At 38.3% G+C, this 140,811-nt stretch overlaps 3 protein-coding genes across 7 annotated transcripts; all 3 read left to right on the top strand.

Annotated features, from left to right (window-relative positions):
* The first annotated feature begins 6,706 nt into the window (after positions 1 to 6,706).
* Positions 6,707 to 24,734, top strand: laptm4a (lysosomal protein transmembrane 4 alpha). Its single transcript, XM_052025353.1, has 7 exons — positions 6,707 to 6,879; positions 9,372 to 9,492; positions 11,591 to 11,667; positions 11,773 to 11,895; positions 12,877 to 12,972; positions 14,264 to 14,362; positions 23,935 to 24,734. The coding sequence occupies exons 1-7, from the start codon at positions 6,781 to 6,783 to the stop codon at positions 24,007 to 24,009; spliced, it is 690 nt and encodes a 229-aa protein (XP_051881313.1). The 5' UTR covers positions 6,707 to 6,780; the 3' UTR covers positions 24,010 to 24,734.
* Positions 24,735 to 35,257: 10,523 nt separating this feature from the next.
* Positions 35,258 to 68,599, top strand: LOC127575489 (matrilin-3-like). The gene is made up of 10 exons (XM_052025424.1): positions 35,258 to 35,423; positions 44,263 to 44,832; positions 46,419 to 46,541; positions 47,262 to 47,384; positions 49,069 to 49,191; positions 58,768 to 58,890; positions 62,827 to 62,949; positions 64,403 to 64,525; positions 66,617 to 66,739; positions 68,451 to 68,599. The coding sequence occupies exons 1-10, from the start codon at positions 35,258 to 35,260 to the stop codon at positions 68,597 to 68,599; spliced, it is 1,746 nt and encodes a 581-aa protein (XP_051881384.1).
* Positions 68,600 to 79,351: 10,752 nt separating this feature from the next.
* On the top strand, positions 79,352 to 140,001 carry wdr35 (WD repeat domain 35). Of its 5 annotated transcripts, none has more exons than XM_052024998.1 (28): positions 79,352 to 79,587; positions 80,876 to 80,993; positions 81,608 to 81,679; positions 85,987 to 86,079; positions 87,654 to 87,782; positions 88,981 to 89,114; positions 89,534 to 89,699; positions 91,467 to 91,612; positions 93,508 to 93,633; positions 96,006 to 96,191; positions 97,727 to 97,759; positions 97,933 to 97,993; positions 106,207 to 106,351; positions 107,486 to 107,555; positions 109,473 to 109,526; positions 111,757 to 111,866; positions 112,564 to 112,774; positions 117,638 to 117,718; positions 124,245 to 124,381; positions 126,360 to 126,563; positions 126,991 to 127,137; positions 127,758 to 127,890; positions 130,074 to 130,184; positions 132,381 to 132,545; positions 134,223 to 134,363; positions 134,582 to 134,738; positions 138,858 to 139,098; positions 139,628 to 139,991. In XM_052024998.1, the coding sequence occupies exons 1-28, from the start codon at positions 79,564 to 79,566 to the stop codon at positions 139,776 to 139,778; spliced, it is 3,546 nt and encodes a 1,181-aa protein (XP_051880958.1). In that variant the 5' UTR covers positions 79,352 to 79,563; the 3' UTR covers positions 139,779 to 139,991. The 5 variants fall into 5 exon arrangements, with proteins under 5 accessions (XP_051880958.1, XP_051880957.1, XP_051880960.1 ...); XM_052024997.1 differs by having other exon boundaries at positions 139,625 to 139,991; XM_052025000.1 differs by lacking the exon at positions 97,727 to 97,759 and having other exon boundaries at positions 139,628 to 140,001.
* The last annotated feature ends 810 nt before the right edge of the window (positions 140,002 to 140,811 follow it).

The raw sequence follows: 140,811 nt of genomic DNA, 5'->3' as shown, positions 1-140,811 counted from the left end.
GTCTATAGACGTTGAACTTTTCTGTAGCACATGCCACACAATAACAAGGGTTTCAACATAACACATGCCTTTCTTGCATCAGATACTTAGAAAGGCTTAAGCAAATGTATCATACACTAAATGCCTTACGATCTTAAATGTTTATGAGTGACTTGTCTTGGAGGTTGTTGGTAAATCAATTCTTTTTCTTTCATATAGATATCTTTCCAAGATGAGGTAGCACTGCCAAAGAGCAACATAGTGACAGATAAATTGCAGCACATTGTGTAATGGCCCCAAGACCCATCTTGAACCTTGTATCAGCACATATGCTCATACAAGAAGAGTATAGGTAGTGATCTGAGGTACAAATACAGAGTGATTTGCTATTACCAATAGGGAGAAGTAGTGAAGGAATGAGACAAGGAAAAAGAAAGACTATAGCAAGCTTTGAATCTCCCACAATGTGTAATTGCATAAGCAACAGGTTTTTAATCATGTTAAGTCTTGGGAAGGAAAATCTGTTTGCTAAATCCTTTGATTCAGTCAAAAGCAGCCTGTTGTAGTTGTCTGAAAGTGTAAAGCTCTGATATCATTGAAGTCCAACTGTGAGGGCCTTACAAAAGTGCACCAAAGCATGAAAGAATAATGAGAATAATTTTCCCTCAGGTCTGTTAAACACTGCCTGTAAAATTCAAGTCAGAATTATAGCTAAATTATCTAAAGAATTCCTTATTACAGTTAAAGTTATCCTATTGTGATTGCAACACATTGAAAAAAAGAATGATATGCTGTATAAGAATACCATTAGTAAATCTTTGTTGTAAAACAGAATATGTTCAACACACTATGATTAATGTCTTAGGAGGTATTTTTATTTGCTGCAAATTTGCCCCCCAAACTTCCTGCTAGGTCTGAGGTCTTGATCTTTAAACATTCTTTTCCTTAGTCAGCCAATGGCTGCGCTGGTGCACTGAAGACAATAAATAATTTCATCATCAATGTGTACCCTTGTTGGGAAATGGATCCTGAGACAGAGGAATTGGTCCAACATCTCTTCATGAACCTTTATTTTCAGGTGTGATTTAGAAAATGAACAGGTTGGCAGAGGTCCTTTGTTTTGTGACCTGTTTCCTTTTCAAAGGAGTTGTTTCAGACTGAACATACAATTATTGTTTCACTGATGACCTGTGAACAAGGGATTTCACACTATTTTCAGAATTTAATATCCTTGCCAATCTTGTCAAGAGCAACAACTGCAATTCTGCAGCTTCAGCAGTTGTGATGTGACTTATTCCTCAGCCTGGTCATGTTGTATTCAATACTGGGACAAGAACCCTTCCTGTTCATATGTTTTAGACAGTGTCCCTGATGCTTGTCTGGGTGTGATTAGTCATCCATTGTTCTCAAAGAAAGCGAGCTGTACAGTGAATTGTATTGGCTGCTCATGTTGTTGTTCTGAGAAAGACAACAAAACATTTGGAGTTCCTAAATAAAAAAAATTAGTCCGTATCATAATTTCAAAAAGAATTTTTTTACATGACCTTGCTGCCTTATTCACTGGTGACTGTGAACGGTGAGGATGATGCAAGTTGTTATGTAAGATTTGAAGTAACAATGTTGTAATAAAACTAAAATAGATACAGTTTGAAAGTCCAGTCATAAGACAGGTTTTCTCTATTTTATGTACATGTATGTTTAACGTAAAGGTTAGTGAGCTGGAAGTTTAATTTTTTCATGGACAAAGTAGCTGCTGGATTGAATCCTGTCTTCGTCATAAACTTTCCCTCCATCACAGCAGCTTTGTGGCTGTAGTGTGTACCACCTACATGTATGGCACTATCTTACAGGGGCTTTGTCAGAAGGACCTTTCAAACTTGTGACCTTTACCACCTTGTAAAAGGACAGATGCTGCATGGGTATAGCACCATCGTGCCACACACCACCAAGGTCCTGCAACTATACTGTGGAAGGCAGCTCCTGTTAGCAGTGCAGCATAAACACCACTGAAAGTTTCTACCTGAAGTTCTATTTAGGAGGGCTGCAAATTCATAACCATTTTAATGTAAGTGTTCAGAAAGAACTCATTAGAGACTGCAGAAGCTGGAATCTAGCAACAAACAAAATGCTGAGAGAACTCAGCAGGTGAGGCAGCATCTGTGGAAGGACTGTCCATTTCCCTCCACAGATGCTGCCCGTTACGCTGCGTTCCTCCAGCATCTTGTTTGTTGTTTAGAAAGAACTGTCTGGATCCACAAACAGATAGGGTCCTCAGTGGTCTAAGGAATGCTTATGAGAATACATTCTAAGTCAGGATCCACTTTTACTATGTACCTTCCACAATAATTCAATTAAATGATAAACAAATATTTATTCAGTATGCTTGTTGCAGGCAAGGACAATATTTAATTGTAAGGTGGGTTTAGAGTAATAAATCCCTCTTCATGGGTCATCTCTGCCAGTGCTTGATAAAAATTTCCGGTGTATTCTTTGAAGTTGCAGTCAATTTTAAGGGCCAGCATGAATTTCTAAGCAACAGGGATAAAAGGAACTGTAGCAACATGATCACTTTAAGTCTAGTTTCTGGCTTGTGTCCCTAGTCCTCTCTTTCCCATGCACTTTCCTCATATTGAGGGTTCCACGGCCACCCCCTGACCCCTCACCATGATCTTTGCACCAACTTCAGGTATGTATGAGTGCAGAGTCATTATGCTCAGCACAGCAAGCCAATAAGATTCTTCAGATCCTTCTTGGGCTGTATTGTAGGGCTCCACCAGATTTATAAAAGCTCTGCAGGAAATGAGGATGTCTGGTCAGATCTCTGGCACATCTTACAGTAAAATATCTTTCATTGACTCCTTCTGTTAGCAGAAACCTAATTACTATCATCAGTCCCTGAAATAGGCTTCATAATCAAGCAACCTCTGGGAAATGTCTGAGAAATTGCGAACTAAACCTTGGCTTGACAAAAGCATTGTGTTAGTATCCTAGTTATCAGGCATTATTTTGCTGGACTTCATCAGACTGTATTTTCCAATGAAAAATCAGGGAGTTTTTTAAACTCATCATGCTTGTCAATCCTTTTGACACCAACTTGTACGGGAGTTTTCAAAGCCTTAAAAATCTGACAATGATTTGAGAAGCAAATATCAACATGTAACAATAATGTACATTCATGCTATAAAAGTGTGGGCAGTGCGGTGAGATGGCAGGTAGTGCTGTTGCCTCACCGCTCAGTGATCCAGGTTCGAGCCAGACATCCAGTACTGTCAGTGTGGAGTTTGCAAGTTCTCCCTAACACCACATGGGTCTTCCCTGGATGCTGCTGTTTCCTCTCACATCCCAAAGACAAGTTGGTTGGTAGGTTAATTGGCTAGTGTAAATTGCTCTTAGTGTGGCTGAATGGTAGAATTGGGGTGGAGTTTATGGACACGTGAGAGAGAATGCATTGTAGTGGAATGGAACTGATGAGATTGCTGTGAGAGCCAGCACAGGCTCAATGGACCAAATGGCCTCCATAAGAAAATGTAATATGATGGAAAAAGATTCAAAAGTTTGACCAATTTTCGAACTGAAATCTGCAAAAGTCATTTCTATTGCTTCATTATTAATATAACACAAGATATAGGATCCTAGCATCTCGGACATATTGTGATTGGAACTGTGGCCGGATTGTAAATAATATGAGTTGATTACTCTTCTGATTGCATTACTCTTTGGCATTTCCTCAGGGCCCAGAATGGCAGACTTCCATTCTGGTTGTGGGCGTTCTGTTGTGGCCCATATGGGAACCACAGTCCCTTCTGCAGATGGGGCAGGAGCTGTCTGACAGTGGGTGGGAAGTTTGTGAGGTAGGGCACTCTGTCCCATCTCTCATCCCTGCCCGAACCCCATTCTCTCTCAGGTGCTCCTGCTTCACAGCAGCCGTTAAGGCATGTTACAAGCTGCCCTAAATGTTGGTACCTCAGGCTCAAATAAGTTTTGCCTTCACTCATTAGTGTCTGGTCTCTGATTGGGGAATGGTTGGCATTGAGAATCTGGGCAGCACATCAATGTGGTTCTCTGAAAGATCAATCCCATAAGATTGATAGGCATATATTTAAGAGTCCCCTGTACATTCCTTTTAGCTGTTGTGGAGCAAGAGGGTCACTCACACATGTCCATTCTTGGGTCAAATGAAGAAGTACTTTATTAGAATTGGCAGAGAAACGAGAAGATCCATTTATTTCAAGGGCCTGATCCACACACCCTCTCTTTGATTGTGTAAAACGTAGCAATTTTATACACAATCATAGATAATATACAGCATTTTCACCAATGTCCAGATGTTCAGATCACTTTTTGATTAGCCCAAGATGAGAAGGTGAGGGATCAGTGGCTTTTGACTTCGCCTTCCCTGCATGATCTTCACACGTTATACAGATCCCTGCCTCTGATTGGGGTTTGTTGGTCTTAGGCCTAATGTATCCATTTGTTCAATTGAGGCCTTGGTTATCATGGTGAAAAATACTAGGAGTAAGCATATTATCTCCAATATCCACACTTCTCCAAAGACCAGTGCCTCTTATCTTTGTTACTATATATTTTGTCCCTGTGCTCCAGGTCAAGTCCTTGCCCTAATTCAGGAATTTGGTTACCACGGCAACAACATTGGGGCTACTCGGAAGTTCTCACCACTTCCTCTCGACATGTTACCTGGATACTATAGTTTCCCATGAAGACACATTATCCGAATGAACTACTTGTTTCTGACCTTCTTAAGTTAAACAATGTCTGACCTATTTGATGGGGCAAATATCTTTGTCCTATATCATGCTTGTCCTATATGTGCAAATTAACCCTACAGAATATGTGTGACCACTAATAGTGAAGCCCCTATTAGTTTATGCAACTAGATCGTTCTCACTGAAGGATTCATTAAAAGGCTTACGAATACTGTAGCCCTCCAAAGTAAAGCATCGGCAAATTACTTAATGAAGTGTCTGAATTATTCTTCAAAGGCTGCCTGACGTAACGTGGAAGGATCTTAAATAATGAAATTTATCCAGAGAAATAATGGTTTGTGAACAATATTAGCACTTTTTTATTTCAACTTTTATTTATTTCAGTATGACATTGGTCATGAAGTCAATATAAATACAGGAAGTCTCCAGTTATGACAGAGTTCCTTTCCTCAGAACTGTTCGTAAGTCAGAAAGGAACAGAGGCAGCTATGACGGAATAGCAAACAGGTGCGGAAAGAGCAGCTGCCAGCTGGCTTCACTGACTGAGTGAGCAAGCAAATCTGCTCCGTGCTCCCAGCTCTGCTTGGCTCAACCCAGCCCCCGATTGTTGCAGCTGGAGTGGGGAGGGAAGGCACGTGGAAATGCCCAGCAGAAGATGCCTGCAGCCTCGCAGTAGCGAGTAAATCCATTCCCATCGATCCTGCCGGTCTACCAAATGTCCACAAGTTGGGTAAATGTCCACAAGTTGGGTGTCTGTAACCCAGGCAGGACCTGTAATAAGCAGATAATTTAAAAATAACTAGCATTAAAAAATGGTGAGGAAGTTCAAGACTGTATTTCAGCAATGGTAGGAAGGAAATCCTTCTGTTCAAGGCATAATGTGAACTTTTAAGAGGTTTCAGTTGTAACAAAGTATCTAATGGAGAATTTCGTAGCTGTCCCACCCAAGTGAACGGGACATCTCTAAGTAACGATACCGAACTGTTTGGGATTTGTTCTGCCAAACAAATTGTTAAGTTTATTAAATTTCATTTCTCAGCACTGTAAACATGAACATATGTGAACATATGAACTCAAAAACAATTGGGTAGAGTACCATGAATAAGTATGCCCATAATTAGGAATTTCCCCATCTATCACTCCTCACTTGGCTCCACCTATCACCTGCTAGCTCTTGCTCAATCCCTTCTCCTCACCTTTTTATACTGGCTGTCTACCCCCCCCCCCCCCCAACCCCGTCTTTCAGTCCAGGTGAAGGGACTCGACCCCAAACGTCAGCTGTCCATTTCCCTTCATAGATGCTGCCTGACCCACCGAGTTCCTCCAGCGTTTTGTGTGTTGGTTCAAGATTCCAGTATCTACAGTCCCTTGTGTCTCCACGGGTAATTAAATTTTGTTTTTAAACAAACAAAACTTTCAAGAAATAAAGAGAAAATAGTTATCAACATTCAGCAGGTCGGGCAGTATCTTTAGGGAGAGAAACAAGAGTTAAATGTTTCAGGTTGGAGACACGAGAGATGCTGGAACCTGGAGCAACACACACACACACAAAACGCCGGAGGAACTCAGCAGGTCAGGCAGCATCTAAGGAGGGAAATGGACAGCCGAAGGGTCTCGACCCAAACAAGTCGACTGTTTCCCTCCCTGGATGCTGCCCGACCTGCTGAGTTCCTCCAGCATTTTGTGTGTGCTGTTTCAGGTAGGAGACCCTTTGTCAGAACTGAAGAAACAAAGGGGGGGGGGGGAAACAGATAGTTTAAAGGGAATATTTCCAAACAGCATCACTTATCTTTGTGCTAATTTCCACCTGCGCAACATTAAACCCCAACACATTTTGCAACTCCAGCCTCCACCCCACCTCAGTGACGAAAGTGTGACGGGATGAAAATGATTGTGTGTTGCGTCATTAGGCATGCCCCGCCTCCACTGTCATCCTATTGGCCGGATCGTGCGGGTGGCCTTCGTCGCGCTTGGATTGGAGGAGGCGGGCTGGCAATTGGGTGACGTGTATCTGCCCGGGGTCAAGCGGCAGAGACGGTGGGCGGCAGACGGCGGAGTGAGGCGAGCCGACGTAGGGATGACTCTGAAATCGGCTGGCGGTCGCTTCTACAGCACCCGTTGCTGCGTCTTCTGCCATGTTCGCACCGGGACCATCGTCCTCGGGACTTGGTACATGGTGAGTGCGCTGGCGAGGGGGCGGGAAAGAGGCGGCCGGGCGAGCAAACGGCCGACTCGGATCCGGCTCTCGGATCAAGTCCACGGCCGGACCACTGATCAAGTAGGCGGGGCGGCGGCTCCGGCTCCGGCTCCGGCACCTCGGCCTGCGCCCGTTGGAGGTGGACTCGGTGACCAGGTTGAAGGGTAAAAATAAGCGTCACGGTCTTTGGGCGAAGGAATGAAGTGGGGGCAGAAGCAGGATCATCTATATTTCCTCAGTGGCCGTTCCTCCCGTTCTTCCTTACTGTCTCGTCTCTCATCTCTTCTTGGGAGTGGCTAGGGTTTTGTTCCCAGTCTCTCGGCCATCCCTTTTGGGAGATGGCTTCAAAAGTCCGTCGTTTTGCTGTGTACGTGCTTTCAGTTTCTTTCCCTTTCAGGGGGAATGGTTTGGGTATCCCCACGTCTGGGTGAATCAGAATCTGACACTGCTTAGAATCTGTACCTCTCTGAGTATGTCTTAAGACTTTTCCTATCTTCTCCCAGGAGTTGGACCTTTCCCTTGTCTTGAGTCAAGGCCTCTGACTCGATGTTCCTGTTCTATTATGATAAAATTGTGCCTAATTGTGAATTTGGGTAGTCATACGTTCTTGTAATTAAATTTGGAAAAGCCTGGAATTGGCTCTCTTCTGCTTCTGCATTCTTTGTAATGAATTGATGTACCTGAATTCATTTTTTATTTAAACCCAGCTAAAAGTCCTCAGTAAGGAGACCTTCCCATTATGTTTTAAAGAGAGATTCATATCCTGTCTGCATCTTGTTTTTTGTGCCCAGCAGAAATCTGGTGCTTGTTGTTGTGCAAAGAGCAGAGGCAGTCATTTGGTCCTTATTCCTTCTCTGTCATTCAGTAAAATAATGGCTAATTTCTTACCTCAGTGCACTTTCCTGACCTAATCCCATATCCTTTCATTCCAAGAATGCTGGAAAAAAATCCATGTTATGAATATACTTGGAAAATGAGTTTCCACAACTTGCCTTGAGAAAAGAATTTGAAAGATTCACCAATGCTGTGAATGAAGAAATTTATTATTTGTTTTGAGATCGTGACCCCTGATTCTGGACACTCCATCCAAGAGAAATATCAGCTCCACATCTGTCGGGTTCTTAAGAATTTTGTACTTTTCAATCTGATTACTTCATTCTTCTAAAATCGAGAGATTTATAGGCCCAGTCTGCTTAAACTTTTTGTCTATGACAAATATGCCGTTCCATGAATCAGCTTCGTGAAAATTGGCTGCACTCTCTATATCTTGAGCAATCCTTCCTTCATTAGGGAGACCAGACCTGTACACAGCATTCCAGAATTAATTTCACTGGGCATCTCTATAATTGAAGCAAGACATTGCTACTCGTGTTCTCAAATTCCCTTGCAATAAAGACCAATATATTGTTTACCTTAATTGCTTGCTGAGCCAGCATTCAGGCACTGACATATTTTCAACATATTTTGTTTTGCTTTCTTTGATAATGTTTTGAAGTAACAAAAAAATCTATCTTTTGGATATTGAAGGTGTAATACTATAAACCTCTCAATTAACATTTAAATCTCCATTCTGTTCTTATTCTGACAGTAGCACTTGGTTGCCATGGGAAAAGTAATTTCATCTTGCTTTGGTAGGCTGCACTGGCATCAAATAATTTTCCTCTGAACATCATGCCATCCATATTTGGCTATCAGTGTACTGCCTGTCATGTAGGTGGCTATAGATTTGTATCTCAAGCTGGAACTTTATACATTTCATACTAATGCCCTTGGAGAAATTGTCCTAACTTTAAGAACAAAGACTAGATCCACTAAGAGCATTTAAAATGTAAACAATGTATGGAATAAGTATACTGCTCTCAAAAAGAAAGCAGTTAATGAATTGGATATTTGGGGAACCAGATGTGAGGTTTTTATTTACATGTGAATTTAAGCATCAGTAGTTTTTCTGATATTCCTCATGCTATAAAATGTGCATATTCTGTTCCATATCAAGATCTAGGTATCTTTGGAAGCTTGTTCCTTGCAATACGTGAATATTTTTGAATTGATTTGCAAAAGCAGATGTCATTTCACTGTAGTTTTATGGTCTTGGCATTTAAATTTACAATGCAAAGTAATGCCATTTATGTGGGAATTTTGCCAAGGGTAACCACTAATTTATAATAAGCTCCTCCTTGTATTACATTGCCGCTTTGCAGAATCATTTAAGGATGAGATTAAATGCTCACTGCCTTGATGAGGGTTGTATATTTTCCACCCCTTTATGCAAAGTTTTCTGATAGCCTTCATCTTGTTGAAATTGAGACTTCTGTACTTAAATTTAGTTGCTCCATACATTGCTCTTTATGCTGCTGTCTAAATATTACATGAATTAGCTTTATTGATAAATTTTTACTTTTAATGGATACTTGTAAACCAAATATTTTCGGAATCTATTTTTGCACTGCTGTATTTACATTTTTGAATAGGTGGTGAATTTGCTGATGGGCATTTTGTTGACTGTGGCAGTAACTCACCCTGAAACTGTGCCCCCACTGGATATACAGTATGAAGTTATCGGAAACTACTATTCCTCAGATAGAGTAACAGGTATGAAAAATATTAACTATGTTGTTATCTTCCTTTTTATCCATACAAGATGATTAAAAAAATTATGTACATTGCCAAAATCCAATGTATTTTCCTTTTGCTAAACAGTATTGATGGTGATCCTTTCCAGCATTACCAAAGCAATTCTTGTTCTGGGAACTTGTTCTTATCATAGGTAGATATTGCTTTGACATAGAGACAAAACCAAAAGCAAAATATTTATTAACCTGTAGCAGAAGAAAATGTTGATTTTTTGCACCAGGGAAGCTAGTTTCTCTAATTTTTTTAAACACCAATTAAGTTGCTTATCAACTATCAGAATTTAGTTCTTTTGGTGCCAATATCATGTTTGTAAGTGTGTTATAGTCGTATCACCTTCAACCTACATTGGTCTGTTCTGAACCCAATAGTCCAGATCAAATCTGAAGCTTCTGCACAAGGGATGTGTAACTTCCTCTTTTATTGTTGTAACCCTCTTGAGATAAACTGTTTTGACGAGTAAGAACTATTGCAATTTAGAGAACATGATGAGCAGTTTATGTACAGCAAAGTTCTGCAAACAATATAATGATGGTGAGGTATCTGCCTTTATTGTGTGATTGTTTGCATAAGGATGAATACTGGCTTCCCTATGAGGATAGGACCAGACTTCAGTTTAGCATCTCATTTGAATTATGGCACCTCCAACAATGCTTTATCTCTGATACCTGTTAGTGGCTTTCTTTGTGTTCTCATCCCTGAGGTAAAATTTCGGCTCTTGACCATAAGATACATAACAACAGCATAAGTGATTGTGTCCTAAAATTTCAAGAGTTCACACCAGCTCTTTATTTTGCCTCTTTGTCAGACCTCAAGATAAAATAGTTTTCAATATTTTTTGCTATCAATAGCTGTATATACTCCAGACAAAGGATCATGCAGTTACTATCGTAAAGTAAACAGATTCAAGCAGTGATGTGGAATGGTAGAGACACCATGACCTTGATTATGTCAAAGCCACTATTTAGAAAGCCTAATTACTCTGGTGCAATAGAAATGTTTTTCAGCTGGGTAAGTCACCCAGCTAGTATACAATACAATCCCAATGCCATTGATTCTAGTCTGAAACTGATATCTTGCCATTTAAATGTAACTCCCTGGCAAAATTCCTGTGTTGTTTGTATATGCCATATATACACAATAGCAATGGAATCAGTGTATCTATAATGCACACTTCAAAATGTTTCAAAGGCAACATTTATAAAACACAACTGAATTCTTCTGGAGAAGAAAGTGTTAATATTTATTCCTGAAACTCATTATTGATATGCTGCAGGTATTGAGGGTAAACAATTTTGACCAACTATTTTGAGCATTCATTTAATTATTTCAACCAGCTAGATGGATAACTTTGGGGCCAAATCCATTTGGGAAAATACATATTTCTATTGTCTGCACAAACTATTCATTTTGGAAGTTATGCATAGATGTGGAAATATTCAAGTGAATGGATTTCAAGATTTGTGGGGATAGTCACTATTGGTAGATCTTTGAAGTAATTGAGGAGTTACCCCAGGAAAGGGTAGATTTTAAAGTTGGTACTGCTGTTTATACTTGGGATTCTTCTCAGCTTATTCATTTTCCTTTTGAATGAATAACTTTTTAAAACAAAGGAAGGTACAAATCATTACCATAGTCACTCTCAATTAATTTGCTCCCAAATATAGGAAATTAATTACAAGCCTTTCCCAAGATGGTTTTATTGAATATTGCAGTCAGAGCTTAAGAGAATTGTGCAGTAAAAGTCTTTGAGGAGAAATTCTGTTAGTTACTCCATCTGACTTGTTTTTTTTTGTTTCCATAGCTTGCAGCCTTGCTTGAATTTTTTTTGTTGAAATTATCATAACAGTCCTGTTTGAATATTGATATTCCCTTCGATTTGAAATTTTGTTATAGCAATTGAATAATATTTCCATCATGCACGTACAATGCTTAAATTGCAAATCTGGCAGCTTTTCAAATTATTTCCTGCAGACCAGATGTGTTTAATATTTTAAATAAATTCTCTTGTATCATTTCATGAATTTGTTTCATTACACTTAATTTTCTTTTTGTTTAGAAAATGCTTGTGTTGGGTTTACCATCTCTCTTTTGATGTTTACTATCAGTGCCATGTTGGTGTATGGTGCTGTCACTGTAAGTATTCTCATGCTGAGCTTTTTGTCGAAGTAAAAACACTTTATCATTGTGTCTTAATTGCCAATTCTTCTGACTTTCTCTTTACTTTTTCTCTTAATCTAGCATCGTGGAGGATGGCTGATTCCATTCTTCTGTTACTTGTTGTTCAATTTTGCTCTTTCTTGCCTTGTTGCCATCAGTTCTCTCACCTATGTGCCCAGGATCAAGGACTATCTTGACCAGTTGGTAAGCTTGGGAATCTAGTTAAATGTGCATTATTGTTACAATTTACAGCTATTAAGGCAACACCAATACTGGTATTGTCAACTGTATCTATGTTTTAAGTAGTTCTGTCTTACCATGTTTTTTAATGTTGTTTATTATGATTACCAAGCCAAGCAGCCCATATTTAAAGTACAAATTTACTTTTGCTTTGGGAAAATAACATTGTTTTGCTCTAATTAAAATGGGAGATAATGTTAAGTTGTTAGCTTACTTCATAGACTATAAATTGGCCAAAAGCCAGCTTTCACTGCATTACTTGTGTTGTAGACCATTGCCTTCTAAAATGACTTCCTGTTCTATAGATTAATTTTTGCCTGCTTTTTCTTAGTTGATTCAGTGATTTGCGTTATTCTTGTGAATGTTAATGTGGATAGGTTATTTTTAACTATCAAACCCTCCCCCGACCCAAAAAATATTAGTTGTCTAAAAATGAACTGAATCTTATTAACTACAGTTTGCCATCATTGATTTTTGTTTTTGAATTCACACATTCCTCTGACATCATGATACATGCCAGAATAGAAGAGTAGAATCTAAATGTGTACACAGGATATGGTACTCTTCTTCTAGAAAGAGGAATTTTTTATTCCCATCATATTGTATATGCCAACCCCTTCTAAAATTAATTTTTAATTGCATTTGAATGATAGTTTGCATCCCCCTTCGGGGTGTCCCAAAGCACTTCACAGCTAGTAAAGTACTTTTAAAATGTTGTTATAATGAAAGGTGTTTAATTTGACTGCAGGAATATTGTATAAACATAAATTTTGTCCCATCACTGGAAAAAAAAATTTTCATATTGCTCTAGTACGGCTGGGATTGTTTTCTTTGACTGATACACTGTTTTTAATCCACAGTAGCAGTTACAGCTCTAAGTAGAAGTGCCAAAAATGTAAGCTGGTATTTAACCTGCACAGCATCTAATTTTATTATCTTTTACAGCCTGATTTTCCTTACAAGGATGACCTCCTTGCTTTAGACTCGAGTTGTCTTCTGCTGATGGTTCTGCTTTCCTTTACCATTATCATAACTATTAAGGTAAGGCAGTAGAAGCAGAGCCATAGTAAAGAGTTATGTATGTCATATTTCATTAAACATGAATTCAAAACAATTTTCATAATTGATGGAGAACAGATCAAGTTTTAAACAAAGACATTAAATAGCTGCAGCAAAAGAGCTATTAAATACATGCTTTGGAAAAAGATTGTTAGCCTACACTGTTTCACTATTAGTCATTTTATAGATTGGTCTGCCATAATCACAATACATGATCTCGCTCTATAAATGCAGTACTTTATAATATACAATGAAGAAATTTACACAGTTTAACTTGTCACAAAATCTTGTTAAATTAAGAGTGGCATTGTATGCTTTTCAAAATATTTCTTTCATATTTTATGGCCCATCAAATCAATGCCAACTCAGAACATTCATATCAGTCCGGTTTTTCCCCACTTACTCTTCCTTCCCGTGCCCTTTAACACCCACCTCCCTTCCCTGATTCTCTTGCCACCCACCAACACTAGGGATAATTTGCAGTAGCCATTTAACCTAACTGTAACGTCCCTGAAAAGTGGGAGTAAACCAGCGTACCCAGGAGAAGCTCTTGTAGTCATGAGGAGAAGATGTAAATTCCACATACAGCAGTGGTGTTTGGGAATGAACCTGGACCACTGGAGCCATGCAGGAGCATTGCTAACAGCTGTGCCACTGCAGCCTTGTGGACCTGTTTTTTGATGCACTTCGTCAGCTTTGTGTCTACCTGGTGACCTGTCTTCAATCCATTTTCTTCCTTATTACTCCAAAAAAAATAAAATGACTGAAGGAACTGGAAATCTGAAAATAAAAATGCAAAATGTTAGAAATACACTGAAAGGTCATGGAGTGAAATATTAATTCTGTTCCTCTCTCCACAGAAGCTATCTGACTTGCTGAGTATTTCCAGTATTTTCTGTTTTTATTACTACCTCACCATTTCCTTATTACACTGCATTCTCTGGCCATGAGCCATTCCTAGTGCCTGTGTATAGAAAAACATGACTAGTTTTGACATTCATCTACTCCACTGCCTTCAGCGGCTCCAGTATGTGAAAGTCCATTTGACTTCTATCTAAATGGCTTTGAGTTGCATATTTAAAGTTGTATTAATCATTCTCTGCTTATCTGATTTTTTTTTTTGATTTTGAGAAAATTGTATTTAGCTACATCACCTTATTTAGACTTTGGTTCATTATTGATCTGGAAATCTTTGTAAATCTACCTAGATTTAGCTCCATTAAACAGAATGGCTCATGGGCAAACTGCATACATTGACTGTTATGTCTTACAGGCTTACTTCATAAACTGTGTTTGGAACTGCTACAAGTACATCAACAATAGGAACACACCTGAGATAGCTGTGTATCCAGCTTTTGAAACACCTATTCAGGTATGCAAAAACACAGTAACATTGAAGAATGGGAAAAGGTATTAGAGTAGAGCAATTTAATGTTCTTTTCACTTGTGAACTGGCTTTTTGCTAATGATAATGCTTAATTCAGAGGCCAAGAAAGAAGATCATCTTGGTTGTCATGCATGTGGTAGTTATTTTAGAAACCTTAAATGTTGATAGTTTGTGAAATATACTGGAGCTTGTTGCTCTCGTGCTGAGAAAATTTTAAAAAAGTGATTCGATATCTCAGCTGAGATACAGTGCCTCTGAGATGATTTTGTCTTGGTATCTAGACTGTAGGCTAGGAAAGAAGGTCATCAGAATTTCCACTTGGCACATTTTGGGTACATCTGAAATTGTATGTCTCAATTCTAAATTGTGTTCATTGGTTGTTTGAAGCTTGGTTTTGAAAAGGCAGTGATTGTAATTTGTTGGGCTTTTCAAAAATTAGCTTTAAAGCAATGTGGGAGTAAAGGATAGTTATTCACAAGAGTTGGGGTGTTGTTTCACAACTATTGCTACTGTTCATAATTTACATTCATGATTTAGACTTTGGAATCAAGAAAACAATTTCTGAATTTTGCAAATGGTATCAAATTGTGTGTGGATAGTTGGTACTGCAGTAAGTTAGATGTATGTTGATAAATGTAACGAGTAAATAATAGTCAACATTTTTACGATTCCGTGCTCTGATTCAAATTTCAGTCTGTCCTATCTTCTCTACAGAACTTTTTTTGTTGGGTGCATTGCATCCTTCTGGCAAAAATTTTGAAAGTTCAAATCTCTCAAGCTTTCAATCATATTTGCATCTTTTTGAGCTTAAAGTCCTGATTGACTGGATACCAGTGCACTTCAGTTTTTAATCCTTCTTTCCCACCACACCTCAGCTCCAACCTTATCATTGAGTTTGTGTTCATTTGGGCACATCTGATAACAAGTCTTCCTGCCTAGATTGTTTTTATCGGCCACTATTATATCTTGTGAGACAGATGCTGGAATCCGGAGCAGAAACCAAACTGCTAGGAGAATTCGGGTCAGGCAGTATCTGTAGAGGGAAATGGGTAGTCAACATGTGAATTGTTATTTAAAAATACAGTAGCAATTTTGTGTATTACCTATTTAAAATTTAATATACTCAGTAAATGCAGTTTAATTATGAAGTATAGCACACGCTATACTTCATAAAAGTATCATTAAAGCTCAGAAGCGAAGGTTTTGCTGATATTACCTGCATATTATTTGGGATCTTGAATATAATTCCTAATTGCAGCACTTCCTTAAAGCAGGATATGTTCTGGTTTAGAACCAGTCAAGTTTGCTAATCTAGATACGTTTAGGCTTTAGGAACAGTTTTTTTTTCCTTGTCTCCTTGCAAGAACTTTGGATGGCTGTAGATTGCTTATTCTGAAGCCTTCCTCTTTTCTGCTTGTTGGCTTCATTTATTTAACCCAACACCAATTAAATGTGATTGTGAATCCAAGGCATAACATTTTAACTTGGTTAGCTGTTTATACTTGCAGCAGTTTTTGTTGGCCAAATGGAGTGTAATCTGATCAATCATGAAGACTTTTCAATTGTAGAAAAACAACTAGTCAAGTGACATGTTGATCTGAGAATGAAGTTTGTCAATGTTATTTCACAGGAGCATGCTTTTTGGTCCATGATTGTCTTAGGCCTAAATATTGAAAATATAACTAAATAATAGTCTTGATACAATGTAGAAGGAGCTTGCTTTTTAAAAATGGCATTAATATTTTTGTAACTCTTTTCCCTTTGGTCATTAGGTGGCTTTTAAATTAATTTAATTCTGAATAGTTTTGACCATTGTGGGTATGCCAGGTCAATACAATATAGTATGACTTTAATCTGTTGTATGTCATGCATTGAAATATTCACTGTAGCATGTTCAGGATTCTTAAAAAATTAACCTAAGTAATTACTTTACACACCAAATGTTTTTAAAACAAAGTATCAGTGTCAGTATTCTGTTCTAGCATGTTCTGGAGTTGATTTGTAATATTGTTGCTCTTCATCTATATACAGTAGTTCCATCAATGGTTTACTACAGTCTGACTAGGAGTTAGATCATATTTAAGATTGTAGTAATGGCATTGTCTCAAGCAACTATCCTGTTGAGTATTATGCCTTTTGCAATGCCAGATATTCTCCATAACTGTTCATCTGTAGAAGACTGTGGTTCCCTCATTTGCTACTTTGAAATCCAGAAAAAGAGTGGAAGGTGATCATTCTTGATACTGAAAAATAGACTGCCTAAGAAGTTCATTAGCATGGATCTGTGTGACTAGACATGAAGTAAATCCCTCAAGACTCAACTCCTCATTGAATCTTTTCCGATAAATCAATATCTCATAGAATCACAGAGCAATACAGCATGGATACAGGCCCTTCGGCCCAATGAGTCCATGCTGACCACAGTGCCCACCCGGCTAGCCCCAATTTCCTGTGTTCGGCCCATATCCCTCAAGCCCCACTCCTCCATGTACCTATCCAAGTGCTACTTTAATGATACTATTGTACCTGCCTCAAACACTTCCTCTGGCAGCTCGTTCCATATATTTACCACCCTCTGCGTGGGGAAAAAGTTGCCCCTCGGGTCCCTTTTAAATCTTTCCCTTCGCTCTAAATCTATACCCCCTAGCTATGGACTCCTCTAGTCTGGGGAAAAGACTGTTACAGTCCGCCTTGTTTCTGCCTCTCATTTTTATAAGGTCGCCCCTCAATCTCATATGTTCCAAGGAATAATGACTTAGCCTGGCCAACCTCTCCCTACAACTCAGGCCCTCTAGTCCTGGCAACTTCCTCATAAATCTTTTCTGCACTTTTTCCATATCTTTCCTATAACAGCGTGACCAAAACTGTACACAGTACTCCAAGTGTGGCCTCACTAACATCTTGTACAACTGCAACATACTGTTCTAACCCCTATACTCAGTGTCCTGACTGATGAAGGCCAGTGTGCGAAACACCTTTTTCATCACCCTGTCTACCTGTGACACTGCTTTCAACGAACTATGCACTTGTACTCCTAGGTTCCTCTGTTCCATTGCACTCCCTTGTGCCCTACCGTTCATAGTACAAGTCCTACACTGGTTTGACTTTCCAAAATGCATCACCTCACACTTAACTGTATTGAAATCCATTTGCCACTTCTTAGCCCACTTCCCTAACTGATCAAGATCCCCCTGTAATCTACGATAACCTTCACTATCAACAATACCTCCTAATTTTATGTCATCTGCAAACTTACTGATCAAGGCTTGTGCACTCGCATCCAAGTCATCTGCACAAATAACAAGGGTACCAACACCGACCCTTAATGGCACACCAGTAATCACCAGCCTCCATTCCAAGAAACAACCTTCAACCACCCTCTGCTTCCTACCTCTGAACCAATTTTGAATCTACCTAACTAGCTCTCCCAGGATTCAATGGGACCTAACCTTCCAGACCAGCCTACCATGCTGCACCTTGTCGAAGGCCTTGCTAAAGTCCAAATAGACAACATCCACTACCCTACCCTCATCTACCTTTTTGGTTACCTCTTCAAAAAAAATTCTAAAAGATTTGTTAAACACAACTTTCCATACACAAGGCCATGCTGACTCTGAATCAGATTGTTGGTAGATACCAAATGTTGGTAGATCCTGTCCCTCAGAATTCCCTCCAGTAACTTTCCCCACTACTGATGTCAGGCTGACTGGCCTGTAGTTCTCTGGCTTGTCCTTGCTACCCTTCTTAAATAACAGAACAATATTAGCTACCTTCCATTAGCTATTTCATCAGTGGTTAAAGATGAAGCAGATATCTCTACAAGGGCCTCTGCAGTTTCATCTCTAGCCTCACTCAGTCTGAGGATGCACTCAGTCAGGCCCTGGCGATTTATCCACCTAATGCGCTGTAAAGCTGCAAGTACCTCCTCCCTGATAATGTGAATTTCCTCCAAAACGTCTCCACTAGTTTCCCTTTATCTTTTGGGCAACCATGATTTTCTCCTCAGTAAACACAGGAGAAATATTTATTTAAAAAATCCCACCCATCTCCTGTGGCCTGAGACATAGGCAGCCCTGCTGATCTCCAAGGGGACCTACTCTCTCCCTAGCCACCCTTTTACTCTTTATATAGGTATAGAACCTCTTGGAATTTTCCTTAACCTTACCTGCCATATCCATTTCATACCCTCTTTGCCCTTCTGATTTCCCTCTAAGAATATTCTTAATCTTTTTATAGTCATCAAGGGATTCATTTGTCCCTGACCTCCTAAACCCAATGTATGCTTCCTTTTATTTATTAACCAGAGCTTCAATATCCCTCATTAGCCAAGGTTCCCTAAATTTACCAATGATCACCCTAACAGGAAAATGCTGCTCCTGGACTCTTGATATCACACTCTTAAATATCTCCCACTTGCTATTCGTTTTTCTTCAAACAGGCTAGCCCAATCAACCTCTGCTAGATCCTACCAAATTCCCCCAAAATTATCCCTGCTCCAGTTTAGTACCATAACTTGTGGACTAGTCCTATCCTTTTCCATCACTATCTTAAAACTAATAGTGATACTAATGGTATCTTTTGAAAACATGATGATGGTTTGTCTAGTGGTAAAAATCTGAAATTGAAAATAGAAAATCTGGAAATATTTAGGTTGGGTAACATCTGTGGGGGGAAGAAATTAAGGTCAAGGACCTGACAGAACTAATGTTTGACATTAACAAGTTTTAGTTTATAGAGAAAAAGGTAATGAATAAAAGGGTACTTTTACGATGTGATGGAAAGCAAGATAGCAAATGGAGTATAATGTGGGAAAATAATGAATTCTACACTTTGGCAGGAAAAAATTAAAATGAATAGCATCTTGTCCAGATCATTGGAGATATCAGAGCTCTGGGATGCAAGCCCTGGTGCATGATTTGCAGAGGGCTTGTCTGAAGGTACAGCTAAGAAAGCTACATAATGTTTTGTTCATTGCAAGGGAAACTGAATACAAAAATTTGCCCATCTACCCTAATCCCATCTATCTGCATTAGGTCCTTTTTATCCTTTTATTCAAGTGCCTGTTTAAATGCTGCTTAAAGGTAGTGATTATACCTAATTATACCTCTGCCTCTGGCAGTGAATTTCAGACATCAATTACTCTGCTTAAAAATAAATAAAACTTCTCAAATCTTTTAGTTTTAAGATTCCTTTCTCTTTTTCTCATTTTTGATACCACCTCCATGGGGAAAAAAAAATTGATTTTATCTCCTGTCTATACCTTTTATTTCATATACCTCCTATCAGGTTTCCCTTGGGCTCCTTCGCTCCAGAGAAAACAAACCCAGCCTATTCAGTCTTTCTCCATAACTAAAGTCCTCCAATCCAGGCGGCAAAATGGTGCATCTGCTCTGCATCCACTCCAGCCCACAACCACTTCTTCCTAATGGTGCAGCGTCCAGAACTGCACACACTCTAAGTGTGGTCTTACTAGTGTTATATAAAGTTGCAATATAACATTCCAACTTTTTTTATATCCTATACCCTGACCTATGAAGGCAAGCATGCCATATGCCACCTTCCACCACCATCTTCTGCCTCCAATCACCAAGCCAATTTTGGACTCTAAGCCAGCTTGTCTTGGATTCTATGTGTCTTAATCTTCTGAGACCTTGTTGAATGCCTTCCTAAAGTCCACATGGACAACATCTACCTTGTTGCCTTCATCAATCATCTTAGTTGCCTCCTCAAAAATAAAATCTGACTAGTACAACAGGATTTCCCTTGCACTAAGCTATGCTGACTCTCTCTGATCAGCCCCTGCCTTTCCAAATGTACGTAAGTTAGCCCTTGGGATATTCCCCAGTAATTCCTCTCCCACTGATGTGAGGTTTACCAGCCTGTAGTTTCCTGGCTACCCTTTAACAAAAAGTGGTAGCTGTCCTCCAACCTTCCAGTACTTTGCCTATGGCTTACAAAAATGCAAAATAAATTCCATCAGGGCCCCAGTTATTTCCTCTCTTGCTTCCCATAGCATCCTGGGATAGATTTTCCCCATTCCTGGCGATTTATCCTTGTGCATTCCATGACATCTAACACTTCTCTCCTTAATACTGAGGTGCTCCAGACTATCAATGTACTCCTCCCTGAATCCACTATCTTCCACATCCTTCTCCTTGGTGAATACAGATAATTATCTTTTCCACATCCCCTAGTTCCACACACAGATTACCCCTTTCTTCCCTGGCTCCTGATATAGAATGTCTTGAGACCTGATTATATTTGTATGTCCATGCCATCTCAAAACAGCTATGCAACTTCTTCTTACTTTCCAACTCTTGGTCTAGACATGTAAGTCAGATTTTGCCTATTTTTAAATGTGATTAGGATTTCAGCCTCTCCCATGCTATCGGGTGGAGTTCTACATGTATGCCATTCTCTGGGTGAAAAGAATTTGCATGCCCCACCACTCCAGTCTTCCCTCCAATTACTATGCCTTTTTGCTTATGGCCCCCTCCAAGGAATATGCATCCTCCTTACCATATTTTCCTTTTTTTTGCATCATTTGTGCCTTCCCTGTATTTGGAAGAAAACAAACATAACTCTTCCACAAAACTGAAATTCTCCAGTTCTGAGAATGCACTTGTAATATTTTTCTGTACATTCTTTAATGAGGGAAAATGGTTTATGCTGTGTTGGCTAATTCTTTTTATATATCTATATAGATGTCCAAGTTCCCCTGTATGTTTCAGCTTACTCTTCTTTCTTTTTCAATCTTTTTATTAGTTTTCAAATTAATACAGATTAATACATGTAATACAAAGAGATCAGAAGAACAATCATGACATGGATAATCATAAAGAACAATAAAGTATATAAAAAAAACTGTAGATCCAATGATCTGTTAGTGAATGAATATAATATAAAAGAAAGATTTATTATAAAATATAAAAAGAAAAAATCCCCAAAACAATAAGAAAAATTATAAACAATATATCAAACCAAACTAAGCTAAAGAAGAAAAAAATTCCAAAAAAGAAAGCTGGACTATAATTCCTCAATAGAAACAGAGCAATATTATGTCGTCAACTCTGTTCCTCTAAATTGAAAGGTTATTATAAGGGGATCTATATCGTGTGAAAATATTGAATAAATGGACTCCAAACTTACTCAAATTTAAGCAAAGGATCGACAGTACCACTCCTTGTTTTTTTCCCAAGTTTAAACATGATACAGTTTGAGAGAACCATTGAAAAGTAGTAGGGGGTATTGGATCCTTTCATTTAAGCAAAATGGATCATTTGGCCATTAATGTAACACAGGCAATCATACGGTTAGCGGAGGCAGATAGATGGCCAGATTCTATCCTTGGTAAACCAAAAATTGCAGTGATAGGATGAGGTTGTAAATCAATCTTCAATACATTTGAAATAATGTTGAAAATATCCTTCCAATATTTTTCCAAAAGAGGGCAGGACCAAAACATGTCAAAGAAGCCACATTCGATTTACATCTGTCACATATAGGATTTGTATGTTGATAAAAACGAGCTAGCTTATCTTTTGACATATGGGTCCTGTGAACTACCTTAAACTGTATCAAAGAATGTCTGGCACAAGTTGAAGATGTATTAACTAAATGAAGAATTTTCTTCCAAGTGTCTGTAGGTATAGACGTCTGGAGTTCACTTTCCCATTCATTCTTAATTTTGTCCAGTGGTTCTAAACGAATTTTCATAATTAAATCATAAATTATTGCTACCAAGCCCTTCTGATGAGGTTTAAAACCAAAAATTTTTTCCGTAATTTCAGTTTTGTAAGGTGTGGGGAAAAGAGGGTATAGTAGCTTTTTAAGAATTAAAAAAAATTCTAATTTGCAAATATCGAAAAAAGTGTGATCAAGGCAAATTGTATTTGTTAGACAATTGTTCAAAAGATGAAAAACAGTTATCAATGAGTAAATCACGAAAACATACTATTCCCTTCCTTATGGAAAAAGCTGAGTCAACTCTGGATGGATGAAAGAAAAAAATTAGATTGAATGGGACTTGATAGATTAAATTTATTCAATCCAAAAAATTTACGAAATTCAAACCATATTCATATTGTATGTTTAACAATTGGGTTAATCATATGTTTACTTTATTTGGTAAGTGCAAAAGGGAGTGGAGCTCCTAAAATAGAAACTAATGAAAATTCAAGTACTGATTGGGACTCAAGGTGTACCCATTTGGGGTATTGAATTACATCTGAATCTTGTATCAAAAAAATTAAATATCTGATATTAATTGCGCAACAATATAATCTAAAGTTAGGCAAGGCCATACCTTCATCCTTTTTTAGTTTTTATAAATATTTCTTACTCAGCCTTGGGTTTTTATTCTGCCAAATATATGAAAGAATTTTAGAGTCAATAGTGTCAAAAAACGATTTCGGAACAAAAGTTGGAATCGCTTGAAATAAATATAAAAATTCTGGTAAAATAGTCATCTTAACCGCATTAATTCGGCCTACCAATGATAGAGACAGTGGGGACCATTTAGTAAGTAATTGTTTAACATGGTTAGTTAAAGGCAGTAGATTAGCTTTAAATAAGTCCTTGTGTCTCTCAGTAATTTTAACACCTAAATACATAAAATAGTCAGTTACCAATCTAAAAGGTAATTGGCTATAAATTGGGATTTGCATATTTAATGGAAAAAGATCACTTTTATTAAAATTTAATCTACAGCCAGAAAAAACACTAAACTGACCTAAAATAGTGATAGTACTGCGGGGATAGATTCCTCCGGATTAGAAATATAAAGTGACAGGTCATCTGCGTAAAGAGAGATCTTCTGTTCACGAGTAATACCACATATATTTGAAGAATCCTGAAGTGCAATAGCCAAAGGTTCTAAAGCAATATCAAATAATAAAGGGCTTAACGGGCAGCCTTGTCTAGTACCTCAAAAGCCTAAACAAAGGAGATCTTTGATTATTAGTAAGTATTGAAGCCATGGGTGCATAATAAATCATTTTAATCGCAGATATAAATTTAGGACTAAAATTGAATTTTTGAAGTGTACTGAATAGATATTCCCATTCGACTCTGTCAAACACCTTTTCAGCATCTAGTGAAACAACACATTCTGGAATTTGAGATGAAGGGGTATATATAATATTCATTAATCTCCTAATGTTAATATTGTAGATAATGAGCTTATTCTTTATTCCTCATTTATTCTCCCCAAATGTACCACCTTACACTTGTTTAATTTCATTTTCATCCACCTAATTAAAAAATGTATTAAGTTTCCCTGGATTGTTCAATGCTGTGGCTTCTTGGGCAAAGACATGACACTGGTAGTATCATTGATTTTCAGATATTAGAGGCTCTGTTACAGTACCTTTTTACTTGTGTCTAAGAGGGTGAAGTGTCTTCTCGATGAACCATAGCTTGATGTGTTTGAAATCCCTTCTTAACTAAGATTCAGTACTCTTTGCTGTGGTGCAATTACTAAATTAAATGTACTTTTAGATTTTTTTTGTTGAAATGGTACAGCTGATATTTGTTTTGACAATGGTCTGTCTTTTCAGTATGTGCTGCCAACCTATGAAATGGCTGTGAAGATGCCAGAGAAGGAACCTCCACCTCCATACATGCCTGCTTGAACACAATGTAAATCAAAAGCAAAATGAGCATTTTTCTTAAATTTGAACCTGATAATCTTGCATTTAAGCTTTGAAACTTTGTAAGAGCAATACTGTTTTGAGTAAGCCCTTGAGTATCTAGGAGAATATATTTTGTATGTAAACATGATTAAAACTAAACCTTGAATATTGAAATTTTTTAAACTATTTCATAATTAGTTGTGTTTTTTTTGATCCTTCTACTTCAGGCCAAGATTTTCATTTGAATTACCCTTCATTAAAAATTACCTGGGAACAATTTTAGATTTACCTTGTAACATTGAGTGGCAAGTTGATTGCTTTAAGGAATGTTGAGGACCAAGCTTGTCATCAATTTGAAACTTAACCATTTGAACTGGATGCACAAAGTTTTTTTGCTGGGAGATGGTGCAGAGCTTTAAATTACAATACTTGGTTTCTACCACTAGAGGTTCTAAGTGATCCATTATTGATGCAACCTCCAGAGACAGAAATCATGTACTGCACAGAATATTTCCACTGATCCATCCAAGTTTCTGTGGGCTATAGGTTTCAACAGTTGGTGAATTGTCTATTTGCAGTATGGAAATGTACTGTTGAATATATGGATCAAATGTACTCATGCACTTGTCTGTGCTTTTCTCAATTTGTTTTAAGATTCCTTTCGGTATAATTTGGATCCTTTTTAAGTGTGAGAAAATAAAGACATTGCTGTTTTCTGCATTGTATACCTGAAAGTCTAAGCAGTTTCATTTCAATGGTTGAATGGCTTTGTTTTTTGATTTACGACAATAATGTTTCAATTTATGATGTAATTACGTTTCACTTTAAACTGACGAGTTGATTTATGGAACTGATTATATTTCAATGTACCCAATGAACAGGTTGATTATGGAATAAAACTTAATTTGATATGCATGGGCCCTTTCTTGACCCAACCTGGTAGAAAGTATTTGGGTCGGGAAGAAGGTACTCCCAAACAGATTATGAAAGTGATAAACCAATTCTGATTTATTAGTTGCATTACATTTTACCATGTATTCTAGTTGAACCTCTTCATTTTGATCTACAAGAACTTTCATTATCTTATGCCTTCAACCTCACAGTACAAATCTGAACCTGTGTTTGGGTTAAAACAAAATGATACTCAGTGCCATCACAACTTAACATTTGATCAGAGGTTTTAAAGGAGAATAATAGAAGCAAAGAAGGTTGGGAAGGATGTTCCAGACTTGGGGCCTAGTGGTGAAATAAAGGAAACTTGGGAAATGCATAAGAGGAAGGTGTATTGGGAAGCAAAGCTCTCCTGGGGCACAGAAGTAGGGAGGAGTAAGCCCATGGAGGGATTTGAACACCAAGGATATTTATTTTTAGTGTGGAGCAGTGGTGTCTGAGGAGCCAGTATACCTCAATGAACAAAAGTGATTCGATGAATGGGGCTTGGATTGTATTGTTAAGGCAGCAGTTTGTGGAGGATGGGGGATAGTTACTGTATCTGATCACATTTTTAGTTCATTCTCTTGCTATTTCAAAATCTCAGCTCTAGTAAATGTTCTTTGCAACCATTGACATATCTCATTATCATTAAAGTTCTGTTTTCCACCTTAGGGCTGTCACTTCTGCGGATCTGCTTCATGACATAAATATTTCTGTGGGCTCTGAGAATGTTACAGTAAACTTTTCCATGGAGTTGTACAGCATGCAAACAGGCCATTTGGCTCTCAGTCTGCAGCATCCATTTGCACCAATCCAAGACTAATCCTGTTTTATTCATCCTACATTCCCACTAATACAAGGTTCTACCACTTGCCTGCACACCAGCAGAAGTTTACAGTGGGCAATTAACCAACCAATTAACATGTCTTTTGAGATGTGGAGGTAACTGAAGCACTTGGGAGAATCCCACGTGGTCACAGGAGAATCTGCAGACTCCACACAAACAGTACTGGTGGTCAGGAATTAACCTGGATCGCTGGAGGTGTCAGCCGGGAGCTCTGCTAGTTAGGTATAATCTCTCTGTTGCTCCCTAATTGTCTATTGTGTTTTATGAGTGATGAGGTGGAAAATTCCAACCCAATACAGTTTCCAAAAGCTGCACTAAGGCCATAAGGACAGCTAGTGTGGAATCTAGAAAGTTAAACTCTGTTGCTGATGAAGGTCTGTAGGCAGGTGGTACTTAGGTCAGCATACTACTGAATCATAAAAGGACATCAGGGATGACCTTGTATATTTATATTCCAGAGGAAAACATAACTCTAGTTTAAAAGCAAAATACTGCAGAAGTTCAGAATCTGAAATATAAACAGGTGCTGGAAATATTCAGGAGGTGGTGCAATAATTCATAGTGGGAAAACTAACACTTTGAGTAATAACTTTCCATAAAAATTTTTAAAAGGAGTTGAGTAAGTACAGAAAAATGGAGTTGTGATGTTGGAAGAAAAGAGTGATAGTTTTGAAATGAAAAGGCAATGCTAACGGGGCAAGAAAAGAGGCAAAATGTAAGTCCAGTGGAGCTGTAAATGAAGGCAACAACAATCATAATATGTCAAGCTACTTTTTCAAGCTTGTTGGTTGAGGTAAAAGTATCTAATTATAAAATGTTTAAAATACTGGAAGAACAGCAACTCCACATTGAATGCAATACTAAATTTCTAGTATAAAAGAAAAGATGCAGATAATTTCACTTGCATTGCAAGTTCTAAATTTAAAACACAAAATACTTGAAATTACAGGTGACCGCTGCGTTACGGAAGTTCAGCTAACAGAAATTTGCCTTACGGAATTCACAAATCACTACCAAAAAAATGTGAGATACAGGATAAAAATTAGCTCTTAAGGAATTGATGCAAATAAAATGAACACCTATACTTGTAATGTCCCAGTAATAATCAAACTGATCCCATTGTCTGTAAATATTGCAGGCTGCCAGTTCACAGCAGGTAGCCACTTAAGAGATTTGTTTTGGAAACAGACAAGGCAATCTCTTCTATTTAATTAAAAGAACAACCCTTTTTCTTGTATGTTCAATTTGGATTCCCTGTGAATTGTTTAAATTGGAATTGTTCAAGACTCTTTAGTAAACTGCTGAAATAAGCATATGTTTGTAAGTGAAAATGTGAACTCCACTTGAATCCCATAGGAATTCGTCTGCACTTGTGACATGAGATTCAATGGGAAATGGGGGTTCGCATTACTGAAAATCATGATGTGGGCAGTTTTCTAGGAATGCAACCCGCACCTGCACCCCCACCCCATAACAAGGGCTGCCTGTATTGGACTGATTGTGTCCTCAAATGAAAAGTTCTAATTTTCCTAAGAAACCCTGTATCCTAAGAATATTTTTGAATTGTTGCTGATCTTGTCTGATATGGATGATGCTGTATACCATAGGTCAGAGATATATGAAAGACTGAAATTGTGAGACTCAATGGTTTTGAGTTGATTGGCACATGCTAAGCTAAGGGGGTGTCTCGATGGCTTTCATATTTGATCTCTGTAACTTTAGTAGAAGAACCATGGAACCCTAATACCCAGTTGACTCAGCTATGATGACCTTCAATCTATGTAGATTTCTGTTGCCTTCACTAATTAATGATCAGGAACAGGAACCCTGGGCTAATTTCCACTCTATCTCAAGGCACAAAATCCATTGCAGTATCCCAACTTCCAACTGTCTGAAAGAACCCAAAGTTGAACATACTGGAAGTTAAACCTGGAAACTTTTAAATCTATGGCTGAGCCACATACTACTGTGCAAGCAAGGCCAATAGAATATGTGAAATAATGCAATTTTCCTCTTGGAAGATTCAAGTAGGTGAGCTGACACCTATGATAAAGTTATTTCTTTGTAGCATTGGAGGGAACAAGCTTGGCATTATGTATTTTAAGAGTTTTTGGAAGTTATGGGGTAAAACAATGTACATTTGCTGTCATTTGATAGCCTTAATTTGGATATTTTTCCCTGTGGAATGTCGTTATTGCTTTATAGTTCAAACCTTGCATTTTTTTTAATAATTCTTTTCATTTCACAGGAAGACAAAGCCTATTCATCTTCCCAGTGTGCCCATATGTGGTGGAACCTCCTGAGCAGTTTGTATACTTTCACTGGACGTTGAATTGGTCATGGATTTAGATCTTCAGTCCTTTTTTGATGAAATATTTGTTTCAGGTGATTGAAGAGGAAGAATACATTAAAAGCTGACAGAATTCCTCACTTGATTTGTCAGTTCTAATCTCTGAAATCATTTCACTCCACAAATGTTTGAGGAAGGAACATTCCTCAAAGGAAGAGTACTTAAATACTGTGAGAACTGATTGGAGTGACTTCTGATTTTTTTCCCCTTGTGTTCTTATAAAGGAGTGGCTCTTCCATGCTGATCCACAATCCCTGGTATCAAGAATCACATTATGAAGGATCTAGGCTAAAAAAGCAACTTGTTCATGTTCAAATACAAAATAGCCCTTTATTTCATCTTTAAAATATAATGGTCCAGTGTGCACGTGTGTTTTCAGCAACATCTCAGAGAGCAACACCATTACATTATAGGGGCTCATTTCTCTGGAAAAGGAGTCAAGATGTGACATAACAGAGGTCTCTAAATTCATCAAGAGGATTGATAAGTGTATTTTGGGAGAGGGCAAGAAATGGTAATAAATAAGGTCACTAATTATCCAGCAAGAAATTCATCAGGAACTGCTTTACCCAGAGAGGGGTTGGCAATGATACTGCTGCCATTAGTGGTTGAGATGATTTGGCTACATCTAAAGGAGAGCTAAAGAGATAATGAGTGAGAAAAAAGGGATATACAGAAGAAAGGATACTTGTGCAAAGTATTTGGGGCCAAATAGCCTGTTTCTATTTTAAGTAATATATGAATCTGTTTATGCCACTATCTTACACTGTAGCTTTGCAACTGCTACCCTAAACCACATTCAAACATGAAGTTCATTAATCTATCCCAAAACTTGGGGAGTAGATTTTGGGGAACGGGGGCAATGTGTGGATTCACAAATCACAGAGCTACATGTTGCACATGATTTACTGCGAAGGAATTTAGGATTTCTTAAAAGCAGAAGCATGATTTATGTAGTAAGATTACCCTGCTCAGATATGGGTTAAAATACCAATCTGGGTCTTTTATTCATATTGATTGTTAAGCACATCACTGTCTAAAGAGGTATAATCAGTTTCAAATAAAGGAATATTTTATTTTAACTCCTGCCATTCATTGATCCTTGGATGGAGCACTGCATATTTTCCATTAATTCTCCTGTCAGAAGGGGAAGGCACCCAGGAAGTAAAAGAATTTAAAAGATTGAATCCTCTGAACCTCACGATAATTTATAAAGGGAATACTGATAGAAGTGACAAGGCTGTATGTACCCAAATTATCATGATGAAGACTACTGATAATGATATCTGGATTGATCAGGTGTAATATTGTATTAAAGTGATACCATGTTTTCAATTGTCGGATGCATGTTATGCACTGTAACTGTCTAAAGGTGCATGATTGTAGATGAGCTATGGGGAAAACGTAATCTGAAGTTAATGAAAGTTAAAATTGAAATATTGCATTATCATTGGTTGTTTAAATATCATTGGATTTACACCATGACCCCAAGTTAAACTTCACTTACATCATTCCTGCTTCCCTGAACCCCCTCACAAATGTACAGCAGTTTCAATGACTGTTTTCCAACCTGCCCCAGGATTTGCAACTAACTCCATCCAGGATGTCAATCGGAAGTAGTTAAGTTTCTTGCATAAGCTCAGTGGGTAAATGAAAGTGGGACGAATCATTATATGATGTGTGTATGTTAAATATAAGGCACAGGTGAGTTTTGATACATTGAATTTTTTTTTGGACATGAAGAGACTGAGACTTTGATACAAGTGTTTGTTGGTTGTGCAAACTGAATTGAGGGGTTTCTGTCACCATCTGTCAAGGAGTGTTGGCCACTCTCTGTATTAGTGGTGCAGGAATCATTTCTCCCATCAACTTTCTAATCCTGTATGCAAATATCTGGGGGCTCTGGCTCTGAAGTGTTCAACTCAGTCTACAAATTTTCAGCCAATGACTTGCCTGAAGAATTAAATTTGCCTTTTAAAGGGATATTGCACCCTTTTTAATGAATATTTTGTCTCATCATGTTGGTGATTGTTTAAAATATATAACTGGACTCAACACAGGAGTTAGAGAGGAAAATTGATCACACGTATTTATGAATTTCAGCCTAGTTGTTGCATTTTGGAGTGTCCCTTGTTTCTCAAATTAAGCTGCTCTTATTTTTATACTGACCCATTTGGTGAAAGTTAATTTCCTAATCTCTAGAGAATATCTTCACTCACAGGCTTCAAGCAAATTTCAGATACCATACTTCAGACAGTTAAAAAGCAATCTTTTCATTCACTGCTTCAGTTTCTGGACCTGCCTTGAGGAATTGCTGCTGCATTTGCAAAGTCAAACACCATCAGGATATCATATTTAATTATAGTCTTTAATCCCGCAATGGAATGGAAGTATACTAAACAATTCTAAACAAGAAAAAAATCTTTGCAATATGTATATTAAGCTCTTTTGCACAGATATGGATATTCTATTCTGGTCTGTTCCAGCTGGTTTTATGCATCTTTCTTAACAATTATAAACTCATTCAATGATTCTATACACCTTGCATCTGGTCAGCTTGTTGAATGATGTTATCTCTGACATAGCCCTGGCTATTGTACATTGTCACTCTTTATAAGGCCTAGAATCCCATGTGTGATGTTAACCCGACCTGTCACTTTCAAAAATGTGTTCACCAACAACCTTGTCTCTCTGACTTTGTATTCCCTGGAAGATTGTATCATTTGGCATGTCTCTCGTCATGCTTTGTACCACTCTTTCAGCAATGAATTTCATCTGTTAAGTGCCCAATCCATTGGCATGCCTATGTCTTCTTGAAGTTTTTTTTTTACCATTTTTCTCACTATTTACAAACCTTCAGGTTTTGTGACATTTGCATATCTCAAAATGGTGCCCTGTACCCTCTTCCCCCAACCCCCCCAAGAGTATGTCATTAATAGATATCAGAAACAAAGGGGTCCTAGATGTGGGTTCATCATTGTATATATCAGATGAAAAATCAACAGTTATTACAGCCCTTTGGGGTTTGGTACATTGTCTAAGCAGAAATATCAATATCTTCACTTAGATAGTGAGTGCCTGCAGGTTATGCAATCATGCCATAAGCATAGTTCTGTTACTTAAATGTTGCCTGTGGGTAAGTATATGCTTAGACAATACCGTAATTAATGTCTTTTAACTTTAGTTAATTTAGAAACTGCATCTAGTGCACACAACATATTCTAAGCATTTTTACATATTACACTTGACTTCATTAGTGTCCAAAAAGCAAAAAGAAAGTTCTCAATCTACCCCATTTTTTCCACTTTCTCAGGATCAAACTTTGCTAGTTGGATAGACTAATGTTCAGGTTTGTACTGATTTTGAAAAGTCTTCCCAGTCATAGAGCTTATTGACAGTCAAAGGAATTTCATGACTTTCTGATATGTGCAGCAGATAGGCAACCCCCTACAAACAATACATCTATGGAGAACACATTTAGGTTATAAGTTATAACCTAATTATAAGTTCAATGCATGTTCCCAAACTGTATTTATATTTCACAGCTACATTCTGATTATCCATTTTCCATTATTCTGATTATCCATTCTCTAAATCTTTTTTTCCCTTTCAGGTTTTATTCCTAACCATGCTTTCTGCTACTCCCCCATTCCTCTCTGTACTTCTCATACCGTCCTGCACAGTGCTCTGGTCTAGGGTGTTGACAGTCTGGTGACAATATCTCTGCATTGCTGGGAGCATTCTGTTCCCCGGCAAACAATGTCCCAGCCAAGGTTCCAAGTTCATGAAACAGTTGGACAGATCTGATGGCAAGCAGCAATGTTGAGGAAGACTACCAGCTTGAAAAGTATAATTCCTTTTGCCCATATGCATGTGTTTGAGAAGTTAAAGTTATCCTCTTCCCCACCAAGACACCCTTTGCTCCCTCCATTACCCCCACCCTCCCCCAAAACTAGGAGTCTGCACCTCATGTGATGCCTACTCTTCCTGTGAGCTGGAACCTGTGGCCTGCAACCTCTTTCTGAATAGAGGGAGGTTTTGCTATATTAAAGCTGTGTTATAAATCGACAGATGGATGTTGTGACTTTTCCCAGCAGTTTACTTAAAGATCAGTGTAGGGGAGGATAGGAATGTGGTGAGGGTGTGGCAGTAGGCAAAAGAGTGGAGTGTGGGGAAGGAGGAAGAGAACGGGGGCATGGAGTAAATGAGAGAGGACTGGAGTACAAAGGAAGAAGTGATGCCAGCAAATGGTAGGGCAAGAGAAGGACGGGATTGGAGTGGAGAAACTAGATCATTATAGGAGGATGAAAGGGCAGCAGATAACACAACTAACATATATCCAGAATCCTAATCTATGCACCTAGCATTCACCTTGCACACACACTCATCAGTGGATAGCAGTGCTCATAAGTCTAAACAGAATATAGAGTCACACAGCATGGAAACAGGCCGTTTGGCCCACAATGTCCATGACAACCAGTGGGCACCCATCTGTATTAATACCATCTCCCCGGGCTTCAATGCCAAGGCAATTCAAGTGCTCCTCCAGACAACTCTTAAACACTGTCAGCGACTCTGCTTCCACCAGTCTCTCCAGCAGTGTACTCCAGGTGCTCACCACTCTCTGGGTGAAAAAGGTCCCCCTCAAGTCCCCTCTAAATCTCTTACCCCTTTCCTAAATCTACCTCCTCTAGTTTTATTCACCTCTGATAATGGGGAAAGAGCCCCCCCCCCCCGGCTACCCTATCTATATCCTTCATAATTGTATAATTTCAGACCTAGATTCAGCCAGTCTCTCCTCATAACTAAAACACTCCGTCCCAGGGAACATCCTGGTGAATCTCCACTGCACCCTCTCCAGTACTAACACGTCTTTCCTACGGTACGGTGACCAGAATTGCATGTAGAACTCCAGCTATGGTCTGAACTTGGAACATAGCCTCCCTGCTCTTGTATTCAGTGCCCTGACTAACTTCTTTAACTTGTATAGGCTCACAGGTCTGTCATTACCAGGTTTTTCCCTCCCTGCCTCCCTTCTTGCAAAGGGGGACCACATTTGCCATCCTCCAGTCACCTGGTACCTCACTTGCGGTCAGTGAAGATTTAAAACTCTCAGTCAGAACCCCAGCAATATCTCCCTTTGCCTCCCATTACAGCTTGGAATAAATCTTATTCAGTTATGGGGATTTATCCACCTTTAAAGCAGTTAGGACATCGATGACCTCCCTTTTATTCATGGAGACTTGCATTAGAATTTCACCTTCCCCCTCACTAAGTTCTCCAACTGCAAAGTCCGTTTCCCTTGTTAATTAGCGATGAAAAGTAGTCATTTACGACCTCAACTATACCTTCTCACTCCAGACACAGTTTGCCCCATTGTCCCTAGGATATTGGCCCCGTTCTGGTTTAGGTGCAACCTATTCCTCTTGTATAGTCCCATCTTCCCTTGAAACTGATCCTAGAACCTGAAGCCCATCCCCTTGCACCATCTCTTCAGCCATGCATTCATCTGACCTATCTGTCTATTCCTGTAAATATAAACTGTATCCAAATGCATTCAACATTGTGACGTACATTGTACATCTATTAGCTTTTTCGTTTATTTGGCAACTAACTTTTTTTTACCTGAAACACAGTACGTTTCTGTGCTGGCTTAGATATTCCACCCTGTACTCTCTAGATTGCTCTGTTATGCATGATAAAGTGGCAGAGTTTCATACACGAAAAGAGTATACGTTACAGACTTGCATCATGGACATGTTTCCTACTGGTTGGAAGTGAGGAGGAGCAAAAGTGTAGCAGTATTTTATACTTTCCGTTTTGATAATCTATCTGCCCATTGCAGTAAAATAGCAGTTTCAGATAGTAACTTCAAAAAGACTCGAAGTTTGTAAAACGGAAATGCGATCGTCATATCTGTAGAAATGCTTCATTGCGCGTTATCATCAGGCCGTTTCTTTCTGTGAAGGTTCAGTCATTTTACAGTCGTTTTTAAAGCAACTATTCTTCCAGACTCCACGTGCATTTTCTTCGGGAATGTGTTGCTTAAACAAGAAACGTTGACACAGGAATCCAGATTTTAATTTTAATCTTAAAACAAACGATGTATGAAAATGCCAATTGACGTCAGAATTTTTACATTTAACTGGCACTTAATTATCACACTGCTGCAATGAACCTTAAAGGTACTGTTATTAGTTTGTTTTATTGCAGTTTCATATAAAAGCGAGCCGAGATCAGTAAAATAAACACACCGTTCACAAAAAGCAGCCCATGGACTAAAAACTGGGCGTGGAAGACCTTGCTAGGAAGAATAGAGCAGTTTCACATCAGCATAAAGAACTCGATCGTTTCTGTGTTCCTAAGCGCTAAGTATGAATGTTTACGGTTTATACATATGCAAAATCACAAAAAGTATACACACCACACAGCCGAACACACCCACAGTCATTCACAAGCAGATTTTCACACGAACAACCAGACACACCGTTCACATCTCACACACACTACATAGACATAGGCACAAAGTTCTATTCAGGAGAAGGCGTCCCTCAGAAATGTGACAGGAGCCCGCTTCGTTCTCTGATCTAACTGGCAATTAGGGAGCAGCACAGAGATACGTCTAACTTTAAATGTGCAGACACAGTAAGATTGTTCCCCACCCACTCCGTCAATGACCCTCAGGAAGACCCCCACCCAATTCTCCTTCTTCCTCACTGACATATAGCAAGAAGCGCAATGCCCACCCATTCCCTCGCCGACATTCAGCGAGACCTCTGCCCGCCTTCTCCATCACTGACACATAGGAAGACCACCGCGCCCTTTCCCGCCTTCAGTGACCTGCACTGAAAATCCCTGAAGTTCAGACAGGGTGTCTGCCAATGTTTCGAGGGATGGGACTACTCTGCCCAGTTTCATGAGTCATAAACTAGACCGTGCTCCGAATTCTTACCTCTCGCCTTCGAAAGATTTATTGGTGATTGGTTCAATATTTCACACGTGGTCCAGACTGCCAGCTTTAAGTTCACACAGACCGGCTGCAGTTTGTATGTGAAGTGCAAAACTCTCGCATACTCGAGAGAAAGAGAAGGACGACGAGAAAAAGAAGCGCGCACGCCATGAAGCTGTTGTGGAGCGGTGTCCTCTGCTGTGCGCTGGTGATCATCGTCCAGGTTCGTGGACGTAATTACCGATATTACAGGGCTCCGACCCGGAGGATTGGGATCTCACCGACGCTCAGATTCACCAAACCAGCTCTAGCACAGCACGCTAACATCGGACAAGGTACCTAGGAAAGCTTCCCTCTTTCACCTGTGCAGTAGAAATAGTAGTGAAATTCTCCCCGACGTTCTCTCGATTGTAATAAATAAGTCGGTTAAGCTTCTGTACAGATGGTGCTTGATTCAATTATTTTCATCTGGACACGATTATTTGAAACCATTTTTTACATAACTATTTAAGGATGATGACTCTTGTAAAATGTCTTGGAGCTTTATTAGAAAAGAGTTGCGTGTCCTACTTGACGAGTAGATCCCCATGAAAACAGAATTATAACGTAAGAAATACACCAGTAGAAAATAACTTTATGTTTAAGTCTACCAAATAGATCTAAATAGCACATATATCCAAATTTTGCCATATCAATACTCGTTTATCAATACTCAAAATATCTTGTGTGAAATAACTATTTAGGTTCTTTGCTCAAATTTTTACATGTGAATCTCACTATTATTTCTACCTGTAGTTCTGACTGGAAAATGTTATAGGAGTGCTGACAGCTTCCATTGCATACTTCTACAAATTTATCTTCAATCAATTGTACAGCTCTTCTCGTGTCAGGACAAATAACATGTATTAGATTTATTTAAAATGCATAATATTTTTACTTTAACCAGTGTCCAATGAAATGTCAGAACACAGCAGTATGCAAAGAATCGGAGGGTAGAGTGACTGCAATAACTTTGGTGGGAATTTCATTTATAGTCTGTAGACAAACAAGATCAACATCTTTCAAACCCGTCCAGGTTCAACTTTATGTTTCACATCGTTGTGGAAATCATCGCTTCTTGTCACTTCTTGTTCATCTTCATTTCCAGCTGAGAAGGGCGAATCTCTAAGAGTGAATGTTGCTTCCTGTAATCGTTGCCTTTAATCAGAACGGTCCTTCCGTGCCTAAATTCGATTAATATGACCTAAAAACAAAATCGCAGGGCCTCTTCTGGGTATTTTAATACCGTTTTCTTAATCCAACAGGTTCTTTCTTAACAGCTAAACGTAAAGTATTCTGATCAGATTGATTAAAACAGAGCCCACATTTTTGAAGATTTAAGGTAAAGCAAGTGCTATCCATACCAAATTATTTTTAAAACTGCTTGATAATGTGATCGGGATCAGAAGGTAATCCGAGCAACTTTCTTGGGAAGTTGCCCCGTATAATGATCAATTTTTGGAACGCGGTTGAAATTTGTTTCTGGTATCGATCAGGAATAAATTAGAGCAGAAGTTTTAATGCTCAGGAACGCCATCCGTACCATTCGTCTCAAAGCTGATGGAAGAAGCTTTGTCAACAATACATGCGTTAAACTGTACCTTAAAAACCGTAAAACTTTCTGTCAAGTACTTTTTTATAGATCATGAAAATACTCTTAAATGAAATTTTAGTCTGTAAAACTGAATGTGAGCTGTGAGGAGGATGCAAAGATGCCCTGGTGTGATTTAGACAAGTTGGGTGAGTGAGCAAATGCAAGGTAGATATACTTTAGTGGATAAATGTGAGTCATCCACTTTCATTCTATCTGAATGGTGATAGAATGCGAAAAGGGAAGATGCAAGGAGACCTTGATGACCTTTGTAGATCAGTCTCTGAAAGCAAGTGTTCAGGTGCAGCAAGCACTTAGGAAGTCAGAGCACTCATTGAAGAGGTTTTGTGTACAGGAACAAGTCTTGCTGCATCTGTATGGGGCCCTAGTGAGACCCCATCTGGAGTTTTGTGTGCACCTTTAGTCTCCTTACCTGAGAATGAATGTTCTTGCCATGAGAAGAGAGCAATAATGATTTACAAGACTGATTCCAGGATGGCAGGACTGGCTAGCCATGTCCACTGAAACATAGAAGAGTGACAGAGAGTCTAACCGGACTAGACAAACTAGATAGAGAGAGGATGTTTCCCATGGTCATTCAGGATGAAAGGTATGCCTTTTAAAGTGGAGATCAGGAGAAATCTCTCCACCCAGAGGGTGGTGAACCTGTAAAATTCTCTCCCACACAAGGCAATGGAGGCCAAGTCTGAGGACTCTTATCCATTTTGCTTTTCCTATATACTGTAAGTATATTTATCTCTATTGTCTTTATCATAATAAATGTGGAGTTTATTTTAAGTAAAGCATATTCTGGCATTAAAACTGACTGTGAACGACAGAAAGCCAAAAGTCAATCTTCATTAGCAAATCATAGTGGCTTGAAAAAATGCTAGACCAATACTACATTCTTTCCAGAATGTCTTTTTTTTCCCTGTATTTCCTTAGTGATTCCTTTGTTCAGTCTGTCTCTGTCTCTCTAAAACACGAAGGATAGAAACAATTTGGCTACTGATAATTTTTGATCCATGTTCGAAATGCCAATTGAAACATAGGAAAAGTTTCAGTACATTGTGAAAATTGGTGTGTTTTTTTTTGCATAACCTTCATTTTTGATTTCTTCCATTTCTTTTTTAAGTTCAACTTGCATCACTTTTTCTTTCATTTGCTATCTCTCCTCTATCAGATATTTCTTTGCATTCTGAGTTAATTGACTCTCCCCTTACTCTCTGATTGCCTTTTACTTTTCCATTTCTATTTCTCCCTGCTATCACTTCATATCCGCACTTTCACCCCATCCATTTCTACACCTTATCCCCTCCTGATTCAGGCTAGGATGCTGTCAGATGAAACTACTTGGTTATTCTGCCACACTAAGGCACAAGGAAACAAATTGAGAAATATATATTTTTAAAATTTTCTTGCAATATTTTTAAAGGAAGAGGCAAAAAAAGTGATTCATTTGCAAGGTAGGGATAAAAGAATTATACATATGTCAGTAAAATAAATCTGTGTAACTATTTGAAACATACAATTATGTAGTACCTTGTACAACTTCTCAGTCACCACAGTGTTTTATAGCTGAAATACCTTTTTCAAGTGTAGTTACCATTGTAATATGGGAAAATACCAGCCAATGTATGCACAGTACAATCTCAGAGGTAGCAATGTGATAATAAGCATCATTTGTTATAACTGTTGACTGAAGCATGCATTGCCCATGATGCTGGGGTAAAGTCTCTGCTCTTCGAAATAGTGCCACAGGATCTTTTGTGTCCACCTGAGCGTTTAGATAGTTTAATGTCTTGTCAGAAAGATGGACTCACAACATTTTATCACTACATTGCTTAGAAATATCCAAAATAAATATTGATAAAGGAAGACAGATGAATTTTCTCACGTTAGTGGAAGAAGCTGTCACCAGTAATGGAATTCATCCAGGAGAATTTATTTATGGCTAACAAAAAAAAAAGCACAAGTGTCTGCTGTCTTTTGGCACCAACTCTTGTCTCTGTCTGATATAAGCAAAATCTTCCCATTGAGAATTTTTGCAAAGTTTCCCCGGTTTGCACACTGCATTTTTGGCAGAAGAGATGTGGGAACCTAGTGAAATGATATAAACAATTTTGTGAATCCTCCACCAAAGTTATTGCAGACAAGTCTCCAAACACCCACAGAAATTCATCCTCACAGCCTCAAGGAGCCTCAGAAATATATTTCTTTACCTGGCCAGATTTTCATGTTAATAGTGAAGGAACAGCACTCACCATTCTTCTTGCTGGCAGGTGCCAACACAGCTTTGTTGAACTATAGAGTGGAAACTACTTGCTGTCTGGTACCTATTTCAGCCCAGTGACATCACCAGGAGATCTGTGGGATCTGAGGGCAGGCAAAAATGCGGCAGGTCTCTTCAATCAATCAGACTGAAAAATCCAAACAAGGAACCTAAAATAAGGTACATCTGCCCAGGATTTTACTTTCAGTAGCAAAGGAGTGGTACTCATCATTCTCCATGCTGACAGCCACCCACTGAATGTTTATGGTCCAACAAGCAGAGTTTTCCCCTAATCTGGTGTTTGTTTCAGTTTGGTGTCCAATTGTGGTGTATGTGAACCAACCAAAAAACATTGAGGCTCTTCAATAAATCAGACATTAAAATCCTCAGTAAGCCATACAGTCTAAACTGGAAGAATAAATTAGATTCAAATCATGTGCAGGAAATAAAATAGTAATTGGGATAGATCAGATCGGAAGGAGAGATATAAATAAGAAAGACAAAAAAAATCATTAGGTATATTTTTAATTTTCAAAATTAATTTTTATTAGAAGAAATGAGCCTCCAAACTTGTTTACTGTCAAAGTAACCCCATGTGTATCTACTGGATTTCCACATTTAGTTTTGCAAGCTAGAAATTGCTATCAGATTTAGTGGTAATAATGGACACTGATAACTTTATTGTCATTATTAATGGAATAACCTCAGGCCAATGTTGCTTTATCTGCCCTTTTTTATCTTTTGATGTAAATTGACATGGGACTGTGGTATGTCTTCATATTTTAAAAATTCAACAAACTACATGAATAGCTTCTGAGAAGGAAGGTGAAGATCTATGTCTTTTCCTCTCTCATATAAACCACCGGATATGTCATCACTTATATGTCATCACCTTAGAATTTGGTGGTCACTGTACAGAGGTGAGCATTGTTTTACTGTTCTTTCAAAGCCAACTTCCTAACTGCCCTGCAACAAATCCACAACATTCACCCTGTTCTCACCAATCTTCTTCAAATCCCACTGAACTTCAAAATCCACACCTAAATTTACAAATATCTCCGGGCCTTTACTACATTTTGTTCTTTTTTTTAAAAAAAGATTCTCCTACAGAAAGGAATTGCATTTTTTCAAGCTTAGTTACAAAGTGGATGTTGATGTATCCATGGAGCAAATTACTTCTGCTGTTTCCACAATAAGGAATTTGTTATCCAAGTTCAAACCACAGATATGAGTCACCCAAGCTGGAGTGAGGAAAAGAGTTAACATTTCAGGTCAATGGTCATGCATCAGCCTGAAACATTAATTCTGTTTCTGTCTACACAGTTCCTACCTGACCTGCTGAGTACCTCCAGCATTTTCTCTTTTTATTTCAGATTTTTAGCATCTGCAGTATTTTGCATTTGGACATACAATGGAATCTTAGGCTTGTCAGCCAATGAGGATTGTCTCCTAAAAGTATTCTCTTAAGAAAAAGGTAGTCAGTTTGGCAAGTCTATCAGGATAGGAGAAAAAGATAATGATTCATTTAGGTTTTGGATGAGAGCCAGACTTGGTGGGTCATCTTAAAATCAGAATTCCAGACATGGAATTAGTCTGCTGGTAATTGTATAGTATCATTGTATTGTATAGTATATTTTCTTTTTCTTTATCTATACAGGAGGGTTTTAAGTTAAGAGTAATGTGAGTATTTTGACTGTAATTTTTTGTATTGTACTTTTATATGGCATTTTGTTAAAAATCATCTTACCAACTTGTATCTAGCTTTGCTTCACTATATGGCTTTCAATCTGCCTAGCGAGAGAGTGGAGAAATGGATGTGAGTACACATGTTAAAGGCCCAATTACCAATTTTATTATAAGTGGTGTACTTACCCACACATTGTTATTATTATTGATATACTCTACCCCTATATACTTAGTTATGCAATCATATGACTAAATATTGAGCATTATAGGTAACTCTTTAATATAAGTTAATGGGAACACTTATGGGCTGGTCATCATTGCTGAATTGGAGAAAATATCAAAGGCAGAATTGAAATTTGTAATAGCGCCTGCCCTCCCAACCGTTATAACTTATGTTAGCTGTCCATACCAACCTATACATTCAGCCATCATAAGATGGTTACTGCTTGATTTCCAATCTTTCTTGGTTTGACTTCTGACTCTGGTCTTCTAAGTATTCCAATAACTCTTTCCAAACCAATGCTGGTAGCTTCTTAGCCACTTGTGTCCTGCTCTCTGAAATTCCCTCATGAACCTTTAGGCTTTTCAAAAGTTTACTTGCTTATCTATGTTTTAATCTACCTTTTAAATCTTATTAGTTTTCACTAACCATTTCTTCCTTGATGTGTGTGGCTTCTTTAAATATGAATGTCACTGTATAAATGAAACTCACTGTTGTGATGTCCCTCTACCACAATGTCATTTATCACCCAAAGATAGTCAGGCTGAATACCAATGGTTGTAAAATTAAACTGATGGCCTGGAATTTCACTTGATTACTTTGAAGTTTTGGTATTCATATTGTAGAACTTTCTCTCAAATGCATTTAATTACATTAAATTAAACAAATGTGATAGATTTAAATACTTTTGCTTGACTCATGACAAGATGATTTGGTCTGTCAGTAGTATGTCTTTGAAAATCTGATTGACTTTAACGTTTTTGTGTTTACATTAGTGACCTCCAGACCACTCATGTTAATGAGAAGCTGGTCAGCATTCATGAAAAGAACTAACAAAAATGTTGAATTCCATATCTGCATGTTTTATGACTCACCCAGGGCATGCTTTGAACATCTTACGGCATCAGTTAAAAAATGCTCACTGTAATTGTACAATTAGAGTGCTCTTCCATAAATGAGAAGAAAAAATTCACTTAATACTTTCTTGTGACCTTAAGCCATTATAAATATCCCAGCAGCAAAACTAAAATTACATAAACAGACCTATCCAGCCTTTCAGGTTTGTATCAGCTCTGGCCAGTCCTAATGAAAGATCATCAACTTGTAATGTTCATTCTGTTTTCTCCTTTCACTGAAGCTGTCTGATCTGCTGAATATCTCTAGCACTTTCTTTTACTTCAGATTTCCTGAAGCTGCGGTGCTTTGTATCTCACAGCTCTGGCATTGCTATTTCTCTCTCTTCCCTGTTCTCAATTATGTCCTTCCACTTACATCTGCTTTGGATGGATTGACTGCAGCTAATAAGCTTTCATCACCATCTCTCAGCCAGCACCAGCAACATTTGTGTCATTCACTCTCTCTTGGTCTCCTCCCTTGGTCCTCTCCACCCCTCTGAAATTTAAAACATGTTTGTTTTATTACTTTTCCTGATCTGAAGCAATAACTATGCTTCTCTCTCCACAGATTCTGCCTAAAGAATACCCACTGTTTTCAATTTTTAATTTCAGCTTTCCAGTATTTGCAGTTATTTTGCTTTTCAATTGCACAAACAGGCCATTGAGCCCAACCAATCAAAGGTGGTTTATGCTCCCCTTTAGTCATTTTCCTTTTTCCTATTTCTAATTCTAACAGCATCACCCTCTATTTCCTTCTCTCTCCTCTGCTCATCCAACTTCCTCTTAAATACATCCATACCATTTACTTCAGTGACTCCCTGTGGTTGCAAATTCCACATTCTGTAGGTAAATATGATTCTTTTGAATATTTCTATCTGATTTCTTGGCAATTTTCTTACACAGCTGAGATCAAGTTTTGCTCTTCTCCATGAATAGAAACATTTTCTCTCTCTCTGTTTATTGTCAGCACATGTTTTTCATAGAATCATGGAAAGTCTCAGCACAGAAACAGGCCACTTGTTCTGTGTAGGTTTTCTTCCCCCACATGTGATGTCTTTTCTAATCCTGCTCCAATGTTTGCTTCCTGTACCTTTAATAATCCTTTTTAAACAAATTTTGTGGACTTCGCTTCAGCAAAGGTTTTGGGCAGGTAAGTTACACTTTATGTGCACTTGACACAGAGCAATATGATAAAAAATATTGAAGCATTTAAAACTGCCTTATTACCTCCCTTCTTTCCAAGTCACTCCTGAAACATTGTACTATATGGGAAGAATAATATTATTAATGACGAGTTAGAATTACTTTGTGGATTTGAATTTTTTTATTATTGTTGTAAGAAACCATGGAACACAGGAATACCATGGCTAACAACTGACAAGTTGAAATTCATCAGAACTATTTTCAGTTCTGGTCTTGTCACCAAGGTATTGGAAGGATGTGATTAGCACTGGAGAGGGTGCAGAGTTGATTCATCAGGATGTTGCCTGGGTTGGAGCAGTTCGGTTATGAGGAGAGACTGAAGAAGCTAGGTCTGTTCTCCCTGGAGCAAAGGAGGTTAAGGGAGGACATGACTGAGGTATATAAAATGATGAGGGGTATAGGTACGATAGACTGCAGCAAGCCTTTTTCCCTTATCAGAGGTAGATAAAACTGGAGGATTTAAGTTTAAGGTGAGGGGGAAGAGATTTATGGGAAATATAGAGGGGAACCTTCTTCACCTAGAGGGTGGTAAGTACCTGGAATGCATTGCCTGAGAGAATGGTTGAAAGTGGGTCACTGACAGCATTAAAGGAGTGTCCAGAACAGAACTCGAATTGCTTAGCCATAGAAGGCTATTGACCGAATGCTGAGCAAATGGAATAATATGAAAGGGTGCCCACTGGTCATCATGTATGAGTTGGGCTGAATGGCCTATTTCCCTGCTGTATAACACTATGATTCTAAGAAGTAACCATTTTGTGATAGCAGGTTAGATTTTTAAAGCCAGTAGGTTGTAGGAGGAAATGTAGAATGAAAGTAGGAAGCAATCCACAATTTTAAGGTCCTGGAAAAGAGAGACTGCAATCAGTTATAATTTCAACACCAAATGCATCATAGAAGATAACAAAAAGAGGGAACATATCTTAATGTGTTTTAATAAAAGGCATTAAGCATGCATTTTCTATCTACAAATCTCACCTCCTGTTGTTATCATTTTACAAATTACTTTTTTAAATTTGACTTTGCTAACACAGTGTTTGCAGTGGTTGACTTTGACCAGTAGGTAGCTTGTGGTGTGAAGTTCTGACATTGTCTCTCCCAATTCAGCTGCCATCTTGTTGCTAAAGCCTCATCAGCACACAATATCACATGCTTTTTATATTGTTTTTATATGAAATATGTAAGTATGTTTTGAAGAATGTATGAAAACTACATTTTAAGTGGTTCTTTTCATTGTATTTTAGAAGTTTTATTTTTGTTTTCACAGAATCGCAATGTAAAAGTCAACCGCATGATTTGGTTTTTATCATCGATAGCTCTCGCAGTGTCCGACCTCAGGAGTTTGAGAAAGTGAGGGTCTTCCTAACCCACATGGTTGACACGTTGGATGTCGGACCTGATAAAACCAGAGTCGCCGTTATCAACTATGCAAGCACTGTGAAGATTGAATTCATGCTCAATACTTACACTAACAAAAGAGACATGAAGCGCGCAATCTCTCAAATTGAACCACTTTCAACTGGCACTATGACAGGTTTGGCAATTGAGGGTGCCATGGACAAGGCTTTTGTAGATATTGCAGGAGCAAGACCTAAGGACCTTGGCATCTCCAGGGTAGCCATCATTGTGACAGATGGACGGCCCCAGGATCAGGTGTCAGAAATAGCCGCAAGGGCCCGGGCAGCTGGCATTGAGATCTATGCCGTTGGTGTGGACAGGGCTGATATGCAGTCTCTCAGACTAATGGCCAGTGAACCACTGGACGATCATGTCTTCTATGTGGAGACATATGGTGTGATCGAGAAGCTGACTTCCAGGTTCAAGGAGACACTTTGTGGTAAGCTGTTACTGGAGTCACTTGAATGTGGGGATGCAAATTAAATGAAATAATTATGCTCAATGCATTTTTAGAGGATCCTTTGTTGTCTGTGGTACTTTGAAAGTAGGGGCAGTAAAGTGGTGCAGCAGTTAATGCTGCTGCCTCACAGCTCCAGTGACCCAGGTTCAATCCTGCCCTTATGTGCTGCCTGTGTGGAGTTTGCACATTCCTTCTGTGATCAGTTTCCTTAAGCTGCTTCTCTGTCCTAGAGAAGAGTTGATAGGTTAATTGGCTATTACAAATTGCCCCCAGTGATGATAATAGTAACAGTAATTGATCAGTAGCTGCTGCTTTGGCTCACTTCGGGACATTCTACCACAGTCGATTGTCTGATCGGAAAGTCTACGGGACTGGAGGGTGGGAAGAAAGAAAGTAGGAACAATTGAGAAAAGAGGTAGGACGATGGCATTGGCATGAGATTGACAATCAGTCTTAAGGCAGTACTTCACCCATGTAAAACATCAGACAGCTTTGCTTCACTAAGCCTGTCACTGGGCTTTGCCACCTCCCGCAGCCACGACTGGTCTCGATCTAGAACATCGACAACCAACCACTTTGTCCTTCAGCTCCTGCCACACCACTCCCTGGAGAGAGAACCATTGCAAGTACAATCTCATACAGACTTAAAGCAACATGCAGTGGAAAGTAACCTGAAACTGTGGATGTTCCCTTCAAGTGGTCTTGTGTGGGGCTCTTTCAGCTGCTGAACCAGTGTCTAGCTATGTAAGCTGCAGTGCTGATGTCAAATTAGCTTTGCATGCTGATTACAAATCTTATTTCTCCACTCTGCATATTTCTGATAGGTATTAGCTGCCTGCTTGTGAATGCCCTCTGTGTGGTGACGTGCCACAGGTATGCACACACGATTTGGTTGCTATTATTGCAGGCAGATCAACACCAATGGTACTCCAAATAAAAGTTACAGGTGCTGAATCTATTTATGTAAAACACAAAGGCCTTTTGCTTAAAATTTGTAGAATGGATGACCCCAAATAAGCAAAATCTGCTAAGAACATTTACAGCTTATTTGTCAACTGTTTATTTGTATTTATCAAATAATAGTGCTTATGGGTACCAAATAATGAGTAATAATTCATAACTTTGTTTTAAACAGCCAGTGTCAAATTACTTATTGCAAAAGGTTAAGGCTCACCAGCACCAGTGCTTAACACTGAGTTCAAGGGCAAGAACCAAACTGCTGGAGGAACGCAGCACGTCAGGCAGGATCAATGGAGGCAAAGGGACAGTCAGCGTTTCGGGTTGAGACCCTGCCACAGCACATTGAGTCCCGATGCTTGGTTTTGACGCAAAACCGTGACCATCCCTTTCCCTCCACAGGTGCTGCTTGACCCATTGGCTTCCTCAAGCAGTTTGATTTTTGCTCCAGGTCGCAGCATCTGCAGTCTCTTTTATCTCCAGTGATTTCATCGGGTTCTTTTATTGTTGATCTACAAGCAAGAAACTGAAAAGTACCACTTGTGTTCTTAGTACTTGTATTTCCACCCAATGTTATTGTTTCTTTAAATACTTTATACTTCTTTCAGGTGTTGATATGTGTGCTATTGGAAACCACGATTGTGAACAAATATGTGTGAGCACTACAACAGCCTTTTACTGCAGGTGCCGTCCAGGTTTTATATTGAATGAAGACCGGAAGACGTGTTCAAGTGAGTTACTTATTGCTGTTGGATTTACCATGTAATAATGCCACAGATTCTTCTGGAGCTAATTGATTGCAGGTGTCATTAATAATTTGTTATCTCGGCTTTTAATCATTATCTTTTGCTGTCCTAACATTGTTAATTTTGAAAAACGACTAAATTAGTCCAGAAAAATGTTAATAAATCATAGATAGGATGTACTATTTCAATAGAGCATCTCAATGAAACTAAATTTCCTCTACACACTGAAGGAAATAATGAAATTATAATTGAAAATAAACATCAAATTAGGTTAGGGTGTTCCCGTATGTTGTATGATATTAATATACAGTGTCAAAAACAATTTACATTGATATGAGACTTTGCAAGATGGTTAAAGCAGTTTTATCATCTAACCGCATATAGAAATACTAGGAGTTGTGATCTAAAACTTGGCCAATGAGATCAATTTAAGAAATATTTTGAAATTGGAGAAGTAGAGGGTCACATTGAGCTTTCCTCACATACAATACAGTTGATTCTTAATGTCCTCTGACGTAGCCTAGCATTTATACAAATAATTTCAGGACACTAATTGCTTCTTTGCTCAATTAATGACATTAATATCGATGCATCATATGCAATATAATAAGATTTGTTTTGTCACCAATAAGCAACAAATGAAGCTTTTTATTAATCAACTATTTTAACGAATAAAATGTATTCAATTCAATGAAATCGTTTCAGGAGTGGATAATTGTGCTGCTGGAAACCATGAGTGCGAGCAAATCTGTGTGAACACAACAACGGGTCATTATTGCAAATGCCGTTCGGGTTTTACATTGAATGAAGACCAGAAAACCTGCTCAAGTAAGTAATTTATCACTATATCATGAAGGAGGTGGGTGTTCTGTAACATAATATTACTTGTCTTTATGATATGAGAATTAATCACCATACATTCTTTCCTTCTTATATGGCTTTTGGCAAGGTTGACTACTTTTTCTTCTTATACTGTGAGTTCATATATTGAAAGTTGCCCCATTTGTTGAAGGTTATAAGCTAAACAGATGTTGAATGGATTGTCCTGAGAAGGAATATGTTTTTTGATACTTTCTGTATTTGATATGTTATTTGTTCCAACATATGGAAAAATCAAGAAGTATAAAGTATTAAATTTTCTTTCACACGAATATAAAAAGTGCAGCAAATCCCATTCTTCTATTCATGCCTTAAGAATGACTTCTTTGGTTTTATGGATCTTTCATTCCGCACACATTTAAAGTCCAAGATGTGCCTTGGAACAGCTAGCTGTCAGTCAGCACAATTTGGGCTAATGTGAAGCTTGCCTCTCAATGTAACATCCATTCTTAATTTGACAATAATTTGCATGTATATAATATATTTATTTTTAACATGCTAATATGACCCTGAGTGCCCACCAGTCATGTTACCCAACAAACTTTGTTAAGTGTCATGCAGTCATGATTAAAGATCTCTTGGATTTTGCACCTCTGCAAGGAATTACTGCACTCAGCAGTTCTACTCAATACCACATATTACCCACTGTCTAGTGTCCCAGCCCCCTCCCCCCACCAATCCATTGTTCTGCAATCCCCATTGACCCCAAATCACTGGGGTCTCAGAATCTATGCAGGATGACATGGTATAAGATCCCAGAGGTGATTTTTTTTCCTCCAGAGTAAATAGTGGGCAATCTCAGGAAGACTGGGCTCCACCACCATAATCCATGTGCAGTCCAGTGGTAAACTGAAAGATTTGGAGCATTGAATCTGTCAGAGGGCCCAAGACTGCTGCATTTGACACATCATTCATGGACTGACAGCTGCTTAAATGGTTAAATGCCAATGGTTCAATTCAGAATAAGCAGTATTAGCCAGCAGGATCCAGGCCAGCACAATAGAAGACTAAAATTATGGCCAAAAAGTAGGTTTTAAGGAATGTCTTGAGTGGGGAGGTAGAGAGTTACTTTAACTTTTAGGTACATACTACATAGTTGATCTTTCATGGTCTCTAAAGAGGGTTATGAGGTAAACTTAGTCATGTAAATAAAAACAGAAAATGCTGGAAACACTCGGCAGGCGAGGCAGCATTTGAGGAAAGAGAAATATTTAATGTTTCAGGTCCAGGATTCTTCATCACAGCTGTAACTGTTTCTCTTTCTATGGATGCTGCCTGACCTGCTGCATGTTTCCAGCATTTTCTGATCTTGTTTCAGATTTCCAGCATCTGCAGTTTGTTCGTTTTTCATCAATTCTGTAAGTAATTTGTAAGACAACCCGCCACCACCACCTGGAGACAGAACCATAGAACCATACAGCACAAAACAGGCCCCCTTCGGCCCACCATGCAGTAACTGGATTTTTCCTCAAATTACCCACATATCATATTTTATTAAAAATATCCTATAGACTGTTTATTACTACATTTGATTATGAATATTGCCACTATCAAAATACAACAGTACATTTTGTTTATTTTTATTCATCAATTTCCATTGAAAAGGTGCATTCAATTTATTTCATTGTTTTAGGAGTGAATCACTGTGCCACTGGAAATCATGACTGTGAGCAAATCTGTGTGAACACTACAACAGGTTATTACTGTAGCTGCCACCCAGGTTTTATACTGAATGAGGATCAGAAAACCTGCTCAAGTAAGTCAATTATAATTAGGAGTTTGTCATGCCATGCTGCCTTCAAGGCCATACAGACTGTGTTACAACCATTCCAGTTACGGGAATTCGCCCTTACAGAATTCGCAAATCATGAACCAAAAATATGTGATAAAGATAAAATTCACTCTCACGGAATTTATGTGGGAAGATAAGTAAATAAATCAATACAACATTTATTTTTTTCAACTCGCATCTTTTGACGCATAGAACAATTTTTTGATATGGACCATTTTCTAGGAATGCAACCCCTCCTCCCTTAACAAGGAAGGTGCCTGCAGTTTGTTGCAGATGGTATTTGCATGAATATTGGCTTAACCCTTATGAAAATTAGTCATCATGCATCCCCTCTTTATAGCTTCTGGCAAGATTTTACCTGTCGTGCATTCTTGTGCTGTGCAAATTACTCCAGTTGTTGATAGGTTACCAACTATACGGATGCTGAATGGATTGCTAAAGAAAGAAATTTCATTCGATGTTTTCTATTGATTGTCTGATTTTTCCAGTAAGGGGAAACATCATGAAGTAGGAAGTTTGTTTTCACACAAAGTTTGTTTTCACACAAATACAGAAAATACAACAGATTATCTACAACCATTTTCTAAGGATCAGGAGTCAATAAGAAAGATAAAAATTGTTAAATTGTATCTTTCATTTGACCATAAAAAAGAGTGAGATTGGTTTGATCACTTTTCATTTGTGTCTTCTTGTTAATAATGCATGAAGTTACAGAAACATCAGCAACAGAAGTGTAACCGTAAGTTAAGACAGTGTTGGATCTGGAGGTGATGTCGTCCAGAAAGTTCTTCGGAAGTCAAGAACGAGGCACAAATCTTGTGGTTATAGCCATTTTATTAGATGTTCATAACAAAGAAGTGACAGTAAAGAACAGCCAGCAAGTAATGCAGCAGCAAGTAACCAGGAGTAATTAACAAAGAACCTGTCTCGCAGTCTTTCTTTATACTGAAAACTGTTTCAAGCTGGAGAGATGAGGGAGTCTTTCTCTGATAAGAACAGTCTGTAAAACAACAAGGACAGTCTTGATTTACATTGCCATGACATCTCAGGCTTACAGACAAAGAAACTACAGAAGTACGGACTCAACTATATTACAAATTACTAAACATCTACTGAACATTCACAAACAGGTGATTATACAAACATATAAGCAAGCATAGAGAAAGTTAAACTACAAGAAAAATAACAATTTGGACCCTAATCCAACAATCCCCCCTTGATTCTGAATACAACATTTTGAATCATGACATCTGAAAATTCAGAGGTAGAAAAGCTTGTGGTACCAGTGGCGAGTATAAGACTTAATCATGTCCAGTGGTTGGTGACCTCACTTGATTTCTTCTGGCTGGTTACTGATTTAATCACTATAGCCCAGTGGTGTAGGCACTGAGTCAGAGGTTACTAGCACATTAACCTCAGTGCTTGCTGTCTCCGTCTACACCTCCCAGTACCACCTTAGCTCGCTTGCAGTGGCAAGCGTGTATCCACTTACTTTTTCCTTCGACCTTTTACTGCTGAATTAGTAACCAACAGCAGCTGATAGGGTCCTTCCCACGGGGCGCCCAATGGCTCTTTATGTGGTTTCTTGATCAGGACCCACTCACCAGGAATCAAGATGTGTCCTCCTTCTGCTGGATCGCTGCAGATGGCAGAAACCTGTTGAGAAGCAGACTGAGCAGCTTCGGTAAGTTTCACACAATAGTCAACTAGGCTGTCTGTCATGATGTGTATATCAGACTCCCTGAGATCAGTAGTTCCGGGTAGTGATATGGGTCATCCTGTCACCACCTCAAATGGGCTTAATCTAGTCTTTTTGTTTGGGGTTGCTCTGACGCTGCATAAGACCAAGGGGAGGGCCGTAGGCCATGGTACACCCTCCTCATGATACTTAGTCTTTGTTTGATGGTCCCATTCATTTGTTCCACCTATCCTGATGACTCTGGATGATGTGGACAGTGGAAGGATCATTCAGTGTTCATCAGTTGGCATAACTCCTGACATAAACTTCCAGTGAAGTGTGTCCCTTGGTCAGAGTCAATGTGACACAGCAATCCCCATCAAGGGATGTAGTCGTTGATCAGAGTTTTTGCTGTATGTGTGGAAGTAGCTTTCCTTGCTGGAATAGCCTCCACCCACCTTGAGAACTTGTCCACTATTACCAGTATGTCTGAGTATCCTTGGCACTTTGGTAATGTAACGTAATCCACTTGTAGGTGCAAAAATGGTCCAGGTGGGGCCAGGGCACTTAATTGTGGTAACTTTTCCTCTGCTCCAGGATTCGCTTTCTGGCATGTCATGCATCTTTCCAATGTTTGTCAGGCTTGTGACGTGAACTTTGAATTCCACCACCATTGGGAGAATCTGCTGGTCATCTTTTCCACTCCAATATGTCCTAGGGAGTGTATCTGCTGCGCCAAATAAGGAAGCAACGTGGTTGGGGCTACCAGTCTGTGACAAGTGCCATACCTCCGTGCTCCGTTGTTGTTCAACTTCCCACCATTCTCCATCCAGGACCGCTTCTCTTTGTTAGGACATTGAGCTTGCATTTCCTGAATATCCTGTATGTTCGTGTGTGATGGAGAGCTCAAGTTTGTTCTCACAACTTTAGTTGTCAGGTTCACTCTATTTATTTCTTTTAATTCTTTTATTCCTTCCTGCGCTGCCCTTTTTTCCACCCCATCCAACAGTGTATTTCTGCGACTTTCGACTGTGTCCATTTTGGAATGGCCTTTACATTTCAATGCAGCCACTTCTGACAGCAATTGTATAACATCCATTCTTATACCAGCTGGCCATTCTTGACTGGGGTTCCTACAGCTACAGCCGTAAGAAATCCCCTTTGCCCCCATAAATTTCTGAAATTATGAACAACACCAAAAGTATATTGGGAGTCTATGTAGATGTTAGGTGACTTTCCTTCTGCCATCTTACAGGCCTCAGTCATGACTTTAGGTTCCGCCTGTTGCGCAGAGGTACCAGGAGCCATACTTCCTGATGCCAGCATTTCAGTTTCAGAAGCAATAGCCCATGCAGCCATTCTAACTCCTCCTTCAACCATCGAGGAGCCATCTGTGAACAGAATTAGATCCGGATTCGGTAGGGGTGTTTCTTTGTGGTGGCTTGCATCTTCATGGCATATTATTATCTTTGCACAGTCATGGTTATCATAGTCCTCCATGTCCAATAGCAACAGTGTAGCTGGGTTCACTGGACTCACTCGCTAGATGACGATGTTAGGTGGCTCAAGAACAGTGGACCATTTGGACCACCGAGCAGCCGTTACTTGAGAGGCCTATTCATTGTCAGTAACATGTGTATACAGTGAGGATATTGGACATTCAAAACTTGATCAAGCACAATGCTGGAAACAGCCATGACTGCCAGATAGGTTGCTTGCACTGCTCGCAAACATGAGCCCCATCCTGATGCTACATTATCTAATTTGGCAGAATAATAGCCAACAGGACGCTGTTGGTCTCCATGTTCTTGAGTCAAAAGACTGCCATTATATATCCGTGTTTCTCATCGACATGTAGAGTAAACAGTTTACCCGTGTCAGGGATTCCTAATGCAGGTGCTGTGCATAACGTTGCCTTTAAAGTTTGAATTGTTCTTCAATGAGAGTCACAGGGTCATCTGAGCACCTGCTGCCCTTCAACAGATTGTTGAGTGGTTGTGCGATTTCAGTATATGAATCGACCCATGCTCTGTTGCAGTTACACAAACCCAGAAGTGAGCAGAGCTGCTGGACTATTGCAGGTGGCTTAGCTGATTTGATAGCTTTCATATGATTCTCAGTGATTTCCTGTTTACCTTGGGAAATTCTTTGTCTCAAGTAAATTACTTCCTCTTGTTGCAATTGTGCCTTGCCCAAACTTGTTTTGTGACCCTTGGAGGATAAATGATCGAGTGAGGAGAGTACATCGCATTCACGCTGGTCTGTGGTGTCTGATGCAATCAGGGCATCATCCATATATTGTATGATGGCCGAGTCAATGATTGGTAAGTCCCTCAGAAGTTGTCTTAGAGCCCTGTGGTAGACAGTTGGGCTGTTGACGAACCCCTGTGGCAGCCTCATCCACTGTTATTGTTGTCCATTGACTGTGAAAACCAACCACGGTTGACATTCAGGTGCCAGGGTACAGACCAGAGCCCATTGGCCATGTCAATAACTGTAAACCACTTGTGTGACAGTTTCAGTGCATTGAAAATGGTTGATAGGTTGGCCACTAGAGGGATTAACTTGTCAATACAGTGATTGGCAACCTTGCAATCCATTGTCAGTCTCCAGGTGCCATTTACTTTTTTAACAGCCAAACTGGACTGTTTGATGGACTGGGAGTTTTGACAAGAATCCCTGCTTCCTCCAGTTGGTTGACAATGGGTAAAATACCTTCGATAGATGTTCTGCCAATAAGATACTGCTTAGTACATGGGGGCACCTTTCTAGTAAACTTGACAGGGCCCATTTCCAGCAGGCCACAGTTATTTTTGTCTTTCGACCATATTAGGTGATTTGTTAGTTCAGATTTGACCAGCCGCATGAGATTCCAGATGACCTTATCCTTCACGAACTCAACGGCGGAGTTTAGAGTCAACAAGCTATCCATTCCGAGGAGAGGTTGCGAGATGTCTCCCACCAGAATTAAATTTTTCATAGATGAGGACCAAGCTGCACTTCAACTGGCCTGGTTTTGGTTAGAGTAACTCTGTCCTCCTGCACCATATGCACATCTGCGAATATTGGTCAGTGGTATTTTGCATTTTTGGGCAATAGCTTTGTTTATACACGTTAGATCAGCTCTGGTATCCAGTAAGAATACAGCACATTCGTTTCCAATCAGTAGTGTAACATATGGACTGTCTGTTTTTGCTCTATCAGGGCGAGCAAGGGCTGCAGGGAAGGAGTTAGTTGTCTTTTAACTTTGAGACTGCGTTGATTGTGTCCAAAAGCTGCCTTTGTTGTTCAGCAATCATTTGTTGAACCCCTGCCACTAGGTCAGAGCCCTCCGACATTGGTGGAGTGGATGGTTGAGGTTGTGGTTGAGCCTGTCTCTGTCGATCACCTTGTTTTCTGGCCCAACAACTCCTAGCTCGATGACCCATTTTACCACAGTAGTGACATGCTTCTTTAGGGACTTGGTCTTGCTTCTGTTGTTGGTCAACAGGTAGTCCCACCTGGAATGCTCTTACTCAAACTTCCATTTCTCATTCCACTTTAGTAATGGCTTCCACTAACTGTCGGTATGAGGTGCCAGTTTCATTCCAATTTGACTTTGTTAACCTGAACATTCTGGCAACACCTGGCTTCAGGCCATCCGTAAAGGTTGACTTCAGTGGACCATAGTCCGATCCCTCTATGTTATCTTCATTTAACTTTCGCACTCCTGAGTCATTCAACCACACTGTTCTGAAGCGTTCCTCATATTCAGGGACGCCCTCGGAATTCCTTTGCTTGCAATCGGCTACCTTTCCCCAGTCTGTTAGTGTTGGGATCTGTTCATTCAACCACATCTTATTGGCACTCCAACCACCTAGTCGATTTTGCTTATCATCTCCCATGTGAGTACCAATGCTATGCATCGACTGTTTGACTTGTTGAGGAAATAACATAGTAGTCAGAATTTGGATGCCATCATATGGGTGCAGGTAGTATATATTCTTAATATGCAGAAGTTTAGGACTTTGAACCTCCTTTTTTAGGATGTGGGACCTCTTTGGACCATCTATCAATTTTCTCAGGTTCAGCAGGTTTGTGAGAAAACACTTGTCATCTTCCATAGGATCCGTCATCACTCCTGTGCAGCTTCCCAGATTTGGTCTTTAAGGAGGCTGCCAGTCCTATTTTCTCATCATCGCCTGAATCACTAGAGGTTGCTGTTGTATAAGTGTCATGTTCGTTCTGCAGTTCCTCTAAATTTGGATAGAGGCGCTGCTTTGGATTATTGTCTAATGTAGGGGGTGTATCCCAAGGGTGAGGACCGGTGACAGGACTGCTCCTCTGAGCACACTGTCTGAGTTTGTCTCTGAGCTTTATATACTTCATTTTGACTCTGTCACATTTATCCTACTGTTTTCTCACTTGTTCACTTAACCCACAGATGTGCTCTTTATCACGCTGACCTTCTAATTTGTCACAATTCTCCTTTTCCTTTTTCATTTTTTCAGTTAACACACATACATGTGCTTTAAATTTTTTGCAGTCTTTGTCATACTGACCTTGCAACTGAACAGGTTCTTTCTTTCTTAGTTGTGATAAGACTGCTAGCGTCCATCCAGTTTTCTCCTTTCCCACAGGAATTCTCTAGATCTTACCCCATGCCCTTTCAATATCATCTAGCAGCCAAATTCCATTAGCATTGATGATATATTTCGTCCTGATTTCTTCACTGATCTTATCCAGTTGGAATACTTTATTTGGATAAGAACTTAAATCCTCGGTCATCTGCTCACGAATGACAACTAGAGGTTCATTTCCCCCTTTTTCTGTAGTAGGTTTCTTCTCTAATTTGGCCATGGCGTTAAATCTCCTCCTACCTCACACGGAGCAATTAATTGCCCGCTTACTGGAGCTCCCTTAGCCCGTATCACTTGACTGCGCAACCGAAATTCAAATGGACAGTGCACAGCCGACTAGTACGATTTAACTTCACTTAAAGTATAGAATAGAATAGAATCAAATAGAGTATTCCTGGGTTTTAACTTCACTCTTAGACTTTCATTAAATAGTGTATTGAAGTAAGAACTAGGTGCTACTCTGACAATTAGGAAAGTAAGGAGAAAGGTCTTACCTCCTGTTAAATGTGCACACCGAGACTTTCCCTTTCGTCTGGGATTCTCCCATGTCCGTAATCTTCTCGACTATGCTGCTTACTACACCAGATTGTTGAATCTGAAGATGATGTTGTCCAGAAAGTTCTTCGGAAGTCAAGAATGAGGCACAAATCTTGTGGTTACAGCCATTTTATTAGATGTTCAAAACAAAGAAGTGACAGTAAAGAACAGTGAGCAAGTAACACAGCAGCAAGTAACAAGGATTAACTAACAAAGAACCTGTCTTGTGGTCTTTCTTTATACTGAAAGCTGGTTCAAGCTGGATAAATAAGGGAGTCTTTCTCTGATAAGAACAGTCTGTAAAACAACAAGGACAGTCTTGATTTGAGCTACCATAACATCTCAGGCTTACAGACAAAGAAACTGCAGGAGTACAGAACCAGCTATACTACAAATTACTGAACATTTACAGACAAACAGGTGATTATACAAACATATAAGCAAGCATAAAGAAAGTTAAACTACAAGAAAAATAACAATTTAGATCTTAATCCAACAACAGGCAATCAAAATATTGGTCAGAGAGAGAGAGAGTAATGAAAGAACAGAGAAGTAGAGAGCCCAATAAAGTTCACATTTTACAATGATGTTTGATACTTAATGCAGCCAGTCAATGATAGTGAGCAATTTGTTAGAAGGCCCATTCTCTGAGCACTAACTGCAGGCTGGCTCTTGATATTATCCTTATAAAATATTTTTAATGAAATCTGATTGCCAATGTTAATATTTTGTTTGTGGATATTGCTTCTATTAAAATGGAACAAGGCTTTATGGGTTAATTTTTGTCAACACTATTATGAATAAAATGCAATCAATTAAATGTAAAATTTCAGGAGTGGATAAGTGCACCACTGGAAACCAGGACTGTGTGACCGCTGGAACAGACTATTACTGCAATTGCTATCCAGGTTATGTGCTAAACGAGGACCAGAAAACGTGCTCAAATAAGACAGTCATCACTAAGTGTGTTTAGTATTTCATGATGGACATGAGTTGCTCTACATTGATATGCATGATAGTTATAATAAACCTTTACCTCTTCGACAGCCCTTGACAAGAATTATATTCACACACTGAGTGTGCATACTGATAATTGTTCGAATTGCCATTTAAGGAAAATCCTATCTGTCATTTATGGAAGCTACACTTGGAGTAACATGTGAAAGTTTGCAACACTGGTTCACTGGATTAAGTTCTATGAATGAGACGCTTGTGTATGAGGGCAATTAGAGTAGAATAGCCCTATAAACTCTGGGATATAAGAAAAATATAAAGGGTTGTTGCTGAGTTAGTATTTCTCATGGTTGAAGGGTCTAGACCTGAATCATTGTCTTATCATTAGTGCCTCTACTTCCTCAGGAGACTAAAGCAATATGGCATGTCCCCTTTGACCCTCACCAATTTTTATCAATGCACCATAGACAGCATCCTATCCGGATGCATCACGGCTTGGTATCGCAACTGCTCTAACCATGACCGCAAGAAACTGGAGAGAGTTGTTGACACAGTTCAGCACATCACAGGAACCAGCCTCCATGGACTCTGTCTACACTTCTCGCTGCCTCGGTAAAGCAGCCAGCATAATCAAAGACCCCAACCACCCCAATCATTCTCTCTTCTCCCCTCTCCCATTGGGCAGAAGTTACAAAAGCCTGGAAGCATGTACCACCAGGCTCAAGGACAGCTTCTATCATGCTGTTATAAGACTATTGAATGGTCCCCTAGTAGGATAAGATGGACTCATGACTTCACCATCTACCTCATTATGGCGGTGCACCTTATTATCCACCTGCACTGCACTTTCTCTATAAGTGTAATGCTTTATTCTAGATTCTGTTATTGTTTTACCTTGTACTACCCAATGCACTGTATGCAAGACAAGTTTTTCACTGTACCTCAGTACATGTGACAATAATAAACAATTTACCAATTTATGAGAGGTGATGTGCCTTTCAGACAGAGATGAGGAGAGTATTCTTCACTAAGTGTTGTGAAACTTGATTCCTCTTAACTGATAAACCGTTTATCTTTGGTTGATGATCATGACTGAGACCTACTGATGGATTTTATGTTGCAAGAAAATCAAGTGTTATGAAAGGGAAGTAGAATTTCTGTACAACAAGAATACTTCTACTGAATGGCAGAGCAGCCATATGTCCAAGCCATGCTATAGTTTCCTATGGGCTTATCTCAGTCTTCCAGTCAAGTTTTTAGACATGGAATTTTTGGTGTTTTTTGGACCTAGGGATAATAGGGAAGACCAAATGGTATGAACATGAGTATACATGGACCAAATGCAATGGGTGGTGAAGTGGCTGTGGAGATTCACTTGTTGATTTGATGTTATGTAACCTTTAATTTGCTGATGTTTTCTCTAAAACAAAAAAATCCCTAAGACTCTCTCTTCCTGTTTTCAGTCCTGACGTTGATATCTACAGGTTCTGGGAATGGAACTATCTATAAGATTCTTAGTGGCCTCTGTCATGGCCTAGTAAACAATTTCTAATGAATGTGTGATCTCTAAGGACCATTACTGTCTTATTATGGGAACTAATTGGAGAGTTTCTCACATTGTCCACATAAAATATTTTCAATCTAACCTGTTAACTGTATGCAAACGTTGCTTCCTTAAAAATAAGTCAGTGATTTTTAGGTTGTTTTTCTTCAAGGTTTATGGTTATGTTACATTTAATAAATTTGTTTCAGGAGAGGATGTGTGTGTCTCTGGAAACCATGACTGTGAGCAAGTCTGTGTGACAACTGCGACAGGCTATGACTGCAAATGTCGTCCAGGTTTTGTATTAAATGAGGACCAAAAAACCTGCTCAAGTAAGTCATTTATCTCTGAAATTGATTGTCTTGTCATTATGGACATGGGGTGTTCTATATGTTCACATCTTGTAGAAGGTTGTAGGAACCTGAAAACTGTCCTTGCCTTCAAAATAATCTAATGATTCTTGACGTCTTCTCCAGCCCATGATAAAATTTATATGCTCATTCAGTGAGTGTGTATACTGATCATTGTTCATGTAACTTGATCATACTAAAGTTCTTCACTAAACATAAGTTGATTGAATTGCCCAAGCAATGGAAATCCTATAATAAATAAAAACAGGAATTGCTGGAAAGAGTCAGGAAGTCAGGTAGCTGCCGTGGAGAGGGAAACAGAGTTAATGTTTTAGGTGTGTGACCCCTCATCAGAACTGGAAAAGTAAGATATAAGTGTGTTAAAAATTGCAGATAGAAGGGTAGAGGGAACAAAATGAAGATCTGTGATAGGGTTGAGGCCAGTGTTGTGCAGGTAACACACGCTTTCAAAGTTGCCTACTTAATTGATTTAAGAGAGAGAACAAAGACCAGAAAGATATTTTGGAACTCAGCAGTTTGGGAAATCTGAAATAAAAGAGAATGCTAGAAATACCCAACAGATCTGGCAGCATCTATAAAAAGAGGAAAATTGAGTTATATCACAGGTAGTAATTTTGCATCAAATTTTGCCAGTTCTGACACAAACAGTGAAGGCTGGTTATCTGAAATTGTCTGAGTTCCAAGGGCTGCAGTGTGTCTCAATGGAAGATGAGTTACTGTTCCTCGAACTTACGTCAGGCTTCATTGGAACAGTGTAGGGGGCCATAGCTGAGCGGTCAGAGTAGGAGTGGGATGGAGAATTAAAATGACAGGCAAAGGAAAGCTCAGGGTCACCCTTGTTGATTTGGTTTCTCTAGTGCAGTGGAGAACACATTGTGAGCACCAAATGCAGTACACTGGTGAGAAAGAAATGCATGTGAATTGCTGCTTCAGCTGGAAGGACTGCTGGGTCCCTCGATGGCAGGATGAATTAAAAGGGCAGGAGCTGCATCTCCTGCAGTTACTGGGAAAGTGCCATGAGAAGGGGAGTGGTTGGTTGATGTGGAAGAATGAATCAGGGAGAAGCAAAGGCAATGGTCTCTCCAGACCACCGAAAGGGGAAGGATGAAGAAGATGTGTCTGGTGATGAAATCTTGCTGAAGGTGTAAAAATTAAAGAGGGTGCTTTGTTGAATATGAAAGCTCCAGTGTGGAAGGTGAGGAGAAGGGGAACACTCTACTTATTCTGGTTGAGGGAGGAGGGGTTGAGAGCAGAAGGGCAGGAAACAGATAAGATATGTTTGGGAGCTCTGACAACTATTGTAGAGGGGAAACCATGGTTAAAGGATAAGGAAGACATCACAAAGGCACTGGTGTGGAAAGTCCTGTCGTCAGAACCAATACAACAGAGGCATATAAATTGGGACAATGGGGTGGAGTCCTTACAGGATGAATGAAGGAAGTCCAAGTAACTGTGAGAATCAGGTGGATGTAATGAATATTGGTTGTCAGCCTATCTTGTTAAATGGAGATGAAGAAGTCAAAGAAGAGAAGATTATGAGATGGACCATGTGAAAATGAGAGCAAAGTGGTAAGTTGCAGCAAAGACAATAACATTTTTGAGTTCTGTATGAGTGCAGGAAGCAGCACCACCACAGTCATCAATGTACCAGCAAAAGAGTTGAAGGAAGGGACCTAAACAGGATGGAAATATGGATTGTTCCAGATATCCCACAAAGAGACAGGCAAACTTTGGGTCCATATTAGTTCCCATTGCAATGCCTTTGACTTAGAGAAAGTGTGGAGTTCTTTCTTTCTTTCTTTTTCAATCTTTTTATTAGTTTTCAAATTAATACTGATTAATATATCAATGTTTATACATGTAATACAAAGAGATCAGGAGAACAATCATGACATGGATAATCATAAAGAACAATAGAGTATAAAAAAAATCTGTAGATCCAATGATCTGTTAGTGAATGAATATAATATAAAAGAAAAAGATTTATTATAAAATATAAAAAAAAGAAAAAAAGACCCAAAACAATAAGAAAAATTATAAACAATATATCAAACCAAACTAAGCTAAAGAAAAAAAAATTTTTAAAAAACCAAAAAAAATGGACTAAAATTTCTCAATAGAAACAGAACAATATTATGTCATCAACTCCGTTCCTCTAAATTGAAAGGTTATTATAAGGTGATCTATATCATGTGAAAATATTGAATAAATGGACCCCAACTTCCTCAAATTTAAGCGAAGGATCAACAGTACCACTCCTAATTTTTTCCGAGTTTAAACATGATATAGTTTGAGAGAACCATTGAAAAGTAGTAGGGGGTATTGGATCCTTCCATTTAAGCAAAATGGATCATTTGGCCATTAATGTAACAAAGGCAATCATACGGTTAGCGGAGGCAGATAGATGGCCAGATTCTATCCTTGGTAAATGAAAGTGAGGAGTTGAAGGAGAAGTCATTCAAGGCAAGGATGAATTCAGCCAAGTGACTAAGTGTGGTGGGGAAAGGGAACTGACTTGGTTCCATCTTGTTATGGAAGTGTAGAGGCATTGGATATCCATGCTGAAGATGAAATAAAAACAAAAAAACCTGGAAACATTCTGCTGCTCTTTGTTCTGAAATATTGACTCATTTTCTCTTTCCATAGATGCTGCCTGATCTACCAAGTGTTTCCAATATTTTCTGGTTTTATTTCAGATGTCCTGCATCTGTATCTTTTGATTTTCATGAGCAGGTTGGGACCAGGAAGCTAGGAACTGTCAAAGTGGTGGAGGGCATCAGAGGTATCACAGATTTACATGGGAAGGCACTGGAAAAGGGGATAAAGAATTGAGTTGGTAGGAAAAAGAGCATGTTGAATTGATGTGTCAACCCAGAGGGCCTTATTAATGGATAAAAGTCCCATGTTAATTATTGAGGTAATTGCACACTTGAAGTGACATATGTAATTGTAGTTACTTTACCTAAGGAATTACCTTACTTCACCTTAAAGAATTTGAACAGGGGTTCACTGTTTTGGGTTCTGCAGGGAGAGGCTAGTCCTATGAAGACATTTGATTAGAATTTGTCTAAATTCTCTATAGTTTTGAAGAATGAAATGTGGCCTCATTGCTGAGAATAACATCATGAAGGGGCTTGAGCAAGGTTGCTGATAGTTTCCTATGGCTGATAATTCTAGACTTATCAGCCATAGTCATATGATAGGTGATGTGTCATTGAGTCTGAAATGAAAATTCTCGTCTTCACTAAGAGAACTGTGAATCTTCATTCCTCTACCAATCGGTTAATGATATTTGGGTTGCAAAAAAATCAAGTGTTGTGGAGGCAAAATGGAGTTTCTAGAACAACCACACCTTTATTGAATGTCAGAGGAGATTTGAGGGGCAGCATGTTTTAGCTCTGCTACAGTTTCCTGTGGGCTTCCATTCACGTCATTAGAGAAGGACATCTTTGGTGACTTTTGGATTTTTTTTTGCACAGACTATAGATTAATTTGTTTGTTTATTTTATCAATTTTAAATTTGCTAAGGTCTTCTCTATCTAAGTTTCCTCAGGCCTCACTACTTAGGAATTAAGTCAGATTTATGTTTTCTGTCTTGTGCATCAGTCCAGAAATCAATATCTACTCATTCAGGGAATGGAACTACATACAGCATTGTTAGTAGCCCTAGTGTACAGTCAATTGTCCGAATGACCTCTAAGAAGGAGCATTACTATTTTCTTGTGAGGACTAATTAAAGGGTTTCTCACATTATCCACGTAAAATATTTTCCATATAACATGTTAATGTGGGTAAAATTAACTGTAGATAAATATTGTCTCCCTTAAAATGTGGCAATGGTTTATAGATTGTTTTTCTTCAACAGTTTTATGGTTATGTTCCACTCAATTGTTTCAGGAGGAGATATGTGTGCCCCTGGAAACCATGACTGTGAGCAAATCTGTGTGACAACCGCGACAGGCTATGACTGCAAATGTCGTCCAGGTTTTGTATTAAATGAAGACCAAAAAACCTGCTCAAGTAAGTCATTTTTCACTGGAGCTGATTGCCCTGTCACGATGGACTTGGGTTGTTCCATAAGATCTTTGCTGAAAGTTTAGGAGCCTGAAAACTATCTTTGCTCTTGTGATGCACAAAATAAATTAATTACTCTAGGTCTCTTCAACAGCTCTTGACAAGATTTTTGTTTTCACATTGTAAGTGTACATACTCATAATTGTTTGAATATCCCCTTGGTCTGGCACCATATGTAAGTTGACTGATTTACCCAAACAAGAAAAATACTATGTTATTTATTGAGACCACACTTGGAGTAACGTGTGCAGTTTTAGTTATCTTACCAAAGGAAGGGATATACTTACTTTAGAAAGATGGCAAGAAGTGTTACTGAATGGAGCCCTGTGGTGGGAAGTTGGTCCCATGAAAGCAGTTTGAGTAGAACGGGCTGAAATCCTCTGGAGTTTGGAAGAATGAAATGGAATCTCAATGATAAGGGGTTGGGGGGAGGATTGAGGATGGTTAATAAGAGGTTGTCCTTAATGGCTCAAGGGTCTAGAATTATGGATCTTGGTCACATGATAGGTGAAGTCCCATTTAGGTCTGAAATGAAAAGATTCTTCTTCATAAAGAGGATTGTGAATCGTGATTCCTCCTCACTGGAAGACTGGTAATGCTCAGTTGTCACTCATGATTTAGGCCCATGGACAGATTTCGAGTACAAGAAAATAAAGGGTCATGGAGATGGGAAGGGAAAGTGGAATTTCTGTAGAACAACCACGTTCTTATTTAGTGGCAGAGGAGACTTAAGGCACTGCATGTCCTGTCCCTCCTACAATTTCCTATGATTTTATCTTAGTCTTTCATTAAGTAATTGAAAATGGCATCCTCAGAACCAAAAAACAACAAAGATACTAATATAAATTTGAGCTTACGTTGGATGAAAAGAAATGGGTGAATGAGGTGGATTGAATCAATTTCCCTTCATTTCTACCTTATTACAATATAGTTATTTGAGGTTTCAGAACATAATGTACATTTATTCTGTTGACTTTATTTTCTGTATTTTTTAATATGCTAATGTTTTCTTTATCATAATTTCTTCCGACTTCTCTACTTAGGGACTGCACCAAATACAACAGTCATCAAATTCATGTCTTCTATCTTAGTGCACCAGTTCTGAAATCGATATCCACTGGTTCAGGGAATGGAACTATGTACAGGATTCTTACTGGTGTCTGACATAGCCCTGTAATCATTGTATTGTATGTGTGACCTCTAAGAGGGATCATTATAAACCTCTTGTGGGACTAATTGAAGAGTTCCTCATATTATTCACATAAAATATTTTCAATATAACAGTTGATGTGGGTAAAATTAACTGTAGATAAATAATGCCTCCATTGAACTGTAGCAATGGTTATTAGGTTGTTTTTCTTCAACAGTTTTATGGTTATGTTCCACTCACTTGTTTCAGGGGGAGATATGTGTGCCGCTGGAAACCATGACTGTGAACAAATCTGTGTGACAACTGCAACAGGCTATGACTGTAAATGTCTTCCAGGTTTTACATTAAATGAGGACCAAAAAACCTGCTCAAGTAAGTCATTTATCACTGGGACTGACTGCTCTGTCACGATGGACTTGGGTTGTTCCATATGATCTTTGTAGAAAGTTTAGGAGCCTGAAAATTATCTTTGCTCTTGTGACACACAAAATAAATTAATTGGTCTAGGTTTCTTCTACAGCTCTTGACAAGATTTTTGTTTTCACATTGTGAGTGTACATACTCATAATTGTTTGAATATACCCTTGGTCTGGCACCATATGTAAGTTGACTGAATTACCCAAACAAGAAAAATACTATGTTATTTATTGAGACCACACTTGGAGAAATGTGCGCAGCTTTAGTTATCTTACCAAAGGAAGGGATATACTTACTTTAGAAAGATGACAAGAAGTGTTACTGAATGGAGCCCTGTGGTGGGAAGTTGGTCCCATGAAAGCAGTTTGAGTAGAACGGGCTGAAATCCTCCAGAGTTTGGAAGAATGAGATGGCATCTCAATGATAAGGGGTTGGGGGGAGGATTGAGGATGGTTAATAAGAGGTTGTCCTCAATGGCTCAAGGGTCTAGAATTATGGATCTTGGTCACATGATAGGTGAAGTCCCATTTAGGTCTGAAAATGAAAAGAGTCTTCTTCATAAAGGGGATTGTGAATCTTGATTCCTCCTCACTGGAAGACTGGTAATGCTCAGTTGTCACTCATGATTTAGACCCATAGGCTATTTATCTGCTTCCACTTACCATATGATTGCCTTTGTTACATTAACGGCCATACAATTCATTTTGTTTAAATGGAAGGATCCAATACCCCCTACTACTTTTTAATGGTTCTCTCAAACTATGTCATGTTTAAACTTGGAAAAAATTAGGAATGGTACTGTCGATCCTTCGCTTAAATTTGAAGATATTTGGAGTCCATTTATTCAATATTTTCACATGATATAGATCCCTTTTCAATAACTTTCCAATTTAGAGGAACAGAGTTGATGACATATTGCTCTGTTTCTATTGAGAAATTTCAGTCCAGTCTTTTTTTTTCTTTTTTTAATTTTTTTTCAGTTTGGTTTGATATATTGGTAATAATTTTTCTTACTGATTTGGGGATTTTTTTTCCTTTCTTTTATATACACAATAAATCTTTTTCTTTCCTTTCTTTTATATTATATTCATTTACTAAGAGATCGTGGGATCTACAGATTTTTAAAATATATTTCACTATTCTTTATGATTATCTATGCCATGTTTGTTCTACTGATCTCTTTGTATTACATGTACAAACATCAATGTTATATAGTAATCTGTATTAATTTGGAAACTTATAAAAAGATTGAAAAAGACTTAGGCCCATGGACAGATTTTGAGTACAAGAAAATAAAGGGTCATGGAGATGGGAAGGGAAAGTAGGATTTCTGTAGAACAACCATGTTCTTATTTAGTGGCAGAGGAGACTTAAGGCACTGTATGTCCTGTCCCTCCTACAATTTCCTATCAGTTTATCTTAGTCTTTCATCAAGTAATTGAAAATGGCATTTTTGTTCATTTTTGGTTCTGAGGATACTGATATAAATGTGAGCTTATGTTGGACGAATAGAAACGGGTGAATGAGGTGGATTGAATCAATTTCCCTTCATTTCTACCTTATTACAATAAAATAGTTATTTGAGGTTCCAGAACTGAATGTAAATTTATTCTGTTGACTTTATTTTCTGAATTTTTTAATATGCTAATGTTTTCTTTAGCCAAATTTCTTCTGACTTCTCTACTTAGGGACTGCACCAAATACAACAGTCATCAAATTCATGTCTTCTATCTTAGTGCATCAGTTCTGAAATCGATATCCACAGGTTCAGGGAATGGAACTATGTACAGGATTCTTATTGGTGTCTGACATAGCCCTGTGATCATTGTATTGCATGTGTGACCTCTAAGAGGGACCATGATAAACCTCGTATTAGGACTAATTGAAGAGTTCCTCATATTATTCACGTAAAATATTTTCAATATAACAGTTAATGTGGGTAAAATTAACTGTAGATAAATAATGCCTCCATTGAACTGTAGCAATGGTTTTCAGGTTCTTTTTTCTTCAACAGTTTTATGGTTATGTTCCACTCACTTATTTCAGGTGGAGATATGTGTGCCACTGGAAACCATGACTGTGAACAAATCTGTGTGACAACTGCAACAGGCTATGACTGTAAATGTCTTCCAGGTTTTACATTAAATGAGGACCAAAAAACCTGCTCAAGTAAGTCATTTATCACTGGGGCTGACTGCTCTGTCACGATGGACTTGGGTTGTTCCATATGATCTTTGCAGAAAGTTTAGGAGCCTGAAAACTATCTTCTCTCTTGTGACACACAAAATAAATTAATTGGTCTAGGTTTCTTCTACAGCTCTTGACAAGATTTTTGTTTTCACATTGTGAGTGTACATACTCATAATTGTTTGAATATCCCATTGGTCTGGCACCATATGTAAGTTGATTGAATTACCAAAACAAGAAAAATACTATGTTATTTATTGAGACCACACTTGGAGTAATGTGTGCAGTTTTAGTCACCTTACCAAAGGAAGGGACATACTTACTTTAGAAAGATGACAAGAAGTGTTACTGAATCGAGCCCTGTGATGGGAAGTTGGTCCCATGAAAGCAGTTTGAGTAGAATGGGCTGAAATCCACTGGAGTTTGGAAGAATGGGATGGCATCTCAATGATAAAGGGTGCGGGGAGGATTGAGGATAGTTAATAACAGGTTGCCATCAGCGGCTCAAGAGTCTAGAATTATGGATCTTGGTCACATGATAGGTGAAGTCCCATTTAAGTCTGAAAATGAAAAGAGTCTTTTTCATAAAGAGGATTGTGAATCTTGATTCCTCCTCACTGGAAGACTGGTAATGCTCAGTTGTCACTCATGATTTAGGCCCATAGGCCATTTATTTGCTTCCACTTACCATATGATTGCCTTTGTTACCTTAATGGCCAAACAATCCATTTTGTTTAAGTGGAAGGATCCAATACCCCCTACTACTTTTCAATGGTTCTCTCAAACTATATCATGTTTAAACTTGGAAAAAGTTAGGAGTGGTACTGTCGATCCTTTGCTTAAATTTGAAGATATTTGGAATCCATTTATTCAATATTTTCACATGATATAGATCCCTTTTCAATAACTTTCCAATTTAGAGGAACAGAGTTGATGACATATTGCTCTGTTTCTATTGAGAAATTTCAGTCCAGTCTTTTTTTTCTTTTTTTTTTCTTTTTTTAAAAATTTTTTTCAGTTTGGTTTGATATATTGTTTATAACTTTTCTTATTGATTTGGGGATTTTTTTCCCTTTCTTTTATATACACAATAAATCTTTTTCTTTCTTTTATGTTATATTCATTTACTAAGGGATCATGGGATCTACAGATTTTTTAAAATATATTTTATTATTCTTTATGATTATCTATGCCATGTTTGATCTACTGATCTCTTTGTATTACATGTACAAACATTGATGTTATATATTAATCTGTATTAATTTGGAAACTAATAAAAAGATTGAAAAAGATTTAGGCCCATGGACAGATTTTGAGTACAAGAAAATAAAGGGTCATGGAGATGGGAAGGGAAAGTGGAATTTCTGTAGAACAACCACGTTCTTATTTAGTGGCAGAGGAGACTTAAGGCACTGCATGTCCTGTCCCTCCTACAATTTCCTATGAGTTTATCTTAGTCTTTCATCAAGTAATTGAAAATGGCATCTTTGTTGATTTTTGGTTCTGAGGATACTAATATAAATGTGAGCTTATGTTGGACGAAAAGAAACCGGTGAATGAGGTAGATTGAATCTATTTCCCTTCATTTCTATCTTTTACAATAAAATAGTTATTTGAGGTTCCAGAACTAAATGCACATTTATTCTGTTGACTTTATTTTCTGAATTTTTTAATATGCTAATATTTTCTTTAGCCAAATTTCTTCTGACTTCTCTACTTAGGGACTGTACCAAATACAACAGTCATCAAATTCATGTCTTCTATCTTAGTGCATCAGTTCTGAAATCGATATCCTCTGGTTCAGGGAATGGAACTATGTACAGGATTCTTATTGGTGTCTGACATAGCCCTGTAATCATTGCATTGCATGTGTGACCTCTAAGAGGGACCATTACAAACCTCTTATGAGGACTAATTGAAGAGTTCCTCATATTATTCACGTAAAATGTTTTCAATATAACAGTTAATGTGGGTAAAATTAACTGTAGATAAATAATGCCTCCATTGAACTGTAGCAATGGTTTTTAGGTTGTTTTTCTTCAATAGTTTTATGGTTACGTTCTACTCACTTGTTTCAGGGGGAGATATGTGTGCCGCTGGAAACCATGACTGTGAGCAAATCTGTGTGACAACTGCGACAGGCTATGACTGCAAATGTCTTCCAGGTTTTACATTAAATGAGGACCAAAAAACCTGCTCAAGTAAGTCATTTATCACCGGGGCTGACTGCTCTGTCACAATGGACTTGGTTTATTCCATAATATCATTGTTTGTCAAAACTTTAGGAACCTGAAATCTGTCTTTTCTCTCAAGGTATGCAAAGTAAACTAATTTTTCTATGCTTCTTCTATGGCTCTTAGCAAAATTTCTACTTTCACACTATTGTTTAACTGTCTATTGCGTCTTGTGCTAAAAATAGGTTGACTGAATTACCCAAACAGAAAAAAATTCCTATGTTATTTATTGAGACCACACATTTGCAATTTTAGTTACCTTCTCGAAGGAAAGGTTGTATTCATCTTATATTGATGGAATGTGTTCACTGGATTAAGATCTGCAGAGAGAGGCTAGTCCTGAAGAGGCAGTTTGAAAACAATGGCTGAAGTTCTCTGGAATCTGGAAAATTAAGAGATAATGTCACTGATAAGTGGAGGGGGCTTGAGGGTGGTAGCTCAGAGGTTTTTTCCTTTGGCTCAAATTGATAATAATGGCTCAGAGTCACATGGTAAGTGGTATCCCATTTAGGTCTGAAATTGGGAGAGTCTTCTCCACTAAAAGGGTTGTGAATCTTGATTCCTTCTCAGTGGAAGACTATTAATGCTTATTTGTTATTTGTGACTGAGACTGACCGATAGATTTTGTGTATAAGAAAAATCAAGTGTTATGAAAGGAAAATGAAGTTTTGTAGTACAACCAATATTGAATGGCATAGGAAACTTGAGGGGCCTTATGTTCTAACCTTTATACTGTTTTCCTGTGGTCTTTTCTCAGCCTTCCATTCAGGCCATTAGTAATGACAATTTTGATGGGTTTTGGATCTGGGGAAAATAGGGAAGGTCAAAATGAATTTTGATTTGAGCTTTAAAAAGAGGGTAAATAAGGTGGATAAAATGCTATTTCTCATTTCTATCTTGTTATGTTGATGGAATTACGTGAGGTTCTGGTGTTGAATTTAGATGAACATTGCTGATATTATTTTGTGCAACTTTTATTTTCCTAATGTTTTCTCAAGTTCAAAATTCATTTTGATGTTCCTTATTATCCCCAGATTCAAACCCCACCAAAAATGTCATTTATAATGGCCTAAATGGAAGACTGAGATGTCCATAAGAAACTATAGCAGGGGTAGAACATAGGGTCCCTCAAGTCTCTTCTGCCAGTCAATAGGAGTATGGTTGCTGGCAGAAATCTACAAATCTCTAAACTTGGATGTCTCCGTCAGAGTCACCCAGGGAAGCTGGATGGGTAAACTTGGAACGGATGTCATTACCATTCCAAAAGGTCTCAATGGCACTGTTACTATCAATATTGCCACTATCCTTCAATCGGAGGACTACTTCTTGCCTGGAATTAAATGGCAAGGGATTCTGGGTCTGGCCTACAGGCTTCTCTGTTTGGGAACTAAACCAAATACTAACACAGTCATCAAATTCATGTTTTCTATCTTGGTATATCAGTCCTGAAATTGATAGCTACAGGTTCTTAGTGGCCTCTGACATGGTCTAGTAAACAATTCTATTGTACATGTGATCACTAAGAAGGACTATTACATCCTCTTAAGGGGACTATTTGAAGATTTTCACACACTATTCCACATAAATGGTGTTTAACATGATCTCTTATATGGAGGATGTTAACCATATGCAAATATTCCCTCCATTGTAATGCAACAATGATTTTAGGTCACTTCAACAATTTTATGGTTATGTTACACTCAATGAGTTGTTTCAGGTGAGGATATGTGTGCCACTGGAAACCACAACTGTGAGCAAATCTGTGTGACAACTATGACAGGCTTTTACTGCAAATGTCGTCCAGGTTTTATATTAAATGAGGACCAAAAGACCTGTTCAAGTAAGTAATTTATCACCAGGGCTGAATGCCCTGTCATGATGGATTTGGTTGTTCTATGAAGTCACAGTTAGTTTACAATGGTTAAGCTTGAAATTAACTTTGTCCTCATGATGTACAAAATCATCAACATTTATCCATTCTCTTGTCTGCAGCCTTTAGCAAGATTATATTTACTTTTTTGTATGTACTGCATGTGGGAATAGTGATATTGACTTGCTGTTAGATTTTACACTAAACAAAATTGAACACATTATGCAGACAAATGTACTTTTAGCTGTCTCCTGTATATTGCCATTTTAACATTAAAGAATGAAGAAATGTAAAGCTTCATTTCACACAAACACAGAAAATACATCGGATGCAACAGCACATTTTATGGTTGACCTTCTGAAGCAAATCCACTTCAAAATCTCTCAAACCCATTATCGGAAATTTTACCCACATTACAAACATAAATTATTTTTAATACATTTTATATGGGGGATGTTAACATATTTGCAACTGTCCTCACTGCTGACCTGAGCGAAAAGTATGAAGTCACCTTGTGCGGTTCCTCCCAACCCTCAGTAACTAGACCCCACACAACAATAAGGCTTTCCATTATGTAAACAGCAACTTGGAAGTAGTGATGGGAGGTGGAGCAGGGGTAGAGGGAAGGGAGTTTTGGTAGTCAGAACAACCTCTTTCCTAAAATATCTGTTTAAAAAAAACCTTTTGACAGGTGACTAAGCTACATTCCTATGCTTAGCTGGTTGACAGAAAAGTGGAATGTTTCTGAATGCTTTCGATAAACAAAAGCTATTAAAACTGTTCAAATGATTAACAGATTTGAAATAACAACTCATTCCCCCCCACCACCCCCAGAAAATTTTAAAACCTTGAACTCAATTTAACTATTGAAAATGATCTAAATATACCAGTACTTACTTCAGTCCCTGGAATCTAAAATCTGGAGTCCAAAGTTGCAGCACAGTTGTGAATAATTCTTCAAACAACTGACACCAACTTGGAATTTCCATGTTCACACATAAATCTTAAAGTTGTTGTCATCTATGCTGGTAAACATTGATAACTATGGCAGATGACTGTTGACTTTTCCCCATAAAATCTAGGCCTTTGTGATTATTGTCTCCATTAAAATATTGCAATTCTTTTAGAAATTTTTAAGAATAAGATCAATTCCAATGAATTCAATTAAATGTTACAGGGGCAGACATGTGTGCCATTGGAAACCATGACTGTGAGCAGATATGTGTCAGCACTGCCACAGACTATTACTGCAAGTGCCATTCTGGTTTTATGCTAAATGAGGATCAGAAAACCTGTGCAAGTAAGTCATTTACCACTTGCAGCATTTGATACTGACTATTTTGTTTTAATCAGGAATAGAAATGTATAAATGTGGAAAACTCTCAGTTTTACTGAAAGGATAGCTTCTTATCAGATGAGAATCAGATATTTTACATTCATCTTTTTAATAATCAAAATATTGGCAGATAAATTTAAATTTATAATTCACTTTAGTGCAGGTGGATGACAGTAGTTTATTTGTACCACATTTATTGGTTTTTCAGATTAGTGATCAAAGAGTGAGTTGTAAAAATGATGTCTTCTCGATCAATGTCATTAATTACCCATTTCTCTATTTAATGCATGAAGTGAAAGCTTTTGTAACATTGTATGGTATTTGAAACACAGTTTTTGTTGATCATTTTTTCCTATAACTTTTCCACTCATGCTGCTATTTAATGTGAGTAAACTACTTCCATAGACACAACTTATTCTGTTATTAATCTTTCTTTTGAAAGCACTGAAACATTTGCAATTGCATTTTACAGAAGCAACTAAATTATTAGTCATTGCAAGTTGGAATCTTAATTATGCCTATATTCACAAGTTAGAACTTTCCTTTGCAGAAGAAGCTCAGAGAAAAATCACTATTAAAGATCCATGCCAGTGTGAAGCTCTTCTTGATTTCCAAAGGAATGTCCAATCTACTTTTCAAACACTGTCGAGCAAACATATCCTTTTACTGCTTTGTTTCTTATCTCCATTTGGATCATTCATTATTGAATGTTTAGTAGATTAGCTTGCTTTAGTCTTGTAAATTATCAGATGAAGAAAACAGTTTTTCAGGTAATAGAACAAAATAACATTTGATCAGCCTGAAAAATGTAACAACACTGGATGCTCAGAAAGAAGCAATTCCTAAAACTCAGTAGCCCTCAATGGATGAGGTCAGCTGGTACTCATTTACATGGAGTGTTTCTTGGTAGTGAAATAACTCACAATTGATTCAGATCTTTCTGTAGAATTGCATTCCTCTAAGGGATGAAGCTAAAAATTACAGATGGATCACATCTTATATTGTCCCATTTTGATATTTGTAGGCAAGGTATAAAGAGATAGTTAAAATTGGAAGACATTGAAAAATAGAAATTGTGCCATCTTCTTAGTATTTTATGTACATCCAATGAAAGATTTGGTTAAATAGTATATCTTACATAACAATTGAAGTCATTTTCAGTCCAATGTAATTATCCTTAACTATTTTACACTAGATCAAGTAACAAAAAAGATGCAAACATTTGAATATGAGCTGGGTCGATACTGAACATTGACTGTGCACTCTGTTTAAAGAGTGTATGTTATCTTCTCACAGCTGTTCAGCTAATTCATTCAAAACTTTTTATTGTATTCATAATCATCTTAGATATCTGTACTTCCAAGCTATAACTAAGTTTTAAGAGTTGTAATAAGGCATAGAAAATTAACATACTCCAAGAAGTAAATAGAAGCTAGTGTATTACCCATATCTTTCTAACTGGTGTTACTAGACACTGCATTGACTCAGCTGATGAAGGTACTGACTTTACTACTGTGATACATTACTTAAGTGCTATATATTAGTATTAGTCCTGACTGTATACAGTTAACAAATAACTAAGTTGCTAGTTAATGAAATGATTTATGAGTAAACAAATGCTAATATGTTACATACAAAAATTACTACTATCTGTTTGGTTTACCATAAACATGGTGTTCTGGTTAACAGTATTTTTGATCACTGATATAAAGTGATGCTATTGAAAAGAATATGCATAATGTATATTGGAATGAAATTGTAATATCTATTTTCAAGATCAATTACATATATTTGACAGTAAAGGAGATAAACAAATTGTGTGCTGTGTTTTATTCTCTAATGATGTAAATTAAAGTAAAACTATTAATTTGTAGTTCCTACAAGAAACTTGTCAAGATTCTGAATCATCAAGTCCATACATCAAAAATTTCTCCAAACATCCATAAAACAACTTGTTTTCATTGTTATTATACCTTGTCATTATCCAATCATTTGGGGATATTTTGTACATACATTTTATTTCCCTCAACTTATCCTTGTCTTGATCAAATAGGATCTGAACCTGATATTTACCTGCTAGTATTCAACAAAGTATTTTGTTGCCACAAATTTTGCAGTTGTATATCATCAGGAAACTAACAGAAACTTTGGGGTTTCTATGTACCTGCAGTTTAGCAAAGGTATCCTGAAGTTACTGCCAGTGATTCAGTGCTCCTACACAGGCTGCACTGTCTTATAGCTTAATCTACCGCAATCAAGTGGTCAACAAATAGATGAAAATGTCAAATATTCACAAACTAGACCTGTTGTAAAATGCCATGAGCAAATTATGTTTTGTTCATAAAGTATAAGTGAGTTTGGAATGGCATGGGCATCGCTGAGCACTCCCTCACAGCATCCCTACATTTCATGCCTCAGCGTAAGATGCTACAATGGCAGTTGTGCTAATAAGCTGGTATCTTGCAGTAGCTTGGGGCCACATGCCACAGTAGTTGATCGGGTCAGTTCATCTCATGGAAGGTGTTTCAATTGTACTAGAGTACAGTGTCTCCCCGTCTCCCCTCCAAGAGTCTTTCACATCCACCACCCACCCCCCCATCTCCTCAGGTTTCCCCTTCCTTCATGGCATCTTCTCTTCCACTGTAATGGGGCTGTGATGGAAAGAGTTTGTTTCTTTGCAGTCAGTGCAGTCAGTGCAGCAATGATGCAACACATATGAGCTCAGAATAGAAGTTCTGATGGGAAACACAGATTTCCCAATTCAGCAATAAATTAGCTCAACTTTTCTCATTTTTCCCCCCAATGTCATGACTTTTGTTCAGGATGTCAGAGTGGATGTTATTGCTTTTGGCAGAAAATATGTAGCAACACAAATAAAAGAGTGAACTCCAATTTCTAGACAATTTAGTATTCCTCAAGACATACTTTCCCACTTTTCTTTGCCTCATTGGCAAACTTGGACAGATTGAATGTGGTCCTCTTATATATGAAATTTTATATAGCTGAGGTCCCAGCACTGACCCCTGAAGCATCCTATTTGCCTTAAAATGATCCATTTATCCCTAACATATGCTTTCTGTCTGCTAACTCAATATCTATGCTAATATATTACCCACACCCATGACCACTTGTCATTTGCAGTAATCTTTCATGTGATATCCAATACTTGCTGGACATCCAAATACAATATATTGGCTCCCATTTATCTATCCTGCTTGTCACATCCTCAAAAAACACTCAATAAATTTGTTACAAATCATTTTCTTAGCTTAGTGACAGTCCCTGATTTTGTTATCATTTTCTCAGTGCTCTGTTTTCACCTTTTAATAACAAATTTCAGTAATTTTCAGATAAATATTGTTAGACTAACTAGCCCGTAGTTCCCTGTTTTTCTCACTTTTCTGGAATAGTTCTATTTTCTATTTTCCGATTTCCTGGGACTTTGTCAGAATTAAGTGAAGATTGGAAGATCACATCCAATTCATCCATTATCTCTGCAGCCAGCTCTTTTGGAACCCCAGCATTCAGGTAATCAGCCTTAATCCCATTGGTTATTCTATCTTCCAAATCTTATTCTGTTCTTCTATGATTCTCAAAATCAGTGCATGTCAAATATTTCTCACAATGAAAATTCATTAAGCAAAATTTATACAGATATTATGACAGTTAATTGGAATTGGTTTATTATTGTCACTTGTACCGAGGTACAGTGAAAAACTTGATTTGCATACTGTTCATACAGATCATTCATTACACAGTGCATTGAGGTAGTACAAGGTAAAATAATACAGAATAAAATGTCACAGAAAGTGCAGTGCAGGTAGATAAGGTGCAAGGTCATAACGAGGTAGATTGTAAGGTCAAGAGTGCATCTTATCATACGAAGGAACCGTTCAATAGTCTTATAACAGCGGTATAGAAGCTGTCCTTGAGCCTGGTGGTATGTGCTTTCAGGCTTTTGCATCTCCTGCCAGACGGGAGAGGAGAGAAGAGAGAGTGTGCTGGGTAGGTGAGGTCTTTAATTATGCTGGTTGCTTTACTGAGACAGCGAGAAGTTTAGACAGAGTACATGGAGGACAGGCTGGTTTCCGTGATGTGCTGAGCTGTGTCCACAACTCTCTGTGGTTTCTTGCGGTCCTGGGCAGTGCAGTTGCCATACCAAGCAGTGATGCATCCAGAAAGGATGCTTTCTATGGTGCATTGATAAAAGTTGGTGAGTGTCAAGGGGGACATGCCAAATTTCTTCAGCCTCCTGAGGAAGTAGAGGTGCTGGTGAGCTTTCTTGGCCGTGGCGTCTATGTTGTTGGACCAGGACAGGTTATTGGTGATTTTCACTCCCAGGAACTTGAAGCTCTCAACCCTCTCGACCTCAGCACCGTTGATGTAGATGGGTGCATGTACACTGCCCCCCTTCCTGAAGTCAATGACCAGCTCTTTTGTTTTGCTGACATTGAGGGAAAGGTTGTTGTCAAGACACCATTCCACTAAGCACTCTATCTCCTTCCTGTACCCCATCTCATCATTATTTGAGATACAGCCTACTACGGTGGTATCATCTGCAAACTTGTCGATGGCATTAGAGCAGAATCTGGCCATGCAGTTATGAGTGCATAGGGAGTAGAGTAGGGGGCTGAGGACACAGCCTTGTGGGGCACCAGTGTTGAGAATAATCGTGCTGGAGATGTTGCCACCTATCCTCACTGATTGCAGTCTGTTGGTCAGAAAGTCAAGCATCCAGTTGAAGAGGGAGGTGTTGAGTCCCAGGTCTCAGAGTTTGGTGATGAGTTTGCTTTGAATTATAGTATTGAAGGTGAAAATGTAGTCAATCTTTACTGTCTAGACACTCCAGAGATGAGTGTAGGGCCAGGGACATGGCATCTGCCATAGAACTGCTTTGACGGTAGGTGAATTGCAGTGGGTCGAGGTTTTTTGGGAGGCTGGAGTTAACACGTATCATGACCAGCCTCTCAAAGCACTTCATGATGGTGGATGTCAGAGCCACCAGTCGGTAGTCATTAAGGCACAATACCTTGTTTTTCTTAGGTACCGGGATGATGGTGATCTTTTTAAAACAGGTGGGAACCTCAGATCGAAGCAGGGAGAGGTGAAAAATGTCTGCAAATACCCCCGCCAGCTGATCTGCACAGGATCTGAGGACACGGCCAGGGACACCATCTGGGTCAGGTGTTTTCTATGGGTTCACTCTCTGGAAGACTGATCTTACATCCTCAACAGTGACCATGGGTTCAGGTTCATTGGAGGCTGTCGGGGTGGGTGGTGACGTGCCAATCCCCTTCTGTTCAAAACATGCATAGAATGTGTTAAGCTCATCGGGAAGGGATGCACTGTTGTCGACAACATTATGACCATTGATAAGTCATCTCACTTATTTCTGATGCAAAAAAGAGGCTAACAATGGGGACGCCACCAATGTTATGGTGGAAACCATCAGTAGTATTCCTGAGAACTATTAATGGGACAGGATTTCAAGAAAATACTTACGAGCAATTAAACTTTCATTTTTAAAGAATGGATTACTTGGAATTTTCCTTGGTGGCCTTTCCTGAACTAGTGATGAACACTGGAAACTCTCCACCTTGTATTTGTTCAAAGTCATTTGAGAAACAAATAATCGTTTCCAGTAGGACTGTGCAAAGACCCAATTCATCCATTTCACACTTTAAGAAGAGAAATGAAGACAAAAATCAAAATTAAAAAGAATCAAAACTTTAATCAATGAATTGGAGCGAAGATACTTAATAAAATGAATAAAAATAATACATGAAATAGTAAAATAATGCAAATATGCTGACATCAGAATGGAAGCTATATAACATTTTTTTGTCTGAATGGATTTTTAAAATTATTCAGACCAAAGATGTTAAGTAGCTTCGAAAAAACTTTCCAGGTGATGCAACAACTTACTTCTTTCAATTTAGTAGAGTGCATTCGGTGCTCACAATGTGGTCTTCCTTACTTTGGGGAAACAACACAAGGATTTGGTGACACCTCGATCCACTAGAGTGACCTCAAATTTCCAAGTTGCTTGTCCTTTAATTCTTCAACTAACTTCCAATTTGATCTCTGTGTCTTTGACCTTCTACATGTTTCAAATGAAACTCAACACAAACCTGAGGTACAGCAGCTCATCTTCCAATCTGCTACATTACAGCTTGCAGAACACAACAAGGATTTCAATTTCAGATAATTAGCTATTTCAGCCATGTATCCCATGCTTACAGCATTCAGTACTTTTTTTTCTCTCCTGGCATTCCACCCCTGCTATTAACACCTTCTCTAGACAGACATTTACCATCTTACTTCAGCAAGCATGGCTGTTTGTTTGTCATTCAGTTTTTTCTGGTTGCCACTCTATTACAGATCTTTGCTTTGTTCCATTAATCTCCACCTTTCTCTGTGACATGAAAGTCATAGAGTCTTAGGGTGGCACAGTGGCTCAACAAGGAGAGCTCCTGTTTCACAGTTCAGATGATCCTGACCTTTGGTCATGTTTATGTGGAGTTTGCATGTTCTCTGTGTGGGTTTCCCCCATGTATTCCAGTTTCCTCTCACATCCCAAAGATATTTGGGTTGGTAGATTAATTGGTGACAGTAAATTGTCATTATTGTGAAGTTGAACGATAGATTCTGGGGAAGTTGATGGGAATGTGGGAAGGATAAAATGGGATTAGTGTAAGTGGGTGTTTGATGGTTGGCGTGGATTTGGTGGGTGAAAGGGCCAATTTCCATGCTGTATGAATCTATGATAAAAGTTGTTTCATTTCACACTTTTCCCAGTTATGATGAAATATTAAGGTTTTTTTTCTCTCCACAGCTGCTGTTTTACCTGCTAATCTTTTTTCTGTTTCTGCTTCAGGTGTCCAGTATCTGCAAAATTTTGCTTTTGGATTGCTATATACTTCAGTGCAGCAACATCATATATTCCTTAACTTGAGTCATATTTTTTGTAGCAAATTTCTTGTCGTGATGTCCATTGCGAGTGGAAAGACACGGACTGGTTGAGGCCAATGGCATATTTCCGTGCATTGGTCTCAATGCAACGGTTTGCAAGGTGCACAGGGTTTCCAACATCCCAAACAAATCCCATCATTGTCAGACTGAGAGCAACACCGCTGGCCGGTGATTGGCTAAAAGCTTCCTTCCTCCTCACGCTTTGATTGGCTGGGCATTGGCACGCCGCTGGGTGACTGAGGCGGCAGTGATTGGCTGAGGGCGCTGGCTGGCCGTGGTTACCAGGAGACGCGGTTCGATCGCCTGCCGCTGACTCTGAGTGGAGCAGCGAGAGCGGGGATTAAAGTGCCGAAAATACGCCCGCTTCTTGACCAGCTGATCGACGACTGGTGCCATGTTTATCTACCTGAGCAAGAAGGTGAGGTTGTCGGCGTTCGGGGGTTCCTTGGCTGACTAGGCCGCGGGAGCTCGGCGAAGTTTGGACGCCAATGGCTGGAGCTCGGGGGGGCGAACGGCTGCAGGGAGCGTCGCGCATGCGCACTGTGGTCATGATCTTGCGTGTTGAAGCTTGTTACTTTGAGTCTTCAGGGGGTGGGGTTGTTTACGTTTGCTCTCGGTTGCTTTGAAATGCAATTTATGAAATAGCCATGGTCGTAGTTTGTTTATGGATATTGTTTCAAGTCCTAACTATTGTTCTGCTTTGAGAAATTTTGATTTATTTTACTTGCCTAGAACTGTTTGCTTTGCTGAACGGGGACCATTCATATCATTCCATTCTCTCTCATTCACCAAATCCTTCGACATGTCAATAGTTCACCTTTTCAAGCAGCTGCAAAATTCACCGATATAAGACATCATGATTGCACTTCTTCAACTGTAGGAGAATTTCTCCTACCTCCCTCTACTCATGCACCCCACTTCGTTTAAATGTACAGGGGCTTACTGGATTGGGTGGATGATTTACTATGTATGGCCAACAAATGAAACTGTCAGCTATTGTAGAAAGAAGGGAGCACGGTTTGAAAAGATGAACAGTGCATTGATGATTTGTTGTGGATGTGATTTGGGAGATACGTTGACTCTTTGTTCATTGTAATTTTTATTTGCAAATGGAAAGTGTAGTTAGGACTTGAAATAAGTGCCAAACTCTTTCCATTTGGCTAGATGTACTGTTTTTGTCAGTGCCAATGAGAATCACAGTATTATAAATTTATATGCTGGATCTCAGCCAAAGGAAACTAATGCTAAACTATGGCGACAGATGTAACAGAAATGACTGCAAACTTGGGAAAAGAATTTCTAAGAAGGCCTTTAAGGGCAAAGAAAAACAAGCAGAAGAGTTTGAGGGGAGAAATTCAAGACCATGTGAACTCATTTATCTGAAATGTCAGCTACTGATGGTGGTGTGAGTTGGAGTATCAAAGATTGCAGGAATGGGCAAAAGGCTGGACGATGTCGTGGAAGTTGATGTGAAGTGGACACCAGCATCAGGTTTAAACATCAGATTTAGGGGAACAAAGAACCAACATAAGACAGCAAATCTAAAGGTGCTGAGTGAGTGGGACATGATTCTGAACAGAATATGAATGTGTTTAGGCAAGATAAAGATTGCAGCACCTGCAGTAATATGATTGCTTAATTTTTAATCTGTGTTGAAATTTTGTTTTATATATATAATGTTCCATTTTCTTTTGCTTTTTATTCAGATTGCCATCCCAAATAACATTCAATTGAGATGTGTTTCGTGGAATAAAGACCAAGGATTTATTGCTTGTGGTGGGGAAGATGGTCTTTTAAAGGTGCTAAAGCTTGAAACACAGACAGGTAGAAAATTCTAAAGCTAAGTAGCATTCAACAACATTTTTAAATAAATTGTGGTCTGAAATAAATATAGAAAATGCTGGAAATGCACTGCAATTTGTGGAAGGAGAAGGAAACTTTCAGCTCAGTGACCTTTCATTTGAACTCAATCATTTGAGTTCTCGATAGAGTTCTGATGAAAGATCATTAGGCTGAAATGGTAGCATTGTTTCCTCACAGCAGCTGCCTGACTTGCTGAGTATTTCTGGTATTTTCTGTTTATCTTAGGCTTCCAGAATCTCCAGATTTTGCTTCTGGAGAAACTGGGACTATTTAGTATACTTTTGGGTGCAGGAAACATCTACTGGATGTTTCCATGACATCTAATAGACCTGGGATCGAAGTCATCTTTGAATCTCAGTTCCAGTCTGCCTTCACAGAGGAAATCACAGACAATTGTGTATAGGAGAGAAAAGATGGGATGGAGAATGCGCTTGGCACTTTTGATCCTTTTGTACTGCCTGCTAAGTTTTGGCATTCTTGTAGTCTATTCTTGTTTTTCCATTTTGTATCCATATTTAAAGCCATAAGAAATATTAATATTTAGTTTCTAATCTGGTCATTGTTGGTTTCTGTAGATGATACGAGATTAAAAGGATTGGCAGCACCTAGCAACCTTTCTATGAATCAGACATTAGAAGGACACAGTGGTAAGTTTTCTTCTTATATATATGTGGTGAAAAATGAATGTCTACTGTAGAATCTATAGTTCTCAGCTGTTATATAAAATAACACTTTTAGTTCTGCTAAACTGTTTACGAAGCAATTAGAATGTAAAATCCAAGTGTATTGATTTGCTTGAACTGAAGCAATTTTAACTTGTTCTTTACAATACTCTTAATACTGGTGCATGACCACACATTATCATAGTGTAGCTGTTGCAGCAGGTCATAATGGCTGGCTACAGTAAGTACTACAATAAGTGCTGGCACAAAAAACTCATTGGTATCCTTTTAAAATATTTGGCATATCGTGGATAATTTAGTTCCAGCTCAAAATTGTATCTTAATGGTCACGATACTTGCTAATTGGAATGAAAAATATATGCTAAAAATTTGACAAGTACGATCAATTGGGGTGAGGTGAAATTTGGTGGTATTAGGCAGGAACTTGCAAAGGTTCATTGGAAGAGGCTGTCTGGCAAATAGGGTAGGGGGAGTTCAGGATGAGCATGAGCATGTTCCTGTTAGAATGAAGAGCAAGGCTGGCAGGATTAGGGAACCCTGGTTGACAAGGGATATTGAAGCTCTGGTCAGGAAAAAGGCGGCGGCACGTGACTGGTATAGGGAGTTGAGATCAAGTGAATTCCTTGAATATAAGGGATGTAGGGGTAAATGGGGAGGGCAAAAAAAGACATGAGATAGCTTTGGCAGAAAAGGTAAAGGAGAATCCGAAGAGATGCTATATTAAGAACAAAAGGGTAACTAGGGAGAGAATAAGGCCCATTAAGGACCAATGTAGTCATCTATGTGTGGAGCCACAGGAGATGGGTGAGGTCTTAAAGCAAATACTTCTTGTCTATATTTACTGTAGAGAAGGTCATGGAAACTAGGGAATTCAGGGAAGAGAACAGTGATGTCTTGAAACACATCCACATTACAAAAGTGGAGGTTCTGGTGGTCTGCAAATGCATAAAGGTGAATAACTCTCTGGGACTTGACCAAGTGTATCCTAGGACATTGTGGGAAGGTGGGGAAGAAATTGCTGAGGCACTGGGAGAGATTTGTGTATCTTCCTTAGCCACGGATAAGGTACCAGAAGGATGAAGGGTGGCTAATATTGTGCCTTTATTTAAGAAGGGCTGCATGGACAAGCCAGGGGACTACAGGCTGGTAAGGAAAGTTACTGGAGGGATTCTGAGAGACAGGATCTATTTGCATTTGGAAAGGCAAGGACTGATTAGGGATAGCCAGCATGGCTTTGTGCATGGGAAATCGTGTCTCATGAGTTTTTTTGAAGAGGTGATCAAGAGGATTGCTGAAGGCCGGGCAGTAGGTGTTGTCGACATGGACTTTTGACAGGTCTTGCATGATAGGCTGGTCTGGAAGATTAGATTCCATGGGATCTTGGGTGACCCAGCCAATTGGATACAAAATTGGCTTGGTGGTAGGAGACAGAGAGCGGTAATGGAGCTTTTTTTTTCAGATTGGAGGCCTGTGACCAGCGGGGGAGGGGGGGGGGCCCACAGGGGTCACTGCTGGGTCCATTGTTATTTATCATCTATATTAACAATTTGGATGAGAATGTAAATTGGTGATATATTGGACAGTGAAGAAGGTTATCTAAGGTTACAACAGAATCTAGATCAACTGGGAAAATGAACCAAGGAATGGCAGATGGAATTTAACTCGGACAAATGCGAAGTGTTACATTTTGGAAAATTAAACTAGAACAGGACGTACAGGAAATGGCAGGGCCCTGGAGGATGTTGTAAGACAGAGAGGGGCACAAGTACATAGTTCCCTGAAAGGGGCAACACAAGTAGATGGGACGGTGAATAAGCCATATGGAACGCTTGCCTTCATTGGTCAATGCACTGAGTACAAGAGTTGGGATGTCATGTTACAAGATGTCGGTGAGACAGCATTTAGAGTATTGTATACAGTTCTGGTCACCATGTTATTAGGAAGGATGTTGTTAAGCTGGAAAGGATGCAGAAAAGATTCACAAGGCTGTTACTGGAACTGGAGGCCTTCCATAAGGAGAGGGTGGATAGGCTGGGACTTTTTTCTCTGGAGTGGAGTAGGAGGCTGAGGGGTGACCTTAGAAATATATTAAATCATGAGGGGCATAGACAAAGTCAATGGTCTCAGTCTTTTTCCCAGGGAAGGGGAGTATAAAACAAGAGAGCATAGTTTAAGGTGAGAGGGGAAAGATTTAAAGGGGACCTAAGGGGCAAGTTATCAGCACAGTGGGTGGTGGGTATGTGGAACGAGCTGCTGGAGGAAGTGGTAGAGATGGGTACAATTAGGATGTTTAAAAGACATTTGGACAGTTACATGGATAGGAATGGTTTAGAGGGATATTTGCCAAATGCAGGCAATTGGGACTATCTCAGTTAGGAACTTGGTCGGTATGGATGAGTTGGGCCGAAGGCCTGTTTCTGTACCATGTATCGATGATAACCTGCTTGTGGCATTGACTCTTTCTATGGTGGCTTTGTTGACTGAATTATTAAATATGCCCTTCGGTGAGAGATTTGTTTCATAATCTCTTTATCCATCCTCTGCATTTTCAGAAAATAATTGGTTTTTGCAGAGCAGAACTTAGTATTTAAACTTGTTTTTCAAAAAAGGAATATTTTCTTCTCTCTTGTGTGGGTCAGTTACTGTCAAGAGAGTGAATGATATTCTCTTATTTCTGGCAGGCACTAATAAATTGTCTGCAAACAAGTATAAAGATGGACAGATTTTTCTTTTTTTTTCCACTGACTGTTTAATTCTCTTGATCCATAGCAAGGAAGTGGCTCTCACCAGTTGCCTTAATCAATAAATTTGGTTGTTATGGATGTATTTTAAATTTCTCTTTTATTGGAATATGTAAAGTTGGCTTCATTGCAACAATGGTCAGTAAAATACTTTTTTTCTCTAACTTGTTAACCTGATTCCCTGAGTGGTTCATCATTAAAGATGACTCAACATAATGATTTTTCCTTTCGTGAATAACTTGTTTCTCACAAAGTGGAGATGCACGCTCTGAAATTGTAAAATGGCTGTGTGTTTAAAGTGGCTCTGCAAAAGTGGGCTCATCCCAATTTTATGTGAGCCCATTGACAATGATATTCTATTGTGCACAAGGCACAATGTGTTGTGTTTGAAAAGGAGGGTTGAGAAGGTCAGTGTTGTGGGGAATTGATTGGGAAGATTATGGGTGAGTGGTTGGGAAAGGATCATTAGAGCTTGCAGAAGATATTGGCAGGTGGGGTGGGAGAGAGCAAAGTAAAAAAAAACACACCAACAGAGTAACCTATCTGGAGTATGAACATTTCAGACTTTGTAGCGGTGAAGCAGATAACATCAGGCTCCCTTTAATTACTCTAAAGGTAGCCTCAGCTCTTCAATAGAGGCCTCTTTCAGAGTGCAAGGACCCTGCCGTTGCATGCATGGGACAGTTTTGCACACGTAGTGTTTAACAAGGTGTTACAGCAAGAACCTTGCACAAAGGCTTTTCAGCAAGGAGCTTTCACCATTTTAGAGGGTAGAAATCACAGAAAATATCAGTTAGGCTCTAGATTAGGAATGAGAGAATTGTGTGGTGAGTCATGATATTGGGGAAGATGCTATGTAGGAACAGGGGCATGCTGTGGGGGTTGGGGGGGGCGGTCAAGGGACAGTCAGGGTAGTGGCAGGCATTACCAGCTTAACAAATGTATATGTGACAACAGGACAGGTTCACATTTTTATTCCAGCATTTATGTGTGCATGATGCACAGAGGAGCTAGAGGAAAAAATTTGTGAAGGTGTGCTGTCGCCACACAAAGTGCTTAGTTGTGTTTAGATGTTCTAGTCCACACTCGAGAAAATGGGGGTGGGAAATGTGTTCTGCTTTTATCTCTTTAAAAATGGGTACAAAATTCCAAATCAAATGGTGTATGTACAGTTTTTCATTTTATCTTCACACTTTCAAATACCAGTAAACAATCAAAGTAGAGGAAGACGTGGGCTACTCCCTCCCCAGCAGGGCTACTCCCTCCCCAGCACGGCTACTCCCTCCCCAGCACAGCTACTCGATCTCTACTTGGCATACATTAACTATTTTATCCATTACATTTTTTTAAAATTTAAAGTCCCTTTATCTCTTTTATTTCTCTTCATTGTCACAACCATTTTATTTAGTAATTAGATATAAAGTTTAATTCAATATAAATTATCAATTATATTTCGTCCTAAGTAATGAAGATTCTGATTGAAAATGATACTCATTTGGACTGTTGTATTAATTAAACTGTGTCTATTAGGTGCTGTACAGGTGGTGACTTGGAATGAGCATTACCAGAAATTGACAACAAGTGACCAGAATGGTCTCATTATTGTGTGGATGTTGTATAAAGGTCAGTTAGCTCTTCTTGTATGCAAGATTGAGTTTGATGTAAAGAAAATAGTTATTGATGTGTATTGAAGTTTTCTAAATTGATTTTCATAGATACTGATATAGTTAAGTATGGTGTTGGATAAACTTAAGAATTGAATAGTCAATTCAGTAGTCAAAATGAAATGATTTATTGGGAGCTTGTATTTGTTGCATATTGTTAGATACAAGATTAAGCTAAAAATTACTGTTACCAAATTGATTTATACAGCCCATGTGGAAATCATGGACATTTCACAGTTATAACTTGCATGTACTCCATTAAATCCTTGGAGTATGTTCCATACCCTTTTATTCTTTGCAAATGAAAGTTAAAATCTTAGGGAGAAATATAAAAAAAACACTCAAGGTATTAAGTTGAACATCAGGGGAAAAAAAGGAAAGTTAGAATAAATGATAAATTATGGACATTTATTTTGGTTTGAGAAAATTTAAAAAAAATACAAAATTGAAAGTGAAAATGTGATCATGAGTAAAATTTTAATTAGAACTAATTACCACTTGACGTCCTCTCTCAGTGAATGAATCAATACCTGGAAAAAAACATCGTAAATGGTAGGGGTACAGAATGTACTCTAGGTAGGGGATTTCAATGTCCACCACCATGAATGGCTTGATAACACCACTTTTGGTAGAGCTGGCTAAAACCTGTAGGACATAGTTGCCAGACTTGGGTCTGCAATAGGTAGTAAATGAACTAACACAATGGATAAAGGTACTTGACCCAGCTAGTCAACCTGTGGCAGATGCATCTGTCCACAAGAGCATTGGTAGAGGACTGTCTCCATCGTGTGTGGCACTATAATCATACAATGTGGGATAGACTTGGAGTTGATCTGGCTGCTTAAAACTAGGCATCTGTGAGGTGTTGTGCATTGACATCATTACCAGAAGTATATACTATTGTAATCTGAAACCATGTGGCCTAGCATATCCATCAGTCTACTGCTATAACCAAATCAGAGGTCATCCTTGGTTCAATGAGAAGTGCAGAAGGGCTTGTCAGGAGCAATAGCAGGAATACCTATGTTTCAAAAAAAAACTGAGGTGCCAAACTAGTGGCTACATATGTGACATGTAATAGACAAGTCTAAGTAATCCCACATCAATGACTTGGGTCAGGTCTGCATTTCTGCAACATGCAGCCATGAATCAAGGTGGAAAATTAAACAGTTAATATGGAAAGGAGACACTAAGCTTATCAGGTAATGGCAGGGCTGAGGATGCGCATGGTGAAAAGGAGGCTTGAACACTTTCAGTCGCATTCAGTCAGAAATGCTGAGTGGTTGATCCATTTTGACTATCTTCTGATTCCACCCCAATGACACCTGTATCCTGACAAATGAATAATTAAAAATACTCTGTATTTGTGACATAATCGTATCATATTTAAGCATTAGAAAATAGTGTTTAACAAATAGCAATATTATATGATTGATGTTATATAATTGATGGTGCCCATTGCAAGAGTTTCCCAGTTTTTCTGTAAGATCATTGAAATTTTTTTTAAAAGCAGACCTTGTGAATTGTTTTCAGGTTCTTGGTATGAGGAAATGATCAACAATAGGAATAAATCTGTCGTTCGTGGTATGAGTTGGAACGCTGATGGACTGAAAATTTGCATTGTGTACGAAGATGGTGCTGTCATTGTGGGTTCAGTGGATGGTAATGTATTTCATACTAAGAAAATGTAATCGTGAAAAAGCTTGTATTCATTTATCTGCAATGACATCTCATGGGTAATGTATTTTCATTTAAATCTTGCTTTAGAATAAAGGCACAATAAATCAGTGTCACAAAATCAGCAACAAAAGAAACACACTGAGCATGATTCAGTGTTAAAAACTATTTTATTAATCACTACTTATGATAATACGTAAAATAAAAGTAAAAAATGTTAGTATGTTAGAATTCAAAAATGTTAAACCTCGAACGTTAACCCCAAAACTAAACTCGTCGTGTGTGTGTGTGACAAAGTCCAAAACTCCCAGTTCCGGAATGGTTCTTAAAGTTCAGTTCCGCAAGCCATAAGGTGAAACATGAGCAAGGGGTTCTTCAACAACCACCGTTGTCTGAAGATAAGATGTAGATGTAGAAAAACATAGAGAGAGTACATACGAAATCCAAATGTTCCATGATGGAACCCAAACGACACTTCAGTGTTTACTCGGTAGTGACTTCCTCACCCCGAAAAGCATCCGAACCGTGGTCGTCCACACACAAATACCTGTTTCCTTCTACAGGTCAGCAACAAAGTGAACTCCACCGGATTACTTCCAACTTCCATACATGGATTTCAGTGGCAAACACAGTTATTGTTTCTCATCCATCGATAGAGAAAACAAGCAGGCTGGTGTCTCTCTCCCTTCTCTCTCTCTCTCTCTCTCCTTCTTCTTCTTCCTTCTTCAACAACGTCATTACGTCCTTTATCTTCTATTGACGTAAGCACGCCCCACACACACACACACACACACTCTATCTTAAAGGGACTTTCACTGAGTCCGTAACATCAGTTAATTAATTTTTCAGTTAATGCATATTAATTCATATAGAATAAACCAATATTAAATAAATACAAAACTATTCTGAAACTTCCTTTGATGTATTATAAATGTTAGAATGTATTATAAATGTTAGCTACTTGGCAAGAAATTTGACTTTGGTCACTAGCACTGTACATGTGAAAGAATATCAACTATCAACTTTATTGGATCCAAAGGTTTAGCCAATAATAATACACATATTGAGCACTAACTGGAAAGATGATTTTTTTTTCTACTGGTTTGTTTGTAACTGCTTCAAGAGTATCTTTTTAATTAACTTTTTTAATGATGGATTCAAATTTTCTGTATTATTTTCTCAGGTAACCGAATCTGGGGTAAGGAATTGAAGGGTCTACAGCTGAGTCAAGTTGCCTGGTCACCAGACAGCAAGGTTCTTATATTTGGCATGGCCAATGGAGAAATACATATATATGACAGTCAAGGAAATTTTATTGTACGTTTACTGCTTTTTATGATTTCTCTCAAGTTATTAAATGCTGTTGTCATTGTTATAGACCTACTTGATCTACTTAGATCTTCACAGATTGAATTCTAAATATCCTACATATATTTTAAATTATTTGTGCTGATTTGGGACCATTTCAAGTTGGCAGAAGGTACCATAAAGGAGGGTTAATATTCTTCTGTGTGTGTGGGTGAAATAAAAGATTTCTGTTACGGCCTATTAGGGAGCATACATTTTTAAAATTTCTATTTCGGGTATTGCATACATTTTATATTTTTATTAAGGTAAGTAATTGCAAAATATGCCACTGCAGTAACAGTTTGAGCACATTTTGATGTTGTAATTTTGAATACATGCATGTCTGTAATTTGATTCCAATGCATTCAGTATATCTTTAAACCTTTTAGATGAAGCTTGTGCTCCAGTGCCTTATTAATGTGACTGGTGCAGTCAGCATTGTTGGTATCCATTGGTATTCTGGAACCGAAGGCTATGTCGAACCAGACTGTCCCTGCTTGGCAATCTGTTTAGACAATGGTCGTTGTCAGATAATGCGTCATGAGCATGATGAGAGTAAGTACAATCACTGCATAAACGTGGGATTGATTCAAGGCAATTTACATTTTGAAAATGTGGATGTAACTAAATTAGGAGAGAACATTTTTCTAGCAGTTGGAAGGGAGAAGGGGATGTAGGTAGGGAGCAAGGTTCAAGTTTCCTTAGTGTTTTCCATTGGGAATGTGTGCGTATGCAGCTTGTAATCTATTTACGAGTATTAGATGTGCATATAGTGTCTAATAATAAAGGGCATTACACAGTTCTAATTGTCTTCAGATTGTTAACTTTTCTAATAATCATCTGCACCTTATGCCCCTATTTCTCTCCCCCCCTCCCCCACTCCAGTGTTGAGTGCAGGAGAACATTTAGGCATTCAAGTGATGGGTGATAAAGGAATGTAGGTTTGATAATCTTAGGTCCTGTGACTCTGACTTTTATGGAATCTGCTTTTGGAGTAGGTTTTCTGCTGCTGCAATCCAACTTGAGATTTTCAGTTTAGCATTGGCTTTCCATGTGGAACTGCCAATATGTGTAGTGCTACATGGCTGAAGTCCAGGGTGGTACTACAGTCACTAATAGAAATGGAAGCAACAGCCGTGCTCCTGGGATTGAGCCACTGCTTGTATAATACTGTTGTAGATCTGCATGCCAGATTTGTAGATGTCCCTGCTACAGTTTTCCAAGTTGAGCCCTGGGCACTGAGATCGTTTGTATGTTTCATCATCTGCTACCTCTTCTGTAGAAATTTCAGGCTGTGTTGGTGTAGCACTCTCTCACTACCTACTGGACAGTGAAGTGAGTTCATCCCATGTCTCATGTTTCCCATTGCCACAATATTTTTGGAGTCAGAGAGCTATTGTGGCCTTAAGTACTCTCAGAATATAAATTGCCCATGCCAGTGTCAGGCCGAACAGCATCATTTTTGCCTCTGTTTCTTTATTTGTGTAGCCTGGGAGTTGAGTCCCAGTAGGAAGCACTGGTGAAGAGTCATTCACCACTCTTGGAGCACACACTGCTACTGAAAGCAGAACCCCCTCCATTTCCCGTTAGGGCTGATATAACTTCCTTTCCCTACACACTTGCTACCGTCGAATCTCCCCACTGCCACCACAGGGCTGCTACATCTTCCTTTCCTTACACACTGCACCACCACAACATCTTCTGAATCATTCCCCTTTTACTTTCCCAGCACAACCATCTTTGATCATCATGTTACAGGGGGGTGGGTGGCAGTGGTGTAGTGAAAATTAAAACTTGTATATTTTCAGTGTTAAGTGTGAATGGTACTGAAGTGTTGAATAACCAAAAGACAGATATTTCTTAGTTATTGGAGTCGCACAGAAATAGTTCAATTCCTGCAACAGCCCCAGGCATTCAGGAACAAACAGTACATATTAATAATTTCAAAGTTACAAGACACCAACTTGTGTATATCTATAAATGACTAAATGGTTTGGTACAGTTTTCCTACAGGTCAGTTTTAATGATTTCTTGTGAAAGCTGGAAAACTAAGCACTTACTGAGAATCCTTATTTTGCTTATTAAAATCTTTTTTAATAAATGAGTGAAAACATTGTTAAAGTAAAGCAAAATAAAATTGCATAGCAGGGTGTAACTGTCTTGTTTCGGGGTTAGATTTTACATTTGGTGCATCACAATGGAAAGTTGAACTGTACCCCAACGATTGAAATTTTGCTTGTAATTTCTTGATTGCAGCCTATGTGAAATCTTTACCCTGTATATAGAATAAATAATATAACCTTCAGGATTTCTACTTGATAGATCCTGTCCTGCTTGATACTGGTATAAATGTGGTTGGCATTCAGTGGAACTATTGTGGGAGTGTGTTGGCAGTGGCTGGTTCCCAGATGTCACCTGGTCAAGACAAGCAGATCAATGTTGTGCAGTTCTATACTCCTTTTGGTGAGGTGAGAGTTTTTTCTCTTTATCATTATTTTTATGAGTGGAACTTACAGCCAGCTATTTAATGACATAAAGAACTTGGTATTCAGAGAAAGGTTACGTCTATTCAGAACTACCGTAAAATTCCTCAAATCTGGTATCCATTTGTTCAGAAAGCCCAATGGGTCGGCACTTGGTTCACTCCTTATTCCAGAGTGCACGTTGGGATCTGGAGTGAAGCAGGGTGTATGGTCTGAACTAGTCTGAAAGAGTCCAGAGTTTGGGCTGGCTGTGAGGCCACGGAACATAGAAGGTCAGAAACAGGTCGAAACTCACCAGGTTCCATTTCTTGTTCCTTTTATACTCGCCGGGCTCAGTTTGCCACTCGTTTTAAATTCACTGGGTTCACTGGAAAATGTATTATACTGTTGTGCACCATTACACATGTTGCTTTCAATTTTTGTTTATTAATAGGTATTAACTGGAGTAACATTCAGTAGTCCAGAAATTCAGATAGTCTGGTACCACCAAAGTCCTGCTGGTGCTGAATTATTGGAGTTTTACTGTAAATGGTTGAACTAAGTAAATAAATAACTTGGTGAAAGATGACTAAAGTATTGCTACAAAAGTTCTCTTCCATATTTGTTTAAAAAGACTATACATCAAAATTAGGTGTGAAATACCTTAGCGTGGGGGCAGTCACACTATGGTCAAATTTGATCTGTTGGAATTCTTGGGGTGGCTTGCTGAAGGGATATTCTATCTTGCATAACAACCATGGGGCATGTGCTTGGCTAAGTAGCCCCTTCCTCTGTGATCAAGTCCCAGTGAAAATGAAGACTATATGGGAGGGATGGGTTGTTTGAAAAGGGGATCACTGGAGGGGGAGGAGATGGCTAAGGTGGATTTCAGAGAAGGTTGGGTTTTGTTGGATGGTTCAGAGAGGGGTTCCAGTAAATAATGAGGATGTGGGAATGGGTCAGGTGATGCTGGAGGTGTGGAGAAGGAGGGATGTAATGGATACTGTATGAGATCAGATGGATAATGGAGTGGGATAGTGTATGCTGTAAATCAGTAACATTGGGAATTTAAAGAGGACTGTGAGCTGGAAGGAGATGGAATCCTTGGACAGTCTAACATTGCTTCAGGTTGGCTTCATTCCTTTGGTTAAGACCTGCTTTGGTGTTGAAAGCCTGCACCACCTGTGGACCTAGATTGTTTCATATCACTGTATCTGCTCAGTGGCCTCTGTGCACTATCATGACATGCATATTGAAGTACTGGCAGAAATTTCAAATAATACTATTGCCCCAACCTGAAAGTGGCTGTGCACAAAAGGTGTGGGTACCCCTACTTTAGGATGTGTTAAGGAAATGAATCGTAGACCAAGGTTTTTAATGAGGCTGTTTAAGTAGGAAGGATTAATTGTGTGGTGGAACTTCAGATAAGAAACACAGAACATGGAACAGTACAGCACAGGAACAGGACCTTCGGTACAAAAAGTGACCCACTTGGAGTTTTCTCTCCTGAAACGTGCTTTTTACCTGGAAATAGTCCCATCTGAAAGTCAGCCTGGTTGACAGGCTTGGCTCATGGTTGGGTGTAGAGATTCCAGAGGAGGCAGCAGAATCATCATGTAGATTTGTTCCATAGTCCCAGAGCAGGGGGAGTCCCATGTATACTCCTATATGAAACATTTCCTTGGGCTCTCTAACTCAGAGTCTTTCATTAATTCATTTCTAATGATGTTCCGGACTATTCTGATGATTTTCTTTAAAGCTTCTCAGGTAGATGTGCTATACGTGGAATAATTAGGATCAAAATCAATTTCAGAAGGAAAATGCCTCCCCTAAATTTGAGGAATGTTATAATATTATGTTACCTTCTTAATATATTTTCCTCTCTTTCCCATTTCTTCAAGCATTTGCGTACATTAAAAGTCCCTGGCAAGCAAATGTATGCAGCTTCGTGGGAAGGAGGAGGGTTGAGAATTGCCCTTGCTGTGGATTCTTTTATATATTTTGCCAACATTAGACCGGATTACAAGGTAAAACCTCCCAACACTCAAACTTTTAAGTGTATTGTGAGGTTGGTGACCTGTTTATTAATTTTTCAAAAAATTTGCTTATACAGTACTTAATGTAGTTAAGAATTGAAAAGAAAACGGCTTCTTTACTGAGAATTCTCAGTAAAGAGATGGAGGATCTAATGTAATTGTGCAAATTTCCCAAAATAAAATACCAGGTTGCTTATTTTCAATGAAAATAGTTCCTAAAATTTGAGAGATGGAGGAATGTCAATTGTCAAGTAACAACCAGTCCCTCAGTGAAATGATTAAATGAAGAATTCTCATCTGTATTAAACTAAATAAAATAATGAGGAAGTGACTTTATGGCAGTTATAAAACAAAAAAACACTTTACTATTTCAAGTAACTTGGCATTCAATCATGTGTCTTTGGAAATACAAGGCAAAATAGTGATGTTGAAATTGTTGATAATTATACTGTTGACATTTTGGAAACATGGTTGTAGAGTTGAGGGTCCTTTGAGTCAAATCAAATTGTATTGGGCATGCTAACTGCAGTCTCTTCCTGCCTGTGTATGATAATCAGGTGGGTGATTGATATCTGGGAGTTGAAAGATCAATGTCTGGGAGTCAGTTTGGGAGATTTGGGCCTAGAGGTTGTGGTGGAAGGGGACATTTGGGAGAAGGTTGTAAGGTGGAGGAAGGAAGAGATGGGGCTGGTTGCTATCTGTGATGTGGTAGAGGTCAGCACTGTATTGATGATAGCGAGGGGTGGTGGAAGGGCTCCAAATGAAACCAATTAAACAAAATAAAGAGCAGAAATGAGAGTTGGCTTTCTAGTACTGGGTAGCACTGACTCCAGGAGGACTCATTTAAATTGCATCACAGCAGGATTAACAACTTTATTAAAAACTGTTTGAACTGAGATGACCCAACAATAGGTCCACCTCAGAATCGTGCAGACTAATTTCTCCTGGGAATATTCTTTAAAAGCATTCCATAGGGAACAACATCATTATATTACACTGAGACACAATCACTGATCCATGGAAGTGTGAATTGCATTCTGAAGTGCCCAGCTGCATTTCTGGGTGGGTGAATTCAACCTAACAACTGTGTTCTACCTTAGGAAAACAATTTTTGTACGTTTAGTTTTGGGGAAAAAAATGACGCTGTGGGATGAAGTTTTTAGGCCAAAATGTTAATAAGATAAGAAATTTTTAAAAATGCACAGAAGATCGATGAGGTTAATAATTCTCAGAAGGTCCTTTGAATAACTGATTGCTCAAACATATTCCTTATAAGACAGACCAAAACAAAACTATTTAGTGGGCTTTCTTCCTGCCCTGTTCAATTCAAATGAATGGTTCCATTTGAGGCGGGCTTTTTAGACTTCCCTATTTCATTTCAGATGCATTTAGTTCACACACAGCTTCTTTTAAATTTAGTTTTAAAATGTTATGTCATTGTCAAAATTTACTATATGAAAGGAGAGACAAGATTCACTAATACATAAAACATCATTGAGACTATTTTGAGTTGCAGAAAGAAACCAGATCTGAAGTAAAGGAGAATATTATAGTTTAAGTAGGAAAGTTAAAATTAGTACATGAAAATTATTTGGTTGATATTTGTTTAGTTTTTCATAAGGTATTTGATAAAATTTCATTGGGAGTTTTTTTATAAGAATGTTTAAACTTATGATGGATCCAAGTACTTTGTTAATTTAAGCTTAGTTCTCCTATGTTGGTCGTAAAACTTCAGTAATCTCTGCACAATAACACAAATCTTGACCTCTGAGTATTCCATCTGAATGATACATAGTAATGCATGGACCCATTCCTTTAACAAAGTCCATTTGGATTTTATTGCCTTTCTCTGAGCTCTTAACTATTTTTTGTGGTGTTTGCACATTTTCATACTAAATCCAACTAAAGGCTGTAAACAGTTTTTTATTAAAAGACTTGCATTAATGTATGGTCTTTCAGGACATCTCAAATTGATTTACATCCAGATAAGTAGTTTTCCACTATGGTTACCATTGCAGTGTGAGAAATGGGGCAATTAATCTGTCCATAGTTAACACCCACAAATGGCAGAGCTGTAGTGATTATCTAATGTTTTCAGGTGTTGGTTGAGAAATATTCGAGTTTTTTGGCAATCAGTTGAAGCACAATATTGTAAATTTGGAAATGCAGTCAATGCAAAATAAAGGCTGAGTATTAAAATATTTAACGACTGAAGAGATGAAAAGTTGATTAACAGACTTTCATATGCAAACTTTTGGTATGCTATTTTAATAATACATGGAAGTTAATTTTTATTTAAATTTTATTAAATAAATAACTTTGTTTTCAGTAATTATATTCATCCATTTTGTCTTTTTTTGCAGTGGGGTTATTGTTCCAACACAGTAGTATATGCATATACCAGACCAGATCGCTTGGAATACTGTGTAGTCTTTTGGGACACCAAGAACAATGAAAAGTATATAAAGTATGTAAAGAGTCTGATTTCAATAACCACATGTGGCGACTTCTGTATTTTAGCAACTAAGGCTGATGAGACTTCTCTTCAGGTAAGAAATTTATTTTGAGTACTATTTTTGCATTTGACATAAATTTAATACGCCTCAAAAGGACTTTAATACTGTAACAGAAGTACTTAATCAACTGTTTAGATGGCATTAATGTGAAAAGTAGCACTAACCAAGTATGTTCAAGATGTGGATTGGTAAATCTTTGTATTACAATAGCAAATTAAATCGAGGTTCAGAAAATAATTGAAAGGATGATACAGGCTTGAGGGGTTAGGTGGAGTACTCCTGCAGCAAACGTATGTCCTCGTGAATACAGCTGAGAATGGCAAGATAAAAGAAAATGGAGGAATGTTAATCCTCTAAACAGAGGGGAAAATAGCTCCAAATGCTTCAAAACATAGGATAAACTCAGATATTAAAACCTTTCCTTGGTACTCCCACGGAAGTTCCACACTGCAATGATCCAAGGCGAAATTAGCATCACTTTATCTGATTGGAATATGCTGTTTTTATTTCTGCTTTTGATCTGTGCATTCGCTCTTATCCAATCTATCATTGCTTTTTCCTGTCAATTCTTATTCACACAGGTGCAACTTCTTTTAGTCAAAACATTACAAGATGGCAGAAATTATCCACAATGGAAAGCTATTCCAGAATACTTTTTGAGGTGGTCCACTTATGTAATATACTGCTTAGTCCTATTTGGTTGCTACTTCAAACACTTATTGTTGGTACTGGAAAATTATGGAAGTTTGTGTTGTAGGATGGCAAAAATGCTATGCTCTGTGGCATTGAAATAATAATGGAAAGATTAAAATAAGAATAATTATTTTTTTTAATAACAGAGGTCCAAAACTACTGAAATAGAATATGATAGGAAGTGTTGGGACCAAAGCCAAAAAATAGGGATGAGCTGTTTGATCAGTTTTTTTATAGTTTTATTCTGTCACAATAAGGGTCAACAGTGGAACATGTCCTCTGGCAGTGATATTGGTAAAATTTTGACAGGTCCAATCACTATATAACACTGTTATGAATTAAATAGTTTATACAGATGCTCCTGATTTACAAACACAACTTGAGGACAAGACTAATATCTACTTTTTATAAGCTATTTACAGTAAAACCCTTATAATCTGGCACTCATGACTTTGGTAGTGGTGGATTGGTAAATTTCCTGGACCATGTATATTACTCCTATCAATACCTCAATATGTTTTTGATTCACTGTTTTCAGATGGTACATAATAGTTTAATGAGTTTTCCAGTGAATCTGGTAGGTTTAAAGGGAACATGGGAAATGGTGCTCCAGTGAATTTAAAGGGAACTGGGGCACCATTATAGGGCAGCTGTTGAGCTTAGATGCTAAATCATCAGTATTTTCGAGCAATTGGATAGTGAATTATCAGAGGTACTCAGGAGCACATCCATTATTTCATTCTTCTCTTAATACTTGGTTATGTTTTACTTTTCAACAGCAACCATATATATACTGTCACCTTTATTCTTTTCCATCATTTATCACTTGTCACTGGTTAACATGATTTCTTCTGTTTCTGTGCTGCTCTTGGAAGGATGAGACTGAGATGGACCCTGTTGCTGCTATGGTAACCATTTGTAAAATTGAATATGAATGTTACTGTAATATTAATACGTATGTGTTTATTCTAATTTTCACAGCCTGTAAATATATGGGCAACTGCTTTTAATTAACTTTCCAATGACATATTTTGATTATTTGGAAGTATTTATTATATAATCTTTTATTCCCCTGTTTTAGTATGTTCTTGTGCTTTGTAATTCCATTGGAACTCCCTTGGATTCAAAATATATTGATATTGGTGAGTGTAAAAATTGTGTCTGTTTATGAAATACATTGATTCCATTGTGCTTGTTTGATCTTATTTTCTTTGTTTATGATCTACTTTGATTTGGTTCTAATGTAAAACTCCAATAAAACTCCAAAATCTGATTGTTCAGAAATCCTAATAGTCTGGCTCACTCATTTGGTCTGGAATATAAGCAAGAACTCCAGTTTGTAAGTGAGGCATGCAGCTACAGCCAGGTGTTCAGAGTGTGGGCCAAGTATGCAGCTGGAGCCAGGGGTGGGGTTCAGAACACCAGGGGTCAGGAACCTAGATAGATTTGTAGCTGGAGCCGGGGTCTGGAATGCTTATGATTGATATCTTGGTTACGTATGAGTGCTTATGAGTGCTCTTTTTAAACTTACTGTGTTCACTGGAAAATTTATTATAGTCATTACGTGTAACACATAAATAGAGTGAAATAAAAGTATGGTTCGGTACTAATAGAAGTAACATCTAATAGTATGGAAAATTTGCTGGTCTGACACTATACCAAAGTCCCAAGTCTGCCAGGTTATTGGAGTTTTACTGTATTTGGACTAAATGGTCATTATGATAAAATGTTCTTGTATGTTGAATTTAAACAAAGCATTTTTGCCAGAAGCAGGACACTTGTTAATTGTGGTTTTCAATGAGCATTGTGGTGTTTTCTAGAGCAAAAAAAGATCGGACCAAATTGCACTGATTTTGTGTTTGGTGGTTCCATAGGAAACTAATGGAGTTCTGTTGCTCTCCTGCAAGTAAGTCCTGGACCCATGCAGTCCAGCTGTAAGTCTGGGATGTGCTGAGTGACAGGTGCCAGTGGTTTTGTCACTGGATGTGATATGAGATTGCTGCAAGTCTACCTCTCCTCCACTAGCATCTTGGTTGAGTAGTGGACAAGAAACCCGAAACCTGCAAGTTCGGGTCTCAACATAATCAAATAATGAGTACAATTAAATTCATTCTGCAGCATAACCAACAACTGAGCATGTAAGCATGTGGATTGTTATAAAACTCATCTGGTTCACAAATGGAACCTTCAGGAAAGGGAACTCGCTCCTTCTTGCTTTTCCAGGCCTGTTCTTTGATTGACTTGATACTGTCAAAGTAAATCACTTTGTAGCCTTGGAAATCTGTGCAGCAAACAAGGCTACAGTAGGGAGCTAATAAGGTGTTCCATAATGCTGCTATAAGGGAAAAGTCTGTTTTTTCACTGGAACTGTGAAAACAACTCTGGTTACCAATGATCAGTGGAAGAACAAATCTAATGGATTTAATGCAATATACTGGGATAAGTAAAACAAAGGTTCCTAGTCTTGGGTTTGCCAACATTCTGGGGGAATGTCAAACAGCTCTGGGAAATAAGCATAAGAAATTTATGAGATAGGATGTTTGATTTGGGATGATGATCAGGGAAAATGGGGATAGGGCAGAAGTTTGAGTAGAATGGGGAAGGGTCATGCTTGGGTAGAGGATGAAGGTAGATGGGGGTTGTACGGAGAATCAACAGGAATGGGGTGTCGCTTGAGGATTGAGGACACAGAGAATCAGACATGGTCAAGAAGGAAGGAAAGTTGATTAGAGGCAGAGATGCGGGATAGGGATACAATTAGGGAGAGGTGGAAGTATCTTAAATCCATGTAAAGAATAACCAGCTACCATTGAGTTCCTTTATGATGCTGCCTTGTACACTTTGAAATCAGGCAGTTCTTTCAGTGCTGTCATGTAGAGTTGATTGACATGTTTAATCCCAAGGAGTTGTCATTTAAAAGGTTTCATATCTTCCCCTTACTGCTACTATCTTCAGCCTGCTCTGTGTTGGTAAGAAGTGGGACATTAAACTCCACTGTCCAGCATTAGTTATGAGTGCTATTAACCATGGTGTGTTTTGAACAGCATTCAGCTCTCTTGATCTCTTGTAAAGAGGGTGGCATAAAAAACCATCACTTGAAAGGTAGAATGTGTCTGTGCAAATACTGTTCTCTTTGTTCTGAATATTCTGCAGTACAGAGGAGTATTATTTTCCAAATTGCTCTAATGAAATCAATTTGAGTTTTTACATTTTCAATATCAGTAGGACAAAAATCAGGTTGATTTTTTTTTATATAGCTTTATATATTGATTAAAATAATTCAGCTAGATTGGAAGCAAATCATCCTCAATCTTAAGAGACTACCTGAGATGAAGATGATGATTCTTCAGAAGGTCAGAGGCCAAGGGATCCAGTGAGGCATGGCCGTGTAGATTCAGAATTGGCTTGCCTGTAGAAAGCAGAGGGTTGTGGTGGAGGGAGTGCGTTCAGATTGGAGGGCTGTGACTAGCGGTGTCCCACAAAGATCTGGTCTGGGACCTCTACTTCTCGTGATTTTTATTAATGACTTGGATGAGGGGGTAGAAGGGTGGGTTAGCAAGTTTGCAGATGACACAAAGGTCGGTGGTGTTGTGGAAAGTGTGGAGGACTGTCGAAGATTGCAGAGGGATATTGATAGGATGAAGAGCTGGACTGAGAAGTGGCAGATGGAGTTCAATCTGGAGAAGTGTGAGGTGTGTCACGTACCAGCAACAAAAGAAACACACTGAGTCATGTGTAAGTGTTTAAACACTATTAATAACTACTTACGATAATAAGAAAAATAAAAGTAAAAATGTTAGAAGTAAAAATGTTAGATCTTAAAGATTAACCCCAAAAGCTAAACTCGAAGTGTGTGTGGCAAATTCCCAAACTCAGAGTCCAGGAATAGTTCTCAAAGTTCAGTTCAGCAAGCCGTAAGGTGAAACATGAGCAAAGGCTTCTGCGAAACCACCGTTGACTGAAGAGGAAATGTAGGGAGAAAATAGAGAGTAATTACGAAATCCAAATCTTCCACTTTGGAACTCATACGACACCTCAATCACTGATCTCCATTCCTTTGTTCCGAAGTATCTGCCACCCCGAAAGGCATCCGAGACATGGCCGTCCACACAAATACCTGTTTCCTTCTACAGGTTAATGACAAAGTGGACTCCACTGAATTATTCCAAAAATCCATGCATGGATTGTAGTGACAGACACAGTTATTGTTTTTCATCCATCAATACGGAGACCAGCAGGCTGGTGTATCTCTCTCACGCTCACTCTCTGCTCCAAAAACGTCATTATGTCCTTACCTCCTGTTGTTGTAACCAGGCCTACACATACACACATACACCTGTGCTATGTCTTAAAGGGACATTCACCAACATTAACCTAATCCGTAACAGGCGGTGCACTTTGGAAGGACAAACTCCAAGGTGGAGTACAAGATTAATGACAGGATTCTGGGTAGTGTGGAGGAGCAGAGGGATCTGGGGGTTCATATCCACAGATCACTGAAAGTTGCCTCACAGGTGGATAGGGTAGTTAAGAAAGCTTATGGGATGTTAGCTCTCATAAGTCGTGGGATCGAGTTTAAGAGCCGCAAGGTAATGATGCAGCTCTACAAAACTCTGGTTAGACCACACTTGGAGTACTGTGTCCAGTTCTGGTCGCCTCATTATAGGAAGGATGTGGAAGTGTTGGAAAGGGTGCAGAGGAGATTTACCAGGATGCTGCCTGGTTTGGAGAGTATGGATTATGAGGAGAGACTAAGGGAGCTAGGGCTTTACTCATTGGAGAGGAGGATGATGAGGGGAGACATGATAGAGGTATACAAAATATTAAGAGGAATAGATAGAGTGGACAGCCAGTGCCTCTTTCCCAGGGCACCAATCCTCAATACAATACATGGCTTTAAAGTAATTGGTGGGAAGTTCAAGGGAGATATCAGAGGGACGCTTTTTACCCAGAGAGTGGTTGGTGCATGGAATGTGCTGCCTGGGGTGGTGGTGGAGGCAGGTACATTGGTTGAGTTCAAGATATTGTTAGATAAGCATATAGAGGAATTTAAAATAGGGGGATATGTGGGAGGAAGGGGCTAGATAGTCTTAGGCGTGGTTTAAAGGTCGGCACAACATGGTGGGCCAAAGGGCCTGTATTGTGCTGTGTTTTTCTATGGTTCTATGGATTCTGTACAGTTATGCATGTTTGAGAAATTAAATGTCAAAGCACTGGTAAATTGTTTGATTCAACCAAGAGAAACCAGCCTTATAGTATGATATTTATGTATTCCTGTGGATTCATTTCCAGTCAGCTAATTTCTTCTGCCTTGAAAGACAACTGAGTCTTTGGTGATGCAAATCATTATTAGAGAACTTTTTAACTGCAGACATTTTATTACCAGATGCTTTTAGCTTGGTTGAAGGTAAATATGGTAGATTGAGTCTGCATTTAGTCTTGAGCAATGAATGACTTCTGTTGTTTCACTGGCCTATGTTTCAACAGTGAGACCTTTCAGGAGTATGTTTTGGATGCAGCCAAGTATTCTTCTCTTTTTCTGTCTCAGTGACATCCTGCAAAATTCTTTTTCAATGTGGTAATCCATCCGTACACAAGAGTTCTCGGATGTTGAGAAAAATTGATGTGTTTAGCTGTCATAATGCTGGAGTTCTCAGCCACAGTATTTTGAAGCCTGGCCAGCTTCTCCAGTTAGACATACTTAGTGTCCAGCATCTAATGATACTTTTTTGAAACTTTGCTGGCATTTTGTAATAATTGATGACATGTTTTAAAAAAAATCAAATTTCAGCAGCCAAACTTAATATACAGTCACAGTTTTAAAAAATATTAGTAAATTAGTCTATTTATTTTTTCACTATAGTGAAAGATTCATTTAAAAATGGTTACTTGTACTAAAAGTATTTCTCTTCTGTAGTTAATTGCTTTTATGTACACTTATTATTCTGACGAGTACAAACGATACAAAATTTTTAAAAATGTATGCCCTATAGCTATATAGTAAAATAATTTGAAGCATTCCATAACAGTATTAAAGTTGTAAAGAAGCAAAGAAAAATAGATAAAGGCAACAAAAATGCCACAATATTTTAGAATATTTTCCAAAATTTGCAAGCATTATATTTTCCTACCCCTGATTTTTCCTAAAGAACATTTATAAAATAGATTAAATCCAGGGGCATTTGAGTGGCAGTATTTCCTTATAATCTTATCTTGCCACCTAAGTGTTTTACTGTTTTTAACACATTGTATCACCAATTTCTGATGATCATTTATTTGTTGGAGTAATTTTAACTTCTTAGCAGTCTTCCTATATTGGTATTCAACAGTCTGACTTTTGAAGTCTGGCTATAAAAGTAAAATACCAGGGTGAATTGGATATTTAGTAAATAATATTTTTACAGTATTGTAGCCATGGAAATGGGTAACTAAATATTGTTTTCATAATGTATTAACTCTAAAAACAAATTTGTAATAGTTTTACATTAAATTTTTGATCACTGTTACGCTATTGTGATTAGACTATAGATTAATTGAAAATAATACATGTAATTTTTGTATTAAAGCTTTCAGATCTGGCATAATAAAATTTGAATTGTATAAATTTCTTTTTAACTTGATTGTTGTGAAGTTTTGATAAATATCTGGTGTTACGTCCTGCAAAGGTAATGTATATACTCCAGCTGAAATGCATAGTGTCCATGTAAAAGCTGGCCCTTAAATGAATATTTTTGATTATAGATAATAGCTAAACTGTATCATTATCAAAAATGCTGGGTTTAGATTTTGAAAAGATGTGATAGTAAATGTCTTTGGTGACACTGTATGAGCAAACAACCAATGAAAGATGTTCTATGGATTATATACTGATTTGTACTTCAACCCTTGATTTGAAAGGTAGCATTCATTGTGGAGTACAGCACTATTGCTTGAAGCACATGCTTAAAGAATTTGAAAGTCAGCCAGGCCTGGCTACACTTGTATTAACAGAAGAGCAGTGGCTAGTTCTTTTGGGGGATCTTGCTTACTGAGCTTTACTTTCGTTTTGATCCTAGCAGTATCACCCCTATCATACTATGAATATGTAATGTAATTTTTCCTTCCATAAGAAAGGAAACTACTTTTAAGGCAAATTTGCATTTTTGGTGTCCTGAATACTTTGTCCATCTGGAAAAGGAACACAACTTGCTTTGAGCATTTATAGACAGAAATGTAGAAATATTAACTCAAAAATTAATTGTAATAAAGATAGTGATAATTATTTGATTTGAAAGTTTAAAGTAAGAAATATTTTAGAGAACAAGTGGTCTCTGTGCTATGTTATTGATTCAGTTGAACTACAAAGAAAGGAAACTGCAGGGAGGTGAGGAACTGAACAGTGAGGTATTGGTTTATTATTGTCACTTGTACCGAGGTACAGTTAAAAACTTGTCTTGCATACAGTTGTACAGATCAATTCATTATACAGTACATTGAGGTAGTACAGGGTAAAAACAATAACAGAATACAGAGTAAAGTGTCACAGCTACAGGGAAGTGCATTGCAGGTAGACAATAAGGTGCAAGGTCAAACAAAGTAGATTGAGGTCAAAAGTCCATCTTATCGTATAAAGGAACTGTTCAATAGTCTTATCACTGTGGGATTGAAGCTGTCCTTGAGCCCTCAGGCTCCTGTATCTTCTGCCTGATGGGAGAGGGGAGAAGAGAGTATGACCCGGGTGGGTGGTTGTGAATACTCAAGGAAATGCTATATTGATCAAGGTTTGATCTGTTTAGCTAACAATGGAGGAATTATAGTGGTTCCTGAACATCAATCTATTTTGAGGTTTTTCTATTGCTAATAGTCAGAGAACTTTTTTTGATGCTTCACTCTGCAGTAAGGAATTTGCCAGGTGATAGTAGTCTCAGCCATTTCCAGAACTCTGGTGGCATACTCTATCATGACAGCAGAAGTAGAATTTTAGCACGATTGGGATTCTTTCTGTGTAAACGTAAATGGACACACCAGGTTTATTATGCTTTTGCTCAGCTGATGTTGCTTGGTAATGATGAATATCTCGCTCTAGTTCTCCAGTAGCCAGAACTTCATGTTGTAGTTGCCAATGTTAACAGAGTGGCTCTATCGATTTCCATAAAATGATTTTGCCATTGATTTGCATTTATATATTTATTTCCAAATACAATTGAAGTTTGATGGAAATGAAGTACTTCTATTCTTATAAATTAGATCATAGAGGGTGGGACAGTGATGCAGCTAGTAGAGTTTGATGCTGACCTCCCAGTGCTGTCTGTGTGGAGTCTCCCTGTGATTGTGTAAGTTTTCTCCTCTGTCCCAAAAGCGTGCAGGTTGATAGATTAATTAGCTACTGTAAGTTGCCCCTATTGTGTAGGTGAGTTGTAGAATCTAGGGAAAATTGGTTAGAATATGGGGTGAATGAAGTGGAATTAGTATAGGTTTAGTGTAAATAGGTGCATGATGGTTGAAGGTGGGCCCAGAGGCCTGATTCCATGCTCTGTGGCTTTGTGATTATCACGTCTTTTCTGTGTGTGGGTGCTTCATTTCGAATATTTAACTTTAAAGCATAATTGCTAAAGTAGATATAATCAGCTGTCTATTTTCAGTAATGAAGCTTGAAGGAGGAATGTGGCCACACACAATAGAACTCTTCACTCTTTAGATAGTTCTATGGAAATTTTAATATAAACCTGAACTGACAAAATAGGTAGTCCTCCATAATACCATATGTTTGGCCTCCATATGCATGGAGGACTATCTATTTTATCAGTTCAGGTGTCCACATTCCTACTTCAAGCTTCATTACTGAAAATAGACAGCTGCATATATCTACTTTAGCAAGTAAACTAGCTAAGATGCACACAATAGTGCAAATTAAAACTTTTTAAAAAAAAAAGCTTAATGAAACTAAGTAACACTACAACTTATGTAAAATACCACAAGTAATATAACATAAGATATTACAGGAAACTAGAAGAATTGTATGATGTAGCATCATATGATGAGAAATACTTTTGAGCATGCTACAGTATTGTAATGCTTTGATATAGATTTATGATGGACAGAGTCACAGTAACAAGACTGATGAAGAGATACACAATGTAGTCCTGTGAAAATTTCTTCCAAATATGTTCTCCAAGTTGAGGGTTGGTGGGGGTAGAGAAACTTGGTTAATTTTATTAGAAGTTTTTTTTTCCATATTTAGGATTAAATGTTCATTATGGGAAGTGAGCTACAAATGCACTGCCATTACTTTATTTGATTTTTAAGTGGTATTACACCCTGTTTATTATCTGATACATCTTTTAATGGTATTAAATTTATATTACTCTTGTTACAGATCCCTTGTTTGTAACCATGACAAAAACGCACGTAATTGTGGCCTCCAAAGAAGCTTTCTACATTTGGCAATATCGTGTGGCCAAGAAACTCACAGCAATGGAAATCAACCAGGTGGCACCAACAAGGAAGGAGGGTCGAGAAAGGTTAGTATTATAAGTTATTTGAAAGGTAACAAGTTTTGACTTGCCAGCACAGTCACAATACAATGAAAATATGACTGAGAATAATAACAAATGTCACATTTACCTTTTCCTGATTGCTGACAAAACTCCACTGAAAAATACGGCTTATGCCTGACCTGTGAAGAATGAGATTCATGAATATCTTGCATAATTTAACTACAAACTCCCTTTAAACGGGATTCCTGCCCTCAGGCACCTTGATTGACAGACTAGAGACCTGTTGGGCAGGAAGCCCAATTCACAACACTGAGTCATAGGAAAAAGCATGGGTATATTGAGGGAGTGTTGATATCTTAAGGAGGTTTGTCTCATGGTGGGACAAAGATTGGGCAATATTTAGTGGAGGTGGCTAACTGATAAATGGTTTGTGTGTTGCTCTGTTTGCATGTTGAAGAGTACCTGATGGTAGTTGACCAGGAGCAGAATGTGTTGGGATGTTCAAGTTGGGGATGGAGTAAGCATAGCTTGTTGTATGTTCACTGGATCCTGTTGCCTTACAGCTTTTCTCCCCTATTTCCAGCTATCTTGTTAGCTGCCCAGGTTCAAAAATAAAATGACTATTAAAATGAAGGCAAACATCTTTGATTATAGTGTTTAAATGATCAACTCATTTCCTAGAAGTGTATAAGCAACTCACACTTTGTATTTGTTGAAGTCAGCATATTCAAAGAATGTTCCAATCCTATTCCAGGCATTTTTGATTTAAGTCTGACTTCAGATTGCCCATTTTTGGAATGTTTGGTTCATCCCTGTGATCTTTGCTACCTCCCCTCCTGTGAAATACAGAACATTTCATTTTGTGCTTGGAAATTGAGCCTTAATCAGATAACAAATCTCTTTGTACAATGTAAGTTTGACAAAGTGCTTTGCGTTTGATTTTTTTTTGGCAGGTCAATATAGACTGTTATTGGACAATAATTTATTATGACAGATATTACTCCATTTGAACTAAAATCAATCATCATCTTTATTAATGGACAGGTATCTTTAGTTATAAATAACATGGATACTGGCATCCTTGTTATTTGTATTGGTTTTGAATTTTTCAACTTAATTATTTTGTAACAGAAATTTGTCTGTCTCTTCTACTGATAGAATTTATCACATTGATGATGAGACATCAATTACAGGAGATGGAAGCTTGGATTTCAGTAGGGCCTTCTCAGTAAGTGTTTCTTTTTAATTTGATGTAGTAATCATGCACCTCTTTTGGGTTATTATTTCTGTCTAGAAGCAGCAGTAGGAAAGTATTACAAATATAATTATCAATAAATAGCCATTGTGGGTAAGTAGGAATAGAAGACTGAGAAATGCCACACACGTGACATTGAGCTTTATTGAAAAACTTAATATTAACCCCTCTAGAACAATTAGGAGAAACTTGGACTGTGGGTGGGAGAATAAATATAAAACAAAATTGTAAAATGTGTCCCTTTTCCACATTTACAAACCATTATGTCTGTTATTTTGTGACTGATTTTGAGGCATGCCTTTCTCTTATCTTCCAAAAGCAGCCCTCTTAGTAGTCAAATTTATCAGGCTCTGATGCAAATTGTGAGCTTGATTTAAATTTAACAGCTGATATACCTGACAGCGATTTGGAAGCAAGAACTTCAGGTTCCAGAAAGTTAGTGCTTTTAATAGCACAACTTGTTAGCCTGTGAAAGCACAAGTGCTTTCTCTCAGTTCTTCAAGGAAGTCTTTGGGTTCCTTTTCTACTGGGCTGTACCCTTTCGTTGCTGCTGTGATCAGTGACCTCCAGGCTTCCACATTTGCCTCATTCTTATTTTTTCCGTTGCCATTGCTGCTGTCTTCCTCCACTGACCTCCAACACACCAAATCATAGCCTCTTTCTTTGTGTTGCCAGACTGAACACCCAGCAATCTTTGATCTCTCCTTCCGATTGCTATGGACCATTGTACTCTGCTTCCAATATTCAGTTCCATTGACTTGAATGAAACTGAATTTGAGAATGAAATGGGGCATTTGACAGCTGATATTATTGCTTGGTTAACTCATGTGACCATGGATGTATTTCTACTCATTATTACATGTTCTGTACCACTCTTAATGGCTAACAGGGAACACAAATTGAAATTATATGAATACAGAATTAATTTGTGATACTAGGGCATCCTGTATATTTGGGAATTGTATAATAAATATTATAGTGCTATCTATCATCACTTTGTAAAGAGGTATTGTCGATTGTTAAAAAGCATTATACAATCAAACAACATGAAGGCAAACTTTAGCCTCGCACACTTCCTAAGATCAGATTCATTCCTCGTTGTTTTCATGTTTAGCACAGTTAGATTTATGTGGAGCCTTTCAGCACCTATCTGTAGGCTGCTTTGCACTAATCAGGAGTACAGTCTCAATTTAATCTACATTTACTTAATAGGCTGTAGCCAGCTTTTACTTATCTTCTTCAATTTTTTATTCTTTTGTTCATGTCTTCTTGGACTCATTTATCCCTGCAAAGTGTTATTCATTTTCATGGATTATGATTTCTGGTTTGAGGTTTGGTTGAGGTATAACTAGAATGTGAGGTTATTATGAATATAGTTTTAGCTTTTATTAAGCAAAGAATATTATTTTGTTCATGTTGATTGTTTCTAATGTTTAAAATTTGGCTTGATTTTGAAGTTTACACACTACAGGTGACCCCCATATTACAGCCGTTTGGGTAACTGAAATTCACCCTTACAGAATTAACAAATCACTACCCAAAAATTTGAGATATGGAGTCAAGCTCACACTCATGGAATCTATGTGGGGTTTGGGGGGGGGGGTTGGTGGGGGGAGTAAATAAATAAACAATTTTTTGGACACCCATTTCTTGAGATGTACAGATGCACATTATGGAAAATTGCAATAAAATTCTAGGAACACGACCTCCCCCACCCCCTCACCCCTTAACGTGGGGTCACCTGTATTAATAGTCATCTGAATCTGAAATGAGCCTATGTTTGTGGAAGTGTGGAAAATTCAATATTAACAGTATATGCATACATTTTTATGCTTCATCTATTTGAAATGGTGGTATAAAATCTTTAATTTTGTAATGTTCTTCCCCTAGGCAACAAAGGATGCAATCTGCTGCATCACTGCATCTGATAAGATATTGATCATGGTGACTACATTTGTTTACTTAGATTGGAAGTATCTGTTTAATATAAAACTATATTTATTAATTAATATGTTTCACACGTTGAAGGGTCTTATCCCTATTATCTGTAACTGTATGAGCTAACTTTTCATAACTTTTGCTTATTGAGGTTTATAAATTTGGTAATCAATGCCTTTTAGATGGGGAATAGTTAACCAGCCTTCTAAAGGACCAGTCAGAAAGTGATTGTCCCCTGGCCAGATATGTACATGCCTGGGAGGGAAGTTCCTTAGGTGGCAAATATGCATGCAGGCCATAATCAGAATAAAGAATGTTTATTAGATTAGAGAGTACTATGTTACTTGCAGGACATTTTGCAATCATCCCAGCACTTATTTTTTTTGCCCCTTTCTGAATTCAAATGTCACAACGTGTTTCTTACTGACAGGAAAACTGTTATACTCACCTGGATGTGGAGGCAGTACACTATGTTAATTATTATTAAAAAATTAAAGTCTTTTGCTAGCATTGAATTTGCAACATTCCTGGAGTTCTAACTATTGCATTAGTGTGTCACAGTAATTTTTTTAATTGGTCCCTGACGATAATAATGTGTCGATATATTTTTTTGTCATAATCTGTTTTAACTTGGAAGAATCCTCTTGCACCTTTGTTTGAACTACTCCCCATAGAATATCTCCCTACCACCTTTGCACCTTTGTTTGACCTACTCCTTCCATAAATTATCTCCCTTTTTAAGTATGCAAGCTGCTAGATGAAGAAAAATTAATTACCTGCAACATTCTTAGAAAATGAAGCAACTGCCATGCACACCTAAACCCCATTTACAAAACCTGTTGAAGAACACAGCTGCCAGCTTGTGCCTTGCAGGGGATTTCCACAATGAATTTAGTCTTTTAAGCTCTATATTATTGTTTGCATGATCATTCATATATGCTGCAGGGATTGGTAGGGGATTGCTGTCATGTTTTGTGATTATATTTTTTATTAATTTAATGCAGTAAAGAGAGCTTCCTTTAAAGTGTTACATATGGAATAAAATGGTTCAAAATTTTTTAAAAGATAAAAATGGTGCTGTGAAGTAGGGTTCCCAATGGTACTGTACTGTGCGGGACTTCCCATAACCAAATGGAAATTTGGCGTCACTGTATGATCTGATACAGGATGCCAGTTTTACCATTAAAGGCAATAGAAATGCTACCAGGTAAAGCCCTCCCCACAAACTTTGAATATGCTGTTAGCAACCCCAGTGTGAAGCTAGTTGATTAAAATAAATTGCTGGTTGCTTAACATTGATTTCCCTGCAAATCATAAGTAATTCATCAACTTGAATTCATCTGCACTGAATACTTCACAACTGTGGAATTATTTGGTTTCTTTCTGACTCTGAATAAGGGAAAAATTAATGAAAAAGAGACAGGTGCATGACTTGGGTCCAGAAAAACTTATAAGAAGATTGGAATGAAGGACAGTAGTTAAGTTATTTTACTTTTATCAAAGAAGATGATTTGTTAATGTGGAGTACTGAAACAGACTTATTTCCATGTGAAACCCAAGTATTATTGCTTGAACTAGGTAAAGTTGATCAAAATTGATGCTTTGCCTGTTCACCTACTGTGAAATAGAACAGACAATTCCTTTTTATAAAACCCATATTTTAAGAATGGCATAAAAGCTTGAAGGGTTTGACCCAATGTATCTCTTTTCATAAGAGCTAGAAAATCTGATCCAGTTATGATTCTGTTAAGATCTATGGGACATACTTCATCTGTGTTCCTGACTAAGGATTTTCTTTAGCTGGATTGGAATAATTATTACCACTATTCCAAAAAAAAAAATCTAAGGCAAGCTTTGAATTTGTAATAGCCAGGCAGCAGGGGTGTACATCAAAAATATCACAATAGGATGGTGCTGATCATGTAGTTTAGTTATAATTATAGCTTGAGTCTACTCTCATAATGTCTTAAAGATTCCTTCATATTTGAACCATAAGGATGATCCACTATATTGCCAAAGGGATCTGTTCCCATCATGTGCCCCTTCTCTGAATACTTTAAGTAAACTCTGCAGTTCCCCATTATCTCTTTGTTACATGGACCTAAGATAGGGTGATCACAAGGTGTCATTTAGGAACTGGAATTGAAAACAAAATACCAGCTGCAGAGGAATTTGAAGAGGAAATTGTTTTAACCAGTTTTGTACAAGATGAGTTACACAGGTTTATATTCTCCAGGGTCGTGAATCAGGAAGAATTCAGAAATACAGTTTACCAAATGTTAGCCTGCTCCAGAAGTATGAGTTGAACTGTAGAAGTTATCAGTTATCATTGAACTGTAATTCCAGGTGAGTTTCTCACACAATAATGAAGGGTGAAATCTTTCTTTATAGAAGTCTTTTTCAGTAAATAGACTCTTATGATGTCCAGTGTGAATAAAATCCCAGGAATAACATCCAGCAGAAATGTAATGCATGTTGCTGGATGCCACTGCACAGATCAGAGGTCCTTCATGCATTATGGGACAGGTGCATGGAGATGCCAGGAATGATCAAATCAAAGACATCATTAACCACAGTCTAAGTCCCAGTGTTTAAGTCACAATTTAGTTTACCTGTAAGTTGTATATTGCATAGTGCAATGCCATCTAATTTGCAGGCAAAGTTGTTAATTACAGTTAATGTGGTATGGGAGTCATCTTGAATTTTGTTTGAATTCACTTTTGATGTAATTTTGTTTCCATATGGAGTGGAATTTGCGAACTCACTGATAAATGTTCAATTCATTTGTTTAAAATAAAATTGCCAACTAATTTCATTTACATTTTCCTCCATTTTAACTTTACATCTCAGGATATTTTACTTTGCTAAAGATACTAAAAGTAGCTTTCTGAGCATTTTAGTAAAGCTATATCCTGGATATAATACAAGTTGATTATATCCAGTGTCTAATTGGAATAATTTAAAATTTACCAAATTGTAGTTGATAAGGACAATTGAATTCTATTCAATGGCAGTACTCATAATATAACTTTTATCTGTCCAGCCGCCTTGCCATCATTGACATTACAGGTATTCTGACATTTTTTGACCTTGAAACAAGAACAGTGGACAGTACAGGACAGCAAATAGTAGGTGAAGAGCTGAAATTTGAGCGGAAGGATGTTTGGGACATGAAGTGGGCAAATGACAACCCAGATTTGTTTGCCATGATGGAGAAGACCAGAATGTATGTTTTCAGAAACTTGGACCCTGAGGTGATGTTTTATCTAAATTAGTTTTAATTTAAGAAACATATAAAACAATGTGAGATTTCAGAAAACCAAAACAAAATGCGAGAAAAATTCATTGGTTATGGTGGTACCTGAGAAAAGATAGGAGTTATTGTTCAAGATGTGGTAAAATTTAAGCTTTTGGTTTTGAAAAGTTCCAAAAAGTATATGAAAATCTAAAGAGGTAGGAGATTGGGGGGGGGGGAGGGGTAAAAATCAAAGTATACATAACTGGTTCTTTTTAAAACCAAAAAGCAGGGCACAGCTAACCAGAAGCATGAGGGGAGCAAAAATCAGGACAACATTAAGATGGTAACCATTCAACCCTAAATAACAACTGCCCATTCACAATGGTAGCACTTGCTGCTACAGGGAGTGTAGAAACTAGTATCTAAAGGCAAAATACCAAAACAAAAGTGCTGTTCCTTGAGGTGTTGTGAAGTTCCTGATTTAAAAAAAATGTGCCACTGTTGCTTGTGCTTTCATTGAGCTTTAATGAAGCAGTGCAGAAGGGTGAAGATGGATGTATCTGAGAGACATAAGATATCATTGTTAGTCATATGTACATTGAAATACACAATGAAATGCATCTTTTGGGTAGAATGTTCTGGGGGCAGCCCACAAGTGTCGCCATGCTTCCGGCGCCAACATGGCATGCCCACAACTTCCTAACCCGTACGTCTTCGGAAGGTGGGAGGAAACCAGAGCACCCAGAGGAAACTCACATAGTCACGGGAAGAACGTACAAGCTCCTTACAGACAGCGGCCAGAATTGAACCCGGGTCGCTGGCGCTGTAATAGTGTCACGCTAACCACTACACTACCATGCCTGCCCGTTGTCGGCACCATTGTGTAGACATCATTATCTGCACAAACATTATGAGCAGAAGGGCTTGCTCTCATGCTTGTTTCCATGTTTTGTGAAAGGGTATGGATGGAGGCTTGAAAAGGCAAGTGACATAAGAGTTTGGAATCACAATTTTGGATGTTGTAAATGTTCAACAAAAGAACAGTCACCATTCGGCAGTGAGCAGCAAATATTTAATCTCTGTATATCATAGTTGCTGCTTAAGTTAGTACTTCACTTGAAAGCAGCATTTGATGCTGTTATCAGAGGTGTGGTAATCAACAGTCTGGTGCCATGTCTTTCCTACAGAAAGTAGACAGGGAAATAAGGAGTCATAGAGTCAGGCCCTTTGGCTCAACTTGTCCATGCTGACTGTGTTGCCCAGTGAGCTAGTCCCATCTGCCCACATTTGGCCCATAGCCCTCTAAACCTTTCCCATCCATGTATTTATCTAGATGGCTTTTAAATGTTGCTAATGTGCTTGCCTCGACCACTATTTCTGGCAGCTCATTCCAAATACATACTACCGTTTGCGTGAAGAAGCTGTCCCTGATGTCCCTTTTAAATCTCTTGTCTCTAATCTTAAACCTATACCCATCTGTTTTTAGCACCTGCACCCTGGGAAAAGGACTATGTGATTTCACCCTGTCTATGCCCCTCATTATCTTGTATAACTCTATCAGGTTGCCCCTCAATCTCCTATGTTCCAGGGAATATAGTCCTAGTCCACGCAACCTCTCCTTGTAACTTGGATCCCCAAGTCCAGGCAACATCTCGGTAAATCTTTTCTGCACTCTTTCTAGTTCAATAACATCTTTCCTACAAGAACAGGGTGACCAAAACTGTATACAATACTCCAAGTGAGGCCTCACTAACGTCTTGTATAACTGCAAAATAAGTTCTCAACTGCTATAACTCCCTGACTAATGAATGCCAGCGTGCCAAATGCTGCCTTCACCACCCCTACCTATCTAATGAGTCGCTTTCAGCGGACTATGCACTTGCATTCCTAGGTCCCTCTGTTCCATAACGCTCCTCAGGGCCCTACCATTCACTGAAGAAGTCCTACCCTAATTTGATCTCCCAAAATGCAATACCTCACATTTATCTGGATTGAAAGCCATTTGCCCATTCTCAGCCCACATTTCGAGCTGATCAAGATACCCCTGTAATTTTTCATAACCTTCTACGCTGTCTACAACATCAGCTATTTTAGTTTCATCCCAGACTTACTAACCATGCCTTGTACATTTACATCCAATTGTTTATATAAGTTATAAGCAACAAAGATCCCAGCACTGACTCCTGTGGCACACCACTAGACACAGGCCTCCAGAGAAACAACCCTCAACCATCACCCTCCTGCTTACTAACACCAAGCTGATTATGAATCCAGTCAGCTATCTCCCCCTGGATCTCATGTGATCTAATCTTCCAGACTAGCCTGCCATGAGGGACCTTGTCAAAGGTCTTGCTAAAATCCACACAGACAACATCCACTGCCCTACCCCCATCGACCCTCTTGGTTACCTCCTGAAAGAACTCCAGAGATTTGTCAGATACAACTTCCCATGCAGAAAGCTGTTCTGACTGTCCCAAGTCAGACCCTGTCTCTCCAAATGTTGGTAGATCCTGTCCCTCAGAATCCCCTCCAGCAATTTACCCACCACCAATGTCAGATTCACCGGCCGATAATTTCCTGGCTAGTTTTTGCTATCCTTTTTAAACAGCGCCACATTAGCCACTCTTCAGTCCTCCGGAACCTCACCAGTGGCCAGAGATGAAGCAAAAATCTCTACAAGGGCCTCCACAATTTCTTCTCCAGCTTCCCACAGGGTCTGAGAACGCATCAGATCAGGCCCTGGGGATTTATCCACCTTAATGCACTTTACGGCTTCCAATACCTCCTCTCTGCTAATTTGTATGTGGTCCAAGACATCACCACTCATTTCTCCCATTTCCCTGGCCTCCACTGGTTTCTCCACAGTGAAAACTGAAGGGAAATATTCATTAAAAATCTCTCCCATTTCCTTTGGTTCCACACACAGATGGCCATGCTGATCTTTAAGGGGAACTATTCTCTCCTTAGCCACCCTTTTTCTCTTGGGATTTTGCCTCCCCTTGCTTGCCATATCCTTCTTGTATCCTCTTTTTGCCCTCCTAACTTATCTCTTCAGTGCTCTCCTATTCTACTTGTAGTCATCAAGAGATTCAGTAGTTCCCAATTGATTATGCGCAATGTATGCCTACCTCTTTTTCTTAACCAGAGCCTAAATATCTCTTGTCAATCAGGGTTCCTGAAACCTACCAGCTGTGCCCTTCACCCTAACAGGAATATCTGATCCCTGAGCTCTTGACACCGTGATATAGTGTTCATCTCAGGGCCTGTGATCAGGAGATGATATGTGACAAATGTAGGACAGAGTGTAAGACATTTTCCCTTATACCTATTGAGTTTTGTCTGAACCTGTCCAGGTGGGCTAAAACCAGTCAAGACTCGGAGCAGCATGACCCTAAATTTTTAATTCTTAAAGATTTTTAAAACTAAGTAAACGCTATAATGAATATCGTATAGAGCACTTTACCTAATAAAATATTTTAAGATTCTACAAAAGAATTGTATGAACTTGCATCATATAAAAAAAATTACAAAATGCTGTATATTGACATTGTATTCTAACAATCTTGCACAGCTTTAACTGTAACTTGAACCCGCATGTATTTCTTTAACTTTGAGCATGTCACTCTTGCAATTTCTCAAGAGTTTGTTTGCACCTCTATTGGTGACAGTCCTGTCCACAGTCTCTCGCAAGTTGTCTCTAGCTTGCCCCCAATACACAGTTTATAATACAAAAGTAACACTGTAACAACTGATGATGCAACAACCTCCCTCTGTACAGTTCCATATGTCCACATGTATCTATGAACTCCATGATTTAATTAGTTCTTGTCATCAATTTTCACAGAGGTTGTTTTGAGAAGAAAGAACTCATGATTTATTAGCACCTTGAAAAGTTCTTACTCAGGTGGATTCTTATCTATTGAGTTGGAAATTCTGGGGCAATCATGCCACAGAAGCTCCATGGAGAAAGGAGAGATGTGTGTCATTGGGTTAGTTTTCAAACTCTTCAGAATGCAGTCAGTTCTTTTTATATTAAAAACAATCCTGTGGTTCGTCATGCCATACTGGGATCGAAATTTTGGTCAACTTGCAGTCAATGTTAGTTCACAGAGTGAACAACTTACATAAATGTGTAGGTTGACACAAGTTTAGCTTAAAGAGAGAATATAATTCAAGCCTGTTTTGTAAATGAAGCTTGAGCCCTGATTTGGTATAAGATATGCTGACTAAAGTCACTTGTAAACATCCCTTCATATCTGTTCTTTTTTCAATAGAACCATCTCCTGCTGTTCCTATTGTACTTCACTGGCAAATCAAGCTCACAGTATTTATTGAGACATAAGAGACTGCAGATGAATCAGAATCAGGTTTATTGTCAGTGACATAATGCTGGAATCTGATTCAAAAAATGAGCTGCTGGAGGAACTTGGTTGCTCTGGCAACATCTGTGGAGGGAAATGGATAGTTGACCAGTCCAGATGAAGGGTCTTGAACCGAAACATTGACTGTCCATTTCTCTCTGTGGAGGCTGCCTGAGTTCCTCCAGCAGCTCGTTTGTTGCAATGATTCTCAAGGTTTGGTATGGCAAATAAAATCTCATAGAAGCAATATGATTGGCATTTCTATTTGCAGGGAATAGGTTAAAATTGCCACCTCTGGTTTTAAGAATGAATTATGTGAAAGATTGACTAACATGTTAGTTGCCTGATCTTTATTATTGTAGTGCTTTTTTTAAATGCAATTTTTGATATATTTGGGACAGAACTGAAGATGTAGCTAGTAATTAGTTGCAAGGTGTAGCAAGTTGCAGTTTAAAAGGAGTTTTGAGCTTCTGGAGTTGTTTGTTTTAATACTGGCATTTTTCTTTTCATATTTTTAGGAACCAATTCAAACATCTGGGTATATATGCAATTTTGAAAATTTGGAAATCAAATCTGTACTTTTGGATGAGATATTGAAGGTAATTTTTGTGTAATATTTATCATGTGGATCAATTAAACCATTGTTAACATTATTTTATTAAATAATTTACCCAAAAATGTTTTGCAATGTGCATTTATGCTGTTTCCACTTTCATTACTGGTTTAGTTAATATTTATCCATTGCATCCTGTGGCCAGGTCACTGTTATCCTGTGGCTTATTCTGTAAAATTGATCTGGATATTTTTGAATGCTTAACCTTGCAGGGGAGTGTGGTGATGTGCTTAAAACCCCAACAAAAAAAAGTTGGAGATTGGTAGTGTTGGATAGTGTGATCAGAGCCACACAGTTGAGAGGGAGGAAAAGAAAGTGAGAGATTGGAGTGTGGTAGATAAGGGGTGGGGTGAGGTGGTACGTGGTAAATGCCTGTTGCTGTAGCACATTCTGCTAAAGGAAGATTGAAAACAGTCTTGAGGTGCTGTAGAAAGCACTCCTGTCTTGCTATATTTTTTGTTTGCTTTCATGAACTCTGGAAAATGTGGCCAAGGTTCCTAAATTTGATTCCCAGTGACACTGGGAGCCTGACTGAAGTAAGATTAAAGAAATGTCCTTTTCAAAATGGAACACAAAACTTGATACCTTAAATTTTTATCAAACCCATTCTTGATTTTAGGATATTGCGATGGTTGGGGACGTTAAAATCAAGATCTTCATACCTGCAGGTATTGGGGAGTGTGTTTGTCATTTTCAGGGAAACATGGCAGTGTGTACTTGGCACTCAGTAGTTACTTACCTGACAATAAGTAAAATGTTTCTTTCCATTTTGAAGGTTTGATCTAAGTCAGTAGGAAGGGTGCTGCTTGTGCTGCCCTAGGTTATCTGTCAACAAGTCTGTTGGCTGATCACAGACCTGTTGGTGCCACAGGAGAGGGTGTAGGGTGGTGTGGGGGGAGCAGAGAGGACAACTCACAGGAGATCACATTCATAATATTGTATGGAAGCAGATGATTTGTTCCCTTGTGATGTCGAGACAATAGTTACTCTGGATCCTCTGGGATAGATATTGCAGGCTGCTAGAAGGTGTTTTGCTGTCAGATGTACATAGTATCCTTTGCTTAACCAGAGGCTGTCAAAATCATCACTGCTCTCAACTTTAGAAAATGTATTAGGACCTCTGGGTCAGTGGCCCACAAATGCATCCAGCAAGTGACTGGCTTGTTCTGCAGGATTGCTGATTTATGCCAATTTTGCCAGTGATAATACTGCTTGCATTGAAAGGGCATGATGGTTTGTCTCTAACTGTTTTCCCACATAAGATATCTTTATTAGTCACATGTACATCAAAACACACAGTGAAATACATATTTTTGCGTAGTGTTCTGGGGGCAGCCCGCAAGTGTCCCCACGCTTCCGGCGCCAACATAACATGCCCACAACTTCCTAACCCGTACGTCTTTGGAATGTGGGAGGAAACCGGAGCACCCGGAGGAAACCCACGCAGACACGGGGAGAACGTACAAACTCCTTACAGACAGTGGCTGGATTTGAAAGAAGGCTGTAGAGTGTTATTGACTGCAGAAATGTGGGAATCAGCACCCCTACAAATTGCCCAGGAACTGGTCTATAACAATAATAAAATGTTGTTTTGAATATGTGAGCAAGATTCCTGGCAACAGCCATGAAGTCTTTATTATATTCATTTAAAATGTGGGCAATGACATTTTAAGAATGATGAGGAATGACAAATAAGACTGCTACATTCAATCTCTGGTCATTACCAGAAGTGATATTGAACTAGTCCATCGTCATGCCAAAGCTCTGTTTTTGTGTCGTTCCAGTAAGCACTTGTCAAGGTGTGCAGATGGTTAGAGTATTTCTCTGTCTGGACAACATCTCGGCAATTGCTGTTTGGACTGTGATGAAAGTGTTGTGCCACCAGCTGTGGAATGCCCAAATAATTGGATTTGTATTTGACCAGTGAAGCAATTTAACAGTCAACTATAATTCACTTGCTGGCATTCTTATCTTTGTGTTGAAAGACCTGAGTGGAAAAAGTGGAAAAACTTTGGCTTTCTATTGCAGGACTAAGGATATGTTGTGTTGTAGAACATGTTATCGTTCAGATGAGACTTTGAACTGATGCCTCCTTGGTTTCTAAGGTGGATGTGAAAGGAACCAAGGCTCTAGTTTGAAGAAAGGCAAGGCAATTCCCTTGAATATGCTGGCCAATACTTTTCAATCAATATCACTGAAATATGTGGGAGATGCACTGACACTTTATTTGCTGTGAATGTTCTAAGGCCTTGAAAGCTGCTATGTAAATGCAGCTCTTTCTTTCCGGCTATTTTCAATTCTTTCCATTAAAAAGCCACTTGCTAGCAAGCAACCAAGAATAGGCAAGCTGAGAAAGTGGTGCAAAATAATAATATTTATGTGTTTTTAGTAAAAGATAGAAACTTAAATGAGTAACAAGGCTAGGCATCATTTTCATACCTCTGTGCAAATACAAATTTTAATCTCCTCGCACTCCAAAAGGTGTAATCCTTGTGACTCTGGTTAGACGACTTGGATATGTGCTCTGACTGTTGACTGTTATTCCTTGTGTTTTGAAACCCATGAAAAGCAGTGTAAGCCATTAGATCAGAAATTAGCATGTCATGTTCTGATTATGATGTGGGCAATGGCTGAGAACTAGAATCCCAACCTAATGATAATGAGGTGATGCTGTGGATTAGTGTTCAACCTTTTTTTTTGAAGTAAGCAAAATCTGATTTGATGCAATTATGATTTTGCGAGCTGTGGAGTCCTGTGTTGAGTAGTTTGAGCAGGCTTTACTTGGTTCCTAGTGTTTTGGGTGTCTGTGTACAAGATGTTCTTTTCTACATCATTGACATTCTCAATGAAAATAAAAATATATTTATTTTAAGTAAGGAAGATGTGTATCTGTATTCTGCCTGTTGTTGTAAATTAATTTGTATGTAAATAAGTAACTCCATTTTGAGTGCTATTTTCTCCACCACTTGTTACTATGCACTTAGCTTGCTGTTTCTGGTTTGGAATGATTCCATGTTACACAAAAAATTGTTAAGGTGGTTGGAAATAAAGCCTTTAGTCCATTGCCAATTTGTCCTGGATAGACAACGTTATGGCAATCTGGTTGATAAACAATCAAAAGCATTTCCTTGTTTGGATCACTGTTTGTGAATTACACAGACACCATTAAGATCCAACATTTGGATGATGTTGCTAATATTACTGTTAACATAACGGGTCCTCTTGATACATACATGGGAATAAATATTAAACTCTGGCATGACTCATTAATTTCCAGACAGTACTATCTGTCAGTTAGTCAAATCTGTCTGCACTTTGTCTACTTCTTGATTTGGTGCAGTTAGTTAGGCTCTACTTTTGATCTTTATACTATTTAAATTTTGAGAGAAAGCACACAGTTGAATGTACCAAGGCTCAAAGAATGTACCAAAGTTCAAAACAATCAGTTGGATGCACTTGCATTGTTTTTTTTCCAGCAGGTTAGAAGCCATTATGATAGATTAAAAGCTGCTCCATTATTTGGCTGGTAGCACAAGTACTAAAACATACCTGGGAATATCAATAAAAATAATAAAAATGAAATTGAAATAATAAAAGCAAATAAGTATTAACTGAACAAAACTAATTTAAACCAACTGAACTAAAGCAAATAAAATAGGTTCTACTTACCATTTTCCTGGCAGTCATTTCTTCCCATAGATTTCAATAAGGCTGCTGTCCTTGCACTAGGCCTATACTGGCACAGGTTCAAAGGGTGGACTTCACAGTCAGAGCACTGGAAAATCTGAGAATATTTGTGTGCCCCATTGAACTCCATGAGGAGTCCGTCGATGCAACAGTGTCCTGGGCTGGTAGTTAACTGGAGTGGAAAACTGCAATTCAACTTGTACTAAAAAGTACTGAGCTTCTGCTTGGTTAAGTGCTTAACAGCGACCAAGTCAGCTTTTCCCTGGCTTTCACTTTTTAAAACTCTTCTACTTTTTTCTATTTTTAGATAATATTGACATTCGCAACCATTCAATTTAAACAAAAACAGAAAATACTGGAAACACCGAGTAAGCCAGGCAGCATCTGTGGAAGTAAAAACAGAGTTAGCATTTTAGGTTGAGTAACCTTCATCAAAAATAGGAAAGAGAGAAAGAAAGTTAGTTTACAGTTGTAAGTAGGGTGAGGTAGGATGGATCAGACAAAGGGAATCTCTCTAATAGGCTACTTCACCTCATTTTATATTTATTGTCACATCTGTGAATTTTGAAGTTGCATACCTCTGTACCTTAGGCCAGGTCATTACTTGGGAGCTACGTTGCTGTAAATGTTCCCTGGGGAACAACACAGTACACTCTTTTCAGACTTGATTTTTGTGTTCCCTCTCAATTTCCATCTATCACTCACCAGCCAATGTCTCAAAACTCCCCTCTCCCCTCCTCGGCCTGGTTCCATCTGCCCATCATCCCCACCTCACCTGGTTCCTCTTACCTCTTTTTACTGGCTATCTTCCCTCTATACTCTGTCCTGATGCAGGGTCTCTGCCTGAAAACTCAACCATTCCTCTCCCTCCATTGATGCTGCCTGATCTGCTGAGTTCTACAGCAGTCTGTTCTTGTCTCTTATGGGGTGATCCCAGGGATGTTGATGAAATTATCTGGTTGAAAATAAGAGGGCAGTTGGAGAGAGTGTGAAGACAACCAAAGGAACATAAAAGAAGTGAACACAAGGAAAGGAATACAAGATGTGTTATGTCATTCTAAGAATTGAATCTATGCCAGTTCTCAGAGCAATCCTATTCCCCCTTTTATTTCCCTGTGATCTATTTTATCTCATACGAATGGCCTCTGATTCTCCCACGAGCTACCTGCACTAGGGGTAATTTACAGTGGCCACTTAACCTAACAACTAATGTCTTCTGGGATGTGGAAGGAAACTAGAGTGCCTAGGGGAAAACCCTTGAGGTCACATGCAAAGTGTACAAACTTCACACAGACTGCACCGAGGTCGGAATCAAACCCAGGTTACTGGGAGCTGAAGCCCCTCTCCCTCCCCTCCCCTCCTCTCCCCTCTCTGGAAAGTACATGGAGGCCATGCGCAAATGGACAAAAAGTGCATGACATACTAAAGAACCTCCTCGCCTGTTACATCAGGCACAACTTGCCCCACCTGTATCAGAATTTGCAGTTACTACACAACAAGCTTCCACTGCGATTTTGAGATGATTGAAGTAAGTTATTTTCTGCAGTCAAAGAAGTTGTTGTCCAGATAGTTGGGTGGAGCCAGGTTCGTATATTAAGAAAATGGGAAAAGGGCAAGAAGGTGGAACAAATTGCATAGTTGTATCAAAGAGCCAGTATAGAAGAGAGGAAATCAGTGGCTTCCTCAATACAAGTCATTGGCAATCCTGATTTTGAATGTAGGTGTTTTGTATATGTTGAACACAGCAAGAGTAAGGTCTTTAATATAATTAATGCCAAATTAAGAATGTACTAGTGTCAATGCAGAAGCATATTTTCTAGGGAAGAACACATTGCATTGCTGAGCTCAGTCAATGTATATTTACTAACTTCCTACTAATGTTGCTTGTGTAATTAGTACTCTTTCCTTCTCTTGCCTGCCTGCCACTTTGGGGACTATGCTTTAATTCTTACTGTTGTGCACTAATTTCTATTTAGCTTTTGGAGCCACTTTCTGATAAGACATTGATATTCAGCATTGCACACACTTCTAGCAAGAGTTCCCTGGTTGACTAAAAATAATAGGCTAATATATGAAAGTCATAGCTTTTGTATCCTTTTCTCAATACAAAGTCTGACTCTACTTTTCCCTCCCATGTAAACCCAATAAAAATAACTGTGGTGCACATGGTGCAAACTGTGGTCAGATGCGATCTAACATGGGAAAGGCGTGTGGATTAGGCCTTGGATTTCTGTAGGAAGTGGGTTTAGAGCTAGATTCGAATATGTGATTTCGGGTCTTCTAGCCAATTTGGATGTCGTGCTGAGCAGGTGCAGAAGTGAATGCCCGTGCTTTGCATACAATCAGCAATTGTTACAAGATCAGTTTACTAATGCACTGTACCCTGCATTTACATTTATCTTGTTGTGTAGTGCAATTTTATAAAATAAAATTTATTGGATTACACTGTGCTTGAGATTTTTTTTATTGGCATGCCCCACAAAAGCATCAATATGATACTAAAATATTCCCCAATCTTGCAGGCTTTTGAGTCAGCATTAGGAGTCGATCACAGCTTAACCTTCCCTTTTGTATTCCTTCATTTCTAACAAGGAAGAGCATTGACCTTCCCACCAAAGGCTGACTAAGACCAGAAACTTAACTTATGCAGAATAATGATGTTGTTTTCGTCTCTACCACACAGCATTAATATATCATTTGCTGTTTCTGCAGTCCTAGTAGTTTTAATCAACAATGTTTGATGTAAAATGACAAAATAAATGCTGTGGTTATTTGTCTTGTGGATTCAGTTAACTCAACGTGCATTGTCTTTATTATTCTCTCAGGAGCCAAGCCAACCCAACAAAGACTACATTATCAACTTTGAAATTCGTTCACTACGTGATAGTCGGAGTCTGATTGAGACTGTAGGCATTGAAGATGCCTGCACATTCATTGAAGAGAACCCACATCCTAGACTTTGGTGAGAAGTATACCTGGACAATAAATGCTTCACCACTTGTATTATCTATTATCCAAAGTTTACACCTGCTTTGCATTTTTGTCACTCTTGTGTGCAAGTGTATTTTGTAGTCATCCCATGGTGTGAAGGGGCACAGGGAAGGAGTGGGTGAAAAAAGGGTGTTTTGGAGGAATTAACAGAACTCTGACAGTGATACTTTAAGTGATGATTGTCTGTCTTCTCCTTCTGCAGTGTACAAAAGCTGATCCTAAAATGCATCCTGAGCTTTGTTTTCTTATTGACTCTCATGCCTTAAAAACTTTGAATTATTAATTTTAGATTTTTCTGGAGTAAATTATAATTCTCTAAAATGCAGAACTTGTAAAAGGGGAGTTCTATCAAAATAACATTGGGCTTAACCTAGAAACAAAATCTCCCTTTTTGGATCAGTAACAAATTTGTACTGATGACAATTCAGCATGGTCCTTCAAATAAAAGTCTACTGCATTTGCCTTTTTCACGTCAACATCAATGACAAGAGAGTTAACGGTACATTAGATTAACAAGCTACTTGTATTTATGTAGCACATCGTAAAAAATTTTTGAATATCCTTTGACAGATGGTACCTACTTGGGTTCAGTTCATTTCTTCATTGTCTGCACCTGGATAAGGTAGAGACTACGGAGAGTAGTCAGGGCCCTGGGCCAGGTCCAGGAAGATGGGACCCATTGTGGCTACAAGAACTGGTCAGAGGCTAGTATCTTGTGGAGAGCAACTCCTTAATTTCCCCAAAGGTTTTCTGTGAGGCACAAGACAGATTAATAATGAAACACCCTCTGCTTTCCTAGGTGGATCAAACTCTACACAATCTGGGATGAAGCAACTCATTTGACTGGTTACGCATGTACACTTCACCAATTGCAAACTGTGGCTGCTGTGTGTGTGATCTAGAACATGCACTATGATTACTTATTAAGACTACTCCTTCCAAACACTCAACCTCTACACCAAAAAGGGCAAGGGTAGCATGTGTGTGTTGAAGCCATGACGCCCTCCTCTTCAAGGCATATGATCATTATGATCTGCAAAGATATCACTGTTCCTACAATAGGCCCTGGAACCTCCGACAGCAGTGTGAGACTATGTATACCATTTTAAGACAAATCCAAGAATCTGGTACCAGAAATGGGAGGTTGTAGATGTCTGGAAATACAAGTTGAGGAAAAAACTAAGTAATGTATATTTTATCCCTTACATAGTGTCCCAGAATGTGCTTGTTTTATCTTTAAGGAATTTGATGATTTCATGTTAGCGGCATTAATCCTTCAAGAAACCATATTTGATTTGGCTTTTCTTATTTTTCTCTATTTATTTATTTATGGGATGTGGGCATCACTGGCAAGGCTAACATTTATTGACTGTATCTAATTAGCCTTGCAGCGGTGGGCCACTGCCCTGTGGCACTGCAGACATGCTGTTGAGTTACTTATAATATCAATAACTGTAATGGAACACCATATACTGTATATTTTTAAAAAATTAAGTACAAATGCACAATTACTTGCTTTTGAATAAGAAAATGTTAAAAGTAAGTGAGAGACGTGTGAATAGCTATAAGAAAATCTCAGCAACCAATCTTGTTGTTTTCAGCAAACTTGAGGGTAAACTTATGTAATTGCAGTCATTCAGTTTCCTTCTCTTACTTTGTCCTGTAGGTATTAGCATCGGAGGCAATTTTGCATAAATGTACAATTTGTAACATTATTTCCATTGCATATTTGCTGCTGATTGTTGGAATGCACAATAATGCCTTGTACATGATTATAAGAAAGTTGGTTATTTATTTTAAAATGCAGTAATAGTGATGTATCCTTTGTTTTTCAGTAGAAACAATAACAAACTTTTATTTTAGTGCCATTATGTACTTTTCTAATATTGTAAGATACACAAGTGTAACTAACCTTGTTTGCTAAGGAGCTACTTTCTGTTGTATTTTAGGCGCCTGCTTGCAGAAGCTGCTCTCCAGAGACTTGACTTAAAAACAGCAGAACAGGCCTTTGTCCGTTGTAAAGATTACCAGGGAATTGAGTTTGTAAAACGTCTTGGAAACCTTCAGAGTGAATCCATGAAACAAGCAGAAGTTGCAGCTTATTTTGGAAGATTTGAGGAAGCCGAGAGGATGTATCTAAACATGGATAGAAGGTGTTAACGATACTGATGTATATTTTTCAGCTGAGTCTTTGGAATTCTCTACTCCTTTGGGAGCTGGGTCATTAAATATATCAGGACTGTGATAGATACTTGGATATCAGGGAATATGAGGATGTGGGAGGAGCTGTTAGGGTCCTTGAGGGGCCTTCTGGCCCCAGGCCTAAACTGGGAATCCCCAGCTGGGGATTATGGATTTGTGTCCCATCTAGTTCACACTGTTGCACCTTTTAATTTTTTTGTTATGATTTGTATGGATGGTTTTCAAAACTGTTTTTCACTGTATCTCGGTACATGTGACAATAATAAACCATTTCCAATTTCATTTTTTAATTATTTGATTAGTTTTGGCAGTGACAAGTAATATTTATGGAGATTATACTTCATGTCTATATGTAACTATTGTCAATTCTTTCTTTAGGGATTTGGCCATTGATCTAAGGATCAAGTTGGGAGATTGGTTTCGAGTACTGCAGTTACTAAAGACTGGTTCTGGTGATGCTGACGATGCTCTGCTTGAGCAGGCTTATAATGCTATTGGAGACTATTTTGCAGATCGTCAGAAGTGGTAACAAGATGATTATACAAAATGATTTAATTAGAAATAAATTTAGAAGGCCTGGTGTTCCATGGATATAGTTTTGCAAGTCTATGCAAAATTAACAGAGATCCTAGAAAGACATTAGTATCAGCGTTTGTATAATTTCTCTGGTGATTCTACTTGTCTTCTGAAAAGAGATTTGTCAATTATAACTTTAAGAGATTTTCAGGGACAGTATATTTTTGGCAACAGCAGTAGACCATTGCTCCATGTAAGCTATCCTTCCAATAACTTTTACATGTCCATATTGTCAATGTTTTGCTAATTTCCCCGTATATCCTTTCCCAATAGAAATTTGTCCAGTCACTATTTTTCTAGACCAAAAATCCCCAGGAATACAGGGTTGCTAATTGGAGCTATTAGATGGTCGAAGAATTAATGAACTACATTTCAATCTTGATGTTTCTAAAATTTGTATCTATATGGATACTATGGAATAATGCAAATTTTATACAGAAAATATACATTTTATTCTCTTTTGATAATGTAGATACATTTAGTCATCTATTTAAACATACTATATGGAAATTTCAGATACCAAAGATCATTCAGAATAGATGCAATTTAAAATCCTTTTACGTTAACAGGATGAATGCAGTTCAATATTATGTTCAAGGACGGAATCAGGAGCGACTGGCAGAGTGTTACTACATGCTTGAAGATTATGATGGTTTGGATAAACTGGCCAATGCCCTTCCAGAAAATAATAAACTGCTTCCTGTAAGTGAGAATAATGCATTCTTGTTGGAATGAAATGTTCAGGTTCATCTCAACATAAAATTAGGATAAAATAAACCTGTTAAGTAAATTCTATGTAGAATTTAAAGGTGTGATATATTTTAAGTGAAATGTTAAGGGAGCAAAGAATTTTATTGTAACTAGTGAATCAAATTACAAATGTAAATCATTAATTGATTTGTGATTAGTCCATCATTATTTGCAAAAAGATCATAATTTAAATCTTTGCTACATATTTATAGAGTCATTGAGTACTATAGCACAGAAACAGGCTCTTTGGCCCATCTAGTCCATGCTGACCTGATCTTCCAAGTCCCATCTACCTGCACCTGGACCATATCCCTCCAAACACCTTCCATCCATGTACCTATCCAAACCTCTCTTAAATATTACAATTGTACCCGCATCTACCACTTCTGCTGGCAGCTCATTCCATACTCGCACCACCCTCTGAGTGAAGATCCCCCTCAGATTCCCCTTGTATGTTTCATCTTTCACCCTAAACCTATAGTTCTAGTCTCACCCAACCTTGGGATAAAGCCTGTATGCATTCACCCTATCTATACCCCTCATAATTTTGTATACCTCTATAAGGTCTCCCCTCATTCTCCTGCACTCCAGGGAATAAAGTCCTAACCTATTCAGCTTTTCCCTATGACTCAGGTCCTCAAGTCCTGGCAATATCCTTGTAAATTTTCTCTGCACTCTTTCAAGCTTATTGATATCTTTCCTGTAGGTAGGTGACCAGAACTACACATGGTACTCTAAATTCAGCCTCACCAACGTCTGGTACAACCTCAACATAACATCCCAACTCTTGTACTCAATACCCTGATTTATGAAGACCAAAGTGCCAAAAGCTCTCTCTATGATCCTACCTACTTATGATGCCACTTTCAAGGAACTATGGATCTGTATTCCCAGGTCCCTTTTGTTCTACCGCACACCTCAGAGCCCTACCATTCACTGTGTAAGCCTTGCCCTGGTTTGTCCTCCAAAATGCAACACCTCACACTTTGTCTGCATTAAATTCTGTCTGCCATTTTTCAGCCCATTTTCCTAGCTGGTCAAAATCACGTTGCAAGCTTTGATAGCCTTCCTCGCTGTCCACTATGCCCCCAATCTTGGTGTCATCTGCAAATTTGCTGATTCAGTTTACCATATTATCATCTAAATCATTAACATAGATGATAAACAGTAACAGACCCAGCACCGATCCCTGCGGCATACCACTAGTCACAGCCCTCCAGTCAGAGAGACAACTATCTACTACCGCTCTCTGGCTTCTCCTGCTAAGCCAATGATGCAAAGGGAATTTTGTGTAAGTTTATATGTTGATCACTAATTGCTCCAAATTAGTCAAACTAAGTGATTTGGATATATAGGTCAGCTTAATTATTAATATTTGGTAATTAATTTCAATTGACTGGTTGATTTAACTGCTGTTAACTTTTTTAAAGTTAGCTACATTTGTTTTAAAGGCAAATGGTTTATTCAGCAAGTTGTTGTGTTTGGGGAAACTTTTTCAGAGGGTATGGTTTCATTAATTTCAGAAGGAAGGATACATATTTCCTCTCTTCCCAAAATAATGTTTTCAATGCCACATGATTTCTTTTGATGTGATAGTTTTGTCATTTAAACTAGTAATTAACATTATGTGCAGCACATACAGATGTTTTTTTGCACAAAGTGATTTCATTTGAAATTCAAATTTTGGTATCTAAAGTTGGGATAGAAATGAAAATTATTAGTAAGTTTGAACTAGTTTATTTAAATGATATAAAGAATTACTAAAGTTATTCATACTATATGTCATTTATGTTACATAATTTATTTTAATATCTACACTGGTCTAGGATGGCATCATTTCAAGTTAGATTTTAATAACATCTGTTTTAAATAGTTCTCAATTAAAGTGCATTCAAAATATATTCCACTTGTTTCGGAAGGAAATTCTTGAAATCTTCAGTCATTTCACTGGAGGTGAAAATTAGATTTTCATCATAAAACATTTCTTTTGTCTCCTTTTCCATTGGGAATTTCTGTAACAGATGCTGGAAAGAAGTTTCTTCAGCCATCAAGATCTATAACTAGTCCTTTTATACAGTTGTTAAGACTTTTTTTGACACAACAGATTCTGTGAATTCTTTGATTTTTTTTTGCAGGAAATAGCTCACATGTTTGTTACTGTAGGTATGTGTGAGCAAGCTGTATCTGCATTCTTGAAGTGTAACCAAGCCAAAGCTGCAGTTGAAACCTGTATCCATCTGAATCAGGTGGGATAATAAGATAGAACAGCAATTTATCATTTAATGACATGGTTTTCTAATGAGTATCTTCATTTTAACTTTGTTTCCTAAAATATAAATGTTTAACCTTGTTACCTATTCAACCAACCAAACCAGTATTATTGCTAAAAGAATCGTCAAATTACCCACTTGATGCTTCTTCGGAGCCTGCTATTTTATTCTTTATTGATTATTTATCCAATTTTCTTTCCAATGTTATAAAAAATATGCTTCCCATTAATAGGCAGTATATCTAAAATCACACGACTTGCTTATAATGTTTTAAGGTTCTCAAGCACCCTGGTTTTATTTTGCCAGTCACCTGTGCCTTCTAATCAGGAACTCTTCTTCCACTAAAAATAGTTTCTCCTGATTTATTTCATTAAAACTCCAAGGTTTTAAATACTTGCATCAAAATGCTTCTTGGAGTGTATTCTTATTAAGGCCTTGATACTACTTGCTTTTGTTTATAAAACTAAAGAGATGCCTTTTTTAAAATTTAAAAAAAAGTATCAACATGTTCTACCACTTTCAAGGAAGTGTATGCAGACTTGTATTTTCACATCCCTTTCAAATTGTATCACTGTTTCTCTTAAAATTAATGGCCCAGAAGTTATGGATGACTGAAGCAATGCTGCTTGACTGCCCAAGATGGAAGTTTCCTACAGAGATGTATTATTCTCTGTGGTGAAAATTTAACCTTTTCTTAAAGCCTGTTGTTAATGTTGTCAGTTCAGTGGGATCCCAGCTGTAAAGCACTAGTGAATTCATCAAATTGGTTCAGCAACCAGTCACTTTTTGAAGTATTCTCACAAGCAGTATATAGGAAGCAAAAAGCCTAATTTTTATTTATCTATTAAACATTTATACATGGGGTTAAATCTTCGAACATTAGTTATTTCAACTTGTACATAAATTATATCATAAATGAACTTGACAAAAATGATTTAAAAACCTAATTTGATATTTGTGTGAGAATTATAATACATAAAATGAGTTTGTAAAGCAGTAGTTATGCCTCAATAGTTAAAAAAAAATGTTGGAATTCCTTTGGCAACATAATATTTTAGCTGAATGTCTGATCAATTCGAGTGACTTTTGATTGTGATGGTGAAGGCTCAAACAGTACAGATTGTGGAGGAGTAATAAATGACTAACAGTAATGTTGAAATTTCTATGTTACAAGTAGGCCATTCAGCCTTTTGCAACTGTAATACCAGATATGTACAGAAATTCTGAAGTTACTGTTCATTTGCTTGTGTAATGAAGGTGAATAAAGAGTTTCTGCTTTGTAATCACTATTACTACAACATCTGGCCTGTTTAGAACACTGCTGTCTGCTAAATGTGGGCATCTTAGGGGCGGCACGGTAGTGTAGCGATTAGCGCGACGCTATTACAGCGCCAGTCATCGGGGTTCGATTCCCGTTGCTGTCTGTAAGGAGTTTGTACGTTCTCCCGTGTCTGCGTGGGTTTCCTCCGGGTGCTCCGGTTTCCTCCCACATTCCAAAGACGTACAAGTAGGTTAATATGGGTTTAAAATGGGCAGCGCGGACTCGTTGGGCCGGAAAGGCCTGTTACCACGCTGTAAATAAAATTTAAATTTAAATTGCATCTGAATGTTTTTGTCCATGAAATGGGTTTATTTTCCTGATGTCTGTTTTTACATTATCTTGCCTTTCTGCCATATTTGAACATCTGCAAAACTTTGAAGTTGATCTCTATTTGCAAGCCATTAATAAAAAAAGAGTTGTGTTTGCAACATCAGCCTTTGAGGACAGCACTGCACACAGCCCTCCAGTATGATAAACTCACACTGATCAAAGACCTTCAGTTTTGCTAACAAGAATTTTAATGTATTTGCTGTTTTTAATTTCAAATAATTATGCTTGATATTGCCCTTATTTTGATAAGTTCCAGTCTATTTCTAGATTAGGAATGACTGATTGATATGGATTTAGAACAAAAGATAATATACACACTTAAACTAAATGAAGGATAGTAATTATCGTTGTCTCAGTTTATAATTGGCTTTACTTGCGCACCAAAAGCGGGTGAACTCCAATTTCTCGGCAAATGTCTAGGTGTGATATAGAGGGAAAATTGTTGTGATAACTCTTAATGCATTTGATTTATCACAAGGAACAACTAATATAGTAATATCTTCTTTTAAAAATAAATTCAGTGGAATAAGGCTGTTGAGCTGGCCAAGAATCACAATATGAAAGAAATTGGATCCCTTTTGGCTAAGTATGCATCTCATTTGTTGGAGAAGAATAAAATCTTGGAAGCCGTGGAGCTTTATCGAAAGGCCCATCATTTTCTTGAAGCTGCAAAGCTCATGTTTAAGGTAAAGCAACGATCTCGTACCATTGGCATAACTCAACATATTTTTGATTTCTTGTAGGTGGATAATGTGTTTCATGTCTTCGTATTTGTACACTTCCCTTCACATTACCAAAAATTTAAAAATTAGAAATATAGCACAATGAATTCCTACAATTAGTTGTGAAGATTTTGTTCTATAATATTATTGACCAGCTTTAAATGTAATGTCTTCTGGAATGATTTGGTAACAGATAGTTACATTTAATCAAATGATACATACTGAATATCAATTCAATGTGACCAGCTGGTGCACAATTAATGATTTTATTTGTGACTATGGGGCTTATTGTGGGTCTTTTGTTCATTGGGAAACCAGCCTTTTTTTATGCATTTGTGGATTGAGGGCGTAATTGGCAAGACCAGCCTGTATTGCCCATCACTAATTGCCTTTTAAGAAGGTATTGGTGAACTGTATTCCTGAACTGCTGTGATCAGTTGTTATGAATGATCAGTGAGAAAAGATTCTTAAATTTTGACTTGAGGGCAGTGAAGGACCAGTGGTGTTTCCAAATCATACAGTACAGAAACAGGCTCTTTGGCCCAACTGGTCCATGCCAACCAAGATGCCCCTTCAGGCTAGTCCCATTTGCCAGCATTTGGCCCATAACCTTCTAAATCTCTTCAATCCATTTACCTGTCCAACAGTCTTGTAAAAGTTGTTATTGTACCTGACTCAACCTCTTCCTCTGGCAGCTGATTCCACATAGATACCACCCTTTGAGTAAAAAGTTGTCCCACAGGTTCTTCTTAAATCTTTCCCCTCTCACCTTAAACCTGTGTGCCCAACTTTTATACTCAATGCCCTGAGTTATGAAGGCCAGTGTGCCAAAAGCTGCCTTCACCACCCTGTTTACCTGTGACTCCACTGGCATATGCTGACATATTGACTTGGAAAGGAACGTGCAGGTGATATCTGTTGCCCTTTTTGGTGCTGCTGAGTTGCAGCATTGCATCTTGGTGACAGCACAGACTTAAGGAAGAAGTGAATGGTAAAGTTAGCAGCATTTTCATGTATGTTGATGTTCCTGATGTTTTATTAGGTAGTACTAATTCAGGCAAGCTGATAATATTTGTTATAATCCTGACTTGTGTCTTGTAAATGGTGGTACAGATTTGAGGAGTCAGAAAAGAGGTACATGATACTAAATTTCTGAGTTCCAATAATTTGTATGTCCTGTCAAGTTTTTGCTTAGTAGTGACCCTGCCCCCCCCCCCCCCCCCCATATCCCTGTAGGTTTGTGGGCATCATGGAGAAGGAGCATTCAGGATGGCACTGAGCACCTCTTGAGTCCTTTGGTCAGGAGCATTCAGAAGTCCAGTGTAAATGGCAGGAGGAGTGCACCACCTCCCAAACAAGCACATCCTGCCTTTCTTCAGCTTCTTCAGAATCCACAAAATTGGAGTGAAAGCAAGTCACCTTCGATCTTGAGAGAAATTTAAGAAAAATGAATGGATACCACTTCACCATTAACCAAGTTTAATGAAATACCCTATTATTACGTGTGACTTGTGTTCTGAGTAGTTATTGGCAGTCTCCAAAATAAAGTTAGACCAGTGGATGTGTTGTACATTTAGAACATTATCTGTATTAGAGGTTTTTTGTTCTTCTAAATTTAGTTATACTGTGTTTGCCTTTTAGATTGCTGAGGAAGAGGCAAAAAAGAGAACCAAACCATTACGTGTTAAAAAACTTTACGTGCTGGCTGCATTACTCATAGAAGATTACCATGAACAGATAAAGAATACACAAAGAGCAAAATTAAAAGGCAGGAGATCGGAGGTAATGCATTCTGAACTGCTATTAATTCAGTACTCTGTATGTGTTTCACTGATTTTATAAAGTTATCAACTTAAATTTAAACATGAAAATTAATAAACTACAGATACTAGAAATCTGAAATTTTTTTTAAAAAGTGCTGGAATCAGCAGCTCAGGCAGATCTGTGAAATGAATTCTGTTGGATTGAAGCATTTAACAATGCAATGTTTACTATTTCAGGCTACAACAGCTCTTGCTGGGTTACTTGAAGAAGATGCCTCTTTGTCAGATAATCGTATAATTGACAATGCTTGGCGTGGAGCAGAAGCCTATCACTTTTTTTTGCTAGCCCAGCGTCAGCTTTATGAAGGCTATGTAGATGCTGCTATGAAAACGGGTATGTATCATTTGACATCAAACAGAATTCTGACCTATTGTTGGAATGCAATATTTAATCTGCTGGGGCAAAGGATGACTGTTTCTTCCTGCCAAGATTTAGAAATTCCATTGAAGTATATTAAGTAGCTGTTGCTTCTGTCTGCAATTGTATTTTGTGGTACTTTTTGAGTTGGGCTGCACAATACACACCAATAGCTATTGCACTCTGCAAAATTATAGGCTGTCCCTACTGTATCAGATCCGAATCATAACTGATCAGTCTCCATTTGAGAAAGAGCACATAAAACCTGACAAGCAGGACTTGGAAATCATTAATACATCCCCTCAGGCCATAAGCCCTGTGAACCCTGAAGGGACACTCCAAAATCCAATTGATTCTTTGGGACAGCACCTCAGTCGCACACATTCCACTTAATCAAATGACATGACCCTATTCATAAACCTAGGAAATATGGCTGGACAAATAGAAGGGCAGATTATAGTTTTGACTGTAAGTGGGCTTCTAGAAGTAGCCTTGCTCTCCATTTAGAATCCTGATATTTATGGTTTTAAAAGTGGGTATTTTGTTTTCAGTGCCTCAAGCAATTAATGCAACAGATTTTGTCTGGGGAATATTGTAGGAAATCCACGACCTCTCCAGGCTGCTGAATCTATACATCCATAGAGTGCTCAGTGACTAGCTTCAGTTATGTCCATCAGGGACTTTCTATAATGTTTCCTTCAATGGGTTTTTCTGTACAACTATCCTGAGATATTATCCTTCATATCAACATTTTTTCAAGCAAAGTTCTGGTGTTTAAACGAGGCAATGGCAATAAGGGATCATGAGGATCATTGTTGGTTCTTGCAATATTCAGGAATTTTCTGATCCAACTCCAAGCGACGTTGTTTCCCCAAAGACTGTGTCTGGAAATGTGTTATGACAAAAATTTATCTGAACCATCTGAAATAGAAAACTGAACACCATCATTTAAAATGACATCAATTGTGTGGTATTTATGCAATGTCAAGTTGAAAACAAAACAAATCACATTACTTTTGGAGAATTGGTGAATTCTCTTGGATATGTGGATTGGAACAAGTTTGGGTTTATTGCTATAATAACCTTATACACTTCCATAGGTCAACTACATTCTGTAGCTCTCTCAACATGGGATTTGATTTTGTGTATCTCAAGCATGTGGTTTGTTTAGTAGCTGCTTCAATTACTTTCAACGCATAACAAAATTTATCTTCCTGTTGGTAGCAGTTTTACATTTAATCTTTCCATTTGGCCTTGTAAGTTAATTGAGCCATAGCAGGAGAGGTGATCTAAAGCTTGATCAGAAAGGTATGTTTTAGGATCATCTCAAGGGAGAATGGATAGATTTAGGGAAAGAACTCCAGAGCTTGGGACAATCTTTACTCCATTAAGTCCAAGGATTAAGGTTTGAGCATGTATGGTAGACAAGTAGTTTAGTTATCACAACAGTGGGCCATCTCTTCTCTAAAACTGGTTCCTATTCCAGAATGATCCTGAAATACAAAAATAACCTCCCAGCCCTTGTAAAGTGCCTCTGTCACATCCATCCCAACCTTCAAAAAGATGCAAGCAAGTTTGAACTTCTCTGTCATTAAAATTAAGGCCATCTGTTCAGCTGTCTCTGGCTCTGGCTCTTCCATTTCATTTTTTTTCAATAGGGAAAGTTTGATCTGGTGGGTTAAGGTTCACCCAAGTCATAGAGCTGAATGTGTAGCTTTCTCACCTCACCCCAACTCATTTCACTCAAATTTTCTTTCTGGCCACAATATTCATTGATATGGTTAACTCCTCACTCTGCTTACAAATTGCCCTCCTCAAATACATTTTCAATTCTTCCTCTCACCCAGCTCAGAAATGCCAGCCCCTCAGAATTGAACCCTCAGTTCTCCACACTACCAATCCTGTCTCCAGTTTGTCTTTAGTCCCCATCATAATCACACACTCCATTCCTCTTCCTGAACCAGACTGTTGGCAGCTTTGCTGCACTTTTCGATCCTGTATTTTATCATCAAAACTACCTACATTTACCTCTGAAATATTATTTATTACTGCATCAGCTCACCTCAACTTTGCCTCTGTTAGCTCTCATTTTATTTTGTGATCTGGTTGTGATCAACCGGCAATATTAATTCAGTTTCTCCATAGATGCTGCTTGATGTGCTGATTATCTCCCACATTTTTTTTATATTTCTTAGAACAGTTAGTGTTAAGGGTCTTTTCAAAAAATAACATTAGGGTCTCAATAGCAGATTGAGGTGGTTGGAGGAATATGCTGTGGATTTGAAAAACAAAACTTGCACAAGTAAAGTCAGAAATTCCAGTTTTGTTGCACATCAAAGGTGCTTTTAGATATGATCTTTTGCCGCCTTTGTTTTAACAAAGGTTTGTAATTGCTTTCATTTTATTTTGTGATCTGGTTGTGATCTTAACGTGAATATTGAGTAAACCTTTGTACAAAACTGTTGCTTCATGGTTTTGTTTTTGTTGAAACAAAATCTTTGTTTCCCATTTAAGATGAGGAATAACATTCTAGCTCAGATGTTGGGCCCAGCATGATGACCCTCATCTTGCAGTTAACCGCGAGACAACATCTTAATTTAAAATGTAGCATTTCTCCTGTTCCAGCATCAGCTGGTATTGCCATTGAAAATACAAACACCTGTATTCTTCAGCTAGATCAATTTCTATTTCAAAGAGGATCAGCTGAATTTGGAAGAGCTGATCCAGCACTTTGGGTTCTTTTGAATCAAGTCAAAGCTAGTTGAAAATGGGGTCAAGTAGGTTTCTGCCTGAGAAGGATGGGGAGAGGAACATATTTTAAGTATATACAGAATATGAGAAAGTGTAGGAAATGGTGACGCATGAAAGAATGTGATTTTTTTTTTAAACTGTTGTGGTCAGCTCCAGTATGTACAGTTTGGTGTCTGCGTGAAAGGAGTATTTGCAGAAGAAATTTTGTATTCTGTTAGAAATATACTTTTCCTGCTTTGAGTACCTTCTACAGTACTGTCATGCTGTTAATCTTGTACCTTGCTACCACAGTGGAATGTCTAATGTGTTTTTTTATCAATTGTCCCATTTTACTCTGGTAAACCATCATGGAGACACTGATTTATTTTGTTAAGCAGTCTGTTACATTTTAGGATGCTACAGATCCAAACAGAACATCCAAGTGAATAAGTGCCAGGTACCATAACCAAAATGGTTGGAACTGAGCTGCATTTATGTGCACAATACCTTTTTTTCCTATAGTGCAGAGCACTGCATTGAACATGTAAATTTAGTTATTATTTGTCAATATTGCCCTGTTTATATTGCCCTTTTGATGAACATGGAATTGAAGTGAGGATAATAATTAAAAAGTATTTTGCTGCCATAAAAATGTCTAAAAAGAAATAACTCATAGTATGCATTATTAATAGAATTGGAATTAATATTCAAAATAATTAATGCAATGCTTCACCCTATAGAACAGCTAATATATAGAGATTGGGCCAAATATTGCTCCCTCCTGCCTGGAATCACTGCCTTTATGGAAAGAGAGGCCCTACCCCACTGGCCCAGAGCATGCAGGATTCCAGCAGCATGGCCAAAATGGTAACAAGGCTTTCGCTGGCACACTGGGGGGAAAAAGTCCTGCCCCAAAATGCCCAACAGTCAGCTATTTTGGTTTTTTATTAACTTTTAAATGTCTCTGACATTCAGAAATATTTTGTCTAAAATTGAGGAAGCTAATTTTACAAACTTAACTTTTTCTTTACATTTACTAAAGCACCTAAATACATTGGAAAATATCAAACTAAATAAAATTTCTTTCCTTAAAGGAGCTTGCATTTCCTGTCCTTCCTAATTCTCAGCCCATTATTCAACTGAAATTGATGGGATCTTGCATCCTGTGGCACATCTGACAATTAAATGGACAACAAAACTGGTGTATTTACAATAACCAATACATATCTTGCTATTTTTCCAAAAGTCTCTATCAGATACTTGGTTAGTTTGTAGATTTATCCCTTTATCAAACAGGTATTTTAATTTTATTTCCTGTAATTTTATTTCTTGTCATAAAATACATTTCACTTTGTAAATTTGCAGCACTTCATTTACGGGACTATGAAGATATAATCCCATCGGTGGAGATTTACTCCTTACTGGCATTATCTGCTTGTGCTAATCGAGCCTTTGGGACATGTTCCAAAGCTTTTATCAAGCTTGAATCTTTAGACATGTTAACACCAGAACAGAGACAGCAGTACGAGGACCTGGCCCTTGAGATCTTCATCAAGCACAACCCTAAAGATGGCAAGAAATCTGATCTCGACAGTCTCCCTGAAGGGTAAGTACAAAATGCTTGATAGTATTATATTGCAGAAAGGTTTTGATTGTGTTGAGAAGTAGCATTGATGTCCCTTATCAATAAGGAATAAAAGAAAAGTTGAGGGAGGTAACTGAAAGCACAGTCACTAAGATGATAAGAATATTAAAAATGACAAATCTGTTGCTGCAATTTTTCTGAAATGTCTTAGATTATACATGATGATAATAAATCATCAGTGAGAGGCAGCATGATTGTGAATGGAAGCATCTTGGAGGCACAGCTACATGATTTCCCTCAATTGACATTGAGGCTTCAAAACAGTGCAGCTTGCAGACAAGGGATGCAGACACTGATGGTAGTTGCTGCACTAAGCAAGCTGATAGTTTTTTTCTGACAAATGCAAAGTTCTTTATTGATGCTGAAAGTGATGAAGAGTTGATGCAAAGAGAAAACTGTATTGAATTTGCATCTACATACTGTATTGTGACAATGTATTACTAAACCTATTGAAAACTTATGAAAATGTGTAAATGTTTTTTTTCAGCAGAGGAGAAGGAAAACTTCCAACTTGTATTGTGACAGGACGGCCAATTGCAGACTACCAATTCTGGATGTGTGGCATCTGTAAACATTGTGCTCACGAACAGGATATCAGCAACTACAATTTCTGTCCCCTATGTCATAATCCTGTGGGATAAAGCAGCATAGGCTAAAAATACTTTCAACCTCATTCTAAATGAACATTGCAATGTCTAATGTAGAATGGTGTTAAATTTGTATTGAATTTCTCTGCCTCAAAAATATTTTTCTGAAAACATGATTTACTTATTTTATGACACTTCTCATGGAAGTACCAGTACAGAGGAATGTAATTAATTATATGCAAAGAATGTTATAATAGAATACTTTTGACAGAACCAGAGTTCATTCCACTTTCAATTTTTAAAAAAACCTGATTATAGTGTTTACTCAGAGGTGAATTTTAATGTGACAACTTCAAACCCTTATTTTAACATTATTCCCACAACTAACTCTCACTTCACCCCCAACCACTCTTTCTTTCCCTTCACTCCTCCCACCTCTCCCTTCACACCAACTAACCACCCCCAAATCTCTCACCTCACACTCTCGCTTCACCCCACCCTGAACACTCACATTCTCCCTTCAAATCCCCACACATACTTAACACCCCCCCCCCCCCCCCCAACATTTTCTCCACCCTGCCATCTCACACACCCATTTCACACCCAGGCTCACTCACTCTCACTTTACACCCCCATCACTTACTTTCTCTCCCTTCACTCCCCCCAACTCACTCTCACTCCACCCCCATCAAACGCACTCACTTCACCCCCTCGCTTCGCCTGCCACCACTCACATTCGCTCCCTTCAACCCCCACCTCACTTCACTCACTTTTCCCGACCTCACACTTACTCCACCCCTCACATTCTCTGCCTTCACCCCCCACCACTCCACATTCACTCCAGCACACACTTCACCACCCCACCTCTTACTCTCTCCAACCCTCCCACCTCACCACACCCCAACTCTCACTCAATTTCACTTCACCCCCATCTCATACTCACTCCACCTCGCACCCCAACCTTACTCTCTCGCTTCAGCCCCCACCTCTCACTTCCATACCCCAACCACTCACATTCTCTCCCTTCACCCCCCCCCCCAATTCACTCACTTCACACTCCCATTTCTCCTCACTACTCACATTCTGT

This window comes from Pristis pectinata, chromosome 10 (genome assembly GCF_009764475.1).
Source record: "Pristis pectinata isolate sPriPec2 chromosome 10, sPriPec2.1.pri, whole genome shotgun sequence".
NCBI classification, from domain to species: Eukaryota; Metazoa; Chordata; class Chondrichthyes; order Rhinopristiformes; family Pristidae; genus Pristis; species Pristis pectinata.
Note: the sequence above shows the minus strand (reverse complement) of the source record. Positions and strands in the feature narration are given on the sequence as shown.

Bases quoted from the DNA above. Each gene is read 5' to 3' on its own strand.
- wdr35 (XM_052024997.1), top strand. From the start codon at position 79,564: ATGTTTATCTACCTGAGCAAGAAG. The intron at 106,352-107,485 runs GTTAGTATTATA...TTCTACTGATAG, and splicing joins AGGAAGGAGGGTCGAGAAAG to AATTTATCACATTGATGATG. The intron at 109,527-111,756 runs GTGACTACATTT...TATATTCTCCAG, and splicing joins CTGATAAGATATTGATCATG to GGTCGTGAATCAGGAAGAAT.
- LOC127575489 (XM_052025424.1), top strand. From the start codon at position 35,258: ATGAAGCTGTTGTGGAGCGGTGTCCTCTGCTGTGCGCTGGTGATCATC. The intron at 46,542-47,261 runs GTGAGTTACTTA...AAATCGTTTCAG, and splicing joins AGACCGGAAGACGTGTTCAA to GAGTGGATAATTGTGCTGCT. The intron at 66,740-68,450 runs GTAAGTCATTTA...TATTTTCTTTAG, and splicing joins GGACCAAAAAACCTGCTCAA to CCAAATTTCTTCTGACTTCT.
- laptm4a (XM_052025353.1), top strand. From the start codon at position 6,781: ATGACTCTGAAATCGGCTGGCGGTCGCTTCTACAGCACCCGTTGCTGC. The intron at 9,493-11,590 runs GTATGAAAAATA...CTTTTTGTTTAG, and splicing joins TTCCTCAGATAGAGTAACAG to AAAATGCTTGTGTTGGGTTT. The intron at 12,973-14,263 runs GTAAGGCAGTAG...TATGTCTTACAG, and splicing joins CCATTATCATAACTATTAAG to GCTTACTTCATAAACTGTGT.